General features: G+C 38.2%; 8 protein-coding genes and 3 long non-coding RNA genes across 15 annotated transcripts in view; 4 read left to right on the top strand and 7 right to left on the bottom strand.

Moving 5' to 3' along the window:
• The first annotated feature begins 47,648 nt into the window (after positions 1–47,648).
• Positions 47,649–50,155, top strand: LOC126634513 (uncharacterized). Its single transcript, XR_007627366.1, has 2 exons — positions 47,649–47,713; positions 48,629–50,155. It is a non-coding gene; the product is annotated as an uncharacterized LOC126634513 (long non-coding RNA).
• Positions 50,156–61,146: 10,991 nt separating this feature from the next.
• LOC126634498 (transcription factor MYB20-like) lies at positions 61,147–63,884 on the bottom strand. Its single transcript, XM_050305024.1, has 3 exons — positions 63,599–63,884; positions 62,999–63,128; positions 61,147–62,006 (listed from the first exon to the last, which is right to left on the bottom strand). Exons 1-3 carry the CDS (start codon positions 63,729–63,731, stop codon positions 61,451–61,453), a joined length of 819 nt encoding a protein of 272 aa, XP_050160981.1. The 5' UTR covers positions 63,732–63,884; the 3' UTR covers positions 61,147–61,450.
• A 4,914-nt stretch (positions 63,885–68,798) lies between these two features.
• On the bottom strand, positions 68,799–74,402 carry LOC126634502 (ADP-ribosylation factor-like protein 8c). Its single transcript, XM_050305026.1, has 6 exons — positions 74,170–74,402; positions 70,352–70,433; positions 70,233–70,265; positions 69,980–70,101; positions 69,269–69,430; positions 68,799–69,158 (listed from the first exon to the last, which is right to left on the bottom strand). Exons 1-6 carry the CDS (start codon positions 74,205–74,207, stop codon positions 69,041–69,043), a joined length of 555 nt encoding a protein of 184 aa, XP_050160983.1. The 5' UTR covers positions 74,208–74,402; the 3' UTR covers positions 68,799–69,040.
• Positions 74,403–77,806: 3,404 nt separating this feature from the next.
• LOC126634495 (uncharacterized) lies at positions 77,807–79,405 on the top strand. Its single transcript, XM_050305021.1, has 3 exons — positions 77,807–79,042; positions 79,160–79,259; positions 79,327–79,405. Exons 1-3 carry the CDS (start codon positions 77,890–77,892, stop codon positions 79,328–79,330), a joined length of 1,257 nt encoding a protein of 418 aa, XP_050160978.1. The 5' UTR covers positions 77,807–77,889; the 3' UTR covers positions 79,331–79,405.
• A 2,538-nt stretch (positions 79,406–81,943) lies between these two features.
• Positions 81,944–85,164, bottom strand: LOC126634493 (probable inactive receptor kinase At1g48480). Its single transcript, XM_050305018.1, has 2 exons — positions 83,668–85,164; positions 81,944–82,935 (listed from the first exon to the last, which is right to left on the bottom strand). Exons 1-2 carry the CDS (start codon positions 84,920–84,922, stop codon positions 82,334–82,336), a joined length of 1,857 nt encoding a protein of 618 aa, XP_050160975.1. The 5' UTR covers positions 84,923–85,164; the 3' UTR covers positions 81,944–82,333.
• LOC126634516 (uncharacterized) lies at positions 85,138–98,625 on the top strand. The gene is made up of 4 exons (XR_007627371.1): positions 85,138–85,287; positions 85,386–85,483; positions 97,883–97,980; positions 98,105–98,625. It is a non-coding gene; the product is annotated as an uncharacterized LOC126634516 (long non-coding RNA).
• Positions 98,626–99,228: 603 nt separating this feature from the next.
• Positions 99,229–100,832, bottom strand: LOC126634503 (15.7 kDa heat shock protein, peroxisomal-like). Of its 2 annotated transcripts, XM_050305029.1 has the most exons (3): positions 100,547–100,832; positions 99,701–100,008; positions 99,229–99,566 (listed from the first exon to the last, which is right to left on the bottom strand). In XM_050305029.1, the coding sequence occupies exons 1-2, from the start codon at positions 100,800–100,802 to the stop codon at positions 99,713–99,715; spliced, it is 552 nt and encodes a 183-aa protein (XP_050160986.1). In that variant the 5' UTR covers positions 100,803–100,832; the 3' UTR covers positions 99,229–99,566; positions 99,701–99,712. The 2 variants fall into 2 exon arrangements, with proteins under 2 accessions (XP_050160986.1, XP_050160985.1); XM_050305028.1 differs by lacking the exon at positions 99,229–99,566 and having other exon boundaries at positions 99,595–100,008; positions 100,547–100,831.
• Positions 100,833–104,067: 3,235 nt separating this feature from the next.
• On the bottom strand, positions 104,068–106,105 carry LOC126634497 (plasmodesmata-located protein 7-like). Its single transcript, XM_050305023.1, has 3 exons — positions 105,264–106,105; positions 104,726–104,839; positions 104,068–104,543 (listed from the first exon to the last, which is right to left on the bottom strand). The coding sequence occupies exons 1-3, from the start codon at positions 105,994–105,996 to the stop codon at positions 104,536–104,538; spliced, it is 855 nt and encodes a 284-aa protein (XP_050160980.1). The 5' UTR covers positions 105,997–106,105; the 3' UTR covers positions 104,068–104,535.
• An 8,902-nt stretch (positions 106,106–115,007) lies between these two features.
• Positions 115,008–116,256, top strand: LOC126634514 (uncharacterized). Of its 2 annotated transcripts, none has more exons than XR_007627367.1 (2): positions 115,008–115,071; positions 115,313–116,256. It is a non-coding gene; the product is annotated as an uncharacterized LOC126634514 (long non-coding RNA). The 2 variants fall into 2 exon arrangements; XR_007627368.1 differs by lacking the exon at positions 115,008–115,071 and adding an exon at positions 115,108–115,208.
• A 163-nt stretch (positions 116,257–116,419) lies between these two features.
• On the bottom strand, positions 116,420–117,988 carry LOC126634501 (nudix hydrolase 18, mitochondrial-like). Its single transcript, XM_050305025.1, has 5 exons — positions 117,762–117,988; positions 117,440–117,554; positions 117,261–117,344; positions 116,914–117,042; positions 116,420–116,817 (listed from the first exon to the last, which is right to left on the bottom strand). Exons 1-5 carry the CDS (start codon positions 117,860–117,862, stop codon positions 116,668–116,670), a joined length of 579 nt encoding a protein of 192 aa, XP_050160982.1. The 5' UTR covers positions 117,863–117,988; the 3' UTR covers positions 116,420–116,667.
• Positions 117,989–138,649: 20,661 nt separating this feature from the next.
• Positions 138,650–144,179, bottom strand: part of LOC126583924 (uncharacterized) — a 12,532-nt gene continuing 7,002 nt past the window's right edge. For all 3 annotated transcript variants that reach the window (XM_050248468.1, XM_050248469.1, XM_050248470.1), the window contains exon 12: positions 138,650–139,248. In XM_050248468.1, coding sequence (XP_050104425.1) covers positions 138,935–139,248 — 314 coding nt within the window. In that variant the 3' untranslated portion in view covers positions 138,650–138,934. The remainder of the gene's footprint in view (positions 139,249–144,179) is intronic.

Raw genomic sequence — 144,179 nt, 5'->3', positions numbered from 1 at the left:
TTGATAGTCTGTAATTCTGGCTTAAATTTTAATTTGAGCTGGTAGATTGAACTTCACTATACATTGAGCATGATAACCTGTAATATTATACAGAGAAAAGAAACAAAATGGACAACCGCGTGTCATATGTACATTTTACAAAGTCAATCTAAACCACAATGGTGGACTTAGACTTGGCATTCATGTCGTGTTTCTCGTTTTCGTGTCATACCAATAGCTTAACTGGTCAGGTCGTGTAATACCCGTTAAAGTAAACGGATAATATGACCCGACCTGAAATCAACCCGTTAATATTATCAAATAATATGACATGACCTGTTACCGGTTAAGAAAAATATATTTTAAATCAATAAAAATGAAAATGAAAAACATAATTTGACCCCCAAAAAATGTAAAATATAATACTAAATTAGTAAATACATACTAAATTTCGGAGTTGACCCATTCATGAAAGTTGTAAAGCTTTTCATTACGAGTGATTACATTTTTCACACTTCAACAATAATAATTATTAATTTTATTAATTTTGCACTCAAATAAAAAACATTGTTCATGAGATTTTGAGGGTTTTAAAAATCTAAACGACCATGTAACCATCGTCTAAGCGTTGAGGATGCAATTATGAACGTTTATTATGCTTTCACATCTTTCAGACTTATACATTAATGATTATGAATTTTGTTTATTTTGAACCCCCTTAAAAATATTATTCATGAGAGTTTGTATGGTTTTAAAAATTCAAATGATCATATACCCATCCTCAAAGCGTAGAGGATGCGACTACGAGTGTTTGCATATTTTTTTTTTCATATTTTCACACATGTAAATTAATTGTTATAATTTTTTTAATGTGTTTAGTATTTTTAAATTACTTGATATTTTTATTTTTAATGTGTTTTATGATTTTTTTATCTCAATCTTTGCCTATAATATACTATAAAAATAAATAAATAAACAAAACTTAAATTTTAAAATTTATATAGAATAATAATTAATAAACAATATATACATATTCATTATATCTATTGTATTTTATAGTAAGTTTTTTTAGTAGTTTAAAAATTAAAATCATCAAAATAACTTTTTTCTTATCGTGTCGAAACAGGTTATCTATGTGTCATTCTTATGTAAACCTGTTAAGGACCCGTTATTAACAGGTTATTATCATATGACCCGATTAGTTATCGTGTTGACCTGAAACCCGTTATTTTTGTGTCGTTTACGTGTCGTGTTAACGGATCCTGTAAGAAATTGCCAGGTCTAGGTGGACTACAATAATAAAAAAATCCAAGTAGTACGTACCTGTTTTTATTTTGACTGCCAAAATTTGAAAACGGTGTATGCGAGGTAAAAATAGGTGTGTGGATAACACCATCATTCTCTTACTCGTTTGGTAGGCAAGATGGGATGAGTTATTTCAATTACATTGGACTTGTAGGTTAGCCAATGTTTGGTGAGAATCATTGTAACACTGAATTGGATTGGCTACAAATCCGAAATAAGGGAAAATATGATGGGTTATGTAACCCAACCACACGCATGGGTTATGTAACTCATCCCTACCAATCCAATCATATTCCTAAAGCTCAATCTCATCCAGCCCACCAAATGGGAGCATTTCACCACATTCTAGCTGTCCCCTTCATACCTTTTGCTAATGTCCCCATTAGTCTTATGATGATATTTGTCGCTAATATTGTTTTTATGGATCATTTTGTTTCCGGTCTCTAGTCAACCTAATTGTTCGAATTAAAACTTATTTTTAAAAATAATTTGGTCAAGGTCCCTAGCATTATTTAATAGATTTAACTCCTTTATTTCTCAAAAAAAAAAAAAAAAAACCTCCTACATTTATGCATTCAATATCTCACAAATTATAAATTTAAACAAATTTAAATAATATTTTTACAATATAAAAATTACTTAAAAATCAATAATAGAGTAATATTACGTAAGATCCCACTCACTGGCTTCGAGTTCCATCGGAACTTCGAAGTTAAGCAAGTAGCGCGTGAGAGCAATCCCATGATGGGTGACCCACTGGGAAGTTCTCGTGTGAGTTCCTAGATACAAAACCGTGAGGGCGTGGTCGGGGCCCAAAGCGAACAATATCATGTTACGGTGAAGTTGAGCTTGAGATGTGGTGGGGGCCCGGGCCGGGATGTGACAATTTGGTATCAGAGCTAATCCCTGGCCGAAAGTGTGTCGACGAGGACGTTGGGCCCCTAAGGGGGGTGGATTGTAAGATTCCACATTGTCCAGGGGAGTGGATCTTGTAAGCCTTATATGTATATTCCCATCTCTACCTAGCGCGATGCATTTTGGGAGCTCACTGGCTTCGGGTTCCATCGAAACTCCAAAGTTAAGCGAGTATCACTCGAGAGCGATCCCATGATGGGTGACGCACTGGGAAGTTCTCGTGTGAGTTCCCAGAAACAAAACCGTGAGGGCGTGATCAGGGCCCAAAGTAGACAATATCGTGCTACGGTAGAGTCGAGCCCAGGATGTGGTGGGGGCCTGGGTCAGGATGTGACATATTATGCATCAATAGTTCTCTAGTAAAAAAGTTAATGTACCTGACACACCCCACCTAGAATGTCCACTAGGACTCCGAATCGAGGTGTGTCAGTTTGGTATCAGAGCCAGGTTTGGGCAGCATTGTATTCATCATGCGTGCGATGTAAACATTCTCGGTTCTTGAGCCTAATTTCCGAATCTTGCTACCTCGTCGAAGACGAAAAATGTGTTATCTTTTTCTAAGTTTTGAGTGACTTAGACGACTTATCGATATTCTAGAACATCATTTTGACGACCACCTCTAGATTTAAACAAAGAACCTCCCTGCTAAGGAAAAATGACGATGGCCTTGAAGTAGGGCTAATGTATCGATAATTGTGTACCACCAGAAACTCTCGTCATCTTTACCAACCCTTTTGAGTGGGGAAAGAAATGATGGTTTTGATTCCTTGGCACTATTCGTTAGTATACCATCTATTAGAATTCCCACGAAGTTTTATTTTCGTCGAAATTCTCAGAAATGTCTCGAGTGACAATACGATGCTTAAGTGCGAGCACTTGATGGAAGACCATTTTGGGGGGGGGGGGGGCAATGACTTTTGGTTCCCGATAGCACTAATATTTTCAAACGCACTAGAGAACATTCTGGATCTTCAGGAAGAAGATTAACTTCTGTTAAGTCCGTTCTAAAGTAGATTATTAGCAATTTCTTTTTCCAGCATTAGGACGTTCCAACCAATTCTAGTTTCCCGAATTTCTTTTGGTGCTATACTTGTCATTTTGATGAGCAGAGGCAAATGAATACAAATATAACATATCCAGAAACTGTCAACTAGTATTCAGGCGGTATAATTTCTGATAACGGACACATGTACTAGTATTTGGGAGTGATACCCTTATGCCAGAACGCTGGTTTACAATTTCATGGTAACGAACAATATCAAAACTATCAAAAGTATCATAAATGCGTTAATTAGTGACGCGACTGATAGATTGAATAACAGTGACTACCTGAGCCGAGGAAAGTAAATCTTGGAAACTTAATTGCAAGCTGTGTAGAAGGACTGTAAACTCGCAGTTGTGTTAAACATTTTACCCATTTAGGTAACCAGAACATTTTCAACCAGTCATTTTTCTGATCACATCCACAGACAACATTAGAATTGAAGTACGAGTTGAAATCTCATTGTTAAAATGAATTGAGTATTGAGAAATCTGTGACGACTTATTAGCACGTGGAGTAGTGAAAGGAAGTAGTATGGTACGTTTTGAGGATGTACAAATTTTACCTAATATCACCGAATGGTGAAGTGAAGTGCACCATCAATCCATTTTCTCGTACCACACCAGTTTTCCTTATGTCTTCTCTAACAAGTCCTACCTTATCGAGAGAACTTTGTTACTAAAGCTTATCGATTAGGAATTTATTCAACCAAACATTTTATCTAAGGAACCTTGAACTTATTCGCAAAGGCGAAAGACCGAACCTTAAGATCGTACTTAGATTTTAGCAACCCAATCAGGTGATGATTAAAACCGTTAATACCTATACTTCGAATTACTGGTATACTTGACTGACCTTTGTAACCCGAGTTTTCCTCCATGGCTTGATGAATTCATAGTGGTCTTATCGACGACCTTCTCAACTACCTCAATAATGAGACCAAATTCTCTAAATATCAATAGTCAGCTTTATACCAAATTCCTCAATTGTTAACTTTGATTACATTGGTACTTCTCTGGGGAGACTTGATCTCAGTAGACAATACTCTTTTCTTTTCCCAAAAGGTTGTAGCAGAAGAAAGTTGAAATTCTCACAAAGTGTTGTGAAATTCGAGATATCTTCGATCTTGTCGATTTATTGATAATTTTTTAGAGATTTTTTGGCTATAGTGTTTTTCCTCACTTATTGGCCGAGGAAAGTTAACTTAGTTGTGATGTTGATTATGAATAAAGTTTATGACAACTAAACTGTTGTCTCATATCACCTTTGTTTGACACCCTTTGATGATATTGATCATTTTGGAAATCCATGATGACGTATTCTTTGGATGTTACCACTGTGTAGAGGCAGCATGACGGAGTATCGCTTATATTTTCCAACGGTTAGAACCGTTCGAAATGAACCATTTCATACATGGCCTAGAGTCAACAATTATCCTCTTCATTCGAAAACCTGATGACACTTCTTTATGGAGAAACGTGTCCAAAATCTTCACCAATCTCACAAACTTCTTAAATGCAATTTCTCTTGAAAAGAACTAAACTTTTAACAGCAATGATGGAGATACCAAATCAATGTTTACATTTGCATTATCGTGTATTACCCCGGTTGTGCAAATGTAAATACTATTATAGCAACAAAAGACATATCTACCCTTGAACACCATCAGCTTATTCTATTCCATTTCAATTGGAATTCATGAAATTCGATGTGATCTTACTTACGAATCATCAAGAAATCATTTGAGTGGTTATAATCACTTCCTGTATTTAAATAGAGATAGGGAAATATCACCATAAGCTTCCGGTACGAGGTATCTTGTACATGTGGAGATTATGATGATATTTCAGTAATTATCAACCGATTTGACAAGTCATCTTACTTTCCGTTGGTCCAGAGGGACTACATTTTAGATCACTTGAGAAAATTACTCATTCTTGAAACTATCAGATTTTTCTGGCATTTAGACCAGCGTCTATTCTAACTGTGATTCCATATCCACCTTTTGTGTTGGAAGGCATTCCAGTAATCCTTGGGTATGTGTCTACGCCACTGTACTTCGTATGATTTTTTATGCAGACAGACCGTCTAGGAAAATTTTTGCTTGGACATTGAAGTTTTAGTTGTGACCATTAATTCCTCAATCACCTAACAAATACTCTGCGGAGCGAACCTTTACCATGGGTGATTGATTATTTCAGAAGCTACCGTTGTAGCGAGATGTTATGCATTAATTCCAGTTACCTTGTATTCGAGATTTGATGGACTTGTTTGACCCTCAAATTCTTGATTGTTCTTTTAGTCTTCTCGACATAGTTTTCACTAAATCCAAGGGAATTCCACAATGAATCTGTTGATGCACAAAATCAGTGAAGACTTTGGTACAACAAAAAGTGTCAAGTTTGTGACCTTCGCTAGATTGCTCCGGTCATTAGTATGGATAAGTATGCAAATGGATAGAGACAGGGAAGCAAACACAAGATGTACGTGGTTCACCCAGATTGGCTACGTCCACGGAGTAGATGAGTTCTTATTAATTGTGAAGGGTTTACACAAGCATATAGGTTCAAGCTCTCCTTTAGTGAGTACTAGTGATTGATTTAGTGAGTACTAGTTTCATTCTGACATTGACGCGTGTCGTGTTGTGATTGGCTTATCATGTTGACACGTGTCGTGCTATGATTGGCTTTTGATGTCGACACGTGTCGCACTGTGATTGGCCTCCTAGTTAGAGGGAAACTCTTTTGGGTCCTTAACGGTATAACGTTGACCGGTGCTCAGTAGTTTTGGGATTGGTTAAGTATGGTACAAACAGTACTCCCCTAAGTTCCTGAGTGAGGGAAGCTCCTCGGTTGGGGACTTGCAAGATCCAAGCCATTGAGTAATCACGAAACTTCTAAGTACCGAAGTGTGGTATCATTTTCACTTGCCTTATCTGTCTTATATGTAGATGTGGCATGTTCTCTGGAAGTACTTTTCCTCCATCCAGGGGTGGTATCTTTAACCAATGAAGATGCTCAAGGTAATGTATCAATTTCACTTGAAGCTTACTTGTAGTTTCGGGCTTGGTCAAGTACGATACAAACCCTATAGTAGGAGTCATCCAAGTCGCCGAGCTAGGAGATTTGCTGAATGAGGTAACAGACAAGGTAAGCAATCAGACTTCCAAGCAAGCAACCTGGATCAGAAATTCAATTTCAGCTTCCGGTTGATTGTTCTCATTCTCCTTGTGTCGTAAACAGCAACAAGGATAAGGAGAAGCAAATGGAGAAGAGATGATATGAGATACTTTTACTTTTGAAGAAGTAACTTTCCACAGGCTTATTCTTGAACTGGGCTGGAGGGTTTTTTTGTTTCCTCCAGAGTATAAGGCTGACTCAAGAATTTAAGGGTCAAAACAAGTCCATCAAATCTAGAGTACATTTGACCCTGATGATATGAGATACTTTTGCTATTGACAAAGTAGTGGATGTATCGACACATGTTCTGTTATGCTTGTCTCCACATGCTTCCTTGTATCATTCTCACTTGCCCTATCTGTTCCTCAGGCAGATGTGGTATCTTCTTTGGAAGCATAAGATTTTGAAGATGAGTACTCAAGAGCAATGCCAGGTAAGTAATCAGGCAAGGGTTCCAGGCAGTCAGTTCTTGACTGGAAACTTGATTCCAAGTGCTGACTGATTGCTCTCTTTCTCTTTGTCTTGCAAGTAAGAACAAGGCCAAAGGAAAAAACAGGGAAAAAGCATGATATGGGATACTCTTGCTTTTAACCCTGATGATATGAGATACTTTTTTTTTGGTGTGGCTTATTTGCAGAGGTATTATCGGGGGGAAAAGAAGCTGAGTATTTCGAGAGACTCTGTTGAGAGTGCCTTCTAGGATGTGAAAAAAAATTGAGCATTTTTTTATTTGCAGGTCTGCCTGGCTGTGGAGGATGAAGGTTTACATATATAGGAATTATCTCAACAGCGAGTGGTAACGCTGTTCCTTTACCCTTCTCGGTCATAGCAATATAGTGGGAGCTGCAAGATTCATGTGTTTTAACTTTGTCAGAGCATTTTGAAAAAGTGGTCTGTGGTATCTGGAAAGCTGATGTTGCGTGTGAAGATTGCAGACAAGCTTTATCCAAGGAAATCTAGCTCTCGAAGTTCAGAGAGCGGTGCCTCTTCGATTTTCGAACAATCAATCTTGTCGGGGATCTGGTTCTCGAGATTCAGAGAACAATGCCTCTTTGATTTTTGAGAAAGCAATCCTGTTGGGAGTCTAGCTCTTGGGATTCGGAGAACGGTGCCTTTTCGATTTTTGAGCAAGTAATCCTATTGGAAGTCTGGCTCTCGAGATTCGGAGAGATGTGCCTCTTTGATTTTTGAGCAAGTAATCCTGTTGGGAGTCTGGCTCTCGAGATTTAGAGGGCGGTTCCTTTTCAATTTTTGAGCAAGTAATCATGTTGGGAGTTTGGCTCTCGAGATTCGGAGAGCAGTGCCTCTTCAATTTTTGAGCAAGCAATCTTGTTGGGAGTGTTTTCTCGAATGTGAGTAAAGGTTGGGCATTTTTGCCAGTCTACCTTGCCACGGAGCATGGAGGTTGACACACATAGGAACTTTCTAGTTATCAAGTAGTGGTATTGTTCTTTTATCCTTATGGATAATTGTAGGGTAGCTGGACCTTCAAAATTTATGTGTCTAAACTTTGTCAGAGATTTTTGGCAAAGTTATATGTGGTACCCGAGAAGCTGATGTTGCATGTGGAAAGTGGTGCCTCTTCGATTTTTGAACCAACAGCCTTGTTGCCCTTTCTTTTATAAAGGCACCAATTGTGTGCAAGAAATACATTCAGAGAGTTATAGCTTGTAGGAATTTTGCCCTTACTTCAGAGATTTATTGCACCTCATTTTTCCTTCATCATTTCTGAGAATGTCTGGCCCATCCGATAATCGTTTTGACTTGAACTTTGGTGAAGAGGTAACCATGCCTTCTCATGACAACATATAGCGCCCATATTTCTTATCCCCTACTAGTCATCTTACCATTGGGGACTCTGTGATGAAAAATGATATGACTGCTACGGTGGTGGCCAGAAACCTTCTCACTCCCAAAGATAACAGACTACTTTCCAAACGGTCTGATGAGTTGGTTGTTAAGGATTCTTTGGCTCTTAGTGTTCAATATGCAGGTTCTGTGTCTAATATGGCCCAAAGATTATTCGCTCGAACCCGCCAAGTTGAATCATTGGCGGCTGAAGTGATAAGTCTTAAATAGGAGATCAGAGGGCTTAAGCATGAGAATAAACAGTTGCACAGGCTCGCACATGACTATGCTACAAAGATGAAGAGGAAGCTCGACCAGCTGCAGGAATCTGATGGTCAGATTTTACTTGATCATCAGAGGTTTGTGGGTTTGTTCCAAAGGCATTTATTGCCTTCGTCTTCTAGGGTTGTACCGCGTAATGAAGCTCTAAATGATCAACCTTCGGTGTCTCCTCCTTCTGGGGTTTTGCCTAGTACTGAGGCTCTGAATAATCACCCTCTGGTGCCTCCTCTTTCTGGGGTCCTGCCGACTGCTGAGACTTTTCCTAAGCAACCTTTGTGAAGGCTCCCTCTTGTTTGTTTATTTTGATTCATGTATATGTACATATTTGTAACTTATCGGAGATATCAATAAACAAGCTTTGCTTCATTTCAATGTATTGTGTTAAATACACCAAGGCCTTCTTCACTAAGTTCTTTGAATTTGTCTTTTTGTTTAAGCTTGTACGTTGAAGCTTTGTGAGTGAAGCATGTAGGTTGAGGTAGTGCTCCCTTAATTTCCTGAGTGAGGAAAACTTCTCGGTTGGAGACTTGAAAAAATTCAAGTCATTGAGTGGTCGTGAGACTTCCGAGAATCAAGGTGCAATAGCATATGGTAGGAGTCCCCCAAGTCTCCGGTCGAGAGAGTTGACGAAGGAGATGTCTTGCTAGTAGCCAAGTTTCCAAAGTAACAAAACTTCACCATTTTCCTTTCTAAGTGGTAGCCCAAAACTCCTCCTTCATATATATTTGTTATGAAAGTTGTTAGGCCCAAAGAAGAGGAGGCCTAGGCAATATATATATATATATATATATATATATATATATATATATATATATATATATATTAAGCTTTATAGGTGAAGCTTTGTAGGTGAAGCTCTGAGGTTGAAGCTTTGTTGGGTACCATGAATTGATTTTGCTTCACACTATCTTGATCAAGATAGTGTGAAGCTTTTGTAGGTGAAACATTTGTGTTGAAGCTTTGTAGGTGAAGCTTTTGTGGGTGAAGCTTTTGTGGTGGGTGAAGCTTTTATGAATGAAGCTTTTGTGGCTTTTATGGGTGAAGCTTTTGTGGTGGGGGAAGCTTTTGTGGTGGGTGAAGCTTTTATGGTGGGGGAAGCTTTTGTTGTTAGAAATGTGCCCTAAAACCAATCATATGATGATACTTTACGGACATTTCACATGTTAAACTAATATAGTTTAATATAAAGGGCAAAGATTATTGTTTGAAGCCGTCTCATATAAATGTTATACTCGTAAATGATAAGTCCAAGGAATATGTAATTGGGAAAATGTGATCTAAAGAAGTTAGATTCATGAGACCATTCTCTTTCGTATACATATCCTAAACGTTCTTGATCATAGGATTGCCAATTGGGCATTGACAGTCCGTTAAGATCAGTACGTGCTATGTCTTCTCTTAGGGAGAGTGACTGGTCTCGAGTCATTGGTATGACTGACACCAAGACAAGCATGTAGGTGTTCAATAGAGAATGAGTCCACTGAACACAATCAACAAGGAGTTCTCATACTCATGTCACATGAGAACTCATGCTTGGGATAATGCAAAGTAGTCATTTGACTTGAGGCATCATAGTTGTCTTGTGGTTAGGTCCTTGATCTTTGACTATGTCAAAGTCATTCCGTCAGAAGGTGTCCACGGCATAGTTGGGGTTAAGCCACTTAGCCATGGAGACAAGTGAATGAGCAACAAGGGATCTCTAACCTTTACACCGTTTGAGGAAGAATACTCTATGATATGATTAAGAATCTCTGGCCAGAGTATGAATGAGATTTAGGAAATTGTTCCAAATCACATTCAAGGTAATCATATAAGTAAGAGAATCACATTGGATAGTAGACATGAATAAACTATCAAACCAAACAATGTGGTCAAGAGTATTGTATTAGAGAAAGACCATATTGCATTGTAATCCTAAACTGAATAGGTTCTCCACCTCTTTTGATTAGCTTGGGTAACCATGACATACTGCTAGGTGTCACTCATGGTTTGTGGAAGCCCTAAACGTGTATAATCACTAAAGGGAGAATTGAAAGTAAGTTTCAATTCACAATCGATTTGAAAGAGTTCTAATCGCCCACTGCCTCGCTAAAAGGAACCTAATGGATCGTACACCGTATAAAGTAGAGATTGAAGAAACAACGGAGATGAGTAAGGATAATTAAATGGTTTAATTATTTATGGCAAGGATGAATTAATATGTTAATTAATCAAACGAATAAAGTTCGTTAAAGACCTCGGGTTAGTTTTGGGCCTCAAGGCCCAATGGGCTTCGAACGTCAAGCCATTGACTTAAGTTGTATGACAACTTAATGACTAATAATTCACAAAGGCCCAAACAGCCCAATAAAACCCTATGGCCGGCCAATAATTTGAATGTTGTAATTGTTACAAGCTTTATTCTTGCTTCTTTGAATGTAAATTTTGTTAGAAAATTTGCCATCTCAAATGTTGTAGATGTAGTTCATATGAGCATGAATTTTGGAGCTAAAATTTGGTGCCATGTTTTTGGGGAAATTCGGCCAAATCCAAAGGGTGGATTTTAGGGTTCATGTTTGTCTTGTTAAAAGTGTTTTAAAGTGACATTAGGAACCCTTAAGTACCCCAGTATGGTAATATGTTTTTTCCATTAAGTTTGAGAGTTTTTGGGGTGTCTTTGGGTGAAAAATGTTCATGGAGCTCTTGTGGGTTTTCATGGATGTTCTTCATTGTTCTTGTTATGTTTTTGGCAAGAACAAAAAGGTTGGGTATTTTGATTCAATTTTTTTGGTTGTTTACATAAAGTTTTTGTTTGTGATGGATGGTTTGAATTTTCAATCAATACCCATACCAATCACTTACACCTTTTCCTTGTTTCAAGGAACCATGTTTTATGGAAACCTACTTTTTCAAACCAACCCATCACCTTTCACTTTGTTGAAAAATTCCAAAAGTTTTATGATAAAACTCTCACCAAAACCGGCCACCCTTAAAGTAGGGTACTTTTGGGGCTTTTAAGCAATTACATAAAGTTTTGATACTTTTATGTATTTGTACTTTGACCCGAAAGTTTACGTTTTTACGTAAAGGCCCAAAATCACTAAAGCACAAATTGTTTTGCTCCTTTAATGAAGTTTTTGCATTTGTTGAAAATTTTGGGTTCTAGTTGTAATTACATGAAGTAGTGGACTTTTGTGTTTTTACAAAGGGACCTCAAAAGTTTATGTTTTGCAATATAGCCTGATGGTTGAGGTTATTGCTTTTCGGCCCAAATTAGTTGAGAACAAAATAGTTTTGTATCTTTAAATAAGAATTGGATTTTCATTTCATTTTAGCTCCATTTAAATCAATTCTATGGGTACAAAAACCAAATGAACGTAAGCCTACGATAATTGAGCTATGTGAAAGGTCGTCTCAAATTTGTTTGAACCATGGGAATGTGTAGATTAGATTTTGGTTGTAATTTGATATGATCAAATATTGTAAAAGAGCATAAGCTCTTTTTTACTTTAAAGTAATTTGTTTTGATCAAATGTTGTAAAAGAGCATAAGTTATTCTTTACTTTGAAGTACTCCTTTCTTGTTTTATTTGATATGCATGAAATTGGAGTAGTTGGGTCCAACGCCCAATAGGAAAAACACGCCTTGATATGATTAAACGCGTAACTAAAATCAATCACCATCCCTAGACCGAGATCCAACACTAGGCTCGTGTTGGATCTAATCAAGGGTTCATAGTCATCCTAAGGCCCTAAGGCAACTATATAGTCCATCAATGAATGCAAACCTTATGTTAGTAGTACCATATACTCTTACTTTAAAAACCGTTTTACAAGCATAGTGGGAGTATCATATACAACTAAATCAATCACATGGACTAATAGTTGTAATAGGACCAAATTGTTTTAATAAGATTAAAATGCATGCTTATATGTGATGAGACCTAAAACCCTCAACCAAACCATTATTAAGTTGATAAGCGTGAGAGTGCTTTGAACACTCTTTCGTGGCCTTCCACCATGGTAGGCTCTGATCGTTTGTGACTTGTACACCAACTTCACCCTATCATGGGGGAGTACAAAGTGCGTGCTTACACTCAGGAGGAGTTCTATATGCATACATGATGTTGTGAAGGTAGGCAACGAGAATGATCAACATCATATCATTGTGAGGTTGTTCTTGAACCCCTACTCGAACTTGCATGGTGGGAATGACTTAACTAAGTGCAATGGAGCCAACATCATATCATTGTGAGGCTTCATTCTCTAGAGGCCAAATAAGATGGGTACTTGCAAGAGATGTAAATGAGTAAGCGTACTCTCTCATTATTATTGATGCTAGCCAACATCATATCATTGTGAGGTTGTTCTTGAACCCCTACTCGAACTTGCATGGTGGGAATGACTTAACTAAGTGCAATTGAGCCAACATCATATCATTGTGAGGCTTCATTCTCTAGAGGCCAAATAAGATAGGTACTTGCAAGAGATGCAAATGAGTAAGCGTACTCTTTCATTATTATTGATGCTAGCCAACATCATATCATTGTGAAGTGGGCTTGGTAATGATGAGTCTCCCATACCCTACTAAGAGTTTCCTCCAAAACTCTCGAATTCCGATGAGGGATATGGAATTTGCCAAAAATAGTGGGTGGTGCTATTTGATTTAAAGACCCGGATCAAATGGCTTAAAATCAATCAATTTATATTCGTTATGTATTTATTTACCAATATATTTGCAAACGCTATCCAAAACTTAACAAAGAAAAAGCTGAAAGCTTTAGTTTCCGGACTTGGTACTACAATCCCATAGATTGTCTTTAATGACTTGTATATGTACCTAAGTAGTCTCATCCTCACAATCTTCCTATTGATAATGTATCATTGGAAGAACATGTTAGATAAGTCTATCATAAAGAGGACAACACTTTTAATGTCATAATTCTTCAATTACAAATTGTTGTATGAAGAAGTAAGAGTTACTTTGAACAACCTTTAGTTAACACAAACATTAGTGCTCGTTTCTTTGTTACATGAACAAGGAACTTGAGAAGTAAGCACAAGAGCATGGACACTTTATGTGCCATGATTCTTCACTTACAAATTGTTGTATGAAGAAATGAGAGTTGCCTTGAACAACTCTTGAATGTTTGTAATTTTGTTTAGAACATAATGGTTGGTTGACAAAAATAGTCCATCAACATGGACTTATGATGATTTTGAATCATTAAGTGTTGAAGTGTTAAACCACTTCTAGAGATGGAAACTAGGGAAGGACTTCACTTTCGTGTCCCTATCCAAATGGTTCACTAAGTTTATTGTAAACTATATAGTGAACAATAACCACACACTCTCCAAATTGTTTGATGTATATAACACAATTGAAATAAGTTTCAAGAGAGATAGTGGGATAGGGACCATGACTATTGTAGTCAAAGGAGAAGTCAAATGAAGAAGGCGAAATAACTCCAAGGGAACAAACTTTCTTTATGAAAGGATGGACATTGGAAGGGGTATTTGCAAGAAATGTCTTGCAAGTGTCAAGAACACACATTTCGAAGGTGTTGTAAATTGTTCTTGAATAGTTCAAAACAGTTGGTTCTTCTACTTGAATGCTTGATTCCGTATTAGTAACTATGTTTTACAATCGTTGTAAAAGTGTGGCTAATAAGAAGTAGAAGATTAATGAGAGAAGAGAAAGTACTTCACATTCGGAATGTGAATCAAATGTAGATCTCTGCGAAAGCAGGTAGTACTTACTTCCTCATATGAACTACCAAAGAAAATGGAAAAACAAAGATTGTCTTTACATTCCAATTTGAATAAAGGAACATAATTCCGTATGAGAAATGGATGAATGTTTTGTTTGACAAAACTTTGTTCTTTATTAATGAATGATTAGATTATTGTAATCTAATTGATTATCTCTATAGTAGATATGATATGGTAGTGTTAACTGTTTAGAATATAACGATGCTTAAAACCCAAAAGGTTGCAAGGTAGTGACTAATCCCAACTGAGTTGTGATACATCTAAAACATAAATTACGAGTTGGTCATAGATGGATGTTTTGGATCGTTAGATCTGGATCCAATGCCTTCTTGTTAAAATTGTATAGAGGCAAAATGTTTGAATCTTTATTCTTTTGGAAAGGAAGAAAAAATCACAAAGTTGTTGAGGTTAATTCACTTAGATGTTAGTGGCACTTGTCCACAACATAATACTACTCATGTTGTATGACAGTCACCGAAGATCGCTCTCGGTTGGACTATCGTTTATTTTGAATAAACACAAGTCTGAACACTTTGCAAAAGGTTTCAAAGAATTCAAGAATGTAAGTTGATGAGTAAGATGTCTAAAGTGTTTACCTCCTTAGATTTGATCCAAGGAAAGGTAACACTTTGGAATAGTTTCCTTGAAAGATATCAAGGAAAGAAGCATCATAAGATAATGGATTTCTCCATTAGGAGAAGAACGAACTTGAATAAGATTTAGTTTGTTGGATGTTATCAATTATCCATATATAGGATATATACTTCTAAGACAATATGATTGTCAATTAGAAGATCTTCCAAAATTTTCATGACTCCATAAGATGTAGTTGGAAAGAAAGATAAGTCTTAATTGTGTTAAGATTTGGGGTTGTGTGCTAATAAGCAATATGTTTTTGAGAATTATCTTGTGGATATCCTTTAATTAACCTTTGGATATAACTTCTATAAACCAACTAACAAATGTTGTTTTGTTGGATAGTTCATTGTAATCCTACAATATGATTTGCCTAAGCGCAAATGAACGAGAGATAGAACTCAAAGAATGGGTTCTTTGAGAGACAAGATGATAATCAACAAATATAACAACCTAGTTCCTACACCACAAGCTCCAAGGTAGTCGAGAAGGATTTATAAACTGTCTCAGTTGAATGGTTTGAACTTTATGACTATGTCATAGAGTTACACCTCTTAATTTGAAAGAAATAAGAATGAAAATCCTTATGACTACATTGAGTGTATATACGACATATACTCAAGGAAATGGTAAAGTATCATTTGACCCGAAATAATGAAACCTTCATAGCTAATTGGTAGCTTAAGGTGACCACAATCAAAGAGAATGGTTGACTTGGAAGAAACCATCTTTGACATAGTCTTGGTTTCAATTAATTCAAAGATTGCTAGCTACAACTAAATGGTGATTCAATGTTTGGACATAATATGGGTTTCCAAACCATTATTAAGATAGTCTTGATAATATATGTCTGAAACTATGAATCACAAGACATGTAAGTTGTAGAGATCCATCCATCATGAATCTTAGCAAGCTAGTGGGAGCTATAAGCGTCTTATGAGAGAAAGATCAAATCGTTTGATTTCTCGTAAAGATGTAAATGAATCCTTTGTTTACTAGGTTTACAAAAGATTAATGGGAGTTAATCATGTTCCTAAATTTGAATACACACACACACACACACACACACACACACACACACACACACACATTTATGATATATTAATTTTGGAAATGAAAAAGAATACTTCTTCGTTAAAGTTATGACTTTAAACATTCTATAACGATAGAATGTATATGGGAGACATAGTCTATAAACATGGGATGAAAATCTATAATGATAGATTTCAGGATATAATTGGATTATATCAAGCCCTAATGATAGACAAAAGATGCTAGGAAGTTTCTCATATGATGATAAACTTCAATCAGAAGAACAACTCTAGTGAAACTAGGAGGTAGCTCTTCTCAAAGGGAACATAGCCTTTGACTCCCAAAGAAATAATGTGTAAATAGAATCCTTTATGTATACGCAGAAAGGTGATTTATGTATTTCATATTGTATGAAAAACGTTGATATGAGTTGTACCAAGATCGGTACAAGACGATATCATTGCAAACCCAGGATCAAAACCATGGCAACTGTCAAGTGAGTCCTTAAGTATTTAAGAAATACTAAAGGATATATTCCTCAAAGAATGAGGAAGAATTAGAGTAATGTAATAGAAGCCTAAATGTATTAGATTATGAATCTAATCCATCATTGGATGTTTCTTCATTATGAATGAAGAGATAATCATATATCTTTTTATTATGACTAAAGAGATATTTGGATGGAAACATTAAAAGTAATGACTTTAGTGTGTTCCATTGTGAATGCAAAATATATTGCCATATAGAAGCTTACAATGATGTTGTTTGGATGAGAAAGTTCATTCATGAACTCTCTATTCGGTTCAAACCAGAAAGTGTCTCTAGTGTACCGACACTACGACACTAATGGGGTGATAGCTCAAGCCAGGGAATCAAGGTCTCATCATGATCCAAACTCAAATGAGAGACTAAACCACATGATTAAGAATCATGTATAATGGTGATGTCGTTATTCTCAAGGTTGCTTCTATGGATAATCTATAGATATCCATTGTCTAGGCCTACTACTCAGCCATTTTTGAAATGACTACAGAAGAGGTATCATCACTAATGACCAAGCTGATTGGCTCTAGTGCAAGTGGGAGATTGTTGGAAATGTGCCCTAAAACCAATCATATGATGGTACTTTACGGACATTTCACATGTTAAACTAATATAGTTTAATATAAAGGGCAAAGATTATTGTTTGAAGCCGTCTCATATAAATGTTATACGCTTAAATGATAAGTCCAAGGAATATGTAATTGGGAGAATGCGATCTAAAGCAGTTAGATTCATGAGACCTTTCTCTTTCGTATACATATCCTAAATGTTCCTGATCATAGGATTGCCAATTGGGCATTGACAGTTCGTTAAGATCAGTACGTGCTATGTCTTCTCTTAGGAAGAGTGATTGGTCTCGAGTCATTGGTGTGACTGACACCAAGACAAGCATGTAGGTGCTTAATAGAGAATGAGTCCACTGAACACGATCAACAAGGAGTTCTCATACTCATGTCACATGAGAACTCATGCTTGGGATAATGCAAAGTAGTCCTTTGACCTAAGGCATCATAGTTGTCTTGTGGTTAGGTCCTTGATCTTTGACTATGTCAAAGTCACTCCGTCAGAGGTGTCCACGGCATAGTTGGGGTTAAGTCACTTAGCCATGGAGGCAAATGAATGCGTAACAAGGAATCTCTAACCTTTAAACCGTTTGAGGGAGAATACTCTATGATATGATTAAGAATCTCTGGTCAGAGTATGAATGAGATTTAGGAAATTGTTCCAAATCACATTCAAGATAATCATATAAGTAAGGGAATCACATTGGATAGTAGACATGAATAAACTATCAAACTAAACAATGTGGTCAAGAGTATTGTATTAGAGAAAGACCGTATTGCATTGTAATCCTAAACTGAATAGGTGCTCCACCTCTTCTAATTAGCTTGGGTAACCATGACATACTGCTAGGTGTCACTCATGGTTTGTGGAAGCCCTAAACATGTATAATCACTCAAAGGAGAATTGAAAGTAAGTTTCAATTCACAATCGATTTGAAAGAGTTCTAATCGCCCACTGCCTCGCTAAAAGAAACCTAATGGATCGTACATCGTGTAAGGTAGAGATTGAAGAAACAACGGAGATGAGTAAGGATAATTAAATGGTTTAATTATTTACGAATAAAGATTAATTAATATGTTAATTAATCAAACGAATAAAGTTCGTTAAAGACCTCAAGGCCCAATGGGCTTCGAACGTCAAGCCCATTGAATTAAATTGTATGACAACTTAATGACTAATAATTCACAAAGGCCCAAACAGCCCAATAAAACCCTATGGCCTACCATATTGATAAAGGAGTGGGTTTTGGACTTATTACAAGTTTGCCACTCCAATAAAGGTAGGTATAAATGTGACTTTATAGCCTTTTCTTCATTAGGGTTTCTTTTGGAGAAAAGATGAGAACACAATGTCTCTCCCTTTCTCTCTAGGAGGCCGACCCCCTTGGAGGAGATTGGCTAGTAATCTTCCCTCCTCCAAGGTCACTCATCTTTTCTTCGAGTCTCTCCTTGGTGTGGAAAAATTAGAGGTTCTCAACTTTGGGAACTTGGAGAATCCTTTCAACCATCCTCATCCAAGAAATCCATGGAGCTAAGAAGCAAGGAATGAAGGCCCTCTCCTTGGGTGATTAGCCTTTGCTTATGCAAAGAGGAATCAACAAGTATAAGATTTCTCAACTCACTTTGTTCTTGAGTTGAGTCTTGGTTCACCCTTCTACTAGGCTTTGAATTTCATGGGTAATGTTTTGTTTTTGAGTGCATACAAGCATGATTCCGCCTTTAATTGTTAATTGCATGCCATTGATATTGCTTAAATGAACATGTTTTTCACAAAATTTCCTTCATTTGTGGGTGAAGCTTTTGTTGGTGAAGCTTTTATGGGTGAAGCTTTTGTAAGTGAAGTTATTGTGGGTGAAGCTTTTGTAGGTGAAGCATTGGAGTTGAAGCTTTTGTTGGGTACCATGAATTGATTTTGCTTCACACTATCTTGATCAAGATAGTGTGAAGCTTTTGAGAATTTGTAGTTGTCCTCCATTGATAAAGCTTTTGTTGGTGAAGTTTTTATGGTGAAGCTTTGTTGGGTACCACGAATTGATTTTGCTTCACACGATTTTGATCAAGATAGTGTGAAGCTTTTGAAAATTTGTAGTTGTCCTTCATTATGAAGCTTTGTTAAATTTCCCTTTCTTTTTTTTTGGGGAAACTAGAAATTTGAAAATGTGGGAAAGACAACATATACAAATTTTGCTTCCACACTGTTAAGCAAGAGATTGTGATGCAAGCCACACCTTGTAGTAGTTGAAGGTTTGGATGAACCATATAAATTGAATTTGCTTCGAACAATCTTGAATTTGCTTTGAAGGTTTGGGAATTGTAGTTAACCTCCATTGATGAAGCTTTTGTTGGCACTATAAATTGGTTTTGTTTCACATTGTCTTGATTAAGAGTATGTGAAGCTTTTGAGAATTGTGGTGCCCTTCATTGATAAAGCACTTGTTGGCACCATAAATTGGTTTTGTTTCACACTGTCTTGATCAATAGTGTGTGAAGCTTTTGAGAATTGTGGTTGAACTCTTTTGATGAAGCTCTTGTTGGCACCATAAATTGGTATTGCTTTACACTGTCTTGATCAAGAATGTGTGAAGCTTTTGACAATTGTGGTTGAACTCTTTTGATGAAGCTGTTGTTGGCACCATAAATTGGTTTTGCTTCACACTATCTTGATCAAGAGTGTGTGAAGCTTTTGAAAATTGTGGTTGCCCTCCATTGATGAAGCACTTGTTGGCACTATAAATTGGTTTTGCTTCACACTGTCTTGATTAAGAGTGTGTGAAGCTTTCTACGAGTTGTAATGTTTGTATTGTTACAGAGGGGAAACGTTTGAAGCAGATGCAAGAGGGCTGAATAGATTGATCTTCGTATGCCATGCACTGAAGTTGTCGTTGGCTAGCAATAAGACTTTGTTGGTGACTAAAACTCATGTTGGCCATAAGTGCTCCCCTAGTTGAGTTGTCAAGCTTGAGGGTTTTTTATTATTTGTGAATGCTTGGAGTTCACATGTACAAGTTGTACCACTCGTCTTTTGGTAGGTGGAACGAATAGTGAGTTGCTTTCATCACTTGGTTGGTGGTACAAAGGTGAGTTCCTTCATCACCTTTCATCACATTTCATCACTTGGTTGGTGGCACGAGGATGAGTTCTTTCTTCACCTGGTTGGTGGCATGAATGGAAAGTTGCCAAATGATATTAGAGTACGGGTTGTACATTTCATCACCTAGTTGGTGGCATGAAGGAGAGTACGGGTTGTACATTTCATCACCTGGTTGGTGGCATGAGTGGCAAGTTGCCAAATGATATTAGAGTACGGGTTGTACATTTTATCACCTGGTTGGTGGCATGAAGCAGAGTACAGGTTGTACATTTCATCACCTAGTTGGTGGCATGAAGATGAGTACCTTCTTCACCTGGTTGGTGGCATGAAGGAGTGTACGAGTTGTACATTTCATGACCTGGTTGGTGGCATGAAGGAGTGTACGAGTTGTACATTTCATGACCTGGTTGGTGGCATGAAGATGAGTTCCTTCTTCACATTTCATCACCTGGTTGGTAAGAATAAGGGCAAGGTGTCTAGGCATATTGTAGCAAGTCTCGAATGACACAAAGTATGTTGAACCCTTTCAAAGCATAGTTGGCTTATGGATGAATGTGTTGGAATGTATGATTGAACGAATATATTGTGAAGCTGTTCGTTTATTTGTATAGTCTTGTTGACATATAATTAGACTTTGTTTCATGTTGGAAGCATTCATGTTGAAGCTTTGAACCCGAGTGTTTCATTGTTAGGAATGTAAGAGGATTAGGACCGAGTTGTCTAAATCACCTCTTTATTGAATTCATGCCAAATAGTCTTCGTTACATAGGATGCCGAATGGCTGAAGTTAACACTTGTACAATGTGAGTTTACTTGTAATAGTACTTCAAGTGATCAGCATTCCATGGATGGCAAGGGTCTTGCCATCGGAGCTTCTAAGCTTGTAGGAGCTAGGGCGACTGATGCCAACAACTTCAAACGATCCATCCTAGTTTGGACTAAGTGTTCCTTCACTTGGGACTCTGTCGCAGAGTAATCTTTTCTTCAATACCCAGTCCCTTCCTTTGAAAGAACGAGGTTTGACCCTTGAGTCATAGTAGTTAGAGATGCGCTGGTTGTAGGCGACATTCCTTAAGTGAGCCTGATTTCTGTGTTCCTCGACTAGATCTAAGTTGAGGGTAAGTTGTTTGTCATTTTCGCTTTGCACGTAGTTTTGGACTCGGAACGTTGCTTGCTCAAGCTCAACTGGGACAACTGCCTCTGTACCAAAGGTAAGTGAGAATGGGGTTTCTCATGTTGATGTCCGATACGAAACGTGGTATGACCAAAGAACTTGGGGTACAAATTCTGGCCAACAACCTTTAGCCTTGTCCAAGCTGGTTTTCAAAGTTCGCTTGATTATCTTGTTGATGGCTTCAACTTGTCCATTAAACTGGGGATGAGTTGAGGAGGCAAAACATAAGTTGATGTTGAACTTAGAGCAAAGCAACCTGAACTTATTGTTGTCGAACTGTCGACCGTTGTCAGTGACTATTGCATTGGGAATGCCGAATCTACAAAGGATGTTCTTCCATATGAAGTCTTCTATTTTTTCCTCAGTAATGGCTGCCAAGGGTTCTACTTTGGTCCACTTTGTGAAGTAGTCAACTGCAACGATTGCATAGCGGACCTTGCCCTTGCCTGCAGGCATTGGGCCGATCAAATCAAGTTCCCGTTGGGCGAAGGGCCAAGGGCTAATCATAGGAGTGAGCAGCTCGGGAGGGGAGTAAGGAATAGTTGTGTAGCGTTGACACTTATCTGATATTCTGATGGCATCTTGGTGGAGTGTTGGCCAGTAATATCCTTGGCGAAAAGCCTTGTGTGCTAAGGATCGAGATCGAGCATAATCTCCGCATACTCCTTCATGTATTTCCCGAAGGATAATTTCCGCCTATGTGGGCGTAAGGCATCTTAGGTATGGTAGGTTAAAACCTTGTTTGTAGAGTTGGTCATTAAGGATCAAGTAACGGGTAGCTTTGTATCGAATCTGCTTAGCTGGACTTTGTCATTTGGAAGGGTGCCATGAGCAAAGAATCTATAAATCGGGGTAATCCAACTATCCCCTGTTGTAGGTTGCACACTTCCGCAGCCATAATGTTTGGTGCTGCTAACAATTGGACCTAAATTTTTCTCTCAGTCTTGTCTTCCACCGCTAAGGTGAGGCGAGCCAAAGCATCCGCATGACTGTTTGCCGCTCGAGGAATTTGGGTGATCTGGTAGTGGAAGTGCTGGAGCAACAATTGTGTTTGTGCTAGATATGCTGCCATGAAGTTATCCTTAGCGTAAAAATTGTTGGTGACTTGGTTAACTACCAATTGGGAGTCACTGAAGATATCAATTCGTTTAACCTCAAGGTATTTGGCCAAACGTAAGCCTGCTATGAGGGCTTCATATTTGGCCTTATTGTTCGACGTCTTGAATTTAAAACGAAGAGCATACTCCATTGCCACTTTGTCAAGGGTCGTAAGAACTAGTCCTGCTCCACAATCCTGTTGGTCGGACGAGCCATCAACATATAGACTCCATGATGGGGCTGTTGGTTCTACTTTCAGAGCTTCCGAGGGTAATGAAACCACTTCTTTAGGTGTAGAAACTATGTCAACAGGATATGTGAAGTCGGCGATGAAGTCTGCCACTGCTTGGCCCTTCTCAACTAGCTTTGGTTGGTAAGAGATGTCAAACTCACCCAATGCTATCGCCCATTTGATCATTCACCCGGAAGTGTCAGGACTTTGGAGTATCTGTCGAAGAGGATGATTGGTAAGCACGATAATGGAGTGTGCTTGGAAGTAAGGGCAAAGTTTTTTAGCAGACATGACTAATGCTAGAGCCAATTTCTCAATGTTGGAGTATCGTGTCTTTGCATCTTGTAAGGCCGTGCTAATGTAGTAAACAAGCTGCTCGACATTACCATCATTTCGAATGAGAACGAAACTTACTGCTGACCGACAGATAGATAATGAGAGTGTCTCCAACCTCAGGTTTGGAGAACAGATGGGCTTTACTCATGTAGTCTTTGAGGTTCTTGAATGCCTCAGCACATTCATCAGTCCATGTAATGTACTTCTTACTTCCTTTAAGTGCTTTGAAGAAAAACGCACATCTGTCTGTGGCCTTAGAGATGAACCTAGTTAAGGCTACCACCTTGCTAGTAAGGCTCTGGATGTCTTTTGAAGTTACCAGTTCCTTCATGTCGATGATTGCTTTGATCTTCTCGGGATTAGCCTTAATGCCTCGTTGGCTTATTATGAAGCCTAAGAATTTGCCAGAGCCTACGCTGAAGGCACATTTGTTGAGGTTCAACCTCATTCAATACCTTTTCAGAATGGTGAAAGTTTCAGATAGGTTGGTGATGTGTTGGTCAGCATGTTTGCTCTTGACTAGCATATCATAAACATAAACTTCCATGCTCTTCCTAATCTGTTCGGCGAACATTGAATTGATTAATCTCTGATAAGTTGCTCCTGCATTCTTTAGGCCAAAAGGCATGACTTTATAGCAATATAGTCCTTTATCAGTAGTGAAGGCTGTGTGTTCTTGGTCCGGAGGGTTCATGAGGATTTAGTTGTATCTTGAGCAAGCATCCATGAAGCTCAAAAGTTCACACCCTGCCATAGAGTCTATAAGTTTGTCTATGAGAGGAAGAGGAAAGTTATCCTTCGGGCATCCTTTGTTTAGGTCAGTGTAATTCACACACATTCTCCATAAGACCTTTTGGAGCAGAAGACTTTCCTTGGTCGAATTCTTCTTAACAATGACAACATTTGCTACCCACGTTGGATAATTAACTTCGCGAACGAAGCCTATGCCTTTGAGTTTTTCAACTTCTGCCTTCATTGCCTCGTACCGTTCAGTGTCATAAGATCTTCACTTTTGTCTCACTGGCTTGGTCTTGGGGTCAATACTTAAGCGATGACAGATGATATCGGGAGAGATGCCTAGCATGTCCTCGTATGATCAGGCGAAGACCTCAGTGTTCTCGTGTAAAAAAGAGATCAATCCCAACCGAATTGGTGGTGACAAGGTGGTGCCAATCTTCACCATGCGATCCAGATAATCTTTTGAGATAGATAACTTCTCCAACTCTTCAGCGGGTTATGCTTGTTGGGTGAAAGAGTCATCTCGAGGATCGTCGGGTCGACTGTTGCCACCGTGAAGATCTAAGTTGGCTTCATCTGGGCTGGTCTTTATGACTTGGTCATGTATAGAAAGGGTTTCCTTGGGCACAGGCAGGTGCTGTTGCTTGACCGAAGTGTTGTAACATGATCTTGCACTCAGTTGATCTTCTCTGATGTAACCATTGCCATAGGGGGTTGGAAATTTCATCAACAACATATGTGTGGATACCATGGCCTTGAGATCATTAATGCTTGTGCGTCCGAAAATGACATTGTATGCTGTTGGGCAATCAACCACCAGGAAGTTAGTGGTAATGGTAGCTGTGTAAGGGCCTGTACCAATGGTGCAAGGTAAGTCTATGCTCCCCAAAAGTTGCACAATACCACCGGAGAAGCTTATTAGAGGGGAAATCAAGTGATCGAGTAAGTGTTCAGCTATATTAAGTGCCCTGAAAGCTTCAGGAAACATGATATTGACCGAAACCCCCGTGTCTACCAGGATTCATCGTACTTCAAAGGTGGCTATGTGAGCTTCCACGATCAGTGGGTCGTTGTGAGGGTAGATGATACTTCTTTCTTCCTCAGGGTAGAAACATATTGGATCTCAGTTAGGCTTTTAACACTTACCTACCCTGATGTCTTCCACGTGAAACACTTGGTGGCCAGACCTTAAAGCTCGTTCACTATTTTTCATGGCCCTGTTGGAAGATTTAGATATGGGTGTGCCACCACTTATGGAATATATCACATTCACCTGGCGTTTGTTACGGTTACCCCTTAGAAGGTGAAAGAGGAATTGATCAATTTTTCCTTCACGTGCCAAAGCTTCAATATGATCATGAAGGGTTATACACTTCTCACTATCATGGCCATTATGCTCGTGGTAGCAGCAAAACGTGCCCGTGTTCATCGTGGGCTTGTAATCCGGGTGCCTCGGCTTTGACTTCGGTATCAGGTGTGCTATGCTAAGGTAAATGGCCACGCATGTGGCGTTCAAAGGTGTGTATGCCTTATGCCTCGGGGTAGGGGTTGTACTGACACGTGCTTGACCCACTGTGTTGACTACCTAGGGTTGAGGATTATCATGGCGATACCTTTAGTTATCGCAGTAGTGTCCCTTACTCCTTTTACTAAAATGAGACTGGTGAGGAAGAAAATCTTTCCTTTTTCCCTGAGATTGATATGTCTGTTGACTTGGCAAAATATTAAGTAAGGCAAGGGGAGGCACCGCTGCTGTTTGGAAGGTCGAGGTCTTCTCATTTGGTTGGATCTGGCTTCCACTCCTTACTTGCTGATAAGGGGTGGCTGTGGGGGGTTTCCCTTGATACGTCATTGCCTCGGCGAAGGCATGGTTGTAAGCCTGTGCCATCACCTCAGAGTAAGTCTTCCAAGTGTTGGCATTAATCATGTACTTGAAGAAACAATCACGTAGGCCTGGAAGGCGGTCTTGTCATTTGCCTCAGTGCAGCGAGAATACTCATGGCTGAAATGATCGGCATACTCAGTTTCCTCAGTTCCTTAAATGAGTCTACTGTCTCAGATGAAAGACGGCAATACCAGTTTCATTCTGACATTGACACGTGTTGTGTTGTGATTGGCTTCTGATGTTGACACGTGTCGCGCTATGATTGGCTTCTGATGTCGACACGTGTCGCGCTGTGATTGGCCTCCTAGTTAGAGGGAAACTCTTCTGGGTCCTTGACGGTATAACGTTGACCGATGCTCAGTAGTTTCAGGATTGGTCAAGTATGGTATAAACAGAATCTGCTCCCTAAGGTATTTGTGAGATACATTATTCAACTACATGGTGTGTATGTCACTACCGTGTTTCACTGTGATACGCGTTTCACTTTCAAGTTTTGGGAAGTCTTTTTAAGGGTTATGAGTACTAAGTTTTTGCCCAACATCACATTTTTACCCTCAGACTAACGACTAGTCTGGACAAACTATCTAGACCTTAGTGGATGTATTGCATTTTGTTCATTCTACAATTAGCACAGTTGTAACACAATTAACTTTATTTTAGTTACTTGTAACTACGGTTACAATTTTTGGTTTTGGGTATGGCTGTGTTGAGACGTAGTATGGAAATTTTATGCATAGCACATGATTAACAGAAGAGTATTGTGATCAGGTAGACACGCCCCAACCCCAATATCACCAAATACCAGGGTAGGGACATGCTGGCCAACACCTGAGGGTGACGAGAAACATGCATATCGATTAAATATTTAATTAGAAAGATATAAACCGATGCATAATCATGTTCAGAGCATACAACTACTAAGAATAATAAGGAATGAATTATTATGAAAAAGGTACGAACAAAGAAATGATACCTATGCTGAGAAGACTCAAGAATACCTATGATGTAGAGTCCTACACCGGGATTATGTGCCTCAATCCTAACTCTTGAGGTGGCGCAAAACTAGAAAAGGTGAGTGGACCAAAGGGTATAATAATAATAATACTAGTAATAGGAAAACCATTTTCTTTGAGAACATACTAACCCCCGGTTTTTGAAAACATATATAATACTACGTATAGGTTTTATGAAAACCCTAACATGCCAAGTAAAACATTTATAAATCATTTGTATGTAAACCCAGTGCTCGGAAATGGTGATATCGTCGTCCGAAGGAAAATCAGTAAAACATCTGTAAATCACATCAGTGAAGTATTCAACTAGAGGTATCATAGTCGCCCAAGGCAGTACCTATCCATCACCCAAAGGTGAAACTGTATAACTTGTCCATCACCCGAAGGTGAAGCTGAATAACCTGTCCATCACCCGTAGGTGAAGCTGAATAAAATAGCATAACATCCACACCTACACTAGCCGTGGCTGGTGAAGCTGTCCGACATCGCTTTCGGCGGTAAAGCTAGGGGTATATATTATATCAAATTTCACTCCTACATCATCTATGTCCTATGACCATAGGCATCTATACCTGTGGTGTGCGGATGTGCCGTATGATACCCACTAGATAAGTACTAAAAACATGTCTCAAAAACTCATATTAAATCTTGGAGTTCAAATGCTCAAAGCATCATCTCATAAAATCATATAACTTTCCAGTTCAAACATCATCATAACCATAATAAATCCATATCCATAAATCCACCATATTTGTAAATCCGTAATATAAATTATATTCGAAAACCATAAAAATCAATATATGTAAATCCAATAATTCATACTCGTTAGTAAAACATAATTTAGATAGATCATAATTATAGAAATCCGGAAAACATAATATAAAGCATATACAATGCATGAAATATGAAATGCATGCTAGGTTAATAATTTATAAAAATATATATAGTTAAGAAGGGGTCCACTCACTAGTTTTTCCATTGCCCGAAGGCGCTCGAACTATCGAGGATGTAATCTTTTCCCGCTAACGCGCCTAAACATAAATAGGGACCTTCTAGTAAAACTATACTAAAACGTTATAATTTGGGAAACACATGACGGATTTGGATTCGGCACATCGAGGAACCTCGGGTTTTTCCTCCATGCACAGCCGCAAGTAGCGGTTGGCTGTCTTGACTCATTGGAAAATCCAACAGCTCCAAAAATTCCCAAATTTTACAGGAATGAAGATCTCGATGAGAGGAACAACTTCCATACCTGTGGCCAATGTCAATTTTTACAAGAAAAGCCCCAATTTACTAAAACTCGTTGGAACCCTAGATTTAGGTGCGCTTTGATTCGACCTCCATACTCACTCCGACGCCTCAATATACCCATGGGCTTTGTTTATGGACTCAAGAGGGGTCTAATAGTGGTGGTGGTTGGGACTTTCCAATTTGGTAGATCTAGCTCAGACACCTTTGGAACCCACGGGTTTCGTTCTTCCTCAAAACGGGGTCAATCTAGGTGGGTTTTGGGTGGAAATGAATGAGAGGAGGTTGAGTAGATGTTTGGTAAGGGTGGTAGGCTGTGAATCGCTGGAAAAATGGACTAAAAACCAGTAAAAAATTGTTGCAAGAGCAGGTCGGGTTGCTAGTCAAGGCGAACCTGGCTAATTCCCTTCATCTCATTTTCTCTCATTTCCCTCCTTACTCTCTCTTCCCATTGGTCACTCACTCTTTTCTCGTCTTTCTGATTAGGTGTCCCGCTCCTCCTTTCTCTCCTTTATCTCTTCTCCCAACCATATGTTTCTTCTTTCATTCAATCTGGGCCACACACATGGCTTTCTAGATTTTGCTTAAAAAATATGGACCTTTCTAGAAAATAATCAATTTACTAAAATGCCCCTAACTTTAAACGTTAGTATCTCCTTCGTATAACCCCAAATCGTGTTCCGTTCGTGCCCACGCGTTCGTAGCGACAAGTACTATCCAAATATGCCAAGAAAATGGATCTTATGTGACATGACAAGGCAGTCAACAAAAGTCAACATTTTGCCTCGGAGGGCATTTTCGTAAACACTTATCAAAATTATAAAAATCATAATTTTTAGGGACGGGTCGTTACAATCTACCCTCTTGAGAAAATTTCGTCCCCAAAATTTAAAATAACTTGCTAAATGTAAAATACTTGGAAATAGAGAGAAAATATGTATATAAATAAATAATATATATAAGGAAGAAATCAAGTTAGAGCAGCTACATAAAAGAGAACCATTCCGTCGCGATCGAATTGCAATTATTGCTCTTGCATGCCTCCAACCTCATACCTTCTTTCTTACTCGATAACATAGTATAGTACTATACTCGTATAAAAAAAATATAAATTTGAAAATACATATAATTATGTAATAACATAATATCAAAAATATTTGTGTATAATAAGACAACAAAATTAGATATATAAAAACACACTATTCAGAAATTTGTATTGAGTTTAAAACCAATAGTGGAATAACTCACCCAAATTTGTAATGGCAAAAATAAAGTAGTTCAAAACTATTTGCACGAAAAATCAAAACCCAAAATGAAAATGGACCTCGCCAAACCTTCGTCATGTCACGAATTTCGAGAATAAGTCTGAACCATAGCTAACTAGTAAGTGTTGCCGTAGATGAGCCATCTTGCCCACTTGCTTATCAAACCCAACAAATAAGCCATCAATATTACAAGTTGCCGCTTGTAATGCCGATAACCCATTGTTGTCTCAATAAGCTAGTGAGAAGTTCCCGAGGATGCCAAAGTATTGTTTTGCTCCTCACGTGCGAATATGTCCAGATCATCCAATTCATGCCTCAATCGCGATGCCATAATATCCCAGAGCGCACCAATCCAACTGCTAGAAGTGTTTCGATATCCATGTACGCCTGAACCATCAAAGTCTTAGGGTGAAGTAGTCAAAAGATGCGTAGAGATGAACATTTGTCATAAAACATTTCTTTTGTGACTATCCATGATGATCGCTCACCAAATCAACGGTATATGGTCTGAAAACTTTAAGTAGGGAAACCATAACTCTGCCGACATCCTTCAAATGATCGTTGCAGTCTCGAGACACACATGTAAATTAGCGCCATAATCGCCAAGCTCAAAACCTACATTTATGCCTTCACCAAATCCATGCTAAACTACTACTCAATCCTCAAGACCACTTGAACTCTTCTTGGTAAGTCTGGTAAACTTGTGAGAAGATTACAGTCCAATTGTTCCTACTAGCCTCAATATAAAATTGGACGCACGCATCTGCCGAATCGATCTATCGTGAATTCCTCACTAATTAAGCGAGAAACCATGTCGAGAAGGCCAAAGGAACACTCTAGAATTTGAAAGGTAAAAAAAAGTTCCTCATAACTAGAGTACAAGATATCTGGATTGAATATACAATTTCGATGCTTGAATGCGTGTAAGTATCTAACTTGATCATGTGATAAGGATTGAGATGGTTGAACGCCAACTCAACTTAAATGATAGTCTAATGAAAACTGACAAATGAAGACATAGATTTTTCCTTGGCCCAAATTCACAACGATTCATTCGATAGGAAGTTGATTGGGTAATTCAAGGATTGATAATCATAATTAAAAGCTTCAACGTCTGAGTGGTTCTTCTAGACAGTCTGTCCACTTTAAAAAAATGATATGAAGAATAAAAGAGCGATCCAAGATTGACTAAGATACCTTTAATACCAGGAGGTGAAACTGAGATTACGAACAAAGCCAATGCATACCAAAATGTCAGAGAGTCTGAAAAATTCGAAAATGAAAAATTATGCCAAAGGACTAAACAATTTCTTTATCATCTCACACCAAAGGTAGAAAGGTCAAACCTGAAAATTAGCTAACAAGGTTTCTTGATAATAAAAAAGGTAACGTCGCAAAAGTATTCGAAAGTTTCGAATAAAGTGAAAACTAAAATAGACTGAAGAGCATTCGATACCTAAGTATTTTCTCCTAAGGTCGCCAATAACTACAATTGAACAATCGGGATAGTACGCGATGGTGCAATCGTAGACATTGACATATCTAATCTATCGCCGCTCCTAGAGAATTAGCTAATTTCAAGTGAATCTAACCAAGTAGTGCGCGAGGTTGATAAAGATCTTACATGTTTCTCCATGGAGATGTGTCATTAAATTCACACACCAGAATAGTAGTAGATGACACAAAGTCGTAGATAGAATGGTTCTCATCAAGTGGTCCTAATCGTCGAAGGGTAAGAGCTTCACCCGATCAAACTGCATCCATGCACGACTATACCTTCAATAAAACATCACTGTCAAAATTCGTTAATGTCGATGAAGAGTTTAAGAACAATGATAAAGTGAGGCAACATCTCGAACAAAACTGACTTGTTTCCTAACTGAAGGAAATCGAAATAACACTATGGCCAAAGAATCGTTAGCAACCATTGATAACAACCGACAAGATCAATGGTATTTCGAGTTCCACAATGTTGATGCATAAAATCAGTGAGGACTTTGGTACAATAGAAAGTGTTAAGTTTGTGACCTTCGCTAGATTGCTCTGGTCACTAGTGTGGATAAGTATGTAAATGGATAGAGACAGGGAAGCAAAAACAAGATGTACGTGGTTCACCCAGATTGGCTACGTCCACGGAGTAGATGAGTTCTCATTTATTGTGAAGGGTTTACACAAGTACATAGGTTCAAGCTCTCATTTAGTAAGTACTAGTGAATGATTTAGTACAAATGACATTAGGAAATATTGTGAGAGAATGATCTCTACTTATAGAAGAGAGTTTCTAGTTTCATTCTGACATTGACACGTATCGTGTTGTGATTGGCTTCTGATGTTGATACATGTCGCGCTATGATTGGCTTCTGATGTCAACACGTGTCGCGCTGTGATTAGCCTCATAGTTGGAGGGAAATTCTTCTGGGTCCTTGATGGTATAACGTTGACTGGTGCTCAGTAGTTTCGGGATTGGTCAAGTATGGTACAAACAGTGTTCCCCTAAGTTCCCGAGTGAGGGAAGCTCCTTGGTTGGGGATTTGCAAGATCCAAGGTATTGAGTAATCACGAAACTTCTAAGTACCGAAGTGTGGTATCATTTTCACTTGCCTTATCTGTTTCATATATAGATGTGGCATCTTCTCTGTAAGTACTTTTCCGTCATCCAGGGGTGGTATCTTTAACCGATGAAGATGCACAAGGGAATGTATCAATTTCACTTGTAGTTTACTTGTAGTTTCGGGCTTGGTCAAGTGCGTACAAACCCTATAGTAGGAGTCCCCCAAGTCGTCGAGCTAGGAGATTTACCAAATAAGGTAATAGACAAGGTAAGCAATCAGACTTCTAAGCAAGCAACTTGGATTGGAGGTTCGACTTCGACTTCCGGTTGATTGTTCTCCTTTTACTTGTGTCGTAAACAGCAACAAAGATAAGGAGAAGCAAATGGAGAAGAGATGATATGAGATACTTTTGCTTTTGAAGAAGTAACTTTCCACAGTCTTATTCTAGAACTGGGCTGGAGGGTTTTCTGGTTTCCTCGATAGTATAAGGCCGACTCAAGAATTTGAGGGTCAAAACAAGTCCATCAAATCTAAAGTACGTTCGACCCTGATGATATGGGATATTTTTGCTGTTGACGAAGTAGTGGATGTATCGGCACGTGTTCTGTTAAGCTTGTCTCCACATGCTTCCTTGTATCCTTCTCACTTGCCCTATCTGTTCCTCAGGCAGATGTGGTATCTTTTCTGGAAGCATAAGATGTTGAAGATGAGTACTCGAGAGCAATGCCAGGTAAGTAATCAGGCAAGGGGTTCTAGGTAGTCAGTTCTTGACTGGAAGCTTGATTCCAAGTGCTGATTTATTGCTCTCTTTCTCCTTGTCTTGTAGGTAAGAACAAGGCCAAAGGAAAAGACAAGGAAAAAGCATGATATTGGATACTTTTGCTTTTAACCCTAATGCTTGTTGGCAGAGTTATTATCGGGGGGAAAAGAAGCTGGGTATTTCGAGAGACTCTGCTGAGAGTGCCTTCTCGGATGTGAAGAAAAGTTGAGCATTTTTTTTATTTGCAGGTCTGCCTGACTGTGGAGGATGGAGGTCGACATATATATGAGTCTCCCTAACAACAAGTAGTAGTGCTATTCTTTTACCCTTCTTGGTCATAGTAATATAGTGGGAGCTGCAAGCTTCACGTGTTTTAACTTTGTCAGAGCACTTTGAAAAAGTGGTCTGTGGTATCTGGAAAGCTGATGTTGCGTGTGAAGATTGTAGACAAGCTTTATCCAAGGAAATCTGGCTTTCGAAGTTCGGAAAGTGGTGCCTCTTTGATTTTCGACCAAGCAATCCTGTCGGGGATCTGGCTCTCGAGATTCAGAGAACGGTGCCTCTTCGATTTTTGAGAAAGCAATGATGTTAGGAGTCTGACTCTTGAGATTCGAAGAGCAGTGTTTCTTCGATTTTTAAGAAAGTAATCCTGTTGGGAGTCTGGCTCTCGAGATTTAGAGGGCGATGCCTCTTCGATTTTTGAGCACGTAATCCTGTTGGGAGTCTGGCTCTCAAGATTCAAAGAGCGGTTCCTCTTCGATTTTTGAGCAAGCAATCTTGTTGGGAGTGTTTTCTCAAATGTGAGTAAAGGTTGGGCATTTTTGCCAAACTGCCTTGCCACGGAGCACGGAGATTGACACACATTGGGACTTTCTAGTTATCAAGCAGTGGTGTTGTTCATTTACCCTTGTGGGTAATAGTAGGGTAGCTTGACCTTCAAAATTTATGTGTCTAAGCTTTGTCACAGATCCTTGGCAAAGTTATCTGTGGTACCCGAGAAGTTGATGTTGCGTGTGGAAAGTGGTGCCTTTTCGGAATCCGGAAAGTTGTGCCTTTTCGATTTTTAAACCAACGGCCCTATTGCCTTTTCTTTTATAAGGGCACCAATTGTGTGCAAGAAGTACATTCAGAGCGTTATTGCTTGTAGGAATTTTCCCCTTACTTCAAAGATTTATTGCACCTCATTTCTCCTTCATCATTTATGAGAATGTCTGGCCCATCTGACCGTCGTTTTGACTTAAACTTTGGTGAAGAGGCAGCTATGCCTTCTCAAGACAACATATGGCGCCCACCCTTCTTATCCCTCACTGGTCCTCTTACCGTTGGGAACTCTGTGATGAAGATGATATGACCGTTACGATGGTGGCCAGGAACCTTCTCACTCCCAAAGATAACAAATTACTTTCCAAACGGTCTGATGAGTTGGCTGTTAAGGATTCTCTAGCTCTCAGTGTTCAGTGTGCAGGTTTTGTGTCTAATATGGTCGAACGCCTATTTGCTCGAACCCACCAAGTTGAATCATTGGTGGCTGAAGTGATAAGTCTCAAACAGGGGATCAAAGGGCTCAAGCATGAGAATAAATAGTTGCACAGGCTTGCACATGACTATGCTACAAACATGAAGAGGAAGCTCGACCAACTACAAGAATCTGATGGTCAGATTTTACTTGATCATCAGAGGTTTGTGGGTTTGTTCCAAAGGCATTTATTGCCTTCGTCTTCTGGGGTTGTACCACTTAATGAAGCTCCAAATGATCAACCTTTAGTGCCTCCTTCTTCTGGGGTTCTGTCTAGTACTGAGGCTCCGAATAATCACCCTCTGGTGCCTCCTTTTTCTAGGGCTTTGCCGACTGCTGAGACTTCTCCTGAGCAACCTTTGTGAAGGCTCCCTCTTGTTTGTTTATTTTGATTCATGTATATGTACATATTTGTAACTTATCGGAGATATCAATAAACAAGCTTTGCTTCATTTCAACGTATTGTGTTAAATACACCAAGGCTTTCTTCACTAAGTTCTTTGAATTTTTCCTTGTGTTGAAGCTTGTATGTTGAAGCTTTGTGAGTGAAGCATGTAGGTTGAGGTAGTGCTCCCTTAATTTCCCAAGTGAGGAAAACTTCTCGGTTGGAGACTTGAAAAAATACAAGTCACTGAGTGGTCGTAAGACTTCTCAGTATCAAGGTGCAGTAGCATATGGTAGGAGTCCCCCAAGTCTCCAGTCGAGGGAATTGATGAAAAAGGTGTCTTGCTAGTAGCCAAGTTTCCAAAGTAACAAAACTCCACCATTTTCCTTTCTAAGTGGTTGCCCAAAACTCCTCATTCATATATATTTGTTACGAAAGTTCTTAGGCCTAAAGAAGAGAAGGCCTAGGCTTTTTTTTTTTTTTTTTTTTAATTTTCAAATTTTCAAATTTCTGAATTTTCAAAATTTCAAATTTCTGAATTTTCGAATTTCCAAATTTATGAATTTTCGAATTTCCAAATTTATGAATTTTCGAATTTCTGAAAAAATATATATATATATATATATATATATATTAAGCTTTATAGGTGAAGCTTTGTAGGTGAAGCTTTAAGGTTGAAGCTTTGTTTGGTACCATGAATTGATTTTGCTTCACACTATCTTGATCAAGATAGTGTGAAGCTTTTGTAGGTGAAGCTTTTGTGGTGGGTGAAGCTTTTATGGATGAAGCTTTTGTGGTGGGGGAATCTTTTGTGGGTGAAGCTTTTGTTGGTGAAGCTTTTGTAGATAAAGCTTTTGTGGTAGGTGAAGCTTTTGTGGGTAAAGCTTTTGTGGTAGGTGAAGCTTTTGTGAGTGAAGCTTTTGTTGGTGAAGCTTTTATGGGTGAAGCTTTTGTAGGTGAAGCTATTGTGGGTGAAGCTTTTGTAGGTGAAGCTTTGGAGTTGAAGCTTTGTAGGTGAAGCTTTGGAGTTGAAGCTTTTGTTGGGTACCATGAATTGATTTTGCTTCACACTATCTTGATCAAGATAGTGTGAAGCTTTTGAGAATTTGTGGTTGAACTTCATTAATAAAGCTCTTATTGGCACCATTAATTGGTTTTGCTTCACACTGTCTTGATCAAGAGTGTATGAAGCTTTCTACAAGTTGTAGTGTTTGCATTGTTACAGAGGGGAAATGTCTGAAGCAGATGCAAAAGGGCTGAATAGCTTGATCTTCGTATGCCATGCACTGAAGTTGTTGTTGGCTTGCAATAAGACTTTGTTGGTGACTATAACTCTTGTTAGCCATAAGTGATCCCCTAGTTGATTTATCAAGCTTAAGGGTTTTTTATTATTGGTGACTATAACTCTTGTTGGCCATAAGTGATCCACTCGTCTTCTGGTAGGTGGAATGAATGGTTAGTTGCTTTCATCACTTGGTTAGTGGTACGAAGGTGAGTTCTTTCATCACCTTTCATCACATTTCATCACCTGGTTGGTGGCACGAGGATGAGTTCCTTCTTCACCTGGTTGGTGGCATGAATGGCAAGTACTTAGACTTTGTTGACATATACTTAGACTTGTATAGTCTTGTTGACATATACTTAGACTTTGTTTCATGTTGGAAGCATTCATGTTAAAGCTTTGAACCCGAGTGTTTCATTGCTAGGAATGTAAGAGGATTAGGACCAAGTTGTCTAAATCACCTTTTTATTGAATTCATGCCAAATAGTCTTCGTTACATAGGATGCTGAACGACTGAAGCGTAACACTTGCACAATGTGAGTTTACTTCTAATAGTACTTCAAGTGATCAGCGTTCCATGGATGGCCAAGGGTCTTGCCATCAGAGCTTCTAAGCTTGTAGGAGCTAGGACGACTTTCTGATGCCAACAACTTCAAACGGTCCATCCTAGTTTGGACTAAGTGTTCTTTCACTCAGGACTCTGTTGCAGAGTAATCTTTTCTCCAATACCCAGTCCCCCACTTTGAAAGAACGAGGTTTGACCCTTGATTCATAGTAGTTGGAGATGCACTGCTTGTAGGCGACATTCCTCAAGTGAGCCTGGTTTCTGTGTTCCTCGACTAGATCTAAGTTGAGGGAAGTTGTTTGTCATTTTCGCTTTGCACGTAGTTCTGGACTCAAAACGTTGCTTACTCAATCTCAACTGGGACAACTGCCTTTGTACCAAAGACAAGTGAGAATGAGGTTTCTCCTGTTGATGTCTGATACGAAGTGCGGTATGACCAAAGAACTTAGGGTACAAATTCTGGCCACAACCTTTAGCCTTGTCCAAGTTGGTTTTCAAAGTTTGCTTGATTATTTTGTTGATGGCTTCAACTTGTTCATTAGACTAGGGATGAGTTGGGGAGGCGAAACATAAGTTGATGTTGAACTTAGAGCAGAACATCCTGAACTTATTGTTGTCGAATTGTCACCCGCTATCAGTGACTATCGCATTAGGAATGCCGAATCTGCAAGAGATGTTCTTCCATACGAAGTCTTCTATTTTTGCCTCAGTAATGGTTGACAAAGGTTATACTTCGGCCCACTTTGTGAAGTAGTCAACTGCAACAATTGCATAGCAGACTTTACCTTTCCCTGCAGGCATTGGGCCAATCAAATCAAGTCCCCATTGGGCCAAGGGCCAAGGGCTGATCATATAAATGAGCGGCTCGGGACGGGAGTGAGGGATAGTTGCGTAGTGTTGACACTTATCACATGAGCGAGTAATTCTGATGGCATCTTGGTGGAGTGTTGGCCAGTAATATCCTTGGCGAAAAACCTTATGTGCTAGGAGGGCTTTATATTCGACCTCATTGTTCGACGCCTTGAATTTGAAACGAAGAGCATACTCCATCGCCACTTTGTCAGGGGTCGTAAGAACTAGTCCTGCTCCACAACCCTATTGGTTGGATGAGCCATCAACATATAGACTTCATGTTAGGGCAGTTGGTTCTATTTTATGAGCTTCTGAGGGTATTGAAACCTCTTCTTTAGGCGTAGAAACAATGTCAACAGGATATGTGAAGTCAGCGATAAAGTCTGCCACTGCGTGGCCCTTCTCAGCTGGCTTTGGTTGGTAGGAGATGTCAAACTCACCCAATGCTATCGCCCATTTGATCATTCACCCCGAAGTGTCAGGACTTTGGAGTATCTGTCGAAGAGGATGATTGGTAAGCACGATGATGGAGTGTGCTTAGAAGTAAGGGTGAAGTTTTCGAGCAGACATGACCAATGTTAGAGCCAATTTCTCAATGTTAGAGTATCGTGTCTCCGTATCTTGTAAGCCCTTGCTAGCGTAGTAGACAGGCCGTTCGACATTACCATCATTTCGAATGAGAACGGAACTTACTGCTGAAGCCGATACCGACAGATAGATAATGAGAGTGTCACCAACCTCAGGTTTGGAAAGCAGATGGGCTTTACTTATGTAGTCTTTGAGGTTCTTGAATGTATCGGCACATTCATCAGTCCATGTAATATACTTCTTACTCCCATTAAGTGCTTTGAAAAAAGGAGCACATCTGTCTGTGACCTTAGAGATAAACCTAATTAAGGATGCAAAGTTGCTAGTAAGGCTTTGGATGTCTTTTGAAGTTACCGGTTTCTTCATGTTGAGGATTGCTTTGATCTTCTCGGGATTAGCCTCAATGCCTCGTTGGCTTATCATGAAGCCTAAGAATTTGCCAGAGCCTACGCCGAAGGCACATTTGTTGGGGTTCAACCTCATTCGATACCTCTTCAGAATGATGAAAGCTTCAGATAGGTTGGTGATGTGTTGGTCAGCATGTTTGCTCTTGACTAGCATATCATCAACGTAAACTTTCATGCTCTTCCCAATCTGTTCAGCGAACATCGAATTGACTAGTCTCTGATAAGTTGCCTCTGCATTCTTTAGGCCGAATGGCATGACTTTATAGCAATATAGTCCCCTGTCAGTAGTGAAGGCTCTGTGTTCTTGGTGCCGGAGGGTTCATGAGGATTTGGTTGTATCTTGAGTAAGCATCCATGAAGCTCAAGAGTTCACACCCTGTCGTAGAGTCTATAAGTCTGTCAATGAGAAGAAGAGGAAAGCTATCATTCGGGTATCCTTTGTTTAGGTCGGTGTAGTCCATACATATCCTTTGGTCGGATTTTTCTTAACAATGACCACATTTGCTACCCATGTTGGGTAATTCACTTCATGGACGAAGCCTATGCCTTTGGGTTTTCCAACTTCTGCCTTCATTGCTTCGCATCGTTCAGCATGATAAGATCTTCGCTTCTGTCTCACCAGCTTGGTCTTAGAGTCAATACACAAGCGATGACATATGATATCGGGAGAAATGCCTGACATGTCCTCGTACGACCAGGCGAAGACCTCAGTGTTCTCTTGCAAAAAAGATATCAATGCCGACCGAATGGGTGGTGACAAGGTGGTGCCAATCTTCACCATGCGATCTGGATAATCTTTTAATATAGAAACCTTCACCAGCTCTTCAGCGGGTTATGCTTGCTGGGTGAAAGAGTCATCTCGAGGATCGTCGGGTTGACTGTTGCCACCGTGAAGATCCAAGTTGGCTTTGTCCGGGCTGGTCTTTATGACTTAGTCATGTATATAAAAGGTTTCCTTGGGCACATGCAGGTGTTGTTGCTTGACTGAAGTGTTGTAACATGACCGTGCACTAAGTTGATCTCCTTTGATGTAACCATTGCCATTGGGAGTTGGAAATTTCATCAACAACATATGTGTGGATACCATGGCCTTGAGATCATAGATGCATGTGCGTCCAAAGATGACATTATATGCCGTTGGGCAATCAACCACCAGGAAGTTAGTGGTAATGTAACTGTGTAAGGGCCTGTACCAATGGTGAAAGGTAAGTGTATGCTCCCCAAAGGTTGCACGATATCACCGGAAAAGCTTATCAGAGGGGAAATCGAGCGATCGAGCAAGTGTACAGCTATATTAAGTGCCTTGAAAGCTTCAGCAAACATGATATTGACCGAAGCTCCTATGTCTACCAGGATTCGTCGTACTTCAAAGTTGGCTATGTGAGCTTCCACGATCAGTGGGTCGTTGTGAGGTTAGATGATACCTATTTCTTCCTCAAGGTAGAAACATATTGGATCCCAGTTAGGCTTTGATACTTACCTCATCTGATGTCTTCCACGTGAAACACTTGTTGGCTAGACCTTAAAGCTCGTTCACTATTTTTCATGGCCCTGTTGAGAGATTTAGATATGGGTATGCCACCACTTATGGAATATATCACATTCACCTGGCGTTGGTTACGGTTACCTCTTGGATGGTGAAGGAGGAATTGATCAATTTTTCCTTCACGTGCCAAAGCTTCAATATGATCACGAAAAGTGATACACTTCTCACCGTCACGGCCATTATGCTCGTGGTAGCAGCAAAACGTGCCCATGTTCTTCGTGGGCTTGTAATCCGGGTGCCTCGGCTTTGGCTTCGGCATCAAATGTGTTATTCTGGGGTAAATGGCCATGCATGTGGCGTTCAAATGTGTGTATGCCTCATACCTCGGGGTAGGGGCTGTCCTAACACATGCTTAACTCACTGTGTTGACTGCCTGGGGTCGGGGATTATCATGGCGATACCCTTGGTTATCGCGGTAGTGTCCCTTACTCCTTTTACTAAAATGAGACTGGTGAGGATGGAAATCTTTCCTTTTTCCCTGAGATTGATATGTCTGTTGACTTGGCAAAGTATTAAGTAAGGTATGGGAAGGCACCGTTACCGTTTGGAAGGTCGAGGTCTTCTCATTTGGTTGGATCTGGCTTCCACTCCCTACTTGCTGATAAGGGGTGGCTGTGGGGGGGTTTCCCTTGATATGTCCTTGCCTCGGCGAAGGAATGGTTCTAAGCTTGTGCCATCACCTCAGAGTAAATCTTCCAAGTGTTGGCATTGATCATGTACTTGAAGAAACAGTCACGTAGGCCTACCGCGAAGGCTTTGAGGGCAATCTTGTCGTCTGCCTCGGCACAACAGGAATACTCATGGCTGAAGCGGCCAGCATACATACGTAATGACTCGTCTGGCTTTTGGCGAATAGTGTACAAGTCATCTGCAGAGTGCAAGCAATCGGTCTGGAAAATGTGTTGAGAAACAAACAGTTTCCTCAATTCCTCAAATGAGTCTACCGTCTCAAGTGGAAGACGGCAATACCAGTTTAGAGCTCCACCAGATAGGGTAAAGGGGAAGATAAGACATCGCTATTCGTCGGTGTGCATCCGGTATGCCATGGTGGACTCAAAAAGGTTAAGGTGTTCAATCGGGTCCTCCTTTCCAGTATAGAGTTGCAAGCCAAGCTTCTGCTTTGTCATTGCTTGAAGAGGGGTGTTGAAGATCCTCATTGTAAGAGAGCGAAGCCGAGATTGGTTCCAATTAGGTATCTCAGCTTGTCGTTCGGCCTTCAACTTGTTTACTTCCTTAAGAAGTTGTAGGACAAAAGGGTCCTGAATAGAGTCATGTACCGCTGGAGCTTTCTTTCGTAAATCTCCATCTCCTCTTGGAAGTATGAAGGTTTGATCAACAGCATGTGATTTTTCCCTGGACTCACCGTACTGACCTCCAAGGTATGTTTATCGGAACATCTCTGAGCCCTCTATACCTTCGTGTTTCTGTAGGACTTGTTGCCCCTTCCCCAAATTGGTAGCCGACCTGGGACATAGGAGGGGACCGAGTCTTTTAGAGACCCTTAGGTCATTGATCTTCGAGCTTACATGAATGGGATTGTCTCAACGTTGCTTTAGGAAATATCGACAGTCGTAAAAAAATGACTTTCGATCCTTCCACTCCTTCTATAAGGAGGTGCCTTCCTCCACTTCTCCTATTTCGGGTCGAAGCAGCTGGGTTGAGAGAAGTCTCATTTTGATCAATGTTTTGATGATTAGCTCGCTCCTCATCAGGGATACCCATGTCGAAAGAAAGTAACCCTCCGTGTTGGGGGGCACCCAGATGATGGTTGATGTCAACAGGGGTAACGAGCTCGTGTGTTTGAGTACGCCTAGTTTCGTGGAGCTTCTCATACTGCTCCTGGAGGACCTCATTCTTCATTGCTATCTTGTTGGTCTGAGCTTCTAGCTCATCGACTTTAGCTTGAAGAGCAACCCTCTTTCCTTCCTTCTTTCATTGCCTCGCACCAAGTGCAAGAGGGGTGTCATTCTGCGTGTTATGGCTTCCTTCGCTCCCCATGTTGGAAAAGGATGCCTGGTCAAAAGAGAGTGTACGAATGGTGGAAACCAACTTAACAAAGCTGAAGAGAGTGGGAATAACTGTCGTTCCCATAAATGGCGCCAAATGTTGATGCACAAAATCAATGAGGACTTTGGTACAACAAAAAGTGTTAAGTTTGTGACCTTCGCTAGATTGCTCCGGTCACTAGTGTGGATAAGTATGTAAATGGATAGAGACAGGGAAGTAAACACAAGATGTACGTAGTTCACCCAGATTAGCTACGTCCACAGAGTAGAGGAGTTCTCATTAATTGTGAAGGGTTTACACAAGTACATAGGTTCAAGCTCTCCTTTAGTGAGTACTAGTGAATGATTTAGTACAAATGACATTAGGAAATATTGTGAGAGAATGATCTTTATTTATAGAAGAGAGTTTCTAGTTTCATTCTGACATTGACACATGTCATGTTGTGATTGGCTTCTGATGTTGACACGTGTCGCGCTATGATTGGTTTCTGATGTCGATACATGTCGCGTTGTGATTGGTCTCCTGGTTTGAGGGAAACTATTCTGGGTCCTTAACGATATAACGTTGACCGGTGCTCAGTAGTTTCGGGATTGGTCAAGTATGGTAAAAACACATAACACTCGAGAGAATTCTCAATTTCCAATAATAAGAACAACTTCTCCTATCCTCACGTATTCCAAGAAAGGTGCAAAATCCAAGTGAGGTCAACATTTGAGGAATTTGTATAAAACTGGCTATACATGATTGGTAGGGGTGGTAGGCCGTGAATCGCCGGAAAAATGAACGGAAAACCTGTCGAAAATTGTTACAGGTGCGGGTCGGGTTGCGGGTCAAGCCAAACTTGGACAATTCCCTCCATCTCATTTTCCCTCATTTCCCTCATTGCTCTATCTTCCCATTGGTCACTCACTCCTCTCTCTCCTCTTTCTGATTGGGTGTCCTGCCCCTCATTTCTCTCATTTATCTCTTCTCCTAACCGTTAGTTTCTTCTTTCATTCAATCTAGGCCACACACGTGGCTTTCCAGATTTTGCCCCAAAAATCTGGAGCTTTCTAGAAGATAATCAATTTACTAAAATACCCCCGACTTTAAATGTTAATATCTCCTTCATTATAACACCAAATCACGTTCTGTTTGCGCCCACACGTTCGTAGCGACGAGTATTATCCAAATACACCAATAAAATGGATCTTACGTGACATGAAAAGGTGGTCAACAAAAGTCAACACTTTGCCTAGAAGGGTATTTTTGTAAATTGACTTATCAAAATTATAAAAATCATATTTTTAAAGGACAGGTCGTTACACATGTGGTTGAATGATCAAGATTACAATGTAGTAAATTGTGTGCTATTTGCATTGTCGCCCGAGAGGGCAATATGTGAGCGCGATTAAGGCGCTAATTGGATGATTTATGTGTATTTCCCGATAAGGGGCAATATGGTAATATTGCACCCTCGAGAATTTGTTAATTTCTTATCGAGACAACAGTGAGTTGTCGATACCGCAGGCTGCAGACTGTAATATCGATAACTTATTTGTTGTGTTCGTTAAGCAAGTAGACAAGTAGGTCATTTTACGTTAGCATCTGTATTTTCTTATTTAATTAGTTAATTATTGTTTGGGCTTAACCCAAAGATACTACACCCTTACCTTCGAGGTATGTAACGCAATGAGTGCGTAGGTGAAAAAATATTCTATGTTTAGTTTCATTTCAGTACAATTACTTTAACTTTACGTTATTATATATATATATATATGTATGTATGTATGTATTCTAACAGGATGTTATATTACATATATATAAATATTTTCGACGTTATGTTTTTATAAAAATAGTATATTATATTATTATGCTGAAGGAGAAGGAAAGTATGAGTTTGTGGGCATGAAGGAGGAATCACTGCACACCGATCGCAACGGAATGACATTCTCTTTTATGCAACTGCTCTAACTTGATTTCTTCCTTATATATACTTTATTCCTACCTTTTTTAGTATATTATGTATAGCAAATGATTTTAAATTTTGGGGACGAACTGTTTTTAAGGTGGGTAGATTGTGACAACCTTTCCCTAATTTCACAATTTTATAAATTTTAAAAGACTGATTTTATGAAAGTTCCCTTAGAGGTAAGGATGTTTGACTTTCGTTGGCCGTCTTTCATGACGTGTGCCACCTACTATTTTTGCGAATTCTTGAAGTACTCAACAATACGAAAGCATGGGCGCAAACGGAAAGCAATTTGGAGTTATAACGAAGGAGTCGTTAACGAATGAAGTCAAGGACAAAATGGTCAATTGATTATTTTCTGGAAGCCTCCAGATTTCTGGAGCAAAGAATTGTTATGCCACGTGTGTGGCTGAGATGGAAAAGATATGAAAGATAAGGAGGGTGCAGACCAATTAGAAGAAGGGGGAAATGAGAGCTATGGAATAGAAGAAATGAGGGAGTGTGAGGACGAATGACAAAAAAAAAAAAGTTGCGAGAGAGAAAGGATGAAGGGAAGGACCAATTAGAAATCAAGAAGGAAAGAAGGGCCAATAAGAGGAGAGGTGGAGTGACCAATCAGAAGGAGAGAGGAAAGGCCGACCCAGCCTTTGACCCGACGCCCTTTGTGGCCTAGTTCTAACCCGGACACCCCGAGTGGTTTTCCAGCAACATCGCGTCTTTTTCCAACGAATCAGGACTCCTCATCACCTGCAAACACCATCGTGCCCCTCCTCCTTCGTTGATCACCCAAAAATTCAACAAGATTAGGCCCGTTTCGTGGTGTACGGTGGTGTCGGCACCGTGGTGTTCTTGGTGGCAATCTGCCAATTTTTGAAGCAAATTCCCTCAATCTCTACGACCATTAGACTCCCCTTAAGCCCAGGAACAAGGCCCAAACAACCTTAAGGGCGGCGGAACATCAGTGACGGTAACTCGAAGCTCACCCTTTCTAGGGTTTCCGGCGAGTTTGAGTGAAATTGGAGCATTTCCTGGCCAAATTGGCCGTAAGTATAAAACTTGCTATACTCATTGATTCAACGATCCGACCATTAGATCGTCACCAAACTTTAATACGTAATAGTACATAATATTTAAGGATATTAGGAATTGACAGATTAGGAATCTGACGCATGGATCTTCCTGGATGGGTTTTCTAAGTTTGTAAACCTAAACGTCGACCGTCACTTAATTTTGGCAATTGGCAGAGATCCGACTGTTCGATCATTTCGAAACTTTAGGATGTTGTTCTAGAAGCTTATAGAAACTCTTGGGAAGTTACCGATCAGAAATTCAAGATGAGGATCTTCTGGATCGAGTTATATAGGGTTGTGGACCCTACCGTCGACCTTTGACCGACGGTTGACTTTTGGTCAATGGGTTACAAATCATCCTAGAACGTCCTTGGGGATGTATTTTATGTAAGTTACGTGTTCTATCAATAAGAATTTTGAGACGTGATTTGATATTTGTTCTAGGTGACGATTATTCGTGACGCCTCGATATTCGTGCTAGGGAATTATAGAGCAGACTTCAGGTGAGTAGGTTTTTTCCTCTTTATAGTGTGTGTATATATATATATATATACACATATGTGTGTGTGTGTGTGTGTGTGTGTGTGTGATTGATAGTTTCCATTTATGCTTTTGAAAAAGAATTTCTTACGTACTCCTGGATTAGACTAAAGTTTATAAGAATTAGCGAAATGACAGAATTTATGAAATATGCTACAACCTACGGGACACACAGGTATGCTTATGATCTTTGATGCCATAATTATATCTATGGCTATGAATGTTAGTATGTTGATTAGAAATATCGAATTACTGTGGCATGTTTATATTTATGTAGTCTGCTTATCATTACTGCACCCCAGTTTTAGTGCTCGCCCAAGGCTAGGGCCAGTCTTTCACGTGTATGTTCACCTCCGCACCGCACCCTCACCTTGGATCCAAGTAGGTGTCAGTCCTATCGTACAGGGGCAACTCCGACTTGTAGGTGATCGCGAATAGCACCAATGTTCACATGATTGTAGCACTAGAATGTATATTATGATTACATCCAGTCTTGTCGTACAGGTTGCATTAGGCAACTCCGACTCATGTGCTAGCATAGATTGATAAGCATCAATTCAGTCGTACATGTCGCATTAGGCGACTCCAACTTATGTGCTAGCATAGATTGTTTGAGCACCTGATTTTACTTATATTAGTTAGCTGTTAAGGATTCGCTGGCTCTCAGTGTTCAGTGTGCAAGTTCTGTGTCTAATATGGCCCAACGCCTATTTGCTCGAACCCGCCAAGTTGAATCCTTGGCGGCTGAAGTGATGAGTCTCAAACAGGAGATTAGAGGGCTCAAGCATGAGAATAAACAGTTGCACCGGCTCGCACATGACTATGCTACAAACATGAAGAGGAAGCTTGACCAGATGAAGGAAACTGATGGTCAGGTTTTACTTGATCATCAGAGATTTGTGGGTTTGTTCCAAAGGCATTTATTGCCTTCGTCTTCTGGGGCTGTACCGCGTAATGAAGCTCCGAATGATCAACCTCTGATGCCTCCTCCTTCTAGGGTTTTGTCCAGTACTGAGGCTCAGCTTCAACATACAAGCTTCAACAAAAGAAAATTCAAAGAACTTAGCGAAGAAGGCTTTGGTGTATTTAACACAATACGTTGAAATGAAGGAAAGCTTATTTATTGATATCCCCGATCAGCTACAAATATGTACATATACATGAGTCAAAATAAACACACAAGACGGAGCCTTCACAAAGGTTGCTTAGGAGAAGTCTCAGCAGTCGGTAGAGCCCCAGAAAGAGAAGGCACCGGAGGGGGATCATTTGGAGCCTCAGTACTGGACAAAACCCTAGAAGGAGGAGGCATCAGAGGTTGATCATTCGGAGCTTCATTACGCGGTACAGCCCCAGAAGACGAAGGCAATAAATGCCTTTGGAACAAACCCACAAATCTCTGATGATCAAGTAAAACCTGACCATCAGTTTCCTTCATCTGGTCAAGCTTCCTCTTCATGTTTGTAGCATAGTCATGTGCGAGCCGGTGCAACTGTTTATTCTCATGCTTGAGCCCTCTAATCTCCTGTTTGAGACTCATCATTTCAGCCGCCAAGGATTCAACTTGGCGGGTTCGAGCAAATAGGCGTTGGGCCATATTAGACACAGAACCTGCACACTGAACACTGAGAGCCAGCGAATCCTTAACAGCTAACTCATCAGACCGTTTGGAAAGTAGTCTGTTATCTTTGGGAGTGAGAAGGTTCCTGGCCACCACCGCAGCGGTCATATCATTCTTCATCACGGAATCCCCAACGGTAAGAGGACCAGTAGGGGAGACGAAGGATGGGCGCCATAGGTTGTCTGGAGAAGGCGGGGCTGCCTCTTCAACAAGGTTCAAGTCAAAACGACGGTCGGAGGGGCCAGACATTTTCAAAGGTGTTGAAGAGAGAAGAGGTCGAACAAATCAAGATCTTAGAAGTGCAAGAATGAAGCTTCTACTGGTGGAGATTCAAGTGTGCTTTGGAACTTAATGTCAGCCTCTATAAAAATCTGCACTCGACGGAGCTTCAGAAATCGAAGAGGCGCCTGCTCAGAAATCGAAGAGGCGTTTGCTTTCTCAAAAGCTGGGCTGCTTAGAGATCACGAGGGTTGATCTCAGAAATCGAAGAGGCATTTGCTTTCTCAAAAGTTGGGCTGCTCAAAGACCACGAAGGCCAATCTCAGAAATCGAAGAGGCGCTCGCTTTCTCAAAAGCTGGGCTCCCTAGAGACCACGAGGGCCGATCTCAGAAATCGAAGAGGCACCTACTTTTCCAGCCTTGTCAGCACCCGTCACACGCACACTCAGCTTTGCAGAAATTATGGGCATTCTGTCGAAGACTTCTGGGGAAGTAGAAAACACATGAATCTTACTGTTCAATCACCCACTTCCCACACGCAACAATAGCTCATGGGTACCACAGATAACTTTGCCAAAGTTCTCTGCCAAAGTTGAGCACGTGAAGCTTACAGCTCCCACTACATCGCTCTGACCAAGAAGGGTAAAAGAATAGCAAAGAAACAGCACTAACAAAGTTTAGACCCATAAATTTTGAAGGTCTAGCTACCATATTATTACCCACAAGGGTAAAGGAACAGTACCACTGCTGGATAATTGGAAAGTCCCTGTGTGTCAACCTCTGTGCTTCGTGGCAAGGTAGACTAGCAAACATGCCCAACCTTTACTCACATTCGAGAAAACACTCCCAATAAGATTGCTTGCTCCAAAATCGAAGAGGCACCGTCCTCCGAATCTCGAGAGCCAGACTCCCAACATGACTACTTTCTTAAAAATCGAAGAGAGGGTAAAGGAACAGTACCATTGCTGGATAATTGGAAAGTCTCTGTGTGTCAACCTTTGTGCTTCGTGGCAAGGTAGACTAGCAAACATGCCCAACCTTTACTCACATTCGAGAAAACACTCCCAACAAGATTGCTTGCTCCAAAATCGAAGAGGCACCGCCCTTCGAATCTCGAGAGCCAGACTCCCAACGTGATTACTTTCTCAAAAATCGAAGAGACACTGCTCCCCGAATCTTCGAGAGCCAGACCCCCAGCATGATTGCTTTCTCAAAAATCGATGAGGCATCGTTCTCCGAATCAATCGAAGAGGCGCTCGCTTTCTCAAAAGCTGGGCTGCTCAGAGACCACGAGGGCCGATCTCAGAAATCGAAGAGGCACCTACTTTTCTAGCCTTGTCAGCACCTGTCACACGCACATTCAGCTTTGCAGAAATTATGGGCATTCTGTCGAAGACTTCTGGTGAAGTAGAAAGCACATGAATCTTACTGTTCAATCACCCACTTCCCACACGCAACAATAGCTCATGGGTACCACAGATAACTTTGCCAAAGTTCTCTGCCAAAGTTGAGCACGTGAAGCTTGCAGCTCCCACTACATCGCTCTGACCAAGAAAGGTAAAAGAATAGCAAAGAAACAGCACTAACAAAGTTTAGACACATAAATGTTGAAGGTCTAGCTACCATATTATTACCCACAAGGGTAAAGGAACAGTACCACTGCTGGATAATTGGAAAGTCCTTGTGTGTCAACCTCTGTGCTTCGTGGCAAGGTAGACTAGCAAACATGCCCAACCTTTACTCACTTTCGAGAAAATACTCCCAACAAGATTGCTTGCTCCAAAATCGAAGAGGCACCGTCCTCCGAATCTCGAGAGCCAGACTCCCAACATGACTACTTTCTCAAAAGCGAAGAGAGGGTAAAGGAACAGTACCATTGCAACTGGCAGCTCCCACTACCGTGCTATGACCAAGCAGGGTAAAGGAATAGCATTACTACTTGTTGTTAGGGAGACTCCTATATATGTCGACCTCCATCCCCAACGGACAGGCAGACCTGCAAAAATGCTCAACCCTTCATCATATCTGAGAGGGCACTCCCAACGAAGCCTTTCGAAATATTCAGCTTTCTTTCCCCCCGATAATACCTCTGCAAACAAGCTATACTAGAGCAAGAATATCTCATATCATCAGGGTTAAAAGCAAGAGTATCTCATATCATGCTTTTTCCCTGTCTTTTCCTTTGGCCTTGTTTTTACCTGCAAGACAAGGAGAAAGAGAGCAATCAGTCAGCACTTGGAATCAAGCTTCCAGCCAGGAACTGACTGCCTGGAACCCCTTACCTGATTACTTACCTGGCATTGCTCTCGAGTACTCATCTTCAACATCTTATGTTTCTAGGGAAGATTCTGCATCTGCTTGAGGAACAGATAGGGCAAGTGCGAAGGATACAAGGAAGCATGTGGAGACAAGCGTAACAGCACACGTGCCGATACACCCATTACTCTGTCAAAAGCAAAAGTATCCCATATCAGTAGGGTGGAACGTACTCTAGATTTGATGGACTTGTTTTGACCCTCAAATTCTTCAGTCGGCCTTATACTCTGGAGGAAACCAGAAAACCCTCCAGCTCAGTTCAAGAATAAGCCTGTGGAAAGTTACTTCTTCAAAAGCAAAAGTATCTCATATCATCTCTTCTCATTTTTCTTCTCTTTATCCTTCATGCTGCTGCAAGATGGGGAGAAGGTGAACAATCAGTCGGAGCTCTGATTGCTTACCTTGTCTGTCACCTCTTTCAGCAGACCCCCTAGCTCGGCGACTTGGGGGACTCCTACTACATGGTTTGTATCGCGCTTGACCAAGCCTGAGACTACAAGTAAGCTTCAAGTGAAATTGATACATTACCTTGTGCATCTCCACCAGTTAAAGATACCACCCCTGGATGGAGGAAGAGTACTTTCAGAGAAGATGCCACATCTACCTATGAGACAGATAAGGCAAGTCAAGACGACACCACACTCCGATACTTAGAAGTTTCGTGATTACGAGATCATTCTCCCACAATATTTCCTAATGTCATTTGTACAAAATCATTCACTTGTACTCACTAAAGGAGAGCTTGAACCTATGTACTTGTGTAAACCCTTCACAATTAATGAGAACTCTTCTATTCTGTGGACGTAGCCAATCTGGGTGAACCACGTACATCTTGTGTTTGCTTTCCTATCTCTATCCATTTATATACTTATCCACACTAATGACCGGAGCAATCTAGCGAAGATCACAAAAAGCGACCGTTTTCGCTACCTAGGATCTATCTTGCAAGAGAACGGAGAATTAGATGGAGATCTCAACCATAGAATACGAGCTGGATGGATGAAGTGTAAGAGTGCATCCGGCGTGTTGTGTGACCGTCGTAGGCCACTGAAGCTCAAGGGAAAATTTTATAGGACGGCAATAAGGCCAGCGATGTTGTATGGCACAGAATGTTGGGCGGTGAAGCATCAACACGTACACAAAATGGGTGTAGCGGAGATGAGGATGCTTCGTGGGATGTGTGGGCACACGAGAAAGGATAAGATTGGGAATGAGGATATCCGAGGTAAAGTAGGAGTAGCCGAAATTGTAGGAAAGATGAGAGAAAATCGGCTCCGATGATTTGGACATGTGCAAAGAAGGCCGACTGACGCTCCGGTTCGAAGATGTGACTACGGGACAGAGGTTCAGGGCCAAAGGGGTAGAGGAAGACCTAGGAAAACTTTGGAAGAGACTCTAAGAAAAGACTTAGAGTACTTGGATCTAACGGAGGACATGACACAAAACCGAGCGCAATGGCGTTCTAGGATTCATATAGCCGACCCCACTTAGTGGGAAAAGGCTTTGTTGTTGTTGTTGTTGTTGTTGTACTGTTGAGATTTTGTGATTTTGGATATCATGCCCTTAGTTACGAGATAGTGTCATAATGAATTCTTGAGATTTTGCAGGCTACGGTAAGTATTTTTATACTATACGTAGTATGTATATTTTGGAAACTATACTTGTTTTACTACGAGGGGTTATAACGCTTTCAAAAATGTTTTTATAAAACTTTATTTTTAGACCCACTCACCCTTATTTTTTGCCCCTCTAGGTTTTAATAGCTGAGCTTTCTTATTAACGAGGATTTGTGGCAAATCTTGGTATTGGAGATTACCTTCGATGGTATGATTCTCAATCCACTCTACTGTACTTTACTTATGCTCTGACATCAAGTGTGAAATGGGTTCATTCCCGCTCACAACGCACTCTTACATTTACGCACTTTTAGGTTTAAATTTATTCACATTTTCCACATCACTACACTTTGTGGCTTCGTCACCTTCCAGGTGTCGGCCAGCACAGCTCGATTCGGAGTTCTAGTGGACATTCCGAGTTGGGGTGTGTCAGTACCCATGTAACTATTGATATTTTTTAAGAAATAACTATTAATATATTTAAAACATATAATATATACATATAATCAACATGGGTACGTTCACAAAAAGAATATGGGTACATATTAAAATTCAAAATTATGGGTAATAATTAAAACTAAAAAGAATATTGGTACAAATTACAAATAGAAACATATGGAAAAAATAATACAAAAAGATATATATGGAAATGATTAATAAGTTTTTCATTTTTTAAATTGACAAATGATGACTTGTAAATAATTTTAATATTAAAAAATTAACATGAAAATTAGTCAAGGAACCTTGATAAAAAAATAAAAAAATAAAGTTTCAATTAATGAGAAAGAAAAATGAGAGATGGAACCTAAGTTATCTTTATTTTATTCTCCGTAGCTTATAGCTTAATTAATTCCAACTCACGCAGATAGACAGCTAATTGGTTTTTTGTCTAGGTAGACAAACTACATGATAAGAACAAATTTTTTATTTTATTTTAAAGAAATAGTTATTATTGTGGTCCATGAGAAACATGTACACTTGCAATTAAAACAATTGAATTAATCTTCATTTAAGTAGATTAACAAGGATATTTTTTTTGTCAAACTTACGAAGGATACGTTTTTATGCATTTATTTAGGTTGCAAGAGGGTGTAGTATTAGTATAACTAGTTGATTACTGTCAGGTTGAATGTTTCATATAGTAGGATTCTCTCTCATCTTATTATTGTTCTCTTTCATTCCCTTCTCTCACATTTTTTTTTTCTTTTCTTTTTATCTATATAAAAAAATTCAAAACAAAATACAAATATGATGTAATCGTAACTATTTAAATAGAAAGAGATATAAGAGGAGAGAGATATAAGAGGGAGAGAATTCTGCTCCTTGTTTCATAGTCAATCAAATGACATTGGGTTTAATAAAGTCAATGACATACGACAAGTTGAATGTCCGCTTCGTATAAAGTCAATGATATACGCCAGGTTGAATGTACACTTGGAAGCTTACCTTAACAACGACCTTGAACTTACTTCACGGGTTTACTTTGACTAGGTCTTCGGATAACTCTTTATTTTCTTAATTTGAGAGAGAGAGCTGCAGAATCCTTCTAGATATTTTACGACGTGTGCTTACATATAGTCCAGAGAAAGATGAACTGACTGAGGACTGGTTTGGTACTGAGGTGATTTTGAAAAAAAAGCTGATATCAAAAAAAGCTTTTTTTGTGTTTGGTAAACATTCAATTTCAGTTTTTTTTTCACAGTTTTGGGTGAAAAAAAGTCAAAAACAAGAAGCTGCAAAACCCAGCTTTGAAAAACCTGCTTTTTTTCACATCTATTTTACATGAAAGTTTACCAAACACTATAATACTGCTTTTTTTTTTTTCAAAAGCATTTTTACAAAAAAGTTTACCAAACACTCTACAACTTTATTTCACAGTCGTTTATTCTCACAGCACAGCAGAAGCAGCTTTTTTTCAAAGCACACTAATACCAAACCAGCCCTGAGTCAGGTGATATTATTTCTTTTTTAAGAAAGATGAACTAACTGAGCGCCCAGTGATATTATTTATCTTTTTTAAGAAAGATGAACTAACTGAGCCCAGTGATATTATTTCTTTTTTAAGATGTTAGAGGGATACATGAAAAATAAAATAAAAAATTGCTAATTTTATTCAAATTAGGACCCTAAACTATCTTTCTAGTAAAATAATTATCTAAATTCATTAAAAACTGCTAATTTCATATTTACTATAAACTCATGAAAATAACAAATTTACCGTAAAAAGTGTATGCATCACATTAACTTAAATTGACGGAAAACTGAATAAAATAGGTTCAAATTTAACATTAGGAATGTAATTGGAAGATTTTAATTAGTTTTTCATAAAAATAGTTTAGATGCCTAATTTTTACTCAGACAATAATTAAAGGACTAAATTGAAACATTACTTAAATAAATTAGTACTAATTACAGTCTCCGATCCTAGTGTGAATTACAGTCTCAAATAAATTAGTACACAAAAAAATTAATACTAATTGGGAGTATACGTATGAAGCAGTAGATGTTATATTCATCCAGGAAAAAAAAAAAAAGTGTTTGGCACGTCATACGGTTGGATCCATATGTCATTGTAACTCGTAGCATACGATTTTAACTTTCACGACATACAATCATTTGTAGTCATTGCAAGTAAAGACATTTGAAAATACAGCTCATTGGACGAATAAAGACAAAGAAATAAATTAATAGAAATATGCTGTATATTCAGAAATCAAACATGACCTTCGAGGCTTAGAATTATATAAGAAACATACATCTTTTTCATTATAATTAGGTGTGACTTTGAGATTGTGAATACTTAAGAAAACATGGGGTTAACATTAACATTCTTTAAAGCATGTGGCAATATCTAATAAACTTTTTTAGATATTGAGCTAGCGCAATGAATAATAATAATACATTTTCGTTTAAGAAAATGATAATAATAATGATGTCCGTTCTTTTGTTTTATACATATGAATGACAAAAAAGATTTATAAATTGATAATTTTTTTTGCATATTTGATCTTTAAATGATAATAAAGAGAATGAACATTTCTGATTATGATTTTTGAATAACAAAAGTTTGTCAATCATAAGTGGAGGACAAACACTTTTCATATTTACACAAAAGTAAATACCATAATGTAAGTACATATTAGCCATAGTAAAAAGAAATACATGGATTTTTTAATTGACCACCAATTGATTTCAAGCATAACATATGCTTTGGGTAAACAACCGGTTATTAAAGCTCTATCTATCATTTCAAATTTCAGTAATTATTCAATATGTACAGTACTTCTATGTGAACTTTCATTTTGATAAACAATAAGTTGACAAACAACCGGCAATCTGCTCTTGGTTTCAAACTCAACGGTGGTAACTAAACACAATAATTGTGCTTGTTGCAGGATTTAACCCAACAGCTTACGGCATCCCTATCAAAAGAGAGTTGACATTCAGTGAGAGTCCACATATATAACAAACTGAATGAATCCTCAATTGCATGCTTGCCAGACTGGCTGGTAATTAACTCCTTAAACACGGCATTGATTTATTTGTAAATACTTGCGCAAGCATTCTAGAAACTCAAACCCTAAACCATGAGAGAGAAATTTAAATATGATATATATGTGATTTATAGTCCATTGTTTTTGACATAGCGGGTTATGGTGTCGACGTTAAAAGGAACTGGTCATATGAAAGACAATTATGTGTTTATGTTCCTCCTTTTAAAATGTCATCTTTGAAAGTCAGAGGTCTAGTGGTATTCGACAATTATGTATTTATGTTTGTTCTTTTAAAATGGGGTGTGATATTCACACATTCCATTTTACTTCACACACCGTTTTAATTTTCGGCCGTCGGATCAAATGAATTGAAGAAGATCAACGAACAAAAATTATCAAGGGGTGAGTGCGAAGTAAAATGGGGTGTGTGGATAGCATGTCATCTTTGGAAGTGAGAGGTCTAGTGGTATTCCTCTTCACTTGTAAGTGAGAGGCTTTATATATGATTTTTGCCAAAAGCGAAGTTAAACCACATTATTGCTAGATCATTGTGTGGTTAAGTCCACCCACTCTTCTTTAATGTAGATAATATCATTTGTTAAAAAATGTCATTTTTGATGCTAGACAATGGCAAAACGTTACGATACATGTCGATAGTATACTAAAGGAAACCTTTTGTTTGTATATCATTCAACTCTATTAGTTATCTAATTACTTTATACGATTTTAGTAATATATATATATATATAAGTGTTATTGTCATTCCAAAAATCTCATTATACACTCCTCACAAGTGTATTTTTCTTTCTAAATATAAAAAGTTTGGAGTGTAGAATGAGAATTTTGAAGTGCTAATTACTATATATATATAAGATTCTTCATTTTTACCGTGATTATTATCTTATTCAACACACATTTGAGTGTATAAGCTTCATCAAATATTAATATTATTACCTTATCCTAACCCTTGTAAAAATAAACAATTATTATTTTTAAAGTAAACTTTGTGTTCAAGCCTTATTTATGCACAGCTAGCTAGATTGGCTAATCAAGTTTACAAAGCTAGAATAAATCTAACCATGGCTAGTTATATTTAATTAGAAACAAAAGCTGCTAAATTATTTCATTCAAGTCCAATTTACCTAGCTAATACTTTCCCTGAGTGCTCAAGTAGTTAGTAACTCTTGTATAAAAATAAAAAAATAAAAAAGTAGCTAGTAACTGTTCGACCATAAAAAAAAGTAGCTAGTAACTGAAAGCTAAATTACGTTCAAGGAAACGACCAAAAAGTCAACACGAATAAACGAAACGAGAAGGGGGGGATTTGGTTGGGTGGCTAGAGATTTTGCAGGGATCTTCAAAGGAGCTGGAGGAGTGGGGAATATTTGCTGCGAATCAAGCTTTATGGCGGAAGCAGAAGCGGTGCGAGCAGCTTTGGTGGCGTGTGTAGAAAGAGGGTTTGGGTTTGTCCAAATTGAAACCGATTCAAAGGTCTTGGTGGACATGCTCACATGTGTTAGTCTACCGGAGGCTGCAATGGAAGGTGTTCTTTGGGACATTCATCATCTTAAGCTACAATTATGTTCAGTTAAGTTTCTTTTCACACCTTGTTCTTGTAACGGGGCTGCGCACTTGGTGACAACTCATGTTACAAGGGTGGGGGGATGTCATATGTGGGATTATTTTGAACCGGAGTGGTTATTCAACGCTCTAGCTTTTGATGTAAACATTTCAATTCGTATTTAATAATATTCTACTCTTTGAAAAAAAAAAATTTACTAAAATTCATCGTTAATTTGAAATTCACGTGAAAATAATAAAAACTCTAAAATTTTATTGATAATATTGAATAATGAACTGAACCATACATAAGGCGACATCAATTAAAAAACACAAAATCCTAATTCGTTTGAAAAACTAGAAGTTCTAGAATAATGACACTATTGTTCACCAAGAAACAATTCTAGGCCAAAAGAAACAGATTTACTGATTAGATAGTAATGAGTGTTTTCTATTCTGATCACCTATTACAGAAGAAGTTCTTGGCTGAGGGTGCCTTATTAGTGGCTGCTTTTAATCCGGGTCTCTGCGTACTATGTTAATTTGTTGTTTGTTTAATGTTTTTTTTTTTTTTTGTGACCACTTGGTATTATGGTTTTGTGATCTTCGTCTTTACTTAGTGAGAAATTTTACATTCAAATTTAGTAGATGTAGAATTCGAAATCAATTTATACTCACACCCTTTAGTATAAATATATTGTTGAATAAAAAATATATTCTTTGCGCCGTTGGAATTGATTCTTTAAATAAATATTAATGCTAGGGAGACGGGAGACCATTCATATTACATTTAATTTGACAAGTAATGCATACAACCAATATCTAATTAGATCAATTCATTAATTAATGTGATGTGTACATTAATATAATACATAAATGTGGTATCTCTTAGCAATCTTCTAATAAAAATTAGAATTCGAAATATACATGTTTAAACTGAAGAAAATTAATGTTTGACTATAGAATAATTTGACAACATAAAAAATAGCTTAACTTCATATAAGTAAATGAAAAATTCGTTAAGTTTCCAATATGAAACAACACTCCACATCCTTTAAACAACAGTATGAAAAAGAAATATGGAGATAGGCAATAAGTTTGGTTTCTTTATACTTGTTACTCTCTTCAACATAGGAATTAAGGAAAAAGGAAGTTTAGTGTGATTGTTTGGACCAGCGTATTAGGCAACATACAGGTTTAATTATGTGGCCTACACGAATACAAGGATGTAGTGCCTCACTAAGTGTGCACGTACGACATGCCCCCAACTAAGGTTTAGGACAGGTGGTAGAGACTAGCTATAGTCTTTGTTTCGTGCCTGGTGGATTGTTTTAATAATAATTTTATTTAATTACTGCATCTTAAATTATTTTTTTATGTAGAAAATTTAGGCGGTATGAAGGACATAAACCTTAGCATGGGGAGAATATAAACCTTATTCCGTATAATGCAAGAAAAAAGAGAAAAATAACATGAAAAGAAGAGAGATATAAACATTACCCCTCTAAAAGCAAAAAAAAAAGGGCAAGAAAAAGAGGGAGCATGAAACCTAATGACACACACCCCGACCCGGAATGTCCACTAGGACTACAAATCGAGCTGTGCTGGCCGACACCTGGAAGGTGACGAAGCCATAAAGTTGATTACGTGGAAAAAGAATAAATTAAAACCTAAAGGTGCCTAAATACAAGAGTGCACTGTGAGCGAAAATGAACTCATTTCACATGTGACGTCAGAGTATAAGTAAAGTACAGTAGAGTAGATTGAAAATCATATCATCGAAGGTAATCTCCAATACCAAGATTTGCCACGAATCCTCGTCCCTAAGAAAGCTCTTCAACTAGACCTGGAGGAATAAAACAAGAGTGAGTGGCCAAAAAATAAAACTTTAGTAAAAACCTTCTAAACGATATAATCCCTCACCGTAATGCCCGTTAGCTTCCAGAAAATCATACTACGGATAAACGCGAGATCAAAAGTATACTAACATTGAATCCAAAAGTATACCACATCACAGTATTTCATTAGCAATAAAAACAATCAAATGATTAATAACTCATACTAGCACACAAGTCGGAGTCACCTATGGTGACCTGTACAACTTCCCATATTTCATCACATATGCTAGCTCATCACATATTTCATCACATATGCTATCACATATTTCATCACATATTTCATCACATATGCTAGCTCATCACATATCTTATCACATATGCTAACTCATCACATATGCTAGCTCATCACATATTTCATCACATCAGTCGGAGTCACCTCTAGTGACCTGTACGACTTATCCATAGCTCAATAAGTATACCTGCACACGAGTCGGAACCACCTAAAGTGGTTTGTACGACAGGACTGGGTGTAAATAAATACGCTCAAGTGCTACGATCACGTGAAGACTGTGTGAACAATCGCGGGTCACCTACGAGTCGGAACTACCTATAGTGGTTTGTACGACGGGACTGTGCACCTACCTTGAATCTAAGGTGAGCATAAGGTGCAGGAGGTGAACATCACGTGAAGGACTATGTCCTGGCCACAGGCAGAAGCACTAACACCGGGGTGCAGGTTTATGAGCTCTCAATACATCTCAACATAACATGTACAACCCATGGGCAACTCGTACAACAGTGTCGGAGTTGCTTAAAACATGCATGTAGTCATGCCATAACTCCATTATTTCAACTAATACCATGAACTTACCTGAACTTACCTGGTTATCCTGCATTCACCTTGCACTTCAAAGTGTTCATAATAATTGTGCTCAATAATATACTCATGGACATGCCTTGATGCAATTCAAAACTTAACCATATCGTAGTGCTGCCAAATATATATATATATATACACACACACACACACATTTTCGAACAATGACCCTCACCTTGCACAATTTCCCAAACAAGGCTATTGTTTCAATTCTTTAATCTCATTTATGTTATGGATGCATCTAACGTTTCGTTAGACTGCCTACGTACCCTAAATAAGGATTAAGCCATTCGTAGTACGCAATAATTACTGCAAAGCATTCACTGTAATCATAAGCAATAATCAATTTATAAATGTTTATGGAATTATCAATCATATATGTGTGTGTGTGTGTATATATATATATAAGACCCACTCACCTGAGATCCACGCTACGACTCCCTAGCAAGCATATCAAGACATCACGAACCATTGTCGCCTATGACCAATTATCAAATCATATCTTAGAGTTCTGACCGATAAAAATACATAATTTACATAAAACAAAACCCTAAGATTTGATCCGGAACATCCGCGTTACGGATTTCCAATCCGTTACTTCTAAAGATGCACATTAAGCTTCTAGAACAACATCCTAAAATTTCATTACGATCCAACGGTCGGATCTCCGCCAATTGCCAAAAACCAAGTGGTGGTCAACATTTTATTTTATGAACTTACAAATCCAATTCGGGAAGATCTGTGTGTTGGATTCCCAATCTGTAAGTTTCTATGTTCCTTAAATATTATGTACTATAATGTAGTAAAGTTTGGTGACGATCCAACGGTCGAATCGTCGATTCACATCTTTACCAAGTAACGTATCTTAATGAATTTAGGTCCAGACTATCAACCTACGATATACAATCACCAAAACTGAATTCAAGATATCTAATTTAGCCTAAGAATAACATCGAAGGTCCCCTGGCCACGCGCCGCTGTGGGTGGTGGTCGGCCTCCCCGACTCGTCGGAAAATCCAACTATTTCAAAAAATTATCGAAATTTATAGGAATGAAGATCTCAATGAGTAAAGTAAACTTTATACATGTGACCAAGTCCAATTTGACCTGGAAGAGCCTCAATTTTGCTAAAAACCGGTCGGAAACCCAACAAATGTGTGTTCTTGATTCGTCCCCAATTCGACTCCGACGCTCCAACCAATGATTGGGCCTTGTTCTAGGCCTCAAGGGAAGCCTAATGGGGGTGGAGATCGACTGTAATTCATTAAAAAATAATGGATTTCCACCATAGAAGCTTTTAGGTATCCTGCCGCAAAACACCATAGTTTGGTCCAATTTTCGTCCAATCTTGAATGAATGATGAAGGAGAAGGAGTGTGAGGGTGATTACAGGTGGTATTTGGGTGAAATTGGCCTAAAAATTGGCTAGGAACCACCGGAATCCAATCGGGTCAAACAGACTAGGTGTGCAGGTCGACAGGATCCGATGTGATCACACCCCTCTCCCTTCTCTCCCTTCTCCTCCTTCTATTGTTTCTGATTGGATCTCCTCCTTCCTCTCTCTTCTCCCCATTCGGCCACTCTCTCCTTTCTCCCCTGTTCCCTCTTCTTCTCCCCCGTTTTCATTCTTTTCTGTTTTTCCCACCTTTTTTCCCCACACACACACCAATAGTCTTTAGTTCAATGAATAATAACAATAAAAAAATAGTGTAAAATAACTAAAATAGTATTTCATTCCAAATACTTTTGAGTTCGTAACTCAATAAAACTTTAATAGTAACTCCAAAATCACTTCTACATGTGCCTACGTATCCGTAAGATCAAGCTCTATCCAAATATGTCAAGAAACATGACAAAATATACGAGAATCACATACTTCCTCGAAAAATCACGCTTTGCCCGTAAGGCGTTTCCGTAATTTCACACATTAAAATTTTAAAAACCATAATTATTAGGGACGGGCTGTCACACCTAACCCCTCTTCCTTCTCTCTCTTCATAGTTTAAATAAATTTAGTGTAGATTATTTTATTTTTCATCAGGAAACTTATCTGAAAAAATATTCAATTTAAAACCTAATTAATCTAAATTGTGAGAGAGTAAACTTAGTTAAGAGTAGAGGGAGAACTAACTACTCTAGTCATCATGATTAATCACAAATATACCAAGCTCAGAATAAAAAGAAGGGTGTTTTAACAAAACACTCCCAATATTGTTCACTTTTAACAAAAAATCACATTTTTACCTTTAACTGGCACTATTCATTATACCTTTAAAAAGGGCTTTTCGTTAAAAGAGAAGTTTTTTTGAACTTTTCGTTAGTTTTCCTGAAAAAGAATTGAGGCAACTTAAATATAATATGATCTCAGCAAAAGGAAAAAAGAACTTAAATAATTAACATGATAACTAAAATAAAACATGATAATGGAATGTAACAAAACGGGACCTCGAAAAGGTTCATGAATCCTTCAGAACAAAGAATAAGAAAACATGATTGGAAAGAAGAAACCGGCCAGCCTACATCAGATTGAAATAAAAATCTAAATGCTTCCATTACACACAAAGTATTAAATTTAATTTATTTCATTTCACTTCCTAAAAGAGTAAAAATGCTATAAATACGTGCTTTCTTTTCTCTGTTCTTTATTTATTTTGTACTCTTCAGAAAGTAATTAACACGCAAATTACAATATATAATCCAAGTGGAAAAATTTTAGTTCTTTTTTTTTTTTCTTTTCACAAGAGCCCATATGCCCAAGATTCTTGACCCCAGCTGCTGAAGTCATCATCCCACAAGCCCATGCTGTCATTGTTACTGTTGTTATTGCTGTAATCACTGTCAGGCCACTCAAAATCTGGGAGATGCAATTCTTCAAGAAAATTTGATAATGAATTTGAACAAGAAGATGAAGAGGTTGATGAAGAAGGAGGAACACCAGGAACTAAAATCTCATGGGGCTCAATTAGTGGAACTTCATCTATGCAGAATCCATCAATCAAGAACTCCATTTTATCCAATCCATCACCTCCCATGTTTTTGGAATCTTCCTCTTTGGCTTGAGTAGGGGCATTTTGGTCAATTTCAAATTTGTCATTGGCTGCACAAGATTGTTCTTCTCCTCCTTGCTTTTGACTTTGTGATTGTTGGCTTTGGTCATTGACATTAACAATTGGTTTGTGGGTGAGAGGATCAATCCCCATTTTTCTCAACTTCTTCTTGATGTGGGTGTTCCAATGATTTTTTATCTCATTATCTGTTCTTCCAGGGAGATGAGAGACAATCTTAGACCACCTGCCAAAATATTAAGAAACACATTAATTTAATTTTGATGATACATGACGTTCTAACATCTAACATACAAAGAGAGAGAGTTGAACTTAATTGCAATGAGAACGAACACTAATTTGACCAAATAACGCAACTCACATATACACTTAAAAGAAAAAAAATATATGATTTGGGCAGACAATAAAATAAAGAAGAGAAAAAAGAAAACAAATTAAATAATTGTTTTAAAGTGTTTTTTTTTTTCATAGGAGGATTGACTTTATGGCCACAAGAAAGCTCCAAGTAAACGTCCTTCAAAAATTAAAAATAGGAGAATATACAGAAGGACAAGACTGCATATTCAGTACAGTTTTTTTTTTCTTGTTTTTTTTTCAATGGAGCATATTCAGCACAGTTGAATTCAATGGATACTTATAACATGCATTTCTCTTATTTATCTCAAGTTAAAAGATAAAAAGTTTAAATAAAAAAAAACAAAAACAAAAACAAGGGAATATATGTTGGGTGTCAAAACTCAGAAGTCCATTTCCCAGAAATTGTGCAAAATTTGGTATTCTACTTGCATGGTCTTATATTATTAATATTTTACTAGAAATTACTGGGAGCGTTTGGTACGCAGACGGGACGGGACGGGACGGGACGGAACGGGACGGAACGGGACGGAACGAAGGTGTGATTTTTGAAAAAGACATGGGGTATATTTGTCTTAAAATGGTAAAACATTGTGTTCCACAGACGTGGAACAAACCCGTTCCAGGGGGGAGGTGGAACGCAAAAACACCCAAAATCTGTCCCGTGGAACAGCCCGTTCCACCCATTTTTGGCGCACCAAACGCGGGACGGAACGCCTCGTCCCGTTCCGTCCCGTCCCGTCCCACGTACCAAACGCACCCACAAAGAACACAATCTGTTATTAACTTTAGCAGTGGCAGAGCTCAATAACTCTTGAAAGTTGCTTTTGGATAAAGCACTTCCTGAAATGAATAATCACAAACCTGTTGCCAAGTTCAGCATGAAGATCAATGACCATTTTCTCTTCATATTCTGATAAAAGACCTCTCTTCAAGTCTGGCCTCAGATAGTTGGTCCATCTCAACCTGCAACTTTTTCCACACCTTAATAATCCTGCAATTCAGACCAACCCACCGCAACTATAATCAGTGAATTGTTCACTATTTTTTTCTTCACTTTTTCATTTAAATGTCAAATTAATTCGGGGAATCATGAATTTTAGTTTGGTGGTTTATCAAGCTCACTTCCTCCCCAGATTAAAAAATAAAGCACAAAACCGAAAGCAAAAAAGTTTTGAGCCACCATTTTCTTAAGAAGAATGAAAAATAACAAACAAAGATGAAGAGGTGAAACAATGAATTAAAACAAACCCCATTTGTGAAAGCAAAAGAGAAACTGGTTAATTTTTTCAAATTTAAAAGATTAACAAAAAACAAATGTTCTCCCACCCATCTCCTGAAGGAAAGAAACAGAGTGAATAAAAGAGCATTCAAATTTGCAGAAGCTCTCTCTCTCTCTCTCTCTCTCTCTAGAATGGCTATGGAGTGAGAAAAATGAAGTATATAGGTGAAATGATATGAGACCTGCAAGCTTAGGAACAGCTCTCCAGCAGCATTGGCCATTGGCGAGGATGAAGTTAATGAGCTTCGTGTCCTCTTCAGCTGTCCATGGTCCCTTCTTCAACCCAACTTTGTCACAGCAAGGTTTCCTTCCCATTGATTAATCCTCACCAAAATCAAACTCACCCACAAAGCTATAATATTAGTAGCTAGCTCAATCAGCTATAGTAGTCCAAGTCTTCAACTTGGCTAGCTAAAGGCCTCAATAAACTAGTTGTGAGATAAGAGATGCAGATAAGAAGGTTAGACTCGTACCAGTACCCAGCTATATATACACATATCTCATAAAATATTATATAATAATAATTCAAATTACCCCCAAGGCCAAGACTACTTCCCTTCTATGGACTTTTTTGCTTGGCTTAGCTGGTTGATGTACGTATTTTATTTGTTTTACCCTCTTTCAACTTATTCAACATTGTAGTTCATTGCAAGCAAAGTGCAAATCAAATAGTTAAAAGCGTTTACACTAATGCTGCAACTATGTGTTCATAATATTAAATTAGGAATTGTAGAACGAAATAGAGATAAAGTTTTGTTACTGCATTCACTCAATTCATTTTAAAAAGCACCAAACTAACATCAACACTGACCCAAAAGCTGGTACAAATTCAGCTATTATATGTGAACTCTGTATGTATTAAAGAGTGTATCAATAAGTCTTTTAGCTTAACGTGCACTAAATAACATTTACCCTTTCAATTTTGCTCCCATCATGTTATTTTGATTCCCCATTTTATCTTTGGTAAAAACTAAAAGAGAGTTTTTGTTCCCATTTTGTGTATACACGTGTTGACATGTAACGCGTACATACACGTGCGGGCATCCTAATCAGAAAGCTCCACCTCATCAACTTCCATTGCTTGCGTTTGAATCGTGATACACTCCATTAGTCCATTCCCTTACACACCGTTGAACACAAAACGACACTGCCACAATTCTTGAAGTTGAAAATATGGAACCCTAATAATAAAGAATACTATTTGGGTATTCATTAGTGAGTTCTTACTTTTCGATTTTGTCTAATGAGATTTTAGCACATATTTTATTGTTTTAAAATATAATGGACATGCTATTAATTTTTCTCGAGTTTTAAAAAATAAAAAACATGTGACATTTTTTTATTGAGCTAAATCAGAAAACGAGTAAATATTCATTAGTGAGTATCTAAATATTGTACAATAATAAATGCTTTTTGTATTTGTCATCATAATTTTTACATTTACACTACCACAAGAAACAATACTATCGGTATGATGATTCATTAATAGTCGTATGTATCAAGCAAAAATAATAAACATGGAAAAATAATTTAATATAATATAAATATATAAAACTATGAATTAAAAAAAAATACGAGAAACCTGTACAAAAATTTGTTTTGGGGTCACTAGTAACTTCTCATTTTGATATTTTTATGATCATGTAATGTTGCATGATATCAGAACTATATATGTTGTCTGTCACCCTATAAAGATCATCATAATAAAAAATTATCCAAATAAAAAAACATAAGAAGGTCCAAATCAGAAATGAGAAAGTACAATAAAAAGGTCTAAATGGGGAGGTTTTTAGGATGGTTGCTTCTATTAACATCCCATGATCTTATAAATACACCCCAAGTTCAAAATTATTTTCTAAAATTCCAATTTTAGCCCTTTTATTTGTTGAAGACACCCCCACCTTTTTACAATAGTTAACAAATGAAAACCTTCCAACACCCTATCTCAACCACTCACCTGCCGCCACCTTCTTCGTCAGTGTCGTCGACCAATGATAGCCACCTCCTTCCCGCCATTCTCTCTCTCTAGAATTCTCACTTCTGCTAATATTCTGCAAGACATGGAATACCATAAAATTGAAAATTTTAATGCCGAAATCAACCTAATCAGGGATACCTACATGATGGGCAGGAAAAATCTGGAAAAATGCTACTTGCAAAGAAGCAATCCTTCCGTTGTCAACTAGGAATTGACTTTCTATGAGTTTAATTGTAAGTAACTAGGAATTGACTTTCTATGAGTTTAATTGTAAGTCGGCATATGTTTTGGTATAGTTGAGATCATTTTGTTAATGGAGGTGCCGCCATGGTAGGTGGCTGTCGAGGAGTAGTATAATGAAGAAAGTGGTGCTGATTTTGTTTTTTTTTTTTTATCTAATTTAAATAAGGGTTAAAAAGGAAGTCCAAACCAAATAAAAGAAAGTGGGGTGTATTCGTAATATTGTGGGGTGCCAATAAAACTACCTTTTCAGGATTCATCTATAGTTTTCGTAACAATGTGATATTAATTTACAAGGGGCGGGAAATTTGAACTGGATTGCAAACAACATCTGTTGAGAATCGAACTCTAGAACTAGTCTAATTCTACCTCGAAAGTGTCATGCATTTTTTGCTGGGAACTACTAGCTTTCAGTGCCGCATGATGGTACTGTACCATCTAATAATTTCTCCATCACTTGGGCTCATGAAATTCCGCTCTTTGATCATCATTATTATCATAGACATGATGAAATCTATGATTTATTGACCAAATCAAGTATTTGTGCAATTGATGAGAAGATTAATTTAATTGCTGCTATGATTGAGAATTTTATTTCAATTCTGTTTAGTTAATCAATTACCAAGTTGTGTAATCATCTAAGAAACCCATATATGGGGCACTATACATGTATTTGTATGTTTTTTTTTTAAACAAATGATATTATCTACATTAAGGGGAGGAGTGGGTTTAGCCTCACAATGTACTTGTATTTGTCTTAATTTGAAAGCATCATACGTATTTTTCTTCTTTTGGGTCTGATACATACATATATGTTCGTACACACTTTGTTTTGAAGCAAAATCCTTCATCTCCTTGTCATCAAACCTCTTCCCGTAAAAAGAAAGATATTCAATAAATGAAGGAATGGGTTCATGTAATATGTAAATCTAATTAGTATTTTGGTCCTCTGCTGAAAATAGTGTTGCACCACAATTGGCAAAGAAAGCCAACCAATACCTAATAAAAGAATACCCATTAAATTTGCAATCAGTTACAGGATGGCATGTGCATGTAGCTGCAAGTTAAATGTAAAACAGAAAGTAAGACAAGTTAATGAATTGGTTGCGACACAAAGGAAAAATACATAGACGCGAAACGTGAAATCTAATAGCATAAGCCAAAATCCATCATCAATTCGAAATTTTTGAATTTGTTTAATTTTGTATAAAAATGATATATAAATGATGAATTAAACTATATAAACAATTCAAATCCTTGAAAAAAGTTTCAGAATGAAAACCACAAAAAAGTGAATTAAAATGTGTCTCCCCCGATCCTAGCCCATCTATATATACATATATATAAAAAATAATATTTGAGTTTTGGGCTGTTTGTAACTTCATCTTTCTAAGAAATAATACAAAAGGTGCTAAATGCTAGAAGCTTAAAAGCAGAGAAGTGCGAATATGGTTTTGGTCAAAAGTGCAAAAGGTTCTGTTCTCACTAGGCATGAATGAACTCGTGTAAGAACCTTGTGAATGCTCATTGTTTGTATTGTTTTTCAATCCAAGCTGCATGCAAGTCAAGTCCTCGCATTTAAGTTGACTGTAATTTCTTATTTGACAGGGACACGATCTTGTCTTCTTCCCAGATACATTCGAATCTTCTATCACCAGCGAAAGTTTTTTATGACTACGTGATTTCCCTGAAATTTCGATTTCACTTGGGCTTGCCACTTGCCAATTAGATTGGCGATTTCCATTTAACCCTGAAAAGCCAATTTGTTCCACTTCTGAATGAGGAATAATAAACATTAGCGGATTAGGTGAGCAAGAGCACTCATTAGGACTCGATCATCGGTTAAAATTGTTTTCTTCTATAATTTATAGGTCATCAAACCTTATTCATTTATTTTGATAGAGATGAGATAACCAGAAATCAGAAAATTAGTTTTTTTTTTGCTCACTAGCTAATCATGATATGCACATGTAAGTTCATAAAAATGTTGGATGATGTACTTGTGGTGTGCAAGGTTTTTTCTTATAAAAAATGGACGGACAATAAAAATTGGTTCTGCCTATCAAAATCGTGACTCTATTATCATGAATCTATTTTTACTTGCCCGCTCAAATGTAGTCACTTCTAGGGGTGAACGCGAGTCTAGCTGGGTCCATTTTTGGTGAAACTGGACCCGACTCGTTTTGTTTTTGGGTAAACGACTTTGAATTGTTCTGGTTCAATGTATTTTAGTATCTCCACTTTTAGTGTTAGTTAATTAGGATTAAACACCACACCTCGAGTTACAAGTGATTAAATTGAGAATAATATCGGTGTTGTACCATTTTGGCTCATCTCTCTAAAACTTTAGCAGTTAATTGCAAAAACTGAGATAGCTAAAAGGCTTATCTGTGATCAACAGAAGGCATATCATTGACTCATTGGGTCAGTTATAGCTAGAGGTGGCAAATCAACTCATTAGATTGTTAATAGGTACCCGTTAAGACCCATTTATTTTGATTTTACCTTACACCATCATCATCACTATCAAAACTCGCCTCTATATTATGGTGTATCAAATCAATCGGGTCTTAATGGGTACCCATTAACAACTCAATGAGTTAATTTGCCACCTCTAGTTATAGCCCGTTTACTCACCTCAATTAGTGCAACTAATGTAAGTGAACATTTGTCAGATTGGATAAATCAAAATGTCGTGAAGGAAACTTCTCAGTGCATGTCCTTTATTTTGTCATCAACTCCCAAACGGCATGCAAGTCAATCAAGTCGCGTCCTTTATGATTTTATCTATCCATGCAGATTGCATATAACAAGTTGGCTTTAAGGGTGAAATAGTATATTACCCCTCCACCTAATAACCTCTCGTTACACTGGTCATGCTAAGATTAAGGATGTAGATGGATCAATTTACAGGAAATACAAGTTGTACAACCAATGTGGCTGGTCCAAAGCCTGTAAGAATATGAGTGATAATAGAAAAATATTTAAAACTCGTTTGAAAGTACTTTTGAAATGACTGAAAACGTTTTTAGAGAAAATATTTTGAATTCCAAAAGCACCTGAAGTGCTTCCTGTAAGATGCATTAGTTATGTGCTTCTCGTAGCACTTCAAGTGGATCTTTACGATTTGCTTGCATTCTTAGTAAGAATTGATTCCAGAAAGGTGCTTCAGATTTGGGAGCCTTCATTTGAAAATTGAAATAATTTCATAGGAACAAGGGAAATATAACCAAAGCTTCACACTTCGCAACTACAGAAGTACTGTACAGATCTCTATTTGGAGAATAGCTACCCGCTATGGTTACAGAGTCTCAAAACGGTTGTTTTCATCAACTCGTCTTTTCAGCGCCTGATTTGCGACTCGGAATATGTTTGATCAAAACACCAAGCAAGGGCCATGCGTCGATCATTTTGCTGTTTTGGAGTGTTTGATAAGCCAATCGATGACAACATCTATATTTACGGAGTCCTTGCAAGAGATCATATAGCAGCACACTTCTTTGTCCGTAATTGAATCAAGGCCTCTGAAAACACCCAATGAAAAGTATCAACATTTCTAGGAGTAGATATCAGATATCAGCTAAAAAGAAAAATGGTGAGTGAAATATAAACTTTTAGAATATTCTGTACTCACAGTTGATCAACCAATGCTTGTTTGGAAAGAGCCTCAGACTTGTCGATTTTGTTGCCAAGAACAAGTAACGGAATCCCATTTAAGGAAGGTTTCATTAAGAGGTCGTGCAGCTCACTTCGAGCTATTGGAATACTGTCTCTGTCAGCAGCATCAACTACGTAGCTGTGACAACATCCATCATGACAGAAGAATTTTAAGGGGAAGCTCGGTTTACAGTCACGTGTGAGAATGAATACCAACATCAAAATGAAATAACTATAAATGTACGGAAAAGACTAAAACTAATATGACAAGTCTTGAAGTAGCTGGGCTGTCTGATGAACCATACATTGTTCTCTCAAAAGAAACATATATTGTTGAAAAAAAAATTAATTAATGTTGCTGAAGACAACAATAATGAGTGATAGATAGCCTACTTTGTATAATACCGGATGTAAGAATAGAAGTGAGAAGTATCTTCGTTTTTCAATGAATGATTGCCAGGTAAATTGTCATGGTTCTTAGAAGAATAAAATGTCATAAAAGCAGAAAGAGTCCGATTTCGATTCAGGATTAAGTTTCAGGAACAAAACATAATGTTCCTGCACAGTGGCAGGCATTTGCTGGTTCCTGAAAAGCCGGAAACATCTGAAAAGCAATTGATGGCAAAAAAAGAGACCGTGATATTTCAACGAGAGAAACCAAGAGATGGTAAATGACTGAAAGACTTACACAATTACAGAGACGCCACGACAGTAACGCTCCCACATTGTGCGGAACCTTCTTTGACCTCCAAGGTCCCAAACCTTGATTGTCACATTTCCCTTGGTTACTTTTCGCATGTTGAATCCAACCTAGTTTTCATAGAATGAATATTCCTTATAAGTACTAGAAGTAAGTACTTTTCATGTTATACACTTATTTATTTATTTGATCATATAAAATGTCAGCATAATTCCATAGTTTGTTAAAGAGATATGCTTACAGTTGGAATCATGTCCTCACTGTAGCCCCCTGTCTGGTAAAGAAAACATAGAACGATTAATGTGAAGGGAAAGAAAGTATACATGCTATAAAGGACGTGGAACACTTGCGTTCACTCACAGCAATGGCATTTAAAAGAGATGTCTTTCCTGCATTCTGAAGCCCTACTAGTGAAAGTTCCATTTCCTGTTTAAAAAATAAGCTGACATGTACGCACACGGTTGGATGACACAAAGTTAGCAAACTGATAACGGATAAATCCAGGAACCTTTCAATTTGAAACAGTTTCATAATAACAGAACGGAGAACCCCAATAAGACTCACTGCAAACAATTTAAGAAAATGTGAAAGTATAGAAGCCAACAGTTCTCACACGTTACAGCTATTAAATGTTCAATCATGCAAGTATTCTAAGTAGGTTACAGAAAAATTACATGCTTCAACCAACGAATCACAATGTGCAAATGGATTAAAAAACTGAATGTGCATGCATACACAAGACCGATAAGCAGTTTTTTCAGCAACTTTGGTCAAGCAATCAAGCGATAGCTAATACTGACAATAACTGAACTACACTCAAGTCTGTGTAAAGCTTGGATACCCTTGAATAAGGCATGAAAGGTAGAATATCCAGCTTCTACTAGCATGATTGCATCCATATCATATCCAAATAGTATTACTACACATTTAACATGTTTCCTGCAAGGAAGTTCAGTTGTAAAACAAGTCTATGACTCCAAGGTAGAGACCATTGTATCCTTGTATACTATGTATTTGTAATATCGATGATGTTCAGCTAAGAAAAGAGGTAAGCCTCTGTGTTGCTAGAGACGGTACAGAAATGATAGACGTGTTCAGACGAGTAGTTGGGATGGTTTTGAAGGAACTAAAGACTTAAGGGACAAAGATAGTTTAGACATATGGGTCAAGAGGTTCGAGCTAAAGAGATGGAACTTAGTCCAGTCTGCTTCAAAGTCATCATCTAGGAATTCTAGGGACTCCCCATTTGGTTTACTATTCATACTTTGCTCATGTTTCAAGGACGACTTATTTCACTAAACACTACTTGACAACAGCTACTACCTCTTCCTAGAACAGAAGTATACAAACTCGAGTGTCGATATCAAGAAACAACATTAAAGAGAAAGATCAGTCCAAATTGCTCCATATCTTGACAAAACAAGCCCGGAATTATTAGCTAAGATTTTCAGTATCCATTCGAATAGTTTAGAAAATGAAACCAAAAATAAAGTTTTCATACTAATCTGGATCAGATGAGCATTCTTTTATTTGTGTCGGGATTCTGATAAATTGGAAATTTTAAAATTTTAAGTTTCCTTCTGAAACTTGCTTGTTTTAGCATTCTATGGATTTGATTTTAAAAAGATTTTAAGATAACATAAATTACAAGTTCCAAAGTTTTTGTACGAACTTTTGAACTTGCATGTTAAGATTATATACTTCTTTTTGTCTTTTCTTTTTGTGCATTAGAACTTCTATATCGAATCCAATAGTTTAGTGCTCAGTTGTTTTTAAGAGAATTGTAGGTCTTCTCTGTGCTCATGATCATGCTCTACTGAGGGCCCTCAGTTCTCACTATACATCTCATTCATTTACCCACAAGTTGATTCAAATGTGTCCCTGACCTAAGACCTATATATAAATATGCAATGCGTACCCCATTTAAGTGTAGAAAATTCGATATCAAAACTGTGAAAACTACATATAAGTATTTCGAAGGAGTTCCTCAAGAACATATGACTCAAGGAACTAGATTGAAGTGTGTAACCAATGAGGGAACTGCTCTTGTCTTGCTTAATATGCTAAATTTTTCTATGACTTTTCACCTCTTTGGTGGCAGTAGGACGCCTCCCTAGTTGGCCACTCTAACGCTCCCTAACTGTGGTTAAGAATGAATGAAACAGCAACCCAAAGAACACATATGAGACTGATTTTAAGGGGTTTAGGACTCCGAAATTCATGTAGTTGCTACCCCCAACTGCCCGAGTTAGCTGGACCAACTAGAATTCAACAAGAAGGCTTGCAATTGACATCCCCGGTAGCTAGGGTGTTGCAGGCACCAACCTTGTTGGAGATGGGCCAGCATCTCATGGAAGTTACTTCCAGCAACAATCCTCCACATGATCGGTCCTCGAAATAAGGTAGCCAACTCTTACATATGTCTCGGCTTGCAGCCAGCACCACGGCATTGTGTTGCCTTGTGTAGCCTTCACCCAGGGCATGTTTTGCAGGATTACAGCCTTCCAAACGCAAGCCATGCACCCTAAGCACATTGCTGTGCATGGTACACGCCCAAGTGACACCCAATACATGCCCAGCCCATGCCCTGCCTGCTACTGAACCGTCTCCTTGCATTGGCTTGAATGCTGCTGCCCAGCTGCCCAAGCCATGCCACACTAACATAGCAAGAGCCTGAAGCAACGGCACAATCATGTGCTTCCTCCTCCATCCTTGGTCTTGCCTTCCACACGAGGCTGCGACCCCTTCATACAGCAGAATGCTTTACACTGAAATGCCACTGAAATCTGCCACACATTCCTTTCAAATTGGTCCTGCTCTTTGCACCCTGCGTTTATGTTATGCCACAGCTTGCTGGCACGTCTCAGAGCAACGCATGTGTGCTGCCCCTCCTGGAAACTTGAATTCCCACTTATACGTTGCTTCACTTGGCGTTGTCCAGCCTTGCTTTCACATGGGCAGAACAGCCATCATGACTTGGCCTTGGCCTTGACCCTGGCCCCCAACTCCAGGGTTGTAACATTTATCTGCTATAATTTTACTTTCAAACCTGGTGTTTTGAATAAATTAGTGTTCCCTATCATTGTTTTGCATCCCATTACGGACATGAAAAGAAATGAGAAGCAGATTAGAGCTAGTGATTGTCTAACCTCGTGAAGCTCAGAAATCTACCCGTAATAGTGGAACTTAATGACATATGATGAAGTACCTAACTCATAAAGCAAAGGAGCAAAATCCATTGACAAACATAAAGAGTGGAAGAGATTTTTTTCTCTCAACTTAATTCCCTAAAACAGATAACTGAATGTTTCCAATATTTATGCAGTAATGCAATTAAAACTTCAAAATTCATACTGGCGCACAGACAATAGTTTGCTTATCTTAAAAAAGAGCATAATTGGTCTTTCGGTTCTGTAGATACACTGCAGAAGGCTCCGATAAGGGTTTCTTTAGCTTCCAGTAACAATAAAGCTACTTCAAACATATATCGAACCATGTTCTTTTCCCATTGGAAATTTAGGGAGGGAGGAGTAAAATGAAAACTATAACGGTATCAACATGATATCTCTCCCACCAATAATATCTTTTTGCAATCGCATGGATTTTAGTCTCGGGAGATTGAAATTCACCTTTGCAGGTGTTGCCATTATGGTTTTAACAATGAAGATAGCCTCAATCAGAAAAACAGCCACAAAGTTGCAATTTTGACAAGAACAAAAAGATCAAATTCCTAAACTTTTCTGGTTCCATATATCTTTTCAGCAGCAAATTGCACCGTAAGAAAATCGTCTTAATTTTCATTATTTAACTACTCTGCTTGAACCATTGGAGTCACAAAGCCAAAAAGCAACCTAATTTGAGAGTGAAATGAAAGCATACTGAAATTGAACATAGCTCAGCGCAACACACAGATTCAACCAAAACAAAGCCACCAATGAAGCAATCACTTTCGGGTTTCGATTTTACCATTTATTGATTGTTAGCAACTTGGCATAGCATATGAAGTTCTCAAATTAACCAACTTTTTGAACCTCAAATCTTGAAAATACAAAGTTGATCACAGAAATCAGTGAACCAGAACACACATCCCAATACAAACAAATCCAAAAACTCAACAAACAAATTAACGAAACAAAGAACACAAAAGAAGAAGAAGAAGAAGAAGCAGAAGGGGTTACCTGCGGAGCCAATTGAGGAAGGAATCCAGCAAACCCATTTTTCGAAAACAAATGAGGTTTTGGGTGAGAGAAGAGGAGGAAACTTGGGCCCACTGCTGATCCCTTTCCTTTTATCAATCTCTGTCTGCTTTTTAGCTTCCCCTTTGTGATGACCGACCGCTGTTCCCCTGTTTTTTTCTTTGTTTTTTTTATTTTTTTTTTATTTTTTTACCCTCCTTCTCCCTCTCTCAAGTTCTTAACTGGTTCTTTGCATAATTCTATCACCCAGCATTTAATACAGAAGCTTGAGTTTTGAATTTCCTAGATTAAATATTTATCTTAAAGTTTTTTTTTTTAACATTTTTATACTAATCAATGTCCAATAGCTTTTTTGTTAATTCAAAACTACATAATTTATCCTCATAATGAAAAAAAAAGATTTATCTTCAATTTAATTAAAAGTTGTTCCAGACTTATTTACTAGAAAACAATATTATCTAGTGCATTTTCTATAGATCAAACACATTCTTAAATTATTCCAAAAAGATGAAATATTCATTTTTAATGTGGTTTCATGATTGGATACGTTTCAATCCTGTGTTATTAAGGTAAATTCGAAGTTGGTACGTTTTCCTTCGACGTTGATACGTTTTCATTTTCAATTTTCACATTTACATTCATTTAGCATGGGTACGTTTTGATTTGAAAAAATAAAATAAATATTAGATTTAAATACAGTTGAAATTATTTAAAATATATATTAGATATTGAAATGTAAATCAAACTCAATTAAACTAAGATGGCTCAAGTCAGAGCATCTTAATAAAATTTCAAAAAATTAAAACAACTAAAAAAATTAAATTTTGCAATTAAATTTTATATTCTCTCTCTTATAAACTTTTTTATCAATGTGACCCGTCACGATAAATAAGGATGGGCATTGAACACTTATTTCGTGTTAAGGATGAGGCGGCGTTGCGGTAACCTGACGGGATAGTAGTGCCCACAGTCTTAAAAATCGATATTATCGGCGATATTTCGCCGATAATATCGTTTTTTTGACCGGCCGATATTTTTTTTACTAAAATTAAAATATCTTTAAAATATTGCGATAATATCGCGATATTCGTCGTCGTCGTCGCCGGCGGGAGGTGAGAAAGGAAGGAGGAAACCACAAGTGGTGGGTACGAGCTGAACAACAGCAAATCACGTCCCCCAGGGTGTAGAGAGACCGTAAAAAGGCCCCAAGCAAATCGGTGGATTTGCAGAGAAGAGATGGGGGGAAGGTGGTGATGGTGCTCGGCGGAGTTGCAGAGAAAAGATGGGGGGGAGAACCGGAGAAGGATCAAGTTCGAGAGACTGAGGGAGAAGAAGAAGGATGGAGAGACTGAGGGAAGGATCCAGATCGAGATCGAGATTCGAGAAAGTCTGAGGTGATGAGGTGACCCAGCATATTGGATGGACAACGGAGAGACCGGACCGAGGGAGAGAAGGAGACGGAGAGACCGAGGGAGAGACCGAGACGGAAGGCTTTGTGTTCTCTACTTGTTTCGTGTGCGTGTGAAGGAGACGGAGAGATCGAGGGAGAGAAGGAGACGGAGAGACCGAGGGAGAGAGAGAAGGATCCAGAAAGGTATGCGTGTGTACGTGTGCGTGTGTGCTTGTTGCGTGTTGCGTGTGTGCGTGTGTGCTTGATGCGTGTTGCGTGTCATTGACGGGTAACGTGGACAAGGTTGAAGAGTCTTCCTTTCTATGTGCATGGTATATAGGTGTCAGAGTGTTGCAGAGGTGAAATAGGTGAATGTGTGTGTTGCAGAGTGTTGCAGAGTGTTGCAGAGGTGAAAATAGGTGAAAATAATTTTGCACCCAGAGGTGAAAAGATGTGAAAATAATGTGCTTGTGACTGTGAGATGTTAGGTTAGTGTGAGTGTGTGTGTGCCAATAATTTTGCAAATAAATCCAAAGAAAACCCACTGAAACTGAACCAAACTGTCATATGCACATACTACCATACAGGCATGTAGCCTTACACCTTCAAATCACATGAGAATCATTATCCGTGAAAAAAAATCTTGACAAGACAAAAAGATATATCCGTGTGTGAAAAAAATCAGTGACAAGACAAAAATGTATGGTGGAGTGGTTTCTCACTGTCAAACCCATGTGTGTGTGTAAAAAAACACTGCCAAAAGTTCAAAACCGTGTGCGTCCCAGAGGTGGAGTATCATATCATCACACATTTTTTTTACCCTTCGAAAATTGAAAAACCTCTATTACACATTTCTGTTTCTTTTTCTTCCCTTAGCCCTTTCAGATCCTTTCCAAAACCTTTTCTCTCTCATTTATTCACAGACGGCAAGCTGCAGAGGATCGTCGAGGTTTTGCTGCTGCTACATCAAAAGTTCCAGATTTGTTACATTTAAGGTAAGTTTACAAACTTACATTTATATTATTGTAATTTATACAACAACAAAATAATTTGTGTGGACACATGCATGAGATTCTTTAATTTCACATCCTCACACTATCGTAAATGAACTTTCCAACACCAAAAGAGGGGCAAAACATTTACTAACTTTGCTTTATGGCTTTGTTCGAGCTCGTTTGCTCCTGATTATCCTTTTTTATTAAACAATTTTTACATACCTCCCACGAAAAGGGTCCATAATCAATCCTTTTAGTCTCCATTTTCAAAGAATATAAAAGAAACGGCAAGGAAAAGAAAATGAAAGAATAAACAATTTTAAAAAGTTTTAAAACACTTTTCTCAAAAAACAAAAAAAAATGTTTTAAAACACTAAAAAAGAAAGAAGTTTGTCTAGAACACTTTATTAATTCTTAACAATTTGTAATAATATATAATACAAACACTAGTTATGTTGGATACATAGATAATGTACATATATAAGGAGGTTAATTATACAAAAAAAAATTGTGTGGACCCGTGCATGTGATCTAAGAACCAAATAATATGTTAATTTTTTGAAGTAATTAAGTAATGTTGTATAATTATTCCCTAGGATAATTTTAATATGTTTAATGTTATTTATTATTTTATTAGCAAACTGGTTATTATTCATTAAAATTAGGTTTTATTATTCCATATTATTTTTATAATTTCTACACCTTACAATCATTTTGTTTACTTCCTATTTAATTCTTTTGTAGAATAACTTTATTATTTAGGTTCTCTTATATAACCGTCACTACTATATTTTTTGGCCAAAAAATAATTGCCTAATTTCCATGCAAAATAAATACAGGTATGTTTAAGATGTCAAAACGTGATCCAGCTTGGGAACATGGAGACCTAATAGACGGAAACAAACATGGCACAATTTGCAAATATTGTGGTCATGTAATGAAGAGTGGCGGAGTGACATGACTTAAGCACCATCTTAGTGGATTAGATCCAGGACATAATGTCCAACGATGCGATAGTGTCCCCCCAGAAGTGAAGGCATCATCACCACATTATTAAAAAATAAAAAACACCAGAAGGAAAAGAAAGCATATGGAATGGAAAATATTCGAGCTGGGCTACGAGGAGAATACATTGGCCAAGCGGTTGACAGTGATGATGATGACGATGAGGACGAATGTGATGATGACATGGGACCTGAAGAACGCCGCAGTTTCAAACAAACATCATGTGCCTCCAAACAGTCAGCATGGGAAAGAGAACACCTTCATAAAATTCCTAATAGAGGACAAGGTTCCGGGACAAGTGGTGGTGCACAAATGAGATGGGGAGGCAGTCTTAGAGAATCACAACCAACACCACCAATAGCCCCAAGTTTATATAACTCATCCAAAGCACGTCAAAAGAGTGTTTGGAGTTATTTCAAGGGAGGTAATGTGAAGGAGGGAATGGGGCGTCTAATTAGCAAGTTCTTTATCTATGAAAATGTCCCTGCTGAGAAGGCATCATCACATCATTTCAAAAATATGGTATTGGGATGTCAACAGGCCGGTGTTGGAGTACAACCTCCCACTCCCTATGAGGTAAGAAACAAATATTTGGAAATGGAGCATAAAGACATTGGCGAGTATGTTAACAAGTTGAGGTCAAAATGGGAAACTAATGGTTGCACAATCAGGTGTGACGGATGGACTGGCCCAACCAGATTGTCTATCATAAACTTCATGGTATACTCCAAGGGAAAGACAATTTTTTTTAAGTCCGTTGATGCTTCAGACCATATAAAGAACTACAAGTATATTTACAAGTTATTGAGGGATGTAATCATGGAGGTGGGAGAGCATAATGTTGTCCAAGTCGTGACCGATAACGGTTCTGCATTTGTCAAAGCTGGAAAAAAGTTAATGAAGCATCATAATGTGTTTTGGACATCATGTGCAGCACATTGTATTAATCTCATGTTTGAGGCAATGGGGAAGAGAGAGAATATTGCTAATGTTGTAAAAAGAGCTAGAACAATCACAAATTATATTTACAACCACGGTTGGTTGTTGGCAAAGATGCGTGAATTTTGCAAAGGAGAAATTATTCGTCCAGCTACCACTCGATTCGCCACCAACTATATTGCATTAGATAGCCTACTTAAGAAGAAAGCAGGGTTGAAGCAACTATTCACTAATGACGATTGGGCCAACCACAATTTCAGCCGCTCAAATGCAGGTCGTATGGTGGAAAGTATAGTGATTGATCATGCTTTCTGGACTCAATCAGAACATGTGTGCCAACTGTTTGAACCTCTTTACAAGGTTTTACGGATTGTTGACACAGAAGTGTATCCTACTATGGGGGCATTATATGAGTTGATGCGTGTAGTGAAGGAGGAATTGGAAAGAAAACCTGGTGCAAGGTGGGTCATAAAGATAATTGATGACCGATGGTATAAAACATTATACCACGATTTGCATGCAACAGGTATAAATTATGTCATAATTTGCAATTCATTTCTTTAGTTGCATAAATATTTTTTCTCTTATTAGCGTATGTGTTTCTTTGAACAACATATTATTTGAATCCTCGATACCAATACAGACCCGGTGTTGGAGATGATGGTGCCCTTATACGTGTTGTACATAATGTATACTCTAAATTGGGCCCTGCATCACCAGAAGTTGGCCAATTTGGAAATGAGGTACACAATTACTTAAATTATAATAATTACTTTGTTGGATTAAACTAACAAGATTTATTGAATTCAGCTAACATGGTTTAAAGATGCAAGAAGAACTTTTGGAGAACCAACATCAATTGCTGCTCGAACAACAATGTCTCATAGTGAGTGTAAACATATTTCACTATAAGTTTATAATAGAATTTGTTCGAGCTATTAGGCTTATCAACATTGTTTTTCATTGTAGCTGAATGGTGGATCATGTATGGGACCGATGCACCAACTGTGAGAAAGTTAGCAATCAAAGTATTATCACAAACAGCTTCCTCATCTGCTTGTGAAAGAAATTGGAGCACATTTGCACTCATACACACAAAGCAAAGAAATAGGTTGGCTCATAGTAGGTTGGAAAAATTAGTTTATTGCTACTACAACATGAAGCTTCAAATTCAAGATAAGGAAGCAGAAATAGATCATGTCGACCGTGGTGACTCACTAGATGTGTTTGATATTGTTGGTGAAGATGATGATACAGAGGGTAACCAATTTTATCAATGGATTAGACCTCTTCATTTAGATGATGATGAAGGCAACCCCGCTCCCAAAGTTGCTGAAGAAGCACGTAATGAAGGGATAAATGTAGAAAGAGTATTAGAGGAGGATGTGGGATCTAGCAGCACTGACTCTTTGGAAGAACTTTTGCTCCCAAGACCAAGAAACACTGGAATTCCACTTTCTTCCAATCCTACACAACCACAACATCGTGCTGATACTAATGATAGCTCTAGTACAAGATCAGGAGACTCACCTACCACCGGAGGTGGGAATGATGAAGGATACAGTGGAGCTGGAGATAGTGGAACTGGAGGTAGTAGTGGTGGATATGGAAACTATTATGGACCACCTCCCGGATTTATGACCCCCTTCATTGGTGAGGCAAACTTCACGCATGCAACACAGGATGATGACCATGGCAGTAGGTGGGCAGGACCAGGAATTGGCGTCATAGGGAATGACTATACTCGTAAAGAAAGAGGCAAGGGGATTTTGTCAAGTCAAGAAGATGACTCGTTATCTAGAACTTCGGATTCTGTTGGAGTGGGAAGTAGTAACTATGGTTATACTCATAACCAACCAGTTCCCTACCCTTCATATCCCATTCCTGTTGGGATGGAATCGAGCGACTCATGGAAACAATCCCAGACTCAATCTTCAAATGATTTTGCTTATGGACAACCTCAACCAATCTCGGATCCATTTGGGTGGCATGTTAACAATTACATGCAAAACTATTTTGGGGATTTATCATTTGATAACTACTCTTCACAATACACTCACTCTACACATAGAGATGATGAAGATAGTGAAAAATTTGAACCTCATAGGAACTCTATGTGGTACTAAAGTGTAATATATTGTACTAATTCATTATATATAAATGATTATGGTATGTTTAGACTTCTTTCATTAATTACTACATATTTTCTACACTCACAATGTTTGTCAGCTCGCTATATAATCAACTTGATAATGTTAAATCCATCATGTAATGCATTTCATTCCAATTTTTTGTGATAAACTAATAGATAATTGACTAAATAAACATCCTACAAAGTTTCAATAAAAATTTCCAAGTTTTTCTTACAATTTCTGTGGTTTCCATGTAATTTTTATCGATATCGATATTATCCTGATATTTCCATCGATATTTCTGTGTTTTCGGACTACCGATATTTCAGATATTACCGATATTTAATACTTTGGTAGTGCCCATAGTCTACATCTTCATCTTCATCATAAATACTTTAAATTATGTTCCATCATGGACTACATGTCATCCAAAGACGTCAGGGTCTATATTGGTCTCCCTTCCAGAATCCGAGGTAATTCTCTTCTCGAAAGATTTCGTGAAGGTTGTATTCCATGCTAATTTGTTTCCTGCCACCCGTTAATGCAAATATATTGATGTATTTTTAGTTGATGAAATTTTAAAAAACCTATATCGTCAGTTGTTTAATTGTAAGAGAAAATTGTAGAAATAATCCATCAATTTTAACTTAATTGAAGCAATGGTCTTTTAACTAAAAATTCATGACCATCGGTAGTTAACTCATCAAAACGTGTTGCTATGATCATTTTCGTTAACCCATCAAAATTCCGTCAGAATGAATCATGTTAGAAGGACAAAACTATAATTGGGTTAAAATTAAGAAATCGTTCCTCTAATTGGGCTACAGTTGAGAGATCTTTGCTCCAAGTGAATTAATATTGACGGACCATTGCTACAGTTTTCTAATTTCGTAGCTCATTTTGACTGAAGTTATAACAAAGTTGACGAAAAAGACCATAGTTGCAAGTTTTGATGATATAAGGGACCAATGATCATGAATTTTTAATTAAGAAACCATTGTTCTAGTTAGATTAAAATTAGAGGACCATTGCTTTAATTTCCTCAATAACTACTTTTGAACCGCCTGAATGTTTACTCTGGTTTAATTTACCCATGTCAGAAAATTCCACATCCCAATTTGGGTATCACCATATTTCACTCATCGCGTGAATTAACACAACCATAGGATCCCAGGGAAGAAGAGAACCCTCAAATCACCAAAGTATTCAAAACCACCTAATAAGATTATTCTCCAAGCAAATAGAGAGTGCTTGATTAAGCTGAAATTAAAGACAAATAAAGGTAAATACACAACTTTAGAAAGCAAATGAAGCATTTTTCAGTCAATAAAATTTACATCGAGCTCAAAGCTAAGAGGAACAGAAGTGGTGAGAGCACAACACTACAAGGCAAACTCAGATTCGCAAATAACAGTGGTACAGATATCCCCCTCCACATACAGCATAAACAGTAATATACAGGGGGTAAAGAAGATTGCTACTGATAAAATAAATATGAAGGTGAAAACGATAAAGAGAAAGAGACATGATCCCGGCTGTAATTTTTGCTCAAAATAAACTCAAGAATAAACAAATTATGCCTGACCAGAAGGGCAATGCAGAAAAGAATGCTGATCTTTGTTCAGTACTCACGGTGGTATGCGCGTGTCAGTTGATAAATACTGCTGAGAAAGCCATCGTCCACATCATGAGATATCAGGATTCGCATCTTGTTCGTGCTTTAAACCAGAACTGTAAAGGTCCTCAATTCGGCTAGTCACCTCACCCATTGAAGGGCGGCTATCAGGGTACTGAACTGTACATTCGAGTGCAATCTGTAAAAGCTGAACCATCTCCTCCTCAACATTCTGGTACCTGAGAAGCTCGAAGTCAAACACCTCAGCAGTCCACTCCTCTCGAACCACTGAGTGAACCCATCTTGGAAGGTCTACTCCTTCCTCGTTCATGATAGTTTGGGTTGGAGGCTTTCCTGTAAGTATCTCCAAAAGCAATACGCCAAAACTATAAACATCTGCCTTTTGGGTTACTTTGCTAGTATCTGTGAGTTCTGGGGCACGATAACCAGAAATGCGGTTCGGAGTAGATGTTGGGCTTGCAAGATGAGCAAGGCAAAAATCAGAAAGACAGGCTTCATAGGATCTAGTGAGAAGGATGTTTGAAGATTTAATGTTTCCATGGGAGGTAGTGGGACCATGAGAATGTATGTATGTAATTGCACGAGCAACTCCTACAGCAATACCAGACCTTGTTTCCCAATTCAATGGAGTCCTTCCGGAACCTCTGGTTCCTGCAGTGAAAAGATAAAGAAATGAACTGTTAACAGAAAGATGGTTAAGAAAGAAAACAAATAAAAACTTAATCATTTACTCATTCAATGTGATTTATTGTGAACGAATACTGAATTCAAAAATAAAAGATACAGACATAGTCAGAGACGCCAAAGCTCAGAAGCTTACAGCATTTTTGCACCTGGTCTATGCAAGTGCTGCTAGCATTTGGACCAAATGCCACTCTCCTAGCCAATACAAGAGACCAGTAATCAAATAACAACAGCCTTCCTATGCCTATATTGCGAAATACTTTCTTAGGAACTCGCATTTTGCTTCTTTGATGTAACAGAAATAGCTGCGATGGGTCACAATCCTAGTTGTTCTCGGACGGGATTCAGTATGATTTCATTATTTATTCCTTGTCTTTTAAATATGTATTGATTTGTCTGTTTGGTATATAAATGTATAGCAAGCCGTGACAAACAAAAAGCTTCCACAACACTAGTCTAATTACTAATTGAAGGGTTCATTTTAGACATGCATGTTTGGGGCAACAAAAAGACGATGCAGTTGACGTAGAAAATGTACCAAAACAACCATCCAATGGAGAAACACAGTCAAGAAAAAAAGCAATAAACATAATATACCAACAGAAAACCATTTCAAGAAACAGAAACGCGAAAACACCAACTCAAACAATAGCTGCATTATATAATGCAACGAATGAAACCCCTGCATGAAATGCTCACCGTGCAACAGAGCAGATAAGCTTCCCATCGGCATGTAATCATACACAAAAAGCTTCTCATCCCTGCTGTAGTAGTAAGCCCTGAGTGGGACCAAATTTGAATGATCCATTCTCCCAATCTCTTCAATCTTCTCCCTGAATTCCTTCTCTGATACAGCCACTTCCTTCAACCTCTTCACTGCCACTGACACCCCCATTTCCAGAGTTGCCTTGTACGTAGTTCCAAATGTCCCCTTTCCAAGTACCTCAGCGGATGCTCTCAATAAATCCTCCAAATCAAACACCTTCACCACATGCCCGAAGAACACTAAACTCTTATTCCCACCACCACTCTTCACACTCCCTTTTGATGCAGATGAATAATCAGTACTCGAACTCCTATCCAGCACCACCTTTCCACGGGAGGTTTCAGCCTCCTGAGGCTTCCCCGGCACAGCAAAGTTTGTACCTTTTTCCCCATTTTTCTTTCTTCGGCACAAATATATCACAATGGCAACTATCACCAAGAACCCAATAATACTACCAATCACAATCCCTGCAATTGCCCCACCAGCCAACTTATTCTTCTTCCCAGCATTCTCAGTCCCATTGCAGGCCTTCAACGGCTTCCCACAAAGCAAATTCCCCTTGAACGCGTTTTCAGGCCAACCCGAAAGCTTCGAAGGAACCGACCCGTTCAACTGGTTAAAGGAAACGTTGAATTGTCCAAGAGATGGCAAACCCAGCTCAGGAATTGACCCAGTAAGCTGATTCACCTCCAAATGCAGACTTACCAAACTCGTCAAATTATTAAACGCCGACGAGATTTCGCCGGAGAATTTATTTTTCTCAAGGTTCAATCTCATAAGGCTTTTCAATTTGAACAAAAACTCAGGAATTGGACCGGAAAACGAGTTACCTTGCAAGTAGAGATTCTTGAGGTTGACTAGGTTGACAAGGTCGTTCGGTAGTGGACCGGAGAGCGCGTTTACGCGCAGAGAGAGGGTCAAAAGCTGGGTTAAGTTTCCGAGACCCAAAGGAAGCTGCCCAACTAATGCCCAACCAGGAAGCCGCAACTCGGTGACCCGGTCCGACTCGCATTTGACGCCGAGCCACGAACAGGGGTTGGTCTCCGTCACGTTCCAGCCCATTGTACGGCCTCCCACGGAGGTTCTGAGCGCCAGCAAGGCATCTCTGTCGGAAGCCAGATCAGAATTCGCAGCCATGAAAACACCAAGGCAACATAACAGTAACACAATCATCTTCGGGGGCTTCATTTTTTCAACTCCAATGGAGAAAAACAGAGGTGGGTTTTGTTGTTCGGGGCGCTTTACGAAATGGGTTTTATCCAGTTTTTTATTTGAATTCGAATTTGGTTCTGTGGTGACTGTGTTTGGCTGGTGAGAAAGTGACACAAAGTGAGAGAAAACGAGAGAAAATTGAAGGAGGGAGGGGGAAGGTTGACAGCTTGAGAGGACGCTGAGGTGGTTGCGTTGTATTAAAAGCACCGGAATTCCAGAAATGGCTTTTAAAATGCCAGAGACTTTTTTTGAAACATAAAGGAATGTATGGGAAATGGTTGAAATTTTGGAGAAATTTTTTATTATGACGGAAATACGAGTGGTACATCACATATTTTTATGTAAGTGGTGAAAATTTTTATTTTTCAAGTTATTAACTTTTTAACACATATATTTCACAATTTATATAATAAAACGTGGTGTACCACCTTGTATGTAGGTCACAATAAAAAATCTCTCGAAAGATGGGGGATTAAGAACCAATCAAATCAAAGGAAGCTTCGGAATGGGGCCCACTGGCATTAGGACGGTGTAAAGGTATTTAAAATGTAGATGTGGTTTTATTATATAGTTTTTGGTTGTGTGATAATTGGTGGGTCTAAATTTGGTAGCGTATTATGTCATGATTTGGACTTAACTTTCTCAAGAAGAAATTGGATACGGGGAATTAGGGATTGTATTAAGATAGGTCAAAATGTTTTTTATAGTAAAAAAGATTAAAAAAAATGATTTCTACCCAATTTTTTTTTAGGAAAACTAATGAAAAGGGTTTGAAAACTTTGAGTTTTAATGATAAGGATAAAATAAAAGGTAAAGTGATTAGTACCATGATTGATTTTTTAATGTAAAAATGTGATTTTTCGTTAAAATGAACAGTACCGAGAACTTTTCGTTAAAATTTCCTTTTTTTTTCTCCATTTGCATAATCAGTATGTTTTTTGTGTATTACTTTTTTTTTACTTTATTCGATTTAGCTGTCAAATATAAGTATGGGATATGAAGAAAAATGATGTGTTTAAACTAGTTTCTTAAAAAAAATCATTTAGCTAAAAAAGAAATTGTATAAGAAATAATTTATTATAAACGCCTTGAGCTTCTCAAATTGATTGGATTTTTTCTTAATTTGTAATCGTTTTTGTTTGTAAAAAGATTATGCATTTACTTCCTTAATAATGCTTGTTTAATGGAAATATATAGAGGTTGTGCTATTCACATACCTTTTGTATTTATTACACGTCTATCTCAAATTCTTAATGTTAAATTGGATGAATTAAAGAAAATCAAAACAGAAAAATTAATAAACAGTATGTGAGAAAGTAAAAATAAGCATGTAGAAATACCATCTATAGAAAATAGGATTTTTGGGAAGTTGAGCTAATCAAACCTGCAATGATGAGAAACTTTTTAAAATTTTTAATTATAATACTCTAATCACTTGGTCAATATATAAAAATAATAAAATTATCCCAAAATAAAATTAAACAAATAAAACCCCATAAGAGGCCAATCGACCAAGACAGGTGTCACATGCCTATTAGTATTACCAAAGGATGAAAAGCTCTGTAGACGTTTGAGGACAACCAGTTCATACTTTTATATATAGATATAGATACATATAGAGAAGTGTTATTGACATTTCAAAATTTTCATTCTACACTCTTATAAGTGTATTTTTCTTTCTAAATATACAAAGTTTAAAGTGTAGAATAAGATTTTTAGAATGCCAATAACAATTATATATATATATATATATATATATATATATATTTGTTCTCTATAAAGAATTCAATACAAATTGATGTAGTTTAATTGTAACGGTTTAAATAGAAAGAGAGAAAATGAGAAAGAAATTAACAGAGAAGAAAATTTTACTCCCACTTATACAATCCTCTCTTATATGATGAATGGAAGTTATCTTTTAAACAAAGAAAATAGTTCCAATAGTAGATTGTCATCATAGTTAGGATAGCATTTCTTGATCTTATATTTATAGAAAAGCAAACTTTATGATTAACACAATTACTAGTGTTGACTTTCAATATTGAGCTCCACGTTTGGAATAGAGCCTTACCTATGATGGCTCTAAAAAAGCCTATAGGAAATGGGATTTTTGGGAAGTTGAGCTAATCAAAACTTCAATGATGAGAAACTTTATAATTATGATAAATTACATTTTCATACCTCATGTTGGGCCTATTTCAATTTCTTACAATATCTTTAAAATATTTTACTTTCATACCTTAAGTACTATTTTATTTCAAAATAATACATCCATTATATTTTCTATCCATGGATCTGTTAAGTGCTGACGTGGCTGCCACATATATGTCACGTGGCAATTTTTTTTTTTTTTTCTTTAAAAACCTGAATTTAAAAAAAATAAATAAATAAATAAACCCATCCCCGACCCACCCCCTTCTCCCATCATCACCCACCCACCCGAGCCACCCCTCTTTCCCATCCCCCATCACCCCTCCCAAAAATCCCCCATCACCCACCCTAAAAAATCCCACTCAAGATTAGGTGGATCTACCACAAAACCAATCCAAAAATCATCTCAAACTCAAAATCCCCAAGATGAATCTACCATAAAACCACCCGAGATTAGGTGTGATTCGGGATCTCTATGCAAGGGAGGTGGGTCGCGGGGTCCCGCGAGGGGGGGGGGGTGGTGGGGGACGAACTGGGTTGCATTTTTTTTTCTTCCTCTTCCTCTTCTTGTTGTTGTTGCAGGTGGGAAACGGGGGGGGGGGGGGGACAAACTAGGTTACAGGTTTTTTTTTTTTGTTCTTCCTCTTCCTCTTCTTGTTGTTGTAGGTGGGGAACTAGGGGGTGGGGACGACGAACTAGGTTGCAGTTTGTTTGTTTTTTTTTTCTCTTCTTCTTCTTGCAGGTGGGGAAATGGGTTTGGGTTTTTATTTTTTATTTTTTCCTCCCTCTTCCTCTTCTTCTTCTTCTTGCAAGTGGGGAACTAGGGGGTGGAGGACGAATTGGGTTGCATTTTTTTTTCTTCCTCTTCATCTTGTTGTTGTTGTTGTTGTTGCAGGTGGGGAACTGGGGGTGGGGGGTGGGGGACAAACTGGGTTACAATTTTTTTTTCTTTTTTTTTTGTTCTTCCTCTTCCTCTTCTTCTTCTTCTTGTTGCAGGTAGGGAACTAGGGGGTGGGGACGACGAACTGGGTTGCAGTTTGTTTGTTTTTTTTTCTCTTCTTTTTCTTGTAGGTGGGGAAATGGATTTGGGTTTTTATTTTTTATTTTTTTCCTCCCTCTTCCTCTTCTTCTTCTTCTTGCAAGTGGGGAACTGGGGGGCGAGGGGGTTGCAGTTTTATTTTTATTTTTAGTTTTTTCCTCTTCTTCTTCTTGCAGGTGGGGAAATGGGTTTGGGTTTTTTTTCCTCCCTCCCTCACCTCTATTTCTTCTTCTTCTTCTTCTTCTTCTTCTTGCAGGTGGGGAATTGAGGGGGGGGGGACGAAATGGTTTGCATTCTTCTTCTTCTTCTTCTTCTTGCAGGTTTTTGGGTTCTTCAGGGATGTGGGTCGATGGGGGGAAGGGATAATGGGTTTTTTTTTTTTTTTTTTGAGAAAATTCAGGTTTTAAAAAAAAATGTTAAATTTTTTTTGCCAAGTGGCACACATTTGGCAGCCACGTCAGCACTTAACAGATCCATGGATAGAAAATGTAACAGATGTATTATTTTGAAATAAAATAGTACTTAAGGTATGAAAGTGAAATGTTTTGAAGATGTTGTAAGGAATTAAAATAGGCCCCAAACATGAGGTATGAAAATGTAATTTACCCTTATAATTATGATACTCTAAGCACTTGGTCAATATATTAAAATAACAAAAATATCCCAAGATAAACTTAAACAAATAAAACCCCATAAGAGGCCAACCAACCAAGACAGGTGTCACATGCCTATTAGTATTACCAAGGATGAAAAGGTTTGTAGTCGTATGAGGATGGAAAGGGATCCTCTTCAAATTCCTTCTACCAAGTTCACTCATCCGAACCATTAAAATTTGATCCAACAACTAAATTTATTATAACTTTTAAAGAGGTTCCTTATTTGTAGCCGTTGGACTAAATTTATCATACTTATATATGTATATATATTTTATAAGGGTAAATTACACTTTCATACCTCAGGTTTGGGGTCCATTTCAACCTCATACAACAACTTTAAAACATTTCACTTTCATACCTCAAGTACTATTTTATTTCAATATAATACATCCGTTAGATTTTTCATCCATTAATCTGTTAAATGTTGACGTGGCTGTCACATTTGTGTCATGTGGCTGCCAAATGTCTGCACGTGGCAAATAAAATATATATTTTTTTTTAAACCTGAATTTTCTCAAAAAAAAAAAAAAAAAAACCCAGATCTGCAAGAAGAAGAAGAATAGAGAGGAAGAAAGAAAAAGAAAAAAAATTGTCCTCCCCCCCCAGCGACCCAGAAGAAGATGAAGAAGAAGATGAAGAAGAAGATGAAGAAGAAGAAGAAGAAGAGGGAGGAAGAAAAGAAAAAAAAATTGTCCCTAACCCCCCCTCCCCAACCCCAGCGACACAAAAGAAAAGAAAAGAAGAAGAAGAGGAAGAAGATGAACCCCCCCAACCTCAGCGACAAAGAAGAAGAAGAAGAAGAAGAAGAAGAAGAAGAAGAAGAAGAAGAAGAAGAAGAAGAAGAAGAAGAAGAAGAAGAAGAAGAGAAAAAAACAATTTGTCCCAAACCCCCCCCCCAACCCCAGCGACAAAGAAGAAGAAGAAGAAGAAGAAGAAGAGGGATGAAGAAAAGAAAAAAAAAATCATCCCTAACCCCCCCCAACCCTAGCGACAAAGAAGAAGAAAAAGAAGAGGGAGGAAGAAAAGAAAAAAAAATTATTTTTTTGCCACGTGGCAGACATTTGGCAGCCACGTGGCACAAATGTGGCAGCCACGTCAGCATTTAACAGATTAATGAATGGAAAATCTAACGGATGTATTATATTGAAATAAAATAGTACTTGAGATATGAAAGTGAAATGTTTTAAAGTTGATGTATGGAATTGTAATAGACCTCAAAACCTGAGGGGCTACTATGTAATTTACCCTATATTTTTTTTTTCTTTTGGCCAATGATTTATACTATGTCTTACCCTAGTGCTCAGAAGAAATTTTCTCCCCTACTCATTTCTATTTGCTTCTCTCACATGTTTTGTCTTTAGTTCTCTATAAAGAAGTTAACACAAATTGACATAGTTTAATTGTAACAGTTCAAATAGGAGGATAGAAAATGAGAGAAAAATTAGCAGAGAAGAGAATCTTAGGAGGGTGTAGTCAAATTAGAATTTGATAGAATTTTAATAGACTTCAAAATCTGGATGTAATCAATTAGATTTAAGAAAAAAAAAAGGATTTTAAAGGACTTTGAAATCATAATGTAGTCAAATTAGGATTTAAAAGGATTTTGAAAAATACATCAAAATGCAGGAGTAGTCAATTACAATTTTAAAGAATACATTTAAATTCAAATGTAGTGAAAAAGTCAAAGATTTGTTAGGATTTCAATAAGGGAATGATTTAGATGGATTTGAAGGTGGGTGGTATATATACCAAAGAGCATCAAGAATCCAACCCTCCCCCATCATTCTTCCTCGTCCCTCCCTTCCTTACTATCGCCTTCTACCTCACTGTTCAAACTATAAACAAACAAAGTCAAAGGTGATGGATTGCAAGTAGGCCAAGGTGATTGCAGAGAAGATGTAGAGCAAGAATTTTGTGGCAGCCCTTTGGATCCATTCACACTCAAATCATCAAAATTGACCAAGCCAATATCATAACCGATATTCCAATTCCAAAACCCACTTTGTTTGTACCATACTTAGGGCCTCAGTATTTAGACCTCGTATAAATACTCGGGGAACTCAAATGTAATTATGTAATGAATGAAGGGGCAAATATGTAATAAGTGATGAGTCCTTATTCTATAAAAGGGCCTCCTTACCTTCACAAACCTCAAGCCTCACTATCACATTACAAGGCTCTCATCCTCACATACAAGAAGCCCTCACCCTCACAATCATCTCACAAACAAAGAAATACAATAGCAGTGTGGTCGTAGCCCAAACATTGGGGTGAACCACGATACATCTTGTGTTCTTGTCGAATTTACGTTGTTCCAAGACCCCTTTGGTTTTGTGCATCAACATTTGGCGCCATCTGTGAGAATCGATACGAAAAGTTGTGTCGATTCTCTTTTATTTTTTCACCTCCACCGTGAATCTGCAGAAACCCAGGAACCAAAGTCACTGTAAAACCCATCTCTCAAAAAATGCAAAAATGAAGACTCTCTCTCTGGCTTTTCCAATCTCTGTCTTTCTCTATCTAGACTTTGTCTTTCTCTCTCTTCAAATCCCTGTCTTTTTCAACCTCTCTTTGGTTCACTTCTGTCTCTCCCCTCGTTCTATATACAATAATAACACTCTAGAAAAACCTTTCCCAGAGAATTGAAACCACACCTCCACCTCTGGTACCACAAACCCAGCACAGCCACCAAAAACCCAGTAACTCCAGTTGCATTTCCTCATCTGGGTATCTCTTGTTTGTACCATCGAAAACATTTCGCTGGAGGATCTTTAACCGATGGTCAAGATCTGCGTCGACGGCCTCTAATCGCCGTCGCATGCCGTGAAACAATCTGTTACGGCCAAGCTCAAGCTTTTAGTGAAGAACCGAGCCGACAATCGCGCCTTGATTGGTGAGTTCGGCGCCGTCCCTGCTCTAATTTCTCTATTGCGGTGCAGTGATCCGTGGACGCAGGAGCACGCCATCACAATGATGTTTAACCTCTCACTGCACGAATCGAACAAGGCAATAATCACCAATGCCGGAGCTATAAAGTCGTTAGTGTACGTCCTTAAGACCGGGACGAAGACCTCGAAGCACAGAAGCAGCACCACATTGGTGAACATAGAAAGAGATTGTTTGAGAAAGATTCACGGTTAGATTTGGTCTTCACCATTTCTACTTGAATGCTTTCTCTCTCTATCTTTTTCTCTTTCTAGATCTACTTTATAAACAAAACATTCTTTCAGTAAGTTCTGGTTTTGCAGAAAAAGGAGAGACAACAAGTTTCTTTCTTTTTCCATTTTCTTGGTTCTTTTTCTCGTCAATGGCGTCAATGGCGAAGACCCTTATAGATTTTTCACTTGGAAAGTCACGTATGGTGACAGGGGATCTTGATCATGGGCAATTTCCAAGGCCTCAGATCGATGCTGTGACAAACGATAACTTGGCCATCAGCGTCTTCAACTACCTACCTGAACCCTTCCTCATTTCTTGGTGGAGATTTTGCGGTGGAAGCACGTTCAAAGTAGCGTGAGTTCTTTGGGTTTACTGGAAAGAGAGAGAAGAAAGAATTATGCTTTCTTTAGTTGAAAGCTGAAGCAATTCGATAATAGCGTTTGGTGCTTTCTTTACTTTTTCGACCACCCACAGAAAAGTTATGGATAGCAGGCACGTAAATCTACAAAAGCAAGGAATAAAAGGAGCAGATCATGCTTGCTGACCAAACCCCATGCTGTAAACCTGCAACGGGAAGAAAAGAAAAAAGAAAAAGAAAAATGATGTTTGGAAATGGAGTGGGAAACGAAAGCAGAAATCAAAAGAAGATAAAAAGAAGTAAACATAATTACGGTGGTGATGACATGCTAATAAGGGAATTATGGGCGTAACCCATTAAGCAGAGGGTTGGATTTATTTTTGAATGATATCATTTATTTTTCTTATCTTTCGAAGACATCTGTATAACCCCATTAGAGGGTAATAATAATTATAAAAAAAAAAAGGCAAGCCCAAAATAATGGGCTAAAATATTATGTGGAGGGTAAAGACCCATATGCCTAAAAGAGTCAGGCCCTATGGCTTCAAATTTATTTGGGACCATGCCACTATTATCACCAACCAGGTGATCAAAAGTACGTCCAGTACTCCAAATTTATTCGGCACACTGCCCCTATTATCACCAACCAGGTGATCAAAAGTACGCCCAGTACTCCAAAATTATTCGGCACCCTGCCGCTATTATCACTAACCAGGTGATCAAAAGTACGCCCAGTACTCCAAAATTATACATGAGCATCACTCATGTCAATCATGCATAAACATTCATGAGCATCACTCATGTCAATCATACATAAACATTCATGACCATCATTCATGTTAACATTCATGAGCATCACTCATGTCAACATTCATGAGCATCACTCATGTCAACATCCATGAGCATCACTCAATCAACATAAACATTCATGAGCATCACTCATGTCAATCTAGCTTCAAAAGCTTTATTTACAGAGCTCTAGCTTCGAAAGCTTCATTTATAGAGCTCTAGCTTCGAAAGCTTCATTTACAGAGCTCTAGCTTCAAAAGGTTCATTTACAAAAGCTCCAGCTTCGAAAGCTTCATTTACAGAGCTCTAGCTTCAAAGCTTCACTTGCAAAGCTTCACCTACAAAGCTTCAGTGCAGGGTATACAAATACCGCATCCGAACAACCGCCACTTCGGCCCATACAGGGATTCAATTTGAAGTCTCCAGCCAGCAGACCCTATTGACTGAAGACTTAGGGGACTACATTATGTACTATTTATTGGGCCTCAACTGGGCCTCATGAAAAATACTTAGGGGACTTAGCCCATTATTTATGTACTGAGGAGCGAGCCCTTATTCTATAAAAGGGACTCCCTCACTTTCATTAGAGAGCACCCATTATTCATGTACTAAGGAGCGATCCCTTATTTTATAAAAGGGACTCCCTCACCTTCATTAGAGAGCACCGCCGCCAGTTGAGCAACCGCCTCGTCGCGAGCATCACTCCTAACCCATCACTTATGTATTGAGCAGCGAACCCTTATTTTATAAAATGGACTTCCTCACCTTCATTAGAGAGCATCGCCGCTAGTTGAGCAACCGCCTCGCTGCGAGTATCACTTCTAACCCATCACTTATGTATTGAGGAGTGAACCCTTATTCTATAAAAAGGGACTCTCTTACCCTCATTAGAGAGCATCGCCGCCTGTTGAGTAACCACCTCACTACGAGCATCACTCATAACCCATCACTTATGTATTGAGGATCGAGCCCTTATTTTATAAAAGAGACTCCCTCACTTTCATTAGAGAACACTCATCACTTATGTATTAAGGAGCGAGCCCTTATTCTATAAAATGAACTCCTTCACATTCAACGCCACAAGCCGAGCCAACCAAGGCAACATAAGTCACAAACCGAGCATCCTCGCAACATGTGCTACTTCTAGTTGAGCATCATTTCATATTGAGCACCGCCTCATATCGAGTATCAGTTCAAGACAACATTTAGTTACTTCGGCCCACACATGGACTGAATTTCAAGTCTCCAGCCAAAAGACTCTCTTGACTGAAGACTTGGGGGACTACTGTTTGTACCATACTTAGGGCCTTAGTATTTAGACCTCGTATAAATACTCGAGGGACTCAAATGTAATTATGTAATGAATGACTGGGCAAATATGTAATAAGTGAAGAGCCTTTATTCTATAAAAGGGCCTCCTTACCCTCATAAACCTCAAGCCTCACTCTCACATTACAAGGCTGTCATCCTCACATACAGGAAGCCCTCACCCTTACAATTCTCTCACAAATAGAGAAATACAATATCAATGTGGACGTAGCCCAAACATTGGGGTGAATCACGATACATCTTGTGTTCTTTACTTTCTTGCAGATTCACGGTCGGATTTACGTTGTTCCAAGACCCCTCCGGTTTTGTGCATCAACACACTTCATAGAAACCAATTAAAACCTCCATTTTTCCAAATGCCCAGATTCCAACTTGCCCAACATTTCTAAGAAATTCAATACTCACTTAAAATTTCATAGAAAATAGCTTCACCTTTTCGTGCCAAAGCTAGGGCTTTATGTATCCAATTTTCTTCGGTACTATTGGCTTTTGGTGCTTCAACCATTGGAAGTCACTCTCCTTGGAAGCCATTGAAAGGCACACGAGAGGAAAATGGGCAGAGGAAGAATGAAATTTCTTGAATTTTTGTTAATTGAAGGGATGGAATCACTCTTTTTTATTTAATTCTTTTGACATCAAAAATTATTTTCCTTCTTGTACTCAAAATCATTTTCTTTCTGAAAATCCTAGGAAATCCATGGAAGACAGTCCATACAAATTCATAGAAATCTATATGGAAATCTATATAAATCTGCCAAAATCCATGTAGAATTGTAAAATTTATTAAAATCCTTTGAAATTTGTCACTTAAAAAAAATCTATTAAAATCCTATGAAATCCAAATTGACTACAACTCCCTTACTCCCACTTATACAACCCTCTCTTATATGATGAATGAAAGTTATCTTTTAAAAAAAGAAAATAGTTCCAATAGAAAACAGTAGATTATCATGATAGTTAGGGTAGCATTTCTTGATCTCATGTTTATAGAGAAGCAAACTTTGTGGCTAACACGATTACTAGTGCTGATTTTCAATATTGAGCTCCACATTTGGAATAGAGCGTTACCTATGGTGGCTAAAAAAAGCCTACTTATTTGACTATATGAGAATTGAGTGTAACTGTGGTCACTCTATTTAATATATGTCATTTTTTTCATTAAAAAAAATTATCAAACCAAAAGCATTTCAATAGAAATTAGCTGGTTGGAAAGCCAACACTTTTTCTAGAGCTGGTAGACTTACCTTCATTAAATCAAGTCTAGGTGGAATGCTGAATCACACTATAGTTGAATATCAGAGTGCGCAATGAACGAGACTTACAAAATAATAGAAATATTATTAAAAGAACGAGAATGCCGAAACGGCTACAAAACCCTAAGAGACTACATTGTGACTAACTTGATTTCAAACTAAATTCCAAGCTCTATTTATAGAGCAATAAACCTAAGAAACTCTAATACACAAATGCCAAAAATACCCTACTAAAAGATCAAATCAAATCTCTAATTAATTTCCTAAATAAACCTAATAAATTTCAACACCCCCCCCCGGTCAAACTCATGGCAGTACACGTCATGAGGTTGCCAACAAGCAGATGCGGTTGCAAGACTTCATTATGCTAATTTCTGATGCCAATTTCAATATGGAATTTCACCGGTGCAAGTGCAAGATTCCAATGCCAGTGCCAGTGCCAATGCCAATGCAAGATTCCAATGCCAGTGCCAGTGCAAGATTTCCATGCCAGTGTCAGTGCAAGATTTCCATGCCAATTGCGAACTTACGAACCAACTTCATGACAAACTGATACGCAGCGGACAAACGGATGAACAAATTGATACCTATCTAGAACAGATTAAATTCTGAAGAATTAAACCTACTCTGATACCAAGTTGAATATCATAGTGCGCAATGAACGAGACTTACAAAATAATAGAAATATTATTAAACGAACGAGAATGCCGAAACGGCTACAAAACCCTAAGAGACTACATTGTGACTAACTTGATTTCAAACTAAATTCCAAGCTCTATTTATAGAGCAATAAACCTAAGAAACCCTAATACACAAATGCCAAAAATACCCTACTACAAAATCAAATCAAATCTCTAATTAATTTCCTAAATAAACCTAAATAAACCTAGGTGGAATGCTGAATCACACTATGACCTGCTTCAAAATGCCCCAAAACTAACACAAGCTATTAACAGAGAGAGTAGGAAGTTCCTTTGGAACAAAAAGTCGAATTTTTCCCTTGTGGCTAAGAAGGATACTTTCCTTCCAAATCTTTAGGGGCCTCGGGATCAGAAAAGCTGAGAATTTTAATCTTGATTTATAGCTAAACTTGCCTGGAAAATAATTACTTACAAAGAAAATTGGTGGGTCAAAATAGTGAAGGTAAAATACTCAATGAATGAAACTTTTTGGAGTGCTAAATATAAACATAGTCATTCTCCTGCTTGGTTTAGTTTTGAAGCCTATAATTCAAAAGGGGATGAGATGGATAGTAGGCAATGGTCGAAACATTTTGTTTTGGTCTCATAATTGAGTTTTTCTTACCGTCTATCCAATTTATTCAAGATCAAGTAAGAGACTCTTTGAATTTGAATCTTAAAAGTTTGTGATGTAATATTGGATTAAAACTTGGACTATAAGGAGTTAATACTTCAATTAGTCCCTAGCGATGTTGCAAATAAAATTCTTGCAATTCTTTTACCGTTAAATGATATGGAGGATGATTTTATTTGGAACCTCTCCAAATAGAACTTTCTCTGTTAAATCAGCCACTTGGATTCAAAACTTCGCTAAATAAAGTTTGGAAACTCAATATTCCACATAAAGTTAAATATTTTAGTTGGTTGTAAGCAAGGTATAAAATATCGATGATATCGGAATATCGGTAGTTCAAAAACACGGAAATTTCGATGGAAATATCGGGATATTATCGATATCGATAAAAATTGAATAAAAACCACGGAAATTGTAAGAAAAACTTGGAAATTTTTATTGAAACTTTGCAGGATGTTTATTTAGTCAATTATATATTAGTTTATCACAAAAAATTGGAAGGAAATGCATTGTATGATAGATATAACTGATTTAAGTTGATTATATAGCAAGCTGGCAAACATTGTGAGCGTATAAAATATGTAGTAATTAATGAAAGAAGTTTAAACACACCATAATCATTTATATATAATGAATTAGTACAATATTTTACACTTTATACATTGCATGGTAAGATACATGAGTGACTTAGCAAGGTCTAAAATATCGATGATATCGGAAATATCGGTAGTCCAAAAAAATATTGGTAGTTCAAATACACGGAAATTTCGATGGAAATATCGGGATATTATGGATATTTTAGACCATGGTTGTAAGAGAGAGACTTTCCACAAATGTTAAGACTTGGTAAGCACAATTCTAATGGGCAAACTATTTCTGCTTGTGTAGAAATGCTGATGAAGACCAATTACATCGCGTTGTTTATTGCACTCATGCTCAGGAAGTTTGGAAATTATGCAGCAATATCTCTCCGCCTTCTTCTATTGGTAACATCAATGTTTGGTTAAATAATGTTTCCTACATTGATAAAGATGAGCTTTCTGATCTTTGAAAGATCCTCATTTTTGCTGGCAAATGTGGAAAGATAGAAACAGTTTTGTGTTAAGACAGGTTAAACCCCATCCTTCCCGTCTGTAATGGGGGCAGCCATTGTTGCTAAAGACTTTCACAATGCAAACTTGAAGGAGAAAGCTACAAAACCACAAATCACTAGAGAACCTATTAAGTGGAAGGCTCCTGCTGAGGGTTTTTTCAAGCTCAACTTTGATGGATCGGTGGATGGGAACTCTGCTGCTCCGAGCTTCATCATCAGAAATCATAGGGGAATCCTTCTGCTGCCGGATCTCGCCACCATGGCTAGGACACTATCACCACCGCAGAAGCAATAGCTCTTTGAGGCGCTTTGAACTTTGCCAGGATCCGTGGTCTTAAGAATATCATTGTAGAGGGTGACTTGAAGATTGTCGTTGAGGCCGTCTCGGGAAAATGTGTTGTCCCCTAAATAAATGGATCTATCGTTGAGAACATCAAATGGTTAGCTGGTGTTTTCGACTCGGTGGAATGAAATCACATCTTAAGGGAAGCTAATTGTACTGCAGATGTCATTACTTCTATTGGCCATCATTGCAAGAATTTTTATATTTGGAATGGTTGTATTCCTCAACAAGCTAAAAATGTTTTATTGTATGATTCTATAAGTTTCGAGTGTTACCAAGGTTTCTCTTTAAATTATGCTATTTTTTTCCTAAAAAATATATATGCTATTGACAATTAGGAATTTAATTGAAGTCACAAAAATAAATTCGGATATGGAACTAATTTTCTTTATAAACCTACTGATTTCTATTTTATTGTTTTAGAAAATACCAAGTCAACTTATCTTTGACTTTAGTAGCCAAAATTATCCTGATTCTTCGGTGATTTAGTTCAACTTAGAGTATGTTTACTTAAAATAAATGTCATAAAACTTTAATAGGAGAATTAGGAAAGCGATTCAGATCCATTAACATTCCTCTCCCCCCCCCCCCCAAAAAAAAAAAGTTGATTTAATTTCATTTTTAAATGTTTGAGTTTTTTTTTTATTTTTATAAAAGATAGATACGATATTATTGAGAATTAAAAAACAATAACAAAAGGATAACAGAATAAAAGATAACCCTCTAGATCTCATATGTCCTAGAAAATGCGTGATAAAGTTAAATAAACATACTTATATTCTAATAAACATAGAGAACTAAAAATCAAAATCAACAAGTTTAACTATTTGTCGAAGGTAACGAAATATGTTGAACATCATATGAGCGAGTCCATCAACATTTTCTACATTTGACGAGAAGTCGATAAAGAGCTCTTTTATTGATCTTACTTGGAGAGAAAACTTGTATTGGTCAGTTTCCAAGTATTTCTAACATAACTTCTGTAAGTTACGATTCTTCAACTGCAACAGCCGAGGGAGATGGGATAGGCTATTGCTATAGCCCGCTGCAAGGTTTTGAAGGGAATTTGCTTCACTTGGTTGCCTTGGGTTTGAAATTGGTTGAAACGAGCTCTTGTATTCCCTCGTCAAATATCGCTTGTATAAAAAACAAAAAATGGGCAAATTAATTACTAACAACAGCATATATTATACTCCTTGTTACATGTTGTAGCACAATGCATTACACATTCAAAGCATTATTTTTGAACCACATATATGACATAACATACATATGCATATGCTTAGAGCTTGCTAGTGATATTGATGTTTCGCACTCTGGATGGTTTGGGGGTCGAATCTTTTGGGACAACAATAGTGAGAACACCATTCTCAACCTGAGCTTTTATCTGATCCACCTTCACATTTTCCGGCAACTCGATTTCCCGAGAAAAGTCCCCTTTTCCCGTCCCCCTCTCCGCGACGTGCCAAACAGTGTCTTTTGCTGCATGAGCCTCCTCTCTTTCTTTCCCGCCTTCCCCTTTTATCTGCAAAATGTTCCCTTCTTCTATCTGCACTTTTATGTCCTCTTTTCTAAAACCTATTTTGCCACAAAATCTCTGTCACAAACTGTGAATTGTTGGATCCACTTCCCCTAGTGAAAATAAATGGTTCGTTCCTAGAAGCAAAATTGGAGAAGTGGTCCTAAATTTTACTTGAATTAAAGCTTTTGGCCTCGAAATCAAAATTCGCAGAGTAATACGGTGTTACCCAAAAAACTATTCCATATTTTGACAAGTTTAGAGACTAATTACTTGCAAATTTTTAATTCAAAGGACAACTTCTACTGAGGCAAATTCCAAAAACCAATGCTCCAATGTTCTCAACCCGTGACATTTGAACAACGAAGTGATGGCATGTATTTCAACGTTTCTAAGTGATATCGCGTTTTTGATATAAGATGTTACGGTGACATATTAGGTGTAATTAAGTTTCACTAAAAACCTAATGGGAGCAAAGAATCCATATGATACACATAAATTTTAATTCCAAATAACAATATTTAGAAGCAGAGATGAATAAAATGAGAATAACTTATAAAACTCATTTAAGGAAAATAAAGAGAAAAATAATTAAACCTGGAACATTGATCTTGAATATGTGGGCATTAGGGGATTCAAGCCAGTCCATGTGGGCCGTTGATCCTGACCATTCACGGAAAACCGGAGGGCTCCAGAGTAGGCGCCTGAACGGGTACCCAAATATGCTATCAGCTGCCATTGTTTTTGTTTCTTTTCTCTGGTCTTCCTTTTTTGCGTTTGCTGTGAACAATTTTGAAGCAACTAAAAGCTCGACGTTGACGATATTGATGGGGTTAGTACTGGTATAGGACATCCAAAGAACCCAGAAGCTTCTACTCAAAACCTAGTTCTTATCCATTTCAGTTTCCATGATACTTCTACAACATTCCAGTGCGTCTATAGCAGCCGTTGGATCAATTTGATTACCAAGGTCTCTGTCGTTTTTGGGTATTGGGCTATTGAATTGGGTCTTGGAGTAATAAAACATGTCATACTATGAAAATTGCATGTATTTAGGCACAAAAAATTAACACATTTGTTGACACTGGTTCTAATAAAAGTAACCCTATGTGATACAATACATATGCATTGTAGATTGTTGTGTATTTAAATAACGAGCCATGTTGTCTTGGTTACATGGTGACCTAAGATTCATGGTCACGAGAGGTATTTTTAGAAAGATTAGATCATAAACATTTCCAACTTTCATTTTATAATTTCGAAATTGGATTAGAGCGGAACACAATTTTTAGATCTAAAACTTTAGGAAGTAATCTCAGAAGTTTCTGAACATAATTATGAAATTCATATATTTTACAAGTATTTGAATATTCTCGAACATTTTCGTAAATTAAATCTAAGGAAAACTAATGAAAATGACTTGAAAACTTTGAGTTTTAATGATAAGGACAAAATAAAGGGTAAAATGAATAGTACCATGATTGACTTTTTAGTGTAAAAATGTGGTTTTTCGTTAGAGTGAACAGTACCGGGAGCTTTTCGTTAAAGTTCCCTTAAATCTATTGTTCTTTCTTAATTTTTGGTATGTGCTTATGTATATATCCATTTACTTTTGAGGTATATTATTATGCCTATCTTTTTAATGTATACGTGTCTGATTTAAAAACAATGAATAAAATGTACCCAAAACTAGCAATCAAATACAAAAGTTGATTACAAAATAACTTTAAAAAATGGAATATTAATATTGGAATAATTTGAATTTTTTTTATCCAACTAAGTTTGGAACACATCGGAAAATTTAAGATTGATCAAAATATCTAAATGCATTCGAATTTCCAATCCAACTTTGAGACTGGAAATTTTTTCGGGTTCAAAAATTTTGGTGTCAAAATCAAAAACACAGTTCCAACTTGCACCTCTAATGGTAACTCACCCTTGCATTTGATTTCAAAGGTCGAGATTAAAATACTAAAAGCACATTCATTTATTCTCTACTCTTGATATCAAAACTAAGGGTGAGTAATCATTTTTTTATATAGAAATATATACAAGCAATATTCTATTTTAAACTAATATAAAATACGGAAATGAGGTTCTGACTTGGGTGCATAGGGCAGCACATCATCTAAATGTTAGTCATTTGTTTTCATAATGTTTGTAAATGAAAATATATTAACCTTCCTCTCTTTTGGGCTTTGTTCCATGTTACAGTTTTGTGTTGGTCTGTTGGCATGTTTATGAAAGATGAATAACACATCTAACCCCAGGCCAATGCCAGGAGGACAAAAAGGAGTAGCTCAAAGAAATGAGAACAAAAACGCACAAACCTACCTGAAACTAGTCGTTTGAGTCAAAACACACTTTTTTCATGAAAAATGAAAACACGAGAACTTTGAAGCATCACACACTTTTTGTGGTTACACTGCGAGGGAATGAAAAACATCTATATAAGCTATGTAGTTTTTAGTATTTACTGTGAGATTGAGAATATCCATACTTCCCAAGTTTTTGCCGTGTTTCTTCTTTTTTTTTCCTTCTCAATGTTTGCATCTCTCTCAATTGCGGCAAATGCGATTACCAAGCCATGAATCAAGAAGACTTTTCCAAACATAAAAGAAGGGTGACAATTAAAGGTGTTACCTCTATAGGAAAACTTTTGATCTCAAGGGTTATCGCACAGATGTGTTGCTCACATAAAAGAATATGATGGCAATCTTTTTTTTTTATTACGAGTTGTTATAACTTGTACTATACAAAACAAGATAAGTAGTAGCACAATTTATGCTTTGCTTCTCTTGTTTTATGTAGGATAAGTTATAACATCTCATAAGAAAAAAATTGGCCTTCATATTGTGTTTTGTGGGCGTCCTTCCATGAACATTTGAGATCAAAAGTCTTATCAGGATAGCACCTATAGGTGGCTAGTGGCTACTTGTACGTGTTTCAGTCGGATATGTTTGGTTAAGTCTTTATTGGTCTTTGCTTCGTAATCGCATTTTTCACAGTTGATGGACATCTTAAACATTACAAAAAAAAAAAAAAAAAAAAAAAAAAATCAAATGAAATTAAGCAAAAGACAACTGAAAATTAAAAAAAAAAACATGAACTTTTTTATAGATCTGAAATGCAGAAAATGCGAGAATAGGTAGATAGCAATAAGATACCACCTTTACCAGATTGATATAATGCATTTTGGTCTTGAAGAATGCAAAAGGGAAAACTAACAATACAACTACCGTTCTCCTATCAAGAGGGCAATTTTATTTCTCCTTGCTGCCTTTTGCGAAAACAAATCTTACAGCAAATCAAAACTAGAGTCTTTTATTTTGTATGGTGGATATCTGATCTACCATCAAGTGAAAGCAGACTGGTAATACCATCAAGTTAACTGTGAAGCGGATTTTGTCCTGTAGGAACACGTCGGTGTGAAACTACGTGGACGAGGTTAGGTTCAAATTTTGGATTTGCTTCCTGAACAATTTCAACCGTTGTTAATGCATTAAAATTTTCTTGATGGGGCTTCTAAGTTAAAGGCTTTCAAAATCTGGACCTTGGTGTACACAACTCTCCCTTAATTGTTGATCTTAGCCGGGGTTTCTGCACAACTTTCATAATTTGGACATTGGTTAGGTTCAAATGCATATTGGATGCAACATTTATTACATCCAACATTGTTCTTTCTGCGTATATTGTTTCAATTCAAGCATAACGTGAAATCCTATTCACACTCTTTGACTTGTTAAAAAGGACGATGAGTAGCTTTCAAAAGCATTGATGCATTGTTAATGTCTTATTAAAAAACATTTTTATTCTAATAAGCACAAGGCAAGTTTATAGGTCCTGAGTTAGAATTCTCATCAGCACACATATATGTGGGTTTACTTAATGATTTGAATGTGATTGCATGTATTTAGTACTTACCTTTAAGTACTGTACTTTGATGAAGGAGTAAGGGGTGAAATTTTTCTTCCTTTTTCTTGTTAACTTTTTCGGTAACATGGAAGAAAAAGAGAAGAGAAACACTGAGAAACACTAAGAAACAACTAGTCTAGCTCTAGCGACACGCTGACACCAAAAGGTATATGCCATCATTGAAAAGAATTTGAACAACTAGATTTCTTGTTAACTTTGACTTGATAGCAAAGTTGTTTAAATTATAGCAATACTTCATCACTAAGAAACTATACAAAATGAATTATAAGGGGACATTTTAGAAAGCACAATACAATTACATACAGAAGAATAAGAAGTCACAAAAAGAAAAGATCATCTGCCCTTTTACAAAAGAATATGCCTCTTTCTTTATTGTCATATTAGACAACACACCTTTGTTAAGTGGAGAGGAGATTGGAATCATTAGCCTTTTTTTTCTCTCTTTCCATTTAACTTTTATTTTAGGTAAGCCCCCGTCGTACATATTTCCATCATATTTTATATGAACTCTCTACTTTTGGAGAGAAAAGTAATTAAATCAAAGAAATTAAAGCGTAAAGAGAGGGAGGAACGACAGTAGACATAATGAAGAGAAAAGATAACCAAGAGCAAGATCAATTGCGAAGCCAATAACTTTGCATGCTCATTATTTATTTACCTGCACAGAAAGTAAAAGCCAGAAAATTTTGTTGAGATATCCCTGCATATACGGTATCTCTACTTTCTGGTTCTAAAGCTAATGAAGAATCAATAATAAAAAATGAACCATGAATTTTTTTTTTTTTTAGAAGAATGGAAATTATGGTAAAAGAAAGACAATCAAGTGAAGATACTACGTACCATTGTTCCCAAAAATCCTTCTCATGAAAGTAAGAAAAACAATGAGTAGAGCAACTCCAGCCAATAATCCAATTATCACAGCAAATGTCTTCTCACCATCATTGGTGGATTTATCTGCCATTCATTGTTGAATTTAGAAAAGAAAGAGTAAATCCACAAAATAATGAATTCTATAGAAACTTAGTCGAAAACATGTTTACGGAGAAGGATCAGACAACTTAGGAATAAAAATTAAAGAAACTGAATCGGATGCAAGTTGATCTGATCCCTGAATTTCATATATTTGATTATGAATTTCAAGAAGAAACTTACACTCTTCCGATTCCACATGTGTTAGTAAACAAGTGAAAAAGTTGAGAACGAATTAATTCTCAATCCCCGTATTTTAGTAAACGGACAAAATTCATGAACAAAACTCAAAAAAAAAAATATGCATTCAAATTCTTATTCCCTATGCTACTAAAAGAAAAAAAAAATGCTAAATTTATCAAATTCATTCGCAAAATAACGTGATGGTAAAATTTCAAGTCTAAATTACCATGATGATGGACCTTGGTGTAAACATCAGATCCACCAGTTGATGAGTACCTAGCGTAGCACTTGGTCAAGAACATATCACCATAAACTGCGCCACCACATTCACTTTTCACCTGTCCGATTGCCTCCGATATGCAATCCTGACACTCCGCCAAGCTTAAATCGCCGACGCATTGAGCCAAACCTTGTACCTTCCCTGAACCACCCACCCGGTATGGTCCGCTAGACCCCACCAAGGCAGCCAACACAGAATCTCTACGGCTCATTCCATCAGCATCATACCCAATCGACGGCCCACATTTCTTCAGCACCACAGTCTTATCCTCCACTCCCAAAAAGGTAGTGTTGTCATACTTGATGTAGCATCCTTGTAGCTGAAGAGCGCCACCGGAAGTGTAGGGGCAGAAGTGTCCAACTTCGCTCACTGCACGCGCGACGCAGGTGGCACAGTCGGGCATGGCGAGGTCGCCGCGGCATTGGTAGAGCCCGTAAACTACGTCTTGTGTGCTTGAGCCCATGATGGTGTAGTTGTTGTAGGAGGAATAGGTGGCTGAGTTGACCAGGGAGGTGAGGAGTGAGTTGAGATTGGACTCGTAGGGCGAGTTGGGTACGTACTTTTCCTGCGTGCAGCCGACGAAGACGAAGTCGTCTGTGGAGGAAGAACATGAAGGAATGTAGAGACATGACAGAGAAACGATGAATGTGAAGAGGGAGAGAATAGTTGTATTTGCCATTAGAGAGAGAGAGTTGGCACTTCTTTACCAGTGTCAAGCTAACACTAACGTTGGATCGTAAATCACTTAATAAGGGACTAATAAATTGCTCCTATCTCCTTATTTTCTAGGAGTTTCTCTCAAAAAGAACAAAAAACAAAAGGCTACTACAAAAGTTGTACCTTTTCTAATACAAAAAAATACAGCTTTATCTTTTTCAAAATTATTGTAATACAAGACATCAAACATATATATGTTATCCATATTTAGTCTAGCGACAATTATAATGATGGATTGTGTCTTTTTTATGTAACCATGCACGTTAAGTAACTGAGCATACAATGTTGTAGCTGTTTTTTAACTTAAGTATTATGTGCATAAAAGAATACCAGAGAAATTAAAATCTTTAGTTTACATATGTAATTTGTACATAATTGCACGTTTTTGCGGTGTTTAATCTTGTTTTGTTCATTTGTACTAATTATTTTAATTAGCAGTATCAAAGTTTCATACTAATAAATTACTGACTATGCTACTGACATAAGAATCGTCCCTCACCTCACTATAGTAAAGTTGATGTCAACTTTTGAGAAAGGTTTTATGGTGCACAATATTGATGTTCTAATCACCAAACCATTAGCAACAGAAAGAGTGACCCAACTCCTTATAAATCCTTAAAAGTTTTCTTAATTCAAATATGAATAAATATTTGTTCTCATCACCTTGTGACTTTCGGTATATTCAGTTTATGGAATACGACCTTAAGACACAAAATGGATTGATCGCTTTTTCTTTTCTTGAATTTTCCAGAGGGACGTCATAGATTCATAGTTAGGCGCTTTACTATGAATTATTGATAGAACGGTGGCCATCGCACCAAAGTATTAGTTGCACTCTCGTCTTACTTTACAGGTAGAGGACAGCTTAGTTACTTCAAGGAAAAGAAACATTTGTTCCTGTGGATTATTAGCAAAAAATTGGCACAAATAGCTAACAGGAACGTTTTGTATCATAGCAAGTAAAAAAAAAAAAAAAAAAAAGAACTCCTCAGTAGGGGTAGGCTTGTTGGTGTATAATCCTTTTAGCTGAAGCTTGGCAGCAAGAATCATATTTCTATGTGTTGTTTCAGTTTGAATGTGAGCCTTTGGATCATAGTCCACATGGCATTTCAATCTTGTATCTAGCCTAAGTAATAGAATAAGCCAAGTGGCATCATCTCATAGGATGATACCAATGAATGGCTAAGATTGCATTGTATGTTGAAGAGTGAAGGATCTCCCTTCCCTTCCTCATAAACGGTTAGATTATATTATGCAGAGTATGTAAATGAAATATGAAGAGACATTTTGCAGCTTCTTCTCTCTCGGAAACTCTTTCTATCTTTGGAGACAACCTCCATTGAAACATATACTAAAACTACACACACAAACACTAACATGGCCTCAGAGCCAGGTTTCATCGTCTAATCTGGGCGTGAAATCTGTGCGATTGAGCTACATCTTTGAGCTTCAATCGAATCTGGAAAGTGTGCTTTCGTGTATCCAAGTCTCATATGGCTGGGTCCGGAAACGTCGAGCTTAGAGCTCCCGTCTTCAATGGAGAGAACTATGAATTTTGGAGGATTCGTATGACAACTATACTGAAATCGTATGGTTTGTGGGAGCTGGTAGAAAATGGGTTTGAATCACCAGATCCGAAGTCTGAGAAAGCTGTGGTCGATGAGACGAAGAAGGAGACGCCGGATGGAGTGTCGTTCAATGAGATCCTGATGAAGGATGCTCGTGCGCTTAGAATGATACAAGGTGCAGTATCGGATCAGATCTTTCCCAGAATTGTGAATGAAGAGACATCCAAAGGAGCTTGGGATGCTCTAAAGGGTGAATTCCGAGGAGATAAACAAGTAAGGAATGTAAAATTGCAAGGTTTACGTAGAGATTTTGAATATACTCGTATGAAGGACAGTGAATCATTATCTGTGTATCTCTCTAGATTGTTTGATATCATTAACCAAATGAAAAGTTATGGAGAAGAACTATCTAGGGAGAGAATTGTGCAGAAATTACTTATTAGTCTACCAAAAACATATGATGCAATTTGTTCTGTAATTGAGCATTCTAGAGATCTTGAAATTATTGAGGTCCAAGAGGTTGTAGCTTCTCTGAAAGGATTTGAACAGAGGCTTGATCTACATACTGAGTCTTCGACTGAGATGGCATTTGCAAGTTTAAATATAGCATCTAAGGGTGTCAAAAGTGGTGGATTTTCTGGGAATCAAAGGTCTCAAGAGAGTTGGAAATCAAGGGGAAAGAATTGGGATCACAAACCAAATTATCCTCAGAGACAGAGCAATATTCAAAGGAATTGGGATCACAAACCAAATTATCCTCAGAGACAGAACAATATTCAAAGGAATTGGGATCATAGGCCTAATTATGTCCAGAAGCAAAACAATGCTCAGGGTGATTGTAAGTGGTGTGACAGGTTGCACTATGGGAAGTGCTGGTATGAAGGTAAACCAAAGTGCACAGGTTGTGGTAAGCCAGGTCATTCTATGAGAGATTGTCATGAGAATAGGGGCGTGCAGAAAGTTAATTATGTGAAGCAAATGGGAGAAACAGGATCACTGTTTTATGCCTGCAATGCAGTGACTGATGTGAAAGTCAATAACTCATGGTACATTGATAGTGGTTGTAGTAACCACATGACAGGAGATGAGAGATTATTGGCCAATGTTCAAAGAGGTTTGACATCCAAAGTGAAAATGGGAACTGGAGAAATCTGTGAAGTGGCAGGAAAGGGAACTTTGGTGATTGAAACTAAATTGGGAAGAAAACATATACAAGAAGTAATGCTTGTTCCCGGACTTGAGGAAAATCTTCTAAGTGTAGGGAAAATGATGGAAAATGGTTATTATTTGTTGTTTGGAGGTGATGTAGTGAATATTTTTGATGGATGGTCACTGGATAATTTAGTAGTAAGGGTACATATGACCAGCAATCCATGTTTTCCTTTGACAATGTTGCCTGCAACACAGTATGCACTAAGGGCAGGTATCACTCATTGTTCTCAAATATGGCATAAGAGGTTGGGTCATTTGAATGAGAGAAGTCTCAAGGTACTTGAAGAACAGGAGTTGGTGCATGGATTACCTAAATTAGAAATGTCCCAAAGTGTGTGTGAAGGTTGCATGTTGGGTAAACAACACAGAGATTCATTCCCTTCTCAATCAACTTGGAGAGCTAAAGATCCACTAGAGTTGATTCATACTGATCTCTGTGGTCCAATGCAAGTAGAGTCTCATTCTGGAAACAAATATTTTTTGTTGTTTACAGATGACTGCACAAGGATGTCATGGGTGTATTTTTTGAGAAACAAGTCTGATGTGTTTGAATGTTTCAGAAAGTTCAAGGCAATGACTGAGTTACAATGCGGATATAAGATTAAATGTCTCAGAAGTGATCGAGGGGGAGAATTCCTTTCTGCAGAGTTTGACAAATACTGTAATGGACAAGGAATTCAGAGACAATTGACTATGGCCTACACTCCTCAACAGAATGGAGTGTCCGAAAGAAAGAATAGGACTATGGTGGAGATGGCAAAGTCAATGCTACATGAAAAAAACCTTCCATATGCATTTTGGGCAGAAGCAGTGAATACTGCAGTCTATTTGATCAATAGGTGTCCTACTAAAGCTTTGAAGAAGTCAACCCCATTTGAAGCTTACAGTGGCAGAAAACCTGGAATAGCTCATTTGAAGATATTTGGCTCACTGTGCTATGTGCATATCCCTTCCAATCTCCGACATAAGTTGGAAGAAAACAGTCACAAGTGTATCTTTGTAGGATATGGTTCAAGTGATAAGGGTTACAAGTTGTTTGATCCTATTTCAAGGAAGATTGTTCTCTCAAGGGATGTCACATTTGATGAGAGTAAATCTTGGGATTGGAACTGCAATATAGATACTGGAGTGACATTTCCAGTTATCACTGAACATAAGAATGCTAATGAAATATGTGAAGTTGATGACAATTCTCAGTTTGAAGAATACAATGTTTCTCAAAGTGAGAATGTGCTTGAGAGATCTCCAACTTATGATGATACACCGAAGAAATGGAGAAGTATCAATGAAATCATGGCTCAATGCAACATGTGTGTTATTGAACCAGAAAGCTATGAGGATGCAGCCAAAGATGATTCATGGAGGAGTGCAATGAAAACTGAATTGGACATGATTGAGAAGAACAACACATGGCAGCTTGTTGAGAGACCATATGACAAGCCTGTTATTGGTGTTAGATGGGTTTATAAGACCAAACTTAATCTGGATGGCACCGTGCAAAAGAATAAAGCTCGGCTGGTGGCTAAAGGCTATTCACAAAAGCCCGGAATCGACTATAATGAAACCTTTGCCCCTGTGGCAAGGTTGGATACAATTAGAACTTTAATTGCCCTTGCTGCACAGAAGAAATGGAACTTGTATCAATTAGATGTAAAGTCTGCATTTCTCAATGGGGTACTGAAAGAAGAAGTGTATGTTGAGCAACCTCAAGGTTTTGTGAAGGAAAGTGAAGAAACAAAGGTGTACAAGTTGAACAAGGCTCTATATGGCTTGAAACAAGCACCAAGAGCCTGGTATGATGAGATTAATGCATACTTCAATAATGCAGGGTTTGAGAAGAGTTCAAGTGAAGCAACTTTGTACGTTAAGACAAGTAAGGACTCATGTATCATTATTGTCTCTCTATATGTAGATGACATTGTATATACTGGTAGTAGTCCACAAATGCTTGAAGAATTCAGAAATGACATGATGAAACACTATGAGATGACTGACTTGGGCTTATTACATCATTTTCTTGGAATGGGTGTGCTGCAATCTGAGAACAGCATTTTTATACACCAAAAGAAATATGCACAGAAACTAATTGAGAAGTTTGGTCTGAAGGAATGCAAGTCAGTTGCTACTCCACTTGCAATGAATGAGAGGTTGAGCAAAGTTGATGGAAGTGAACCTGCGGATGAAGGAGAATATAGGCAGATTGTTGGAAGTCTGCTCTATTTAACTGCAACTAGACCTGATGTGATGTTTGCAGCAAGTATGTTGGCAAGATTTATGCATAATCCCACTAAGAAACATATGGGAACAGCTAAGAGGGTACTAAGATACATCCAGGGAACAATCGATTTTGGTATTGTCTTTGAAAGGGGAAAAGCTACTACCCTAATCGGCTACTGTGATAGTGATTGGGCTGGAAGTGAGGATGATATAAGAAGTACTTCAGGGTATGCATTCACACTAGGATCGGGTATGTTCTCATGGGCTTCAATCAAACAAAACACTGTGGCACTGTCTACTGCAGAAGCAGAATATGTCAGTGCAGCAGAGGCTACATCACAAGCAAAGTGGCTGAGATTTGTTCTAGAAGACTTTGGAGAAGAACAAGTGGAAGGAACTCAGATCTTGTGTGATAATACATCAGCCATTGCTATGGCAAAGAATCCAGTCTTTCACCAAAAGACAAGACACATCAACAGGAAGTTCCACTTCATCCGAGAAGCAATTCAAGCCAAAGAGATTGAGTTAGTGTACTGCAGGACAGAGGAGCATATTGCAGATATACTTACTAAGGCCTTACCTAAAGATCGATTTGTGTATCTAAGGGAGCTACTTGGAGTTAAATCAGCCAAAGGATTAGAAGGGAGTGTTGGTGTATAATCCTTTTAGCTGAAGCTTGGCAGCAAGAATCATATTTCTATGTGTTGTTTCAGTTTGAATGTGAGCCTTTGGATCATAGTCCACATGGCATTTCAATCTTGTATCTAGCCTAAGTAATAGAATAAGCCAAGTGGCATCATCTCATAGGATGATACCAATGAATGGCTAAGATTGCATTGTATGTTGAAGAGTGAAGGATCTCCCTTCCCTTCCTCATAAACGGTTAGATTATATTATGCAGGGTATGTAAATGAAATATGAAGAGACATTTTGCAGCTTCTTCTCTCTCGGAAACTCTTTCTATCTTTGGAGACAACCTCCATTGAAACATATACTAAAACTACACACACAAACACTAACAACTCATGGTCTCACAGGGGAGTGGCATGTTTCCTGATTATGTTGTGCGTAGGTATTTAGATGTGTTTTGATCATCATTTTGTTTTTTTATTATTAGTTTTGATTTTTATTAGAAATAAAGCGCAAATACAAGAAGAAAAAAAAGCAGGGATGAGTGAAGATAGAGGAAGGGTGGTGTCGGATGGATGTGGAAGACATGCACATAATATGATACACAATATGAAAACTAAAAATTAACAATTGACATAATTTAAATTACGTTTCTTTTATAATTTTTTGTTTTCATCGCTTTGTATGTCATTCAATGTGCATTTCCATTATTTCATCTTCTTTCTCTTAATATCTAGTCAGAAGACGAGATAAAAACTAACCGATATGATTATCTAACTAGCCCTAATTATTTCAAGAGAGAAGAGTTCCTACTGTCAAGAGGCTATAAATTATTTCCAAATAAATTTACCGGTGTGACCATATACATCATCCTTGTTATTCACTCTCGTGAATCTTTTATATATCTAAGAGAGCAAACTGACAATGACAAAGGCATGGTCGGATTTTATAGCACAACTCTGAAGTGCCTAGAGCCTAGTGGTGCATGGCACGAAGAGACCAAGACAAAATACCATAAATTTAATACGACATGCCTGAATTGAACAGTGGTTCGTTGTTAGGAGTGTAAAAGCAAAGTAACATACACATGCAGCTTGCATGACTCTCCTCCACTACTTCATATATAGTTGACTGCAGAGAGAGCTACGTAACAAACGAAGCAAACAAATTGATATAAATATTATGGCAGAAAGAAAGAGGCCGATGCCACAAGTGTTTGTTGTGGACAGTGAAGTGGGAGCTACAAACTCAAAGCATTAAATTCAGACTGCCCCATTCTTTACAAACACTACCCAAAAAGAACTAGTGGTGTCCAGCAGACGAAAAGTGGTGTGCGCAAGTCATCTCTGTAAGTTAGACTAGTAAACACTTGGTTTACCAGTTCCGTGTTGGCCAGAATTGTTGACATATGTACCGACTGTATTCTGCAGTTGATGAGGCATGCTACTGCTACCAAGAGTCAGTCGTTAATATGATAGTGCTTATAATTTTGTCACTAATATATAAAGCAATTACTTACTAAGACAATTGGGAAAATATGAGCAGAATAACGGACTCTAGCAGAGCTTGTACAAGGAACTCTGTTTCATCATGCTAAAGTAACTTGTAATGTCATACACGCTAATATTTATGTATGTAGTTGCATTCATAAAAACAGGGCTATTCCTGCTCTAGCTTTGTCAGTGGGTCCAAACGTAATACTGTGACCGCAGTCGCAATTGTGGTGTCACATAATGCTTTTCTCATAGGGTAATGCTAGTGAGACTAAATTTACAAATTTAATTATCTGTCATAAATAGGAATAAGCACATTTATTAACGTTTAAGTAATAAACCAATCATTAACTTCCATATCTTTTAGCTTTCAAAACTTTGTCAACAAATTTAGTCTCCTTATATTTCAAAGAAATTGAATTCTAGTCATTGGTCCTGCTTTGGTTCATAAACGAGCTGCATGCATGCGCACACCTTCGTCATGCCTTTTTTCTGTTCACTCCTACTTTCTGCTTTTGCAGTAACATTATTCATTATCTTTCTTTGTGCTGGATGAGGCTGATCGAATGATAGAAAATGGTCGTTTTCAAGAGTTGCAGTCAATAATTGACATACTTCCAGCGAGAAACGGATCAACTGAATCCCATTGTGAAAATGCACAAAATTGTGTCGCAATGTCCAGCTTCCAGAGGAGGAAAAGACAGATATTTGTTTTCTCTACTACGATAACACTTTCTCATGATTTTCGTAAGAAGATGAAGTGTAGTTCACTAAAGTCAAACCAATCAATGTCTGACAGGGTGAATTCTGTAGAAGTTCTAAGTGAGCGAGCAGGGATGAGAGACAATGTTGCGGTCATCGATCTGACAAATACATCCATCTTGGCAAATAAGCTGGTGGAGTCATTTGTTGAGGGGTAAACTGTCGGTTTACCCCCTGAACTTTCACCTCACTTTCGATTTCCCCCTGAACTTTTCTATTGGAAAATTAAGGACTCAAACTAATTTTTTTAGCCAATTTGCCCCCTACCGTTAGTTTTTCATATATTCCATCCATATTTCCGTTAAGTGAGACCATGTGCATAACATGTGAGGATAGTTAAGTCATTTCAATTTAAAAATGATTAAAAACTGAAAATAAATAATAATAATAATTTTCCCTCTATTTTTTCCCGCTAATTCCTATCCTCAATTTTAATTTTCCCTCTCATTCCTATGCATGAGAAATAACATATGGTGTTATTGTCTTCATAAGTAGCTAAGTTAATCTTTTTTTTGAAGCATGTACTACCATTTTTATTTTCTCTAACAAATTAATAATTTGACAAATGCTCATGGTGTTATTGTCTCCAAAGCAGTGCATTAATATAAGAAACATGTTCATAAAAAAGACTAGGGTTTCTTATATTAATACACTGATTTGGAGACAATAGCATCATTAGCATTTGTCAAATTATTAATTTGTTAGAGAAAATAAAAATGGTAGACAATAACACCATATGTCATTTCTCATGCATAGGAATGAGAGGGAAAAATAAAATCGAGGATAGGAATTAGCGGGAAAAAATAGAGGGAAAGTTTTGCTTTTTTTATTATTTTCAGTTTTTTAATCATTTTTAAGAGTGAAATAACTTAACTACCCTCACATGTTGTGCACATGGTCTCACTTAACGGAAATATGGATGGAATATATGAAAAACTAACGGTAGGGGGCAAATTGGCTAAAAAAATTAGTTTGAGTCCTTAATTTTCCAATGGAAAAGTTCAGGGGGGAAATCGAAAGTGAGGTGAAAGTTCAGGGGGTAAACCGACAATTTACTCTTTGTTGAGTATGTGCCTTCCAACTGTTCATCTATTATCTGGCATGTGGAACTCTTTCTTGTGAAAATTCAATTCGCCTTACCGACTTTGTCATTGAGTATGATTCCCTGAATGTGTTTTTTCATTGAAATGTGTGAAATTAACTCTCTGTTCATGCATATACTTTCATTCATACATTTGAGTATGAAATCTGAAATATGTATAATTCTGAAAAGTGAAGTAGACTGGACTGTGGTAATTCCTTTTTTGGATAGTCAATCTTTGGTTGACTTTCCATTATTCTTTTTTATTTGTAAATAGATTTAACACCACTCTACTTATCGCCGTGCTGAATGCAGGCAATTGATCGTTTTTGGAGAAATGAACATGCATGGTGTACTTGTGGCCGATGATGCTGCTGCAACAGGCCTGGATATTCCTGGTGTTCGAACTGTTGTTCACTTCCAGCTTCCCCATTCAGCAGAAGCAAACATTTGGATGCTTTGCACCGTGTTTGTTGCGGCCCTTACATTTTCTGACTGGAGAATTACTTTTATCGTTTCTTTTTTCCACTAGGTTGATGCTCACAGAAGTGGTAGAACTGCTAGAGCTTCTGCTGATGGGTCTTGTGCACTCTGCTTTACTAATGTTTGAGCTTATTTTCATTTTTTTTCAGGAAAAATCAAAGAAAAACTGGTTTCAAAGAAATGCAGAATTGGTTGAATTAGTTATCGACCTTGATGACGGTGAGGAGGAAAGGGTGAAAGTCAAAGAAAGCCAGCTCCATGAGTTTATAAAGAAGTTGCAAAAGGTAGCTTAATACTATGAACGTTGATTTTTCTAAATGCCAAATTGCCTCTTATGATTGTTGAGTGTATGCATAGTCTAAAGTTCAGGTCTATAGTTTTGGTTACAAACTTCTAATGAGATTACTAGCACTATATGGAGCATATCCCTGATATGCGTGGAAGATGATGTCTACAGACTCTCTACACAGTCCCGCGAAGGGCGGGCCAAATAGTGGCACCAAATAATTATTTAATGCAGAATGAATTAGGATAATTACTCTATAGTTTTCGGAGCTACGGATATCTTAGTATTTAAGTTACGGGTGGATGTTCTAAGGGTTATAAGTATGTGACAATGATCCATTGTTTCGTTAGTATTTTTTCAGACTGGTGTTTGTATTGATATTGTTATGCCCTTCAGTTTTGTGACTTTTGTCCTTGTAGCTCCATTTTGATTTCACTTTAGTACAAAGACGGAAGTGAAATTCCCAGTAAATTACAGGCAATTCAGGACAGAGTACTGGAAATTAAGGTAATGAACGGTCATTTTTCTTCACAAGACTTGATTTGATGAAAGGGTTCTTTTATTATTTTTATTTTTTTTTTTTTTTGCATTCCCCTTGACATAATTCAAGCTCAAAAAGTTCATGGATTATCCAAGCAACGAACAAATTTGCGAAAAAATGAAACGTTTTATTATTTGAAACAATCTTGCTCAGATTTTTTAGCTTCAACCAACATGATTGCGACAAAATTATCTGGATTAGAATTCAGCAGAACAAAAACAAGAAGCTAATGATTTTCAGTTGTAGCCTTTTTCTTGCTTGTTTGAATCCTATAGGAGAGTACTCTGCCTAAATGCTTTTTGTCTAAGAGGAAAAAGCAATATTGTTATCTCCATAAGCACTCCTCCAAAAGCACTTTTTCTATATACATGCCAACAGATTTTCCGTCCTAGATTCAAGAAGAGGGCCTTGATGCTTTTGTTGCTGAGTTGTTAGTCGATTTACTAATCTATCCAAAGCTTCTTTCATCCACCAATGCTGACAGACTTCTCTTGCTTCTTCAACATTCATCTATTTTCACAATTATTTCCAAATTGAATCAGCAATTATATCTATTAATTGAATAAATTAATTGATAAAATTAAACATGCACATATAAAAACATACCCAAATTCTTTGCCTGAGGTTCTTTTCTGGCCAGAAATCTAACTGCTCCTGAACAAGTAAAGGGAACATGTAGCCTTCATAGAAAGAATCATGGCTTTTGCTCTTGAAACTCCAGTTACCCAATTCACACTGCAAAAAAGATAACAAGAACATCAAAATTATGATATTTCCCAGGTTAATTGTAACAAGCTAGCTAATCAGCTAACGAATATTGCTATTTGGACGACATTTACTGACCACTAATAGGATCCGCCTCTATCATAGTAGAGGTGATTAGCAAGGTAGTGAGTAAATATGGTACAAAAAGCGTTGTTCTTAACTAAGTAACAAGGAAGATCATCACTAACCCCAATGAGTCCTCGTACTCCTGCTTCCTCTAGCGTCTCTCGGGACGCTGCCCCTTCCTTGGATTCGTCCTGTTCCCACCCTCCCTGTTATGGATTAATTGAAAAGTTTGTATGATTTAAACTGAACTAATTACTGCAACAAATCATCATTAATGTGATTGAAAAGAAAATCAGGGTACCTTTGGAAAGAGCATCCCCTTGCCCTTCTGTGAACTAATGACAAGGACTTCAAGTTCTTGTGCATCATCCTTTAAGGGAGTTTGCTTGGAAGCTTTATATCTATATGGAATACATCTGCACAAATAGTACAAAAGGAAAAAGCTCCATCAGTAACCAAAAGCATCAATCTCTTTTACTGATTACAAGCGATATTATTTGTCTAAGCTATACTAAATGGAGGGAAGAGGATTTGAACTCGGAACAAAGAGAATTGGAGAAGAAGGCTCTTCAATAACAAGTAATGCAGTAGATATACAAGTTCAGAGAGAGAGAGAGACTAACCCGACAACTTGGCGACGACCTTTGCTGTAACGCTGCATATGCCTTCCAGTGCGAGATACCAAAGCAGCAACCGTGTTTTCTTGAGGTATCAAAGCTACCATGTTTTTGCTTCAGATATATTCTTGCAAGTTGGAAACCAGATATATTCTTGCAAGTTGGAAACCAAACCAAACCCACCCAGCTTTTATAAGCAACAAGAAGGAACAGAGTCTTTGGAAAAAACAGAAACAGGTATCCTATTGAAACCAGAAAAATATATATATATATATATATATATATATATATATATATATATATATATTGTTTTATATTTATTGCTGACCACTAGTAATATATAAAGGAAATGAATAATTTGACATATTGATTGAGGATCCTGACTTCCATGTGGTCTGTTGTCCAAAAAAAGGACAGTTGACCTACTTGGACCAACCCATATAATTAGGCCATTTTAATTAGGGATGACTTCGGTTCGAGTCTGTTTGATATTAAAAATAAAATTGAAGTAATAAGCATTCAACTGTTTAATTTAATTTGGTTTTGACGAATACTATCATTGAAACTCAACCATATCCAACCATTGGTAATGGGTTTGGTTAAATCGGTCGGTTTAAGAATATTGTAAATAAAAAAGTTCAACGTTGGAACCAAATTCACACATCACGGTGGGGGAGGAGATGCACAAACTCGACTACATATAAAATAATAAAAAAATCATAAAGTGACCTTGGCACCAACAGGGTGCTGAAGCAATATATGAGACTCAAGTAGTAGGCATGAGAATAGAGTATGCAATAATTGTGTTACCAGAGATGAATCCTAAAATGGTGTGTTTATACTAGTTGAGAGAGAGTCCTTTTAGAAGATAGAATCCATATTAAACTGAGAGAATCACAGAAGATATCTAGGAGTAGATATTGCATTCTTTTAAGAGTAATTACTTACGACACACACTAAAATCCCTATATTGTGGGAATTTCAAGAATATAGGAAACCTGGTTAATTCCATGCCGGATCAGGTTTTTGTGTCTTGCGAAACAAGAATGGCCTATCTTAATGAAGTCGATGGACTTCACCCACTTATCCGGAACAGAATGATGGTAGCAGGATGATATGTTTTGATAGCTCTACTATAGAGATTGTTAAGTCCATGACTAGATTTCTGGGATATACGTATTACTCTGGCATAGAAAATCATGGTCCCACAATTGCCCCAACTATGTATCTGAAAAGACTGTTCCATTCGAGGATGGATAGTTATGAAAGATCATGCCTTTCGAAGTAAATCAGCATTCATTCCATTTAAATTCTCCTGACACGTGGTAATTTGACTCCGTAACTCGCAAATTGTACATTCCATATTCATATGTGCTACCTCAAAAGCTGTGGCGGGAAGACAACAATGATGAGGAGTGTCATGTTTTGTGTGCACAATAAACAAGAAGCAGCTCTTTATATTAATGAATGGCTTCAACTTTTGGTCACACGAATCTCGAGGTAAGGCGTTCCAAAATTTAACGGTGAGATTATTCAGAGAATCTTCTTTAAATAGCGTGGTTCTGTTTCCTTTCTTGTAACTTCTCTTTTCCAAACTTCATATCAAAGCATGGCCTTCCTTAGCTTCTGTCATATTCCACCTCTCATATCCATTCCTCACTTTAAGTCTTCGATGATTAAGTATGAGGACTATAAGACCCGATAAGGGTGGTGCAAATTTTTTAGCTACATATCTTAATCATCGAAGACTCAAAGTAAGGAATGGATACGAGAGGTGGAATATGAAAGAAGCTAAGGAAGGCAATCCTTTGATCCGAAGTTTGGAAAAGAGAAGTTAGAAGAAAGGAAACAGAACCACGCTATTTAAAGAAGATTCTCTGAATAATTTCATCGTTAAATTTTGGAATGCCTTACCTCGAGATTCGTGTGACCAAAAGCTTCTTCTTGTTTATTGTGCACACAAAACATGACACTCCTCATCATTGTTGTCTTCTCGCCACAGCTTATGAGGTAGCACATATGAATCTGGAACGGACAATTTGCGAGTTCCGTGGGTGCTTCTTAATTGGTGCCCTCTCAGTATCTTCCTAAAGTAAGTTGGACAAGCCTGAATAACATGGATCTCTATTACAAAAGAAAGAACACCCTTCTTAGATAAATTGTGTGCTAGGGGTGAGGATGGGATTTAATTTGATTATTCTATGTAATAAACATTTGTTTACACATTTTGTTAAACATTACTTTAATCAAGTCATTAATCCTGTTAGAGTAAAATACTGAGAACTTTTCATCATTTGTTTCCTAAACACAGAATAAATTTCTTGTCCGACAATCTCTCCAACATAAACCAACTTCGGAGTAATAAGTAACAGAGAAAAACACAAATAAGCTTGTAGGCGCAGACAAAGCTCTAAGCCCCCCTCGATAACTTTAGTTTGGAAAAATGTCATCTCCCAAACTTAGTGTTTATAAATATTTTCATTGCAATATTCGAAATACCACCCTACTCCAACACCAGGGCCAAAACCCATGAAAAATCTTTTACTCCGAACTTGTTATGATGCATTAGTCAGATCAAGGATTAAAAAAGTGATGAGTCTTATCTAGAATGGTCTCCAGTTCTTAATACCATTCCAAGCTTATTTCTTTAAGTACGGTTGTATGCATATTTGTTCATTCACACTGCCTCATTACGGGTATACGAATTTTTTTTTGTCGCAATGTGCCACCCATAAGGGGCTTTCCTTCTTAGTCTGAACTGCATGTCCTTCCCTAGTGAATCTTAAACAAAAGGTCAATGGGGGCCCTGTCTCTTAATATGGGTTGGAACATCTTTGAAATCCTTTTGCCAAACCCTATGCCTTGGACCTAAGCTATGAAATCCCGTTCCTGGATTTCATTGTTATAATCTACGTATTTGTATTATTGAGATTTTAGATTATTTTTCGAAAAATTATTTCAATTTGTTTGAAATTAGATTAGTTACGAAGTTTGAAGTTTGGAAATTAATTATTTAAAATTCATAGACCGTTCGAGGTCACAAGTTATATTTTCGAATAGAGATCGATCTCACGAACGAGTAGGCGAAATCATTCGTGAAATGGAGTTATAACGAGGAAATTAGAGACATTTTAGTTGTTAGGAAATAAATAAAGAATGTTTAGAAGCTGCCAAGTGGCAGCAAGGGAGATGGGAGAAAGGATAGAGTGCGGAAGAGAAAAGGGGGGGGTAACGAATCAGAAAAAAAAAAAAGGAAAAAAGGAGGGGAAATGAGAAAGGAAAGGACCGGCCAATCTGGATCCCATGTAACCCGCCGAACAGACTCGATCCTAGATCCCTATTCCGATCATCTTTGACGACTAGACCAGTGCCAAAATGCTCCTTAATTCGAACCCAATCAACCTCTCACCTCAATTCCACCTATGTATTACCATGTTAGATGAATGGAGCGCAAGACCTTTACGGCTTGCTGAGAAACCTAGAGCGACAACCTTCTTTTCAGGCAACAATCACGGTGGCCCTCTACATGGGGTTGGCAGCCCTTCCTTTCAGGAGAAAAACTCGACAAGAATCTCAGTCATTGGACCTCTGACGAGGCATTTTCAGGCCACTTCCAGGCCAAATTGGTCTTAGCCATAGGTATGAAAATTACTCCCCTCATTGAGATCTTCATCTCTGTAAATTTTGGTAATTTTTAAAAATAGTTGAATTTTTCCGACAAGTCAGGGCAGCCGACCGCCACCCGCGGCAACGCCCTGGCCAATGGGCTGACGATGTGCTTTTAAGTTCAAATAGATGCCTTGATTTCATAATCGATAACCGTATGACGTAATTTGATAATTTGGACTTAGTTTCATTACAACTCCGCCTATGTCTTACATGGCCGGTCCCAAGCCCGGATAAAGGAGGAGGGGGAGGGCGTCAGGTAGTCGATAGCCGGCACTCCATGATCACGTCGAATCCTTATGAAAATGAATCCAGAACAAAATCGCGCTAAAGCTAGGGCGTCACCCGTAAGTGGCGCGCTGTGTGGCCCGAGCACAGTGATAAGTGAGCAAGGGTCGCTGTATCTCCATCGGCACCCGGATGCAGTGTTAAATGAGCAAGGGGGCCATAGAAACTTCTTTTCGAACGACTCCACTCAAAGTTGTTTGGGAGCATATGCTCCTATCAACTTTACCCGGGACACACAAAAGAAGTACTTTGATCCTATTAGACGGGGGAGGATGAAGAAGCTAGGACATAAGGGTAGAGTTCAAGAGAGCCAAATGCGTTTAGGAACGTGGAATATAGGAACCTTAACGGGAAAATCTATGGAAGTAGTGGAAGTTATGGTGAGGAGAAGGATAAATATTATGTGCCTACAAGAAACTAAGTGGGTTGGTAGTAAGGCAAAGGATCTAGAAAACTCAGGGTTTAAACTTTGGTATTCGGGCACAAATAGAACGAGAAACGGTGTTGGCATCATCGTGGACAAGACCTTGGTACAAGATGTTGTAGATGTCAAGAGGGTAGGAGATAGAATCATGGCAATCAAGATTGTAATAGGACAAGAACTTATCAATGTGATTAGTGCGTACGCACCTCAAGTAGGGTTGGATACGAGTTCGAAGGAGAAATTTTGGGAAGATCTTGGAGACTTGGTGCAAGGAATTGCTCAGACAGAGAAGTTATTTATAGGAGGAGATTTAAATGGACACGTGGGCAGGGAGACAGGCAACTATGGAGGTTTTCATGGTGGCCATGGTTTTGGGGAGAGAAACGAGGATGGGGAAGCTATCTTGGATTTTGCAATGGCATATGATCTCTTCTTAGCCAACACCTTCTTTAAGAAGAGAGAAGAACATGTGATCACCTACAAGAGTGGGTCGTCAAAAACATAAATAGATTTTCTGCTAATGAGGAAAGGGGATCGTATAACTTGTAAGGATTGCAAAGTTATACCAGGAGAGAGCGTGGCTAATCAACATCGCTTGTTGGTGATGGATGTACATATCAAAAGAGTAAGACAAAAGAACAAGACTTGGAAGTGCCCAAGGACTAGATGGTGGAATCTAAAAGCAGAAAAACAAGCCATTTTCAAAGAGAAGGTAATCACCCAATGTGTGTGGGATAGAGAGGGGGAAGCTAGCCAAATGTGGGATTCCATGGCTAGTTGTATCCGAAAAGTAGCAAAAGAGGTATTAGGAGAGTCCAAGGGCTTTGCCCCACACCAAAAGGAATCTTGGTGGTGGAAGGAGAAGGTACAAACAAAGGTGAAGGCTAAGAAGGAATGTTGTAAAGCCTTATACAAGGAGAGGACCGATGAAAATGGTGAAAGGTATAGAAAAGCGAAGCAAGAGGCGAAGAAAGCTGTCAGAGAAGCTAAGTTAGCGGCTTACGACGATATGTATAAACGACTAGATACCAAAGAAGGAGAGTTGGATATCTATAAACTATCTAGAGCAAGGGAAAAGAAGACAAGGGACCTAAACCAAGTGAGATGCATCAAGGATGAGGATGGAAAGGTTCTTGCTACAGAGAACGCGGTTAAAGACAGATGGAGAGGTTATTTTCATAATCTTTTCAATGAAAGACATGAAATGAGTGCTTCTTTAGGGGAGTTGAGTAACTCAGAAGAGTGTAGAAACTACTCTTTTTATCGTCGAATCCGGAAGGAAGAAGTGGTTGTAGCTTTGAAGAAGATGAAGCATAAAAAAGCAATAGGCCCAGACGATATACCAATCGAAGTGTGGAAACTTTTGGGAGAGACAGGTATAACATGGCTCACTGACCTTTTCAATAGGATTTTGAAAACGAAGAAGATGCCAAATGAGTGGCGAACGAGCACTTTGGTGCCTATCTACAAGAATAAGGGCGACGTACAAAATTGCATGAACTATAGGGGTATTAAGCTAATGAGTCATACAATGAAGCTCTGGGAGAGAGTCATTGAGCATAGATTGAGGCAAGAGACACGGGTTTCGGACAACCAATTCGGGTTCATGCCAGGGCGCTCAACCATGGAGGCAATCTATCTCTTACGAAGATTGATGGAAAGATATAGAGATGGGAAAAAGGATTTACACATGGTTTTTATAGATTTGGAAAAAGCGTATGATAGGGTCCCAAGAGACATTCTTTGGAGGATTTTAGAGAAGAAATGAGTACGAGTAGCATATATCCAAGCTATAAAGGATATGTATGAAGGAGCAAAGACTGCCGTAAGAACTCATGAAGGACAAACCGAAAGCTTTCCCATAACTGTAGGATTACATCAAGGCTCATCCTTAAGTCCTTACCTTTTTGCGTTGGTAATGGATGAGTTAACAGGACATATTCAAGATGATATTCCTTGGTGTATGCTTTTCGCAGACGATATAGTGTTGATAGATGAAACTCGGGAAGGGGTAAATGCAAAGCTTAACCTTTGGAGAGAAGTGTTGGAATCTAAAGGTCTTCGCCTAAGCCGATCAAAGACAGAATATATGGAGTGCAAGTTCAGTGCAAATGGAGGCCAAAACGAGTTAGGGGTGAGGATCGGAGATCAAGAAATACCAAAGAGCGACCGTTTTCGTTACCTAGGATCTATCTTGCAAAAGAACGGAGAATTAGATGGAGATCTCAACCATAGAATACAAGCTGGATGGATGAAGTGGAAGAGTGCATCCGGCGTGTTATGTGACCGCCGTATGCCATTGAAGCTCAAGGGAAAATTTTATAGGACGGCAATAAGGCCGGCGATGCTGTATGGCACAGAATGTTGGGCGGTGAAACATCAACACGTACACAAAATGGGTGTAGCGGAGATGAGGATGCTTCGTTGGATGTGTGGGCACACGAGAAAGGATAAGATTAGGAATGAGGATATCCGGGGTAAAGTAGGAGTAGCCGAAATTGAAGGAAAGATGAGAGAAAATCGGTTACGGTGGTTTGGACATGTGCAAAGAAGGCCTACTGACGCTCCGATTAGAAGATGCGACTATGGGACAGAGGTTCAGGGCCGAAGGGGTAGAGGAAGACCTAGGAAAACTTTGGAAGAGACTCTAAGAAAAGACTTAAGAGTACTTGGATCTAACGAAGGACATGACACAGGATCGAGCACAATGGCGTTCTAAGATTCATATAGCTGATCCCACTCAGTGACTTGGATTTTCCAAGTCTCCAACCGAGAAGTTTTCCTCACTCGGAAAATTAAGGAAACACTACCCCAACCTACATGCTCCACTCAGAAAGCTTCAACATACAAGCTTCAACAAAAGAAAATTCAAAGAACTTAGCGAAGAAGGCTTTGGTGTATTTAACACAATACGTTGAAATGAAGGAAAGCTTATTTATTGATATCCCCGATAAGCTACAAATATGTACATATACATGAGTCAAAATAAACACACAAGAGGGAGCCTTCACAAAGGTTGCTTAGGAGAAGTCTCAGCAGTCGGTAGAGCCCCAGAAAGAGAAGGCACCGGAGGGGGATCATTTGGAGCCTCAGTACTGGACAGAACCCTAGAAGGAGGAGGCATCAGAGGTTGATCATTTGGAGCTTCATTACGCGGTACAGCCCCAGAAGACGAAGGCAATAAATGCCTTTGGAACAAACCCACAAATCTCTGATGATCAAGTAAAACCTGACCATCAGTTTCCTTCATCTGGTCAAGCTTCCTCTTCATGTTTGTAGCATAGTCATGTGCGAGCCGGTGCAACTGTTTATTCTCATGCTTGAGCCCTCTAATCTCCTGTTTGAGACTCATCACTTCAGCCGCCAATGATTCAACTTGGCGGGTTCGAGCAAATAGGCGTTGAGCCATATTAGACACAGAACCTACACACTGAACACTGAGAGCCAGCGAATCCTTAACAGCTAACTCATCAGACCGTTTGGAAAGTAATCTGTTATCTTTGGGAGTGAGAAGGTTCCTGGCCACCACCGCAGCGGTCATATCATTCTTCATCACGGAATCCCCAATGGTAAGAGGACCAGTAGGGGAGACGAAGGATGGGCGCCATATGTTGTCTGGAGAAGGCGGCGCTGCCTCTTCAACAAGGTTCAAGTCAAAACGACGGTCGGAGGGGCCAGACATTTTCAAAGGTGTTGAAGAGAGAAGAGGTCGGACAAATCAAGATCTTAGAAGTGCAAGAATGAAGCTTCTACTGGTGGAGATTCAAGTGTGCTTTGGAACTTAATGTCAGCCCCTATAAAAATCTGCACTCGACGGAGCTTCAGAAATCGAAGAGGCGCCTGCTCAGAAATCGAAGAGGCGTTTGCTTTCTCAAAAGCTGGGCTGCTTAGAGATCACGAGGGTTGATCTCAGAAATCGAAGAGGCGTTTACTTTCTCAAAAGTTGGGCTGCTCAAAGACCACGAAGGCCGATCTCAGAAATCGAAGAGGCGCTCGCTTTCTCAAAAGCTGGGCTCCCCAGAGACCACGAGGGCCGATCTCAGAAATCGAAGAGGCACCTACTTTTCCAGCCTTGTCAGCACCTGTCACACGCACACTCAGCTTTGCGGAAATTATGGGCATTCTGTCGAAGACTTCTGGGGAAGTAGAAAACACATGAATCTTACTGTTCAATCACCCACTTCCCACACGCAACAATAGCTCATGGGTACCACAGATAACTTTGCCAAAGTTCTCTGCCAAAGTTGAGCATGTGAAGCTTGCAGCTCCCACTACATCGCTCTGACCAAGAAGGGTAAAAGAATAGCAAAGAAACAGCACTAACAAAGTTTAGACCCATAAATTTTGAAGGTCTAGCTACCATATTATTACCCACAAGGGTAAAGGAACAGTACCACTGCTGGATAATTGGAAAGTCCATGTGTGTCAACCTCTGTGCTTCGTGGCAAGGTAGACTAGTAAACATGCCCAACCTTTACTCACATTCGAGAAAACACTCCCAATAAGATTGCTTGCTCCAAAATCGAAGAGGCACCGTCCTCCGAATCTCGAGAGCCAGACTCCCAACATGACTACTTTCTTAAAAATCGAAGAGAGGGTAAAGGAACAGTATCATTGCTGGATAATTGGAAAGTCCCTGTGTGTCAACCTCTGTGCTTCGTGGCAAGATAGACTAGCAAACATGCCCAACCTTTACTCACATTCGAGAAAACACTCCCAACAAGATTGCTTGCTCCAAAATCGAAGAGGCACCGCCCTCCGAATCTCGAGAGCCAGACTCCCAACATGATTACTTTCTCAAAAATCGAAGAGACACTGCTCCCCGAATCTTCGAGAGCCAGACCCCCAGCATGATTGCTTTCTCAAAAATCGATGAGGCATCGTTCTCCGAATCAATCGAAGAGGCGCTCGCTTTCTCAAAAGCTGGGCTGCTCAGAGACCACGAGGGCCGATCTCAGAAATCGAAGAGGCACCTACTTTTCTAGCCTTGTCAGCACCTGTCACACGCACACTCAGCTTTGCAGAAATTATGGGCATTCTGTCGAAGACTTCTGGTGAAGTAGAAAGCACATCAATCTTACTGTTCAATCACCCACTTCCCACACGCAACAATAGCTCATGGGTACCACAGATAACTTTGCCAAAGTTCTCTGCCAAAGTTCAGCATGTGAAGCTTGCAGCTCCCACTACATCGCTCTGACCAAGAAAGGTAAAAGAATAGCAAAGAAACAGCACTAACAAAGTTTAGACACATAAATTTTGAAGGTCTAGCTACCATATTATTACCTACAAGGGTAAAGGAACAGTACCACTACTGGATAATTGGAAAGTCCCTGTGTGTCAACCTCTGTGCTTCGTGGTAAGGTAGACTAGCAAACATGCCCAACCTTTACTCACATTCGAGAAAACACTCCCAACAAGATTGCTTGCTCCAAAATCGAAGAGGCACCGTCCTCCGAATCTCGAGAGCCAGACTCCCAACATGACTACTTTCTCAAAATCGAAGAGAGGGTAAAGGAACAGTACCATTGCTGGATAATTGGAAAGTCCCTGTGTGTCAACCTTTGTGCTTCGTGGCAAGGTAGACTAGCAAACATGCCCAACCTTTACTCACATTCGAGACAACACTCCCAACAAGATTGCTTGCTCCAAAATCGAAGAGGCACCGCCCTCCGAATCTCGAGAGCCAGACTCCCAACATGATTACTTCCTAAAAAATCGAAGAGACACTGCTCTCCGAATCTCGAGAGCCAGACCCCCAGCATGATTGCTTTCTCAAAAATCGAAGAGGCATCGCTCTCCGAATCTCGAGAGCCAGATACCACAGACCACTTTTTCAAAGTGCTCTAACAGAGTTAAAACATGTGAAACTGGCAGCTCCCACTACCGTGCTATGACCAAGCAGGGTAAAGGAATAGCATTACTACTTGTTGTTAGGGAGACTCCTATATATGTCGACCTCCATCCCCAACGGACAGGCAGACCTGCAAAAATGTTCAACCCTTCATCATATCTGAGAGGGCACTCTCAACGAAGCCTTTCGAAATATTCAGCTTTCTTTCCCCCCGATAATACCTCTGCAAACAAGCTATACTAGAGCAAGAATATCTCATATCATCAGGGTTAAAAGCAAGAGTATCCCATATCATGCTTTTTCCCTGTCTTTTCCTTTGGCCTTGTTTTTACCTGCAAGACAAGGAGAAAGAGAGCAATCAGTCAGCACTTGGAATCAAGCTTCTAGCCAGGAACTGACTGCCTGGAACCCCGTACCTGATTACTTACCTGGCATTGCTCTCGAGTACTCATCTTCAACATCTTATGTTTCCAGGGAAGATTCCGCATCTGCTTGAGGAACAGATAGGGCAAGTGCGAAGGATACAAGGAAGCATGTGGAGACAAGCGTAACAGCACACGTGCCGATACATCCATTACTCTGTCAAAAGCAAAAGTATCCCATATCAGCAGGGTGGAACGTACTCTAGATTTGATGGACTTGTTTTGACCCTCAAATTCTTCAGTCGGCCTTATACTCTTGAGGAAACCAGAAAACCCTCCAGCTCAGTTCAAGAATAAGCCTGTGGAAAGTTACTTCTTCAAAAGCAAAAGTATCTCATATCATCTCTTCTCATTTTTCTTCTCTTTATCCTTCATGCTGCTGCAAGATGGGGAGAAGGTGAACAATCAGTCGGAGCTCTGATTGCTTACCTTGTCTGTCACCTCTTTTAGCAGACCCCCTAGCTCGGCGACTTGGGGGACTCCTACTACATGGTTTGTATCGCGCTTGACCAAGCCTGAAACTACAAGTAAGCTTCAAGTGAAATTGATACATTATCTTGTGCATCTCCACCAGTTAAAGATACCACCCCTGGATGGAGGAAGAGTACTTCCAGAGAAGATGCCACATCTACCTATGAGACAGATAAGGCAAGTCAAGACGACACCACACTCCGATACTTAGAAGTTTCGTGATTACGAGATCATTCTCCCATAATATTTCCTAATGTCATTTGTACTAAATCATTCACTTGTACTCACTAAAGGAGAGCTTGAACCTATGTACTTGTGTAAACCCTTCACAATTAATGAGAACTCTTCTATTCCGTGGACGTAGCCAATCTGGGTGAACCACGTACATCTTGTGTTTGCTTTCCTATCTCTATCCATTTATATACTTATCCACACTAATGACCGGAGCAATCTAGCGAAGATCACAAAAAGCGACCGTTTTCGCTACCTAGGATCTATCTTGCAAGAGAACGGAGAATTAGATGGAGATCTCAACCATAGAATACGAGCTGGATGGATGAAGTGTAAGAGTGCATCCGGCGTGTTGTGTGACCGTCGTAGGCCACTGAAGCTCAAGGGAAAATTTTATAGGACGGCAATAAGGCCAGCGATGTTGTATGGCACAGAATGTTGGGCGGTGAAGCATCAACACGTACACAAAATGGGTGTAGCGGAGATGAGGATGCTTCGTGGGATGTGTGGGCACACGAGAAAGGATAAGATTGGGAATGACGATATCCGAGGTAAAGTAGGAGTAGCCGAAATTGTAGGAAAGATGAGAGAAAATCGGCTTCGGTGATTTGGACATGTGCAAAGAAGGCCGACTGACGCTCCGGTTCGAAGATGTGATTACGGGACAGAGGTTCAGGGCCGAAGGGGTAGAGGAAGACCTAGGAAAACTTTGGAATAGACTCTAAGAAAAGACTTAGAGTACTTGGATCTAACGGAGGACATGACACAAAACCGAGCACAATGGCGTTCTAGGATTCATATAGCCGACCCCACTTAGTGGGAAAAGGCTTTGTTGTTGTTTGTTTGTTTGTTTGGACTTAGTTTCATTACGATACCTTACTTGGTCAAAATATGAATCAACGATTCGATCGTTGGATCGTCACCATACCGTAATACATGATAGAACATAATATTTGTGGATCATAGAAACTTACGGATCATGAATCAAACGTACGGATCTTCACTAATTGGATTTCTTACTTTCTAAAATTAAATGTCAACCGTCACTTGAATTTGAAATTGGCTGAGATCTGACTTTCGGATCGTAATGAAATTTTAGTATGTTGTGCTAGAAACATAATGTGGAAGTTACAGATCAAGAATCTGATAAGCGGATCTTTCGATTTAGATTTCTAGGTTTGTGGACCCTACTCCCGACCATGGTCGATGGTTGACTTTTCAGTCAACTAGCTTGAGTTCTTCTAGCGTGCTGCTGATCTTAGAGTGTGGTTGAGATGTTATAGAGCTTGATGGGCTCATAGTGATGATGTGTCTCCTTGATTGACGTACACCTCGATTACGTAATGACGACATTATATTGTTATATGTTGGTTTATTTTATGTGATTTGACGTGTGTATTGAAATGTTCGTCGAATTGAGGGCTAGTAGGAGACCATGACCTTGCTTGGTCAATCCGCGATAGGGGGTCACTAGTGGTCCTGCTTGGTTAATCTGCGATAGGGGACCATATTTTCTATGGATCGTGCTTGGTTAATCCACGATAGGTGATCCTTGTATCTTGGTATGGCCACACACACACACTTAGAGGTGATCACTACCTAGAGTTATATGATACAGTCCTGCTTGGTCTATCCGCAATAAGGGACTGTTATGGGTGATCATGCTTGGTATATATGCAATGGGTGATCACTAACTAGAGCTAGGATGTGGTCATGCTTGGTATATCTGTGATGGGGGACCATATGTATTCAGGGATGATCATGCTTGGTGTATCCGCGATTGGTGATCATTGCCTGCACGATGAGATTATGCCTATGGTTCTGCTTGTATATCTGCGATGGAGGACCATACGCATTCTAGAGGAATGATAATTAGTTGTACTTTAGTTATACTTGGTACATTTGATAGGCGATCATATTCAGTTTGGTTTCGTGGAGTGGTCCAGAACCCGAGATTGTTGGATTTCGTAAAGTGGTCTGAAATCCCATTATTTGGAAAAGTAGGCTTGGCCTAACTGGGTCACTCTAGCCTTAGTTTTATATATATATTTATGTCAATGTTTTCGAGAATCTTGTGAATTGAGTTAGAAAAGATGTTGGACATCTGGGTGACTCCTTCGAGATTTTCTACAATTTGATTATGATTTAATAAAGTATGAATTTAGAAGATATGGAAATGATTGTTAGTATTTTGATCAAATTAGTTAATTAATGTGGCCAGAGAACGGTTTATGCTTCGTCGGTTCTTAAATATGACGTATTTTGTGAATGGCGATGTGATGAGACATAATGATTTATATGTTGGATGAAAGAGAAATCATGATTTTCATGGGGGTTTGTTATGTAGCCTGAGTCCAGGAATTGCATGCTGTCAGGTTATAATAAATGATGGAGGAATGTTATACTTTTCTGCCTGAACTGAGTGTGGTAAACCTTTGATTTTGTGAGTGGTGAACTACGAATGGCTTGATCCCTATTGAGGGTACATATGCAGTCTAACGAAAAGGTTAGATGCAGCCATAAAGCTTACGAAAAAGTATTATGAAATTTGAACCTTGAGTGGTCTTATTTCATGTCCTAAAGGCGGGGTATATTGGATGTTCGAGTATTTAGTGACGTCACATGTCAATCATGGGCGTAGGTTAGGGTCGGGGCGTGACATAAGCACTTCCGATTGGACTACACTTAGCTGGCTAAGGTATTTTCGGATATTAGAGCTCTACTATAATAAAAATTCATCTTGAGGATTTCCTAGTCTGTATATCTCATTGGGACCTACTCAGGCACAAGATGATCGCTGAGCGTACTTGACTTAGTACATTGGTCCAAGATAAAAGTAATTGTACTCTGCGTAGGAGTCCAGATCGCCCTTTTGGTTATTCTCTCAAATGACGTATAGCCTAGGTTTGAATTTTATAACCCACAACTCTTAGGTTGTATAATCTTTTCGGAAGCCGAATGGTGCATTGGAAATTCTGGATCAGGGGGCCATGTCCCCGTGTCTATAGTCCGCCTATCATAATCGCGCTTAATATGGTTTGACCCTCTTAAGCTGCTAAATGAAACATCATGTAATGTGCTACAGGAGACTCCTTTGACACTATTACTTTGAATTTTTAGACGTGCAATTATAATTGTATTAGGACTCACTTGGAAATATTATTAAAATAACTGAAAGTGCTTTTGGTAAAATTATTTTTGGATTCTAAAATCACTTCAAGTATTTTCCATGATTCATTTTCATTTTTACTGATGGTTGATTTTTAAAATACTTTCACTAACAATGCTTTTCTTTATTTTGAAAAACATTTTCCAGAGAGTCCTTAGACTAGATAGTATTATTCTCTTTATGCACGAATCTAAATTATATTGAAGGAAACTTTGAGGAGCTATCAATTACCTGAGTCATGCTACAGAGCCAAAATAAAACCTTACGTAAAATGAAGGAGACTCTCAAAGTCGCTACCATCAATTGTGTCCTTGTAAACTTTGAAATTAACATCAATAGTAAGGTCCACTTTCTAGAATATTGAAAGAAGTTTAGGTTCACATTTTCTCTTAAGAAACTAACTTCCTGTATGATTTTCTCTGTTTCTTTAGTTAAAAAGAGAAGCAAAATAGTTACTATTCAGTACAATAAGAAAATAGGAAATAAGGAAGGAATGAGTAGGGTAAAATAGTACATATAGTATTAAAAATTAAAACTATAAATTAAGATTTAAAATATTTTATATATATATATATATATATATATATATATATATATATATATTTATTTATTTATTTATTATATAGTGAGGGACATGTACTTGCATGCATGCCCTCACCATTTGTTAGATAGGTAGTGCTATTTACATACTTCATTTTACCTGTTACACATTTTTATTCATTTTTGTTCATTAATTTTCTTCAATTCATTCAATTTGAAGGTCGAAAATTTAGAACATGTGTGAAAAGTAAAAATGGATTTGGAGCACCACCCTTATTAGATAACATTAAAAAGTTAAGGACAATCAAATGATCCCATTAACAAATTGGGTCGTCCCCGAGTGAGGATCCTAGGGATCCTCAAATTACATCCGCTCATCATACATTGTGCGGTTACAAATCATTGTAATTTATTTTATTTAAAATTGAATATAAACAGTACCTGACGAAAACTGTTCACACGATATACGATGAACGGATGTAAATGAAAGATTTCTGGAATCATCACAAAGAGAATCCAACAAGGATCCTCTCTCGTCGTCCCCATCCTCTCTGTTGGCTTTTAAAGTCTTCAAATCAATTATTACTAACATAGTACCTTTGCACATCAAGCGTGCAAAAGATAAGATGTCCTAGTTCAAATTGAAGAATCCGGATCCTCGTGGGATCTTCTTTGTGAGGATTTTGGAGATCCATGAATCATTTATCGTCCATCGTACAGTTAGAAATCATTTTAAATATTTTTATTTAAAATTAAATACAAACAATACCTGACAAAAACTGATCACACGATGTACGATGAACGGACACAATTTACAGATTCTCAAGATCCTCACCAAAAGGATCCGGAGATGATCTTATTGGCAAATTGAAAATGTAATTACTATTTAATTCCGTAATTTGTTTCCTTGTCATTGGATTGTGAACATGATGGTCAAGCTTGATTTATTTTAAGTAATAAGGTCATCTCCAACCGAAGGGTCCAGAGAGCCAGATGACCGAAAATAGCCGTAAAATCATCTCCAACTGAGGGTTAGGCCAAAGTGGTCATAGGCCCCACTGGACAAAAAAGGGTCAAAGGGCCAACTGGCCGGCCCAAACCAACCAGCCAGTTGGCCTCGGGGCGGGCTGAAATTCAAATTTGCAACGGCTAGCTGCTGACGTTAGCTAGCCGTTATTATTATTTTATTTTTTTTACAATTTTTTTTTAATTTAAAAATTCTTTTATTTTTCCTCTATAACTTCTTAAACCATTAAACATTACATAACAGTAAGTTACATGAAACAACATTAAACAATATTAAACAAATTATGTTTGGCCCTCGGTTGGAGATGGTAAGTATTATGACCATGCACTGTTCATTAAAATATTAATTTCTTGGAAGGTCAAAGAGCTAAAACGAGTCATCTGGCTAGCCTTCGGTTGAAGATGGCCTAAGAAAAGAGAAATTATAAGGATATAAAAGTTTTTCTTCTTATATTTTTCTTTTTATTTTTAATGAATAACTCGAACGAAATCGAGGAACAAAATTAAACAACAGTAATGTTAGGGAAATTAAGTTTTTAGACAAAAGTTTATAAACTAAATGGCATGAAAGTTGATGATTATATTATTACTAAAGCTTATAAACGTGCTCATTTCTATTGGTGACACATCATTTAGTTTGCAAATTTAGTCTTCCTAATATTACCCATTACACAATGATTTGGAATAATATGTAGTTTTATTTCTCTAAAACAACCAATGGCATCATTTGGGAGCTGAGAGGCCTTCCAAAAACATAATTTATGTATTAAGTAGAAGTTTAAAGATTGAAATCATGGAAAGTTGTTTATCCATTTGATTGTCTGGTTGTAGTGGGATTACAGAGAGTGGAGCGTGAATCGACATGGTCGTATATTATAGGTTTTATCAATTTTAGTAGGAGTGACATTTTCTTTTACAAGCGCAAGATTCACATTCGAATATAAGGGGAGGACATCCGCTTAAATCAAAGTTTTTGTGCCCACATCTATTAGGTTTTCATATTTAATGTCACTACTTTTTAGTTAGGTTTTTTTTAGCTAAAATGATCTTTGAAATTGACATAACTCTTCAATATGATCCGTGACATTAACAATCGATGGAATTGGTCCTTGACTTTGTGTATGGTAAATCATTTTTTATCCTTCAGTGAAAAATTTGTATATATCCTTGTTAAGTGTTAGGGTTGGTTTGACAAAAATACTCTTGAAAAGGTGGTCCCGTGGCCGTTCACGTGACAATTTAACGAGGATATTGATAGACTTGACTTTTTACGGAATAACCTAAATGATTTATTGTGAATAAACTCATGAATCACTTCTATCAATTTTTATTGTCAAGTACCAAAGTGAGAAGTTATGCTAATTTCATACACAATTTTAGCTATAAAAAAAAAAACCTTTTAACTATATCTTAATTAATGTATATGCCTGTCGACATGTTCTTTCGTTTTGCTTTTCTTAACCCCATTTGCTTTGGACAAGTTGTGTTGCCCCTATTTTTGCTTGGCTTTTTCTCTCCTTGGTTTTATCTCTGTATTATTTCTTTCCCATTGAGCTAAAGCTAGAGAACGACTTGTGATAGTGTGTGAACCCACCCCAACCCCAAAACAAAAAAAAAAAAACTCAACCCACTAGAAGAAACCTTATCCAAGAGAAGTTTTATGGATGATTTGAAGCATTCAAAACCTCTGGCTAACCTTCTATATGAAACTAGCTACCACAAAATGCATTTGTTCTTTGTATTGAAATGGCAAGAGTCACGCCTCTAGCGTAAAACCACCCTCATCACGCCCACATATTAAGAAAAATACAAGTCTAGGTTATATCCTTTTTCTTTATCGGGAAAAAAAATGTCTTTCCTTTTTGTTTTTTTGTCAACGGAAGAGTACTTCGTTAAACAAAGTTCTAGAAAGATATATAATACATGATTTTTCAAAACATGAAGGGCGTGTTTGATGCATAGGATTGGTTTAGTTTGAACTAATTGTAAGGATTGGCTTGGATTGGTTTGACTTGCATTGGGTTGTGTTCTAATTAGGCTCCTCATTTTGTAAAGAAGATATAATCTCAACTTATTCAGTTGTTAATTTATTCGATGTTTAGTCTATGTTAACATTGTTGTTGAATATTCCAATTTAGTCCTAAACCTGTCATACAAACACTCCGAAATTTCTTTACTTAATGCATTATATTTGTGCATGCATGCTAGCGTTCGTAGTGTAGTCTCATGTTCCAACATCTTAAACCCTGAATATTATGGTTTATGAGTCACTTCCCTATGCATGTTGCCATTTCTGCACTTTAATTAAGCATATCTAAGTTGTGAAAAAATTTGAAACCAAACAAATCGATTCATTAAATTGTTAATTGTTCGTGGTGCACGATTCACGAACAAGTCGGCGAGTTGGTGACATGTCGGCTAGGATTGAATTTTATAAAGCAGTTGTTTATACGTACTTCGTTACCGATGCATGATGCATGCAGGATAGGATATTATAATCAAGTCAAACTTAGAAAAAGTCTTTCTGCCTTGTGAGAAAATGAAGGGGGGAAATGAAATTCTTTATCCAATTTGTGTGTTGCTATCATGTATAATTTTAGTTCACTTGATTGATTTCGTCCAAAGTCTCAAACTTGCAATCTCATAACTCCATGATGTTTAGCAAAATACTAAAATATATAATATATTTTATATATATTAGCTCATTCAAAAAGACATGAGGAAAATTTCAATTCAAGTCCTCACCAGGTACAAACCACAAATACAACTAATATTAGCTCATTCAAGTCACAGGTTTCTGGTGCAAATGTGTTTGGGCTCTTTGGATATGTTTGTGTGGATACAAGGGATGCCATAATGGCACCAAACTCTTCTAGTGAATGACTATCAAGTATATTTCAAATTAAAATCTCCTCATTTTTTATTTTTATTTTTTGATATAAGAGATATCATATCACACATCGATGACATATTAATTATTTTTAGCCTCTCTGTGCAATTTCAATACAATATTAGACGACAACAAATTTATGACTTCCAGTTCAAATCTTAAATGTTACACAAAAAACAGAAGTAGTGGCCCCAAAAGATACATTTGTTATGAGTTCAAACTTGAATTGGAATTCCCAAAGCGCTGCTCAAATTTTGTTAGACCAATCCCTTAGGATTAATCCCCACATCTTAAGGTAGAGAAAATAAAACTATCATTTCCGTGCAGCCAAAATGAAATATCATATTTTTCATAAGAAACCTACCATGTTGATATGCGTCCCCAAAAAAAAATATCTGGGTTTGGATTAAAATTTGTTATTTCTCTCAAATTAAAGTATATTGAAATTTCATTTTGAAGGGATCAAAAGGAGACTACACATGAATTCTTCTCCCATCTAATGGTAATAAGCTTTCTTCTCGAGTAATCTATTTTCTACCTTCAAGTTGGCCACAATGTTTTTCATTTCTCCTTTACATTATGTTTGGATAAGGGAAATAAACTTAGAATTTGGATAAAAGTTAGAATTTATAAATTGAGATGCATCAATTCCCTTGTTTGGATTTATAACATAGAAATTTAAAATTTCCGCGTAGAAAAAAAAACTTGGAATTTGGGGCCTCCAATTTCCAAGTTTAAATTTCATGTAAATATGTGTCATTTCCCAATTTCTATGATTGGGAGTTTAAAATTAACAAATTCCGTTTTCAATTCCATTGTTCTTTTAAGTTAACCAAACAACAAAATTCACAAATGCTAGAAAATAAAATCGCTTCATTTCAATTTCCGTCATTTTAAAATTCATTAGTAATCTTAAATTTCTTCATCCAAACATAGTGTTAGTGTGCATTTTTACTCACCCATACTAACTATAGAGTATGCTTGCCACATGTAATCCACACTAAACCTAGTTAAGCCTTTTTTTTTAGGAAAACTAATGAAAAGAGCTTGAAAACTTTGAGTTTTAATGATAAGGACAAAATAAAGGGTAAAGTGAATAGTACCAGGATTGACTTTTTAGTGTAAAAATGTGGTTTTTCGTTAAAGTGAACAGTACCAGGTGCTTTTCGTTAAAGTTCCCTTTTTTTTCTGCTCTAATTAATAGAAGAGAGAATCCTATTTTTTGCTCAGTTACTTCCATATTTATCCTTTCTTCTTTTTATATTTTATTAGAACTCTTCTCTTTTAATACAAACAGACAACTCGCATGAAACTTATGGGTTTTTCATTGTTCTGGTTGAAACCTACTCCAACAGATTGGAAGAACCTGCTATTTTTCTCTAACTATCAAAAGTCATCCCAACGAAATATCACCAACTTTGCTTGTAAAACTTCAAAGGTTTCAAAATCTGAATCTAAGTGTATACAATCAACTGATTCTTTGCATCACTAGAAGATGGAGTATGAAACTCATTATCTTGGTGTTCTATCTATATAAGCATCAAATTACTTAATATAGTATTAAATTGACACCTTATAATAATAATAAAAAACCATATATATGGAAACCCTAATAATCCTAAAAAGCAAACAAAAGGGAGCTGCATACCTTTTCTAGTTGGAGAAAATAGGTAGGTTCATCCAATCTATTGGCGGAGGTTTCGACAAGAAGAATGAAAAACTCAGAAGATGCGTACAGACAAGTTTGAATAAAATATAATAAGAAGGAATAAAATAAGGAAGTAATTGAGTAAAAATAGAATTCTCTCTCCTATTAAATAGAGCAGAAAAAATTTAAAAAAAATAGGCTTAACTAGGGTTAATGTGGATTACACATGGCAAGCATTAGAAGGGATGGTAAGCATACCCTATAATTAGTGTGGATGAGCAAAAATGCACCATCTCCTTTAATCGCATGTTGAAAATAGTAATTTATCCATTCCAGTCTAATCATACATACCAAACAAGCCCGGGATTTCAACACAAATTCATAATAAAAATTCATGACCAGCCTATATATTACCTTGTGAATCGTTAAACAACCTAAGTAACGCGAATCTTAGAACTCCCATGCGCATAACTATACAAAATACATTGTTCAAGCAATGATCATTGCATTAGTGGAGAAATATAACAATCAAACCCGCTGAATGAAGCAACTAATCAGATCCATCTTCATCAGATGTAACCTCCGAGCCTTCTTCCTCTTCATCATCTTCGCCGATCCTCAAGGCTTCATTAGCTGTCATCTTGGATAGCGCTGCGGTCTTGCTTGCTCTCTGTGAGCGAGCGCTTATTGTGCCAAGACTATTAGGGACAACAGAGGTGGGCGAGCTATCTTCATCATCGGAAGATGACTCTTCAAGTGTCACTCGTTTTCTAGAACGGGTTGGTTTAGCGGAGCGAGGAGCTGGGGTCTGTGGCATTTCAACAGAAACATTGAAATCCAAGTTGAAGTCTAGTTCTAACTTACCTGCAAAATACATATATAAGCAGAAGAATTAGAGATTGTAATCATAAACGAGCTCACATGCTCACAGCAAACATACACAAAATCTGCTTAAAATGATTGCAGTCCCATATGTAATTTGTGTTGGTATACCATGGGTCCAGCCCATGATGAAAGACATTAAAGGATCAGCCCATCATAAAGGATGGATGCTAGAAAATTCTAGCATCTTATCAAATGCCAAGGAACTAGAAAAATCTGGTTCAAATATGCATGTCGGTGGAGTGCATGCATAAGCTAGAAAGTTCTAGCTAATATTGAGGCTGTCATGCAAGCCTAAGTCGGTGGGCTTGTGTATAAGTCGGCAAAACTCAATTATAAATAGGGGTCCCTGTATGTATCATGGTGTGTGTGAAAAACCGAAGTAAGAGTGTTCCACTCCAAGAGTGAGGGTTATAAGAGTTGTTCCACTTCAAGTTTGAGAGTGAGAATGTTCCACTACACATTGTGTGTGAGTGAAGTTTAGAGTGATAGAAAGTGTGTGTCATACTTTCTTGTATCCATCAAGCCTTGTCTTTGGCTTGGTAAGACTACTCTTGTTGTACTCATCTATTTCATATAGTGAAGATTGATCCTTGTTTCGTGGACGTAAGCATAAATTGTCAAACCACATAAATTCTTAGTGTCCATTTTCTACTTTACCTTGTGCATTCTCTATCTTGTACTACCGACATTCCTAACAAGTAGTATCAGAGCCCGGTTGGCTCGTACTACGAGATGGAAGGAAGTGGCACTATGATCCAAACTCACCAACTCCAACTGGGTAACATGGAAGCCAAGGATGGAGGACATTCTCTATTGCAAGGATCTGCATGAGCCAATTGAAGGAGATGCCGCTAAATCCGAGAGCATGTCCGATGCCGAGTGGAAGAAGATGAATCGCAAGACTATTGGCACAATTAGACAATGGGTGGACGATAGTGTTTTTCACTATGTGTCTAATGAAACCAATGCCCGCGAGTTTTGGACGAAGCTTGAGTCATTGTTTGAGAAGAAGACCCCAGCCAAGAAAGCCTTCTTAATCAAAGAGCTCATCAATGTGAAGTACAAGGATGGTTTAAGTGTAGCAGAACACTTGAACAATTTCCAGAATATCATCAACCAGTTGGCTACTATGAAAATGACGATCGAGGACGAGCTACAAGCGCTCTTGTTACTTGGATCCTTGCCAGACAGTTGGGAGACCTTTGTGGTGAGTATAAGTAACTCAGCTTCTAATGGTGTTCTTACTCTTGATAATGTTAAAAATAGCATGCTCAATGAAGAAACAAGGAGAAAGACTTCTGGCACAGATAGCAGCCAAGTATTTGTCACAGAGAATCACGGAAGAAGCAAGAGTAGAGGGCCTAGAGATCATGGCAAGAGTCCTAGCCGATCCAAGTCAAGGTTCAGGGGTGCATGCCACCATTGTGGCAAAGAAGGCCATATGAAGAAAAATTGTCGAGTTTGGAAGAGAGAGCAAAAGGAAGGAAACAATCAGAAGAAAGATGATACTGGCAATACCACCGCTGGCATATGTGGTGATGTACCAAAAATATTGTATGTTGGTGATTGTCTGCATATAGGCAACTCTAACAGAGACATTGAATGGATCTTTGACAATAGAGCTTCCTTCCATGCTACATCCAAACGGGAGTTCTTCAGTACATACAAAGAAGGTGACTTTGGCATAGTGAAGATGGGGAATGAAAGCTATTCCAAAATACTTGGAATTGGTGATATCTGCCTAAGAACTAATCTCAGCTGCCAGTTGATGTTGAAAGATGTGAGACATATTCCTGATATACGTCTCAATCTAATATCCATCGGTACCCTTGATCGACAAGGATATTATCACCATATTGGCGAAGGAAAATTGAAGCTTACCAAAGGCTTAATGGTGGTAGCAAGAGCACGACTTTGTTGTACGTTGTATCTGTCAAATGCCAAGGTTTTGAAAGGTGAGTTGAATGTTGTGGAGGACTCATCTCTAGACTTGTGGCATAAGAGACTAGGCCACATGAGCGAGAAAGGTCTACCAGTTTTGGCAAAGAAGACTCACATTCCCTTTGCCAAAGGTACGTCGTTAAACTATTGTGAGCACTGTTTATTCGGAAAACAAAGAAGAATTAGTTTTTCTGTTCCATCTACAAAGAAAGGAAATTTGTTAGATCTTGTTTATTCAGATGTGTGTGGTCCCATGGAAGTCGAGTCACTCGGAAGAAATAAATATTTTGTTACTTATATTGATGATGCTTCACGAAAGGTTTGGGTGTATTTGTTGAAATCCAAAGACCACGTGTTTCAGACATTCCAGGAGTTCCATGCCATGGTGGAGAGGGAAATTGGGAAACCTCTCAAGTGCCTTCGTAGCGACAACGGCGACGAGTACACATCTCACCAGTTTAGAGAGTATTGTGTGAAACATGGCATACGTCATGAGAAGACAGTTCCTGGAACTCCACAACATAATGGTGTTGCTGAAAGAATGAACCGAACCATCATGGAGAAAGTCAGGTGTATGTTGAGGACTGCAAAGTTATCTAAGCAATTCTGGGGTGAAGCTGTAAGGACAGCCTGCTATTTGATCAACCGATCTCCATTAGTACCATTAGGTCTTGATGTTGCGGAGAGAGTATGGACTGCTAATGATGTGTCATACTCTCATCTGAAAGTGTTTGGCTGCAAAGCTTTTGTGCATGTGCCCAAAGAGCAGAGATCGAAGTTAGACTACAAAGCTACACCGTGCATCTTTCTTGGTTATGGAGGTGAAGATTTTGGTTACAGATTATGGGACCCATACCAGAAGAAGTTTATCCGAAGTAGAGACGTGGTCTTTTATGAAGATCAAACAATTGGGGATTCGGATAAAGGGGCACAACCAGATGGCGCAGTCAGAGAAGTTGATCCATTAGCTTCAAATAAAGAAAGTCATGATGACATCCCTGAAGCAGCTGCAAATGAAGTGCCTGTAGAACCAAATAATGCTGATCAGGGGGAGCCTGATCAAGATGTGCCAGACCATGAGATTGCTGATCAAGAAGAGCCTAGTCAAGAAGAACCCAATCAGGGGGAGCCTCCAGCCCTGCAAGAGCATGAAGATCAGGTCAGAAGATCCAGCAGAAGTCGAAGACCATCTTCCAAGTATTCTTCATCAGAGTATATCATGTTGACTAATTATGGAGAGCCCGAAACTTATGAGGAGGCCAGAGCTCATAACGACAGTGATAAATGGATGAAGGCAATAGAGTCAGAGATGGATTCCTTATCAAAGAATGATACCTATGAGCTGGTGGAGCTTCCAAAGGGGCAGAAAAGCATTGAAAAACAAGTGGGTGTTCAAATTGAAAAGAGACGACAACATGACAAGGTACAAGGCTCGTTTGGTTGTCAAAGGTTTTGGTCAAAAGAAAGGAGTTGACTTTGATGAGATTTTCTCACCGGTGGTGAAGATGACTTCCATTCGAGTTATCCTTGGTATGGCAGCAAGCATGGATCTTGAGCTCGAGCAGTTAGATGTTAAAACTGCATTTCTACACGGCAATTTAGAAGATGAGATATACATGGAGCAACCTAAAAGCTTTGAAGTCAAAGGTAAAGAAAATTTGGTGTGCAAGCTCAAGAAAAGCTTATATGGTCTTAAGCAGGCTCCGAGACAGTGGAATAAGAAGTTCAACTCATTCATGGTGAGTAATGGGTACAAGAGAACTCATGCTGACTCTTGTGTCTATACCAAACAATTTTCTAGAGGTAAATTCATCATTTTATTGCTTTATGTTGATGACATGTTGATTGTCGATCAAGATGCTTCTATGATTAAAAAGCTCAAAGAAGAGTTATCTAAGTCCTTTGACATGAAGGACTTAGGGCTAGCCAAGCAGATTTTGGGCATGGAGATAATTTGTGACAGAAAATCCAAGAAGTTGTGGCTGTCACAAGAAAAGTATGTTGAACAGGTGCTTGAAAGGTTCAACATGAAAGCAGCCAAATCAGTAAGCTCACCTTTAGCCAATCATATCAAGTTGAGCAAAAGAGTCGTGTCCAAAAACATATGAAGAAAAGGAGAAAATTGCAGTTGTTCCCTACTCTTCAGCAGTATGAAGTATCATGTATGCAATGGTGTGCACACGGCAAGATATTGCTCATGCAGTAGGTGTGGTGAGCAGGTTTCTCTCTAATCCAGGGAAGGACCACTGGGAAGCTGTTAAGTGGATTCTCAGATATTTGAAGGGGACTTCTAAGATGTGCTTGTGCTTTGGCGGTTCCAAACCAATCTTGTAAGGATTTACAGATGCTGACATGGGAGGTGACCTGGATGGTAGAAAATCTACGTCTGGGTACTTGTTTACTTTTGCAGGAGGAGCCGTGTCTTGGCAATCCAAGTTGCAAAAGTGTGTTGCTTTGTCCACAACCGAGGCTGAATACATAGCCGCTACAGAAGCATGCAAGAAGCTGTTGTGGCTGAAGCGGTTTCTCCAAGAGTTGGGTTTGAAGCAAAGTGATTATGGCGTTTATTGTGATAGTCAGAGTGCTCTGGATTTGAGCAAGAACACTACATATCATTCACGCACTAAGCACATTGATATTCGTTATCACTGGATTAGAGATGCTATCGAGAACAAGTTGCTACAACTGAAGAAGATTCATACCGATAATAATTCCTCAGACATGTTGACAAAGGTAGTCATAAAATCAAAGTTGGAATTCTGCATTAAGGCTGTTGGGATGGACTCCAGGTAACTTGGAGTCATGATCGGAATTCCTCCCTCATGGACTGGAGGGGGAGATTGTTGGTATACCATGGGTCCAGCCCATGATGAAAGACATTAAAGGATCAGCCCATCATAAAGGATGGATGCTAGAAAATTCTAGCATCTTATCAAATGCCAAGGAACTAGAAAAATCTGGTTCAAATA

The sequence above is a fragment of the Malus sylvestris genome, chromosome 9, assembly GCF_916048215.2.
Source record: "Malus sylvestris chromosome 9, drMalSylv7.2, whole genome shotgun sequence".
In the NCBI taxonomy this organism is placed as follows: Eukaryota; Viridiplantae; Streptophyta; class Magnoliopsida; order Rosales; family Rosaceae; genus Malus; species Malus sylvestris.
This window is presented reverse-complemented; position numbering and strand designations above follow the sequence as displayed.

Bases quoted from the DNA above. Each gene is read 5' to 3' on its own strand.
- LOC126634497 (XM_050305023.1), bottom strand. From the start codon at position 105,996: ATGGCAAATACAACTATTCTCTCCCTCTTCACATTCATCGTTTCTCTG. The intron at 104,840-105,263 runs GTAATTTAGACT...AATGAATGGCAG, and splicing joins CACCAAGGTCCATCATCATG to ATAAATCCACCAATGATGGT.
- LOC126634501 (XM_050305025.1), bottom strand. From the start codon at position 117,862: ATGGTAGCTTTGATACCTCAAGAAAACACGGTTGCTGCTTTGGTATCT. The intron at 117,043-117,260 runs GTTAGTGATGAT...TCTTTTTTGCAG, and splicing joins GAGTACGAGGACTCATTGGG to TGTGAATTGGGTAACTGGAG. The intron at 116,818-116,913 runs GTATGTTTTTAT...TTGTGAAAATAG, and splicing joins ACCTCAGGCAAAGAATTTGG to ATGAATGTTGAAGAAGCAAG.
- LOC126634498 (XM_050305024.1), bottom strand. From the start codon at position 63,731: ATGGGAAGGAAACCTTGCTGTGACAAAGTTGGGTTGAAGAAGGGACCA. The intron at 63,129-63,598 runs GTCTCATATCAT...TCTGAATTGCAG, and splicing joins AGCTGTTCCTAAGCTTGCAG to GATTATTAAGGTGTGGAAAA. The intron at 62,007-62,998 runs GTTTGTGATTAT...ATATTTTGGCAG, and splicing joins CATGCTGAACTTGGCAACAG to GTGGTCTAAGATTGTCTCTC.
- LOC126634493 (XM_050305018.1), bottom strand. From the start codon at position 84,922: ATGAAGCCCCCGAAGATGATTGTGTTACTGTTATGTTGCCTTGGTGTT. The intron at 82,936-83,667 runs GTGAGCATTTCA...TTTTCACTGCAG, and splicing joins CTTATCTGCTCTGTTGCACG to GAACCAGAGGTTCCGGAAGG.
- LOC126634502 (XM_050305026.1), bottom strand. From the start codon at position 74,207: ATGGGTTTGCTGGATTCCTTCCTCAATTGGCTCCGCAG. The intron at 70,266-70,351 runs GTGAGTGAACGC...TTTCTTTACCAG, and splicing joins CTCTTTTAAATGCCATTGCT to ACAGGGGGCTACAGTGAGGA. The intron at 70,102-70,232 runs GTAAGCATATCT...TATGAAAACTAG, and splicing joins GTGAGGACATGATTCCAACT to GTTGGATTCAACATGCGAAA.
- LOC126634503 (XM_050305029.1), bottom strand. From the start codon at position 100,802: ATGTCCTATACCAGTACTAACCCCATCAATATCGTCAACGTCGAGCTT. The intron at 100,009-100,546 runs GTTTAATTATTT...GTGGCAAAATAG, and splicing joins ATTCAAGATCAATGTTCCAG to GTTTTAGAAAAGAGGACATA.
- LOC126634495 (XM_050305021.1), top strand. From the start codon at position 77,890: ATGAGATGGGGAGGCAGTCTTAGAGAATCACAACCAACACCACCAATA. The intron at 79,043-79,159 runs GTATAAATTATG...ATACCAATACAG, and splicing joins CCACGATTTGCATGCAACAG to ACCCGGTGTTGGAGATGATG.